General features: G+C 50.6%; 2 protein-coding genes and 1 long non-coding RNA gene across 4 annotated transcripts; 1 reads left to right on the top strand and 2 right to left on the bottom strand.

The window, feature by feature from the left end:
* The first annotated feature begins 76778 nt into the window (after window positions 1–76778).
* On the top strand, window positions 76779–104360 carry COL1A1 (collagen type I alpha 1 chain). The gene is made up of 51 exons (XM_006277058.4): window positions 76779–76982; window positions 79278–79472; window positions 80095–80129; window positions 80240–80275; window positions 80512–80604; window positions 80696–80770; window positions 81484–81528; window positions 81872–81925; window positions 82213–82266; window positions 82598–82651; window positions 83067–83120; window positions 83551–83604; window positions 83717–83761; window positions 84130–84183; window positions 84364–84408; window positions 84753–84806; window positions 85344–85442; window positions 85551–85595; window positions 85688–85786; window positions 86254–86307; window positions 86401–86508; window positions 86956–87009; window positions 87646–87744; window positions 88200–88253; window positions 88342–88440; window positions 89072–89125; window positions 89706–89759; window positions 89870–89923; window positions 90047–90100; window positions 90958–91002; window positions 91115–91213; window positions 91722–91829; window positions 92795–92902; window positions 93350–93403; window positions 93521–93574; window positions 94022–94129; window positions 94218–94271; window positions 95463–95516; window positions 96067–96228; window positions 96813–96920; window positions 97460–97567; window positions 98235–98288; window positions 98412–98519; window positions 99109–99162; window positions 99274–99381; window positions 99961–100014; window positions 100831–100938; window positions 101038–101320; window positions 101533–101723; window positions 101867–102109; window positions 102536–104360. The coding sequence occupies exons 1-51, from the start codon at window positions 76901–76903 to the stop codon at window positions 102680–102682; spliced, it is 4368 nt and encodes a 1455-aa protein (XP_006277120.1). The 5' UTR covers window positions 76779–76900; the 3' UTR covers window positions 102683–104360.
* Window positions 79298–91777, bottom strand: LOC132250352 (uncharacterized). Its single transcript, XR_009462026.1, has 2 exons — window positions 91699–91777; window positions 79298–87042 (listed from the first exon to the last, which is right to left on the bottom strand). It is a non-coding gene; the product is annotated as an uncharacterized LOC132250352 (long non-coding RNA).
* A 6894-nt stretch (window positions 104361–111254) lies between the features above and the next one.
* SGCA (sarcoglycan alpha) lies at window positions 111255–138534 on the bottom strand. Of its 2 annotated transcripts, XM_014603578.3 has the most exons (10): window positions 137699–138532; window positions 136652–136786; window positions 133983–134143; window positions 132949–133021; window positions 132358–132556; window positions 131792–131954; window positions 127766–127974; window positions 127141–127167; window positions 112234–112419; window positions 111255–111341 (listed from the first exon to the last, which is right to left on the bottom strand). In XM_014603578.3, exons 1-10 carry the CDS (start codon window positions 137736–137738, stop codon window positions 111338–111340), a joined length of 1197 nt encoding a protein of 398 aa, XP_014459064.1. In that variant the 5' UTR covers window positions 137739–138532; the 3' UTR covers window positions 111255–111337. The 2 variants fall into 2 exon arrangements, with proteins under 2 accessions (XP_014459064.1, XP_019338172.1); XM_019482627.2 differs by lacking the exon at window positions 127141–127167 and having other exon boundaries at window positions 137699–138534.
* Window positions 138535–141563: the final 3029 nt, after the last annotated feature.

The following is a 141563-nucleotide window of genomic DNA, read 5'->3' as shown; positions in this document are numbered from 1 at the left end:
ACTGCCTCAGAGCAACAAGGGCTGAGTCATTTAGTTCAGACAAGAGAAGCGTGGCTTTAGACCCCCACATCTGGAGCTCCATCTCCTACTGCCCGTGACTCAGTTGGAGGCATAACTCAGAAACAGAGCTGAGGAAAGTCCTTTCAGTGGAAGAAGAACCAGGATTCAGCAATGCTGAAACCTTCTGTAGCGTTGTCTTGATATCATTCAAAAAAATGAAAAAGTCAAAATGTGTCCATTTCCTTGAATCTCTCCCATGTATTTTAGTACACCACTTCCTGTCCTGGCAGTGGCAGGACACTGACAGTGCCTTTGTCCCCCTGCTTTACTTGTGGCAGGTTAGGGTGTTCTTAATGTTTCAGGACTGGTAACTGTGTGTCATGTTTTGTTCCCAAAGTTTTTAAGAGCAGGTTAGACAAACACTAGTCTAGGATGGTTTAGACAGGCATGACCCCATCTTAACCAGGGCTGGACTGATGACCTTCTGAGGTTCCTTACAACTCTACTTTTCTATGATTCTGACGTCATTTTAATATTTCCATTCAAAACAACTTTGTTTTAAGAAGAAAGGTGATTTTGAAATTCAATAAAACTTAATGCTTGAATATAAAACCAAGTGTTTTTGATCCCTAACACTGTTTGGTCCCGCAATGTTTTTTTAAACTGCAATTCCCTTAATTGCTCTGGTTTGGGTCACCATGCAATAGAAACTTTCTCAAGTGCTTGGGGTTGCTACCTGTTTGAGCTGGCTAAAAATGTGGGGCCTCAGTCAAGCCAGCCAGCCAATAAGCAGGCTACCCATTCAAATGGCACCTGTAGGTGGGCAGCTTTATCTCCATAATACCTGGGGAGCTTTATAGGTGCTGGTGCTCTGTGGGGCATAATGGCCAGGGGTGGATCCAGGGGGTATAGTGGTGCAGCTACACCTCCTCTTTGATTCCTGGTCCACCCAAAGTTTATAATTAACTGCCAGGTAGTGACAGCAGTATTTCTATTCAGCCATCAGTGAGGGAGTCACTTGACTGCATGGCTCATCATAATCTACCTGATTCCATCTAAACTCTTCATTCAGCAGGTGTTAATGACCCTCTCTCCTTTTTAATGCTCTCAAAGTCCTACTAATCAAGCTACCTCTTCTTCTACTATTCTGCTGTCTTAGCTGGTCCTGGTTGTGTAGCTCTTTATTTCACAGCCCTGAAGACTGTTTTTAACTCTAGCTAAAACCATTAACTTAGGTGTAGAAATAACTTTCAATGAAGCATTGAATGCATTGTCAAGATACTTAAGAAGGCTAGATTTTGTTTTATGAATCTTAAAAAAGAAATGTCCATTGAATTCTAATGACTACAGGACGAATGAAACAACGTCTTTTGATTATTTTTTGCCTAGTTTGTTGTGTTTTATACATAATAGATGATATAGCAAAATAATGCATAATCCAATAAAGTTATATTTGTTTTTACTTTGACCTTAAACTGAATAATATAGCCTTCAGCCCCTAGCTTATTCATTTCATTTAACTGGAGAAAAATGTGTTGCATGTGATGGGGCACCACACCATCTGAACCGCCATTTTCAAAATCCAGATCCACCCATGATCAGGGCAGTGCCTTGGCTGGAAGATAAGGGCAGGGATTTCTGCAGAGCATTTGTGCTTTCCTTAAACCCCCCTTCCCCCCCCCCCCCCCAAACAAAACAAAACAAAACAAAAAAAATGCCTCTCAATTTTTGCAAGCTTAAAAATGCTGCAACCCCCCTGCCCCTTGGCCAAGTTATATGTTAGGCAAGAAACATTTTGTTTTACAGAATTTCATTCACCTGACAAAAAAGGAGACATCTCAAGGTCAGGAGAAACTTCTCATAAGACCAGTTATGTCTTCAAAGCCAAATTTTGCCTCAGAAAAAGGTTTGGATGATAATATTTTGGCTAGAGCCTTACTTCAAGCTTGCAAAAGTCCTTTTTTTTTCCCCCTAGGAGAGGTGTATTGCATCCACAGCCTCCAGGACCTGCCAGGGAGGGTGGAATCCTGGGTGAGGAATTCTACCTTGCTGGCATCCAGTTTTAAGTCCCTCCACCTAGCTCTGTGGTGGAGCACTCCTGCTGGCTTTGACCCAAAAGCTGTAACCTTGTTAACTCTGCCATTGCCAAATCAGAGGGTTTGCCCTCCTTTATTGCCTTCTCTGTTCAAGGAGCTATAATTTTATTATCACTCAGTAATGGGTACTAGTAGGTTACCTACAAAGACTTGTCCTTTTCTAGACCCTCCTGTATGAATCCATCTGGGGCCCAGGGGAAACAAGTCCTACCAGGTTCTCAGCTCCATAGGCCATAATGCTATAACAATTTATTCCACCTAGATATCTGCCCATTGCCACCAATGGATCTATGCTGATTCACACCACCTGAAGACCTAGGCAATGGATTAGTGACACTATAGCATCAGGCATTCAGTTCAGAGAAAACCACCTTGTGTGTCCAAGAAGGCTAAAGTGAAGGCAATGACCAGCTGACTCTCCCCCCCCCACTTTTGGCCAATGAGGTTATGGCTGTGCGTTTTGCAATAGTGGGAATGAAGCATAGAGCTGATGCCTAAAGGGGAATCCCTCAGCCCCATGTTGAGCTCAGCTACTGACCAGTTGTGTGGGTTGCCAGGCCACTTCTACTTTCTGTGCCTCTGTTTCTATCATTACCTCTTCAGGGCTGGGCCTGTTTCTCAGGGGGCAGGGGTGGGGAGGAGGGAGGGAATCTGTGTAGTGCAGGGGATCTAGAGTAGAGGTTATCATATAAATAGTCATGAGGATACAAGTCCTCAGGTGCTAGGGCTGCTGCATAGGCTGGGCCTGAGTGCCCACAAGAAACCTGTGTTCAGGACCCACCCTCTGAAACAGCAGCACAAATGGCCCTCACCTTAGCATTTGTTGGTCTTTGCAGCAAAGGTCATCAAGGTGGTTTGACTTTCTGCTGCCTGCAGGGGATGTGTCTTTTCTGCAGTCACGAATAATTATGAATAATGAAACAGAGGCCAGTGCACCAACGCAATGCATGTAACAGCCAGGTTTAAAATTGTATAGGCACTAAAGAGCCCCATCCCCTTTTAACCAGAGGGAGGGGGCAGAGGTCTGTGTTGCTTCTGTGACTGTCCTGGGTCACATGAGCTGCTCAAGTTCCTCCTGAGCCAGGCAGGGTGGAATACCAGTGCACTGGGAAGCAGGAGAGGCCTCAGGTGTGCCAGGCCCTCTGGAGCCATGCCCCCAGGCAGATCACCTTGACCTGTCTCATGTCCTCTCACTGCACCTCTGCTGAAGCCATGGGGATAGTCTTAGGTGCATTGGTCTGAACTATTGATACTCAAATGAGGAAGGGCTGTAAAATAGAGCCAGGGGGCAGCACTGCCATCCTGGCAGCCAGCAGACCTGCCAGGGACTAGACGCCTGCTGTAATCCAGCTAATTCCCTGCCACGCAGCTGCCAGCAGCCAGTTATTTCCAGGTACAGCCTGAGGCTTCCTCCCACCCACTTTGTAGCTCTTCTAGCTTCTAGTTCAGGCAGGAACTTTTGAAGCCTGTGACAAGTGATGCTGGGAGAGGGCAAGAATAAGGAAGATGGAGCGAACGAGCCTCAACAGAGAAATGGCTAGGCCAGCAGATGACAGTGGTGGCCTGGGGCTGCAGCTTGAGGACCCACTGTGGGATGGGACTCACTCACACTGGATTCTTGGATACTCTCCAGGACAGAGGCTGTGGAGGCTGCCACGATATGGGCATGTTGTAGGGGAACTGGAAGTAGAAAGGGGCAACCCTGCCTCAGGGAGGGGCTATTTTGGGGTCTAAGCAGTAAATTCTGCTCCAAATTCTGCTTTGGGGGTTGCCCTGAAGCAGGCCAGAACCAAGAGACACAAAACTGCCTTCACCCACTTCCATTGGGCTGAGCCTCCCAAGGGGTACAGCACAGAAGCCAGTCCAGAAACACAGAAAGGAAGAGGCCCCAAGTGCCAGATTAATGGGATGAAGAGCCCATTTGGCTCCATCTGAATCTGACCCTGGTGGGTTGGTCTCCTCAGCAGTGGCCCCAGACACTGCAGCATTTCTAGGTCAGGATATACACTGCTGTCTTTGTATCCAAACATCTGGATCATGTGAAGGAGCCCCATCTCTACTGCTGTGCTTCCCCATCCCTCAGTACAGTAGGAATGTCTGCTATACAATGAACTGGGAAGCTAGGTTGCTTGCCCAAGATCACCCTGGAAGGCAGTGGAAAAGCAGGGACATGAACTCTTCTAGGTTCATGCCCCCACCACTGGAACAGCCTTCCTCTATAAGGCAAGTTATCTCTGAGGAAGAGAGCTTGCCCTGCTGCTGCTCCCACCGTATGGCTGTGTAGAAAATGCTGGTCTCCAGCTCTGTCCAACCAGGGTCATTTTTTAGACATGAATATGAGTGATTCGTTTTTACTGTTTGACTAACCATCTACAGCAACCTAATGTTGAAGTGCTTCATCAGCAATAGCTGTGTGATGGGTGCTGCCTTGGCTGACACAGGGACAGAGCCAGCAGCCTCCATAACTGGAAGCACAAGTCACCACAGCTGGAGTAAAAGACCCAGGAGCTGTCACAGACTCATGCTGTCTCTGGAGCAGGCACAAAAGGAGATGTGATGTGTGATACCAGCTCCTCTGTGGGCTATTTTCACTCAGCCTCCAGTGGCTGGAATGGATTCACACAGGGGAATCCCAAGGCAGAGTTTGGGCTCAAATTTTTGGCCTTAAATTTCCACCAGGGCCCAGTGATTCTTGGAAGTAGCCAACTTGAGATGCCATCAGGGGTCTGATTTCCAGGCAGAGGCACAGTGAACACTTTTGCCACCTGGGAAAGAAGTGGAGCAAGAATTATGTTGACCACTGGAGAGCCCGGGGGGATTAGCCTTACTTGGTGGGCCTCTCATCATTTGAATGGCAGGTGTTAGTGCTGTGGCTGTTGCTGCTGCTAAGGGGCAGGCAGTGGCATGGGCTCCCCAGGGCCCACTCCTGGTACCCTACTCCCTCCCCCAACCCTGGCATGCCGGTCTGTGCCTTTCATGGTAAAGCTTTGTTGGGGGGTATCATGCCGCCTTCTGCCCCCAGATATACTACTGGATGTGGAGCTGTGCCTGTCAGGCTCCTATGGCTGGACTGTGCCTGCTGTAGGCTCCTGGGGGAAGGGGGCCGTACTGGTGCCCCCTCTAAACTGGTTCCCAGAGCTGGTGATCCCACATCCCCCCCCAGCCCACCTCTGATGTTATCCTACTATTTCCAGAAGACCCTTAGCAACTGGACTCTGAACCTAGACAGCCCCAAGCTGGGCACTCCTACATCCAGGTGACTAGCTGTAAGCAATAATGTCCCCAGCAAAGACCACGATGGGCTTCTGAGCCAGTTCCTCCTGGTTTTGGACCAGGGGAACCATCTTGCCAATCCTTTTTGCTGATTAAAACTGAAGTAGTGAGATCCCCTGGAGCATAGCATGTGCAGCCTTGGGTTACAGGACAGGGAGGCAAAGAGCCCTGATTCACCCACAAGAAACACAGAAATGGGTATTAGCACTTGGCCAAGCAGCTCCCAGACATCATTCCCCCCATGCTTGGCAAAGTGGGGTCGGCCTCTAAGTCCCTCTGGGGAAACTGAGGTAGGGCCACAAAGAGAAAGGGGCTGGCCCCAGGATTACACTATGAGCTGAGAGGAGAATCCAGCCATCCTGGTTTTCTCCTCCCCATCTGCCAGCTCATATCTGCCTGAGGACAAATCCTTCCACCCTTTCCCCAAGTCCCTTATGCATGCAGAGCTGCTAAGATCCTTTCTGCATGAAGGCTCCTCTCCTTCACATGCACTGGTCAGGGCTGTTTAGCCTGGTTGGTGAGATGCCAAATATAACAAGGGAAAGAGCCAGGCAGAGAGAGGGGGCAGACAAATATAAATATTTCAATCTCTGTGTGCAGGGGGAGGGTGGGGATCAGCCTCTGCAGGAGGAGGGGGAGGAAGTCTGGGCTGGATTCCTTGGGCATGTAATTTGGACTGTATTTTCAGGCAGAAGCCTGCCCAGTGCCAGCCCCACTGCTTCTGGGCTGAGCTCTGAGTGAGGCACTTGGGGTACTATCCTTCCCCTGTCCCCTGCAGAAAGGGCTGCACTGATCAGACACTGGCGTGTCCTCTAAGTTGAGAGCCAAAGGGCTAAATTGAACCCTTGCTTCCCTCCTTCATCCCCCACTTCTTCTGGCATCCTGTGTACATTGGACAGGGTTTTGAGAGACCCAGATGGCTCCAAAGGTGGGCTCAGATGCTGCCTGGAGGTGCTATGCTTGCACACCACTGTGTGGAGTGTGGCCTCAAAATAGCTAAGCACAGGCTCTTTGCATTTCATTGTCAACCCAAAAACATACAGGGTTAACTGGAAGCTAAAATGGAAAGAAGAAACCCCTCTGAAATTGAAGTGAGTGGGTCCACACCCGGGTGAAACCAAATGAGTGCAAGTCTGGATATGGCTAAGGCAGTTGTTTTCAATCATTTTAAACTCCAGGCACCACTTGTTAGACTCAAGTCACCCTTGGAAAATGCCAGCTCTTATTTCTTGACTATGGAAAAATAATCAAGCAATTATACTGTTGCAAGGAACTTAGAAAAACCACAACAGGTCAGAATGGTTTTGATGCTATGGATTCCTGCATGAAATCTCCGGGTTCATCCTGTGGTGCTTACACAACTCACAGTGCTAATAACTGCACAGTACCTTTGAAAGGATCTCACAGCACCACGGAGTGCCACATCACTCTGGTTGAGATACACTGAACTAAAGTCTAGATGCAGCCCTGACATGTGCAGCAGGAGTCTACACTCCCTGGGTCAGTATGGAGAGACTAGGGCTGGGTCCTCTAGATACACCATGAATTAGTGATAGATACTGTCATCTGGGAACCTACTGGTATAGTATCTTCTAAACATTCCTACTGTCTGCAATATTTGGGAAATACCCATTCCAGACTCATGACTCATGATCTCTCTCTCTATCCCAGAGCAACCAAAAAAAGAAATAAAGCAGCTCCTCCCCAAAGAATCCATCCCAGGTTTTCACTGAGCCTCATGTATGAAGAAGAGATAGGAGTTTGGGGGCTTAGTCAATGCTGGGTGGATGCTGGAGGCAGGTCATACCAGCTCCATTGAGTTAAGTGCCTTGCTGGTGATTTGAGCCCCTGTTAATTTTAGTAGGGTGTGCAATCAAGTCACAGTGACTCTGAACCTCTCCTACCCTGTCTTCTTCTTATAGTAACATCTGGAGACCTCCAGCAAGAGCTAGGCCCCTTGTACAAGGCTGTGCACACACCATCTACCAGGAGAGAGTCTGGCTCCAGTCCAGAGAACTTACCTGTATCAGTGGACAAGAGACTTTCTCCAGGTTGGCCCCAGGGCAGTGGAAGAGCTGGGCATAAAACCCAGTGACTCCTGAACTCCTTTCAAACACTGTGAACCTGCCAGGGTGCAAAGCCAGGGGACATTTTGCTCCCAGACATGCCTATTGTGCTCCCACACCCAGCCAGGGCTACATTTTCCCTTCACTTAAAACCAAAGCTGCTCAGGCCCTTTGTTTCTGTGTATACCTGTGCAGTACAATGGAATAAGCAAAACTGGATGGTCCTGTGGCTCCCAACTCTGTGAGGCCCAGCCCTTCTCCCTCCCCACTGTAGTTCAGTTGCCTGGTGCCCGTGGTTCTGACAAACTGGGAGGGTTGTACTTAGTCTATTTTCCCTGGCATGGGCTCTTCCCCCTTGCTCTCAACCCCACAGCCATGTGTATTCATCCATCTAGGAAGATTACAAGCCTGCCTTGGAAGTTCTAAATGCCTTTTTGGGATGCTAATTACACGCCAGCCTTCCCCACGGCTAGAATTAAACTCCATTCTGGAGGCTTAAATAGCAGGCAAGGCAGGTGGGTCCTCATGGCTGGGGCACCTCTGCCAAGTGGGCTGTTTACCTGGCCACCTGCCAAGGGAAGTCAATCCAGTCCCATTCATCCACAGCTCCCTGCAACTGGCTTTGAAGCGCCTTCTCTCCTCTCAAGAGCCCTCTGTAATTACCCTGCAGGGAAGTATACCTTCTGGCCACAAGACTAAACAGCTTCAAGTGGAACTTCCCTGCTAACCACTGGGTCCAGGCCTGGCATCTCAGTGCCTTATAGCAGGACAGCTAAAAAAAGGGCTTGAGGATGAATGGCACACAGGCCGGAGTTTCCTTTTTTAGCTTTGTTGCAATGGAGAAGGTGATGCGCCCAGACCATCATCCATGCATGCTGCCTGCTTTGCCTGCAGGGCATGACAGTTCCCCTGGGAGACAAACAAGTGGTCAGTCCCCCTCATTCTGTTGCTCCTTTCCTTTCCAGCTTTTTCACCCTTCATTATTCCCCCACTTGCTTCCGTAATGTGAAAGGCCTTCACCAACAGACCTCAGCCTGAAGGGCTGTTCCCTCTCCTTGGAGAGGATCTGGACTGTGAGGACCCAGTAGTTGCCCAGATGTTGGATGGGCTCTTGAGGCACCATTGGTATGGAGCTCAGATCACCCACTATGGGGAAGACCATGATGCCCCAGGGACCAGTGCAGAGACACCTGGTTGGCTTGAAACTGCCCCTTCTGCCCCCTGGGGTGCTAGGACCAAAAGAGCTGAGCTAGGATGTGCCACCAGGACATTGGCACATCATGGGCTTTCTAGAGGACAGAGGGAACTGACAAAGCAACACCAGCCTTGCAAAACTTGCTGTAAACGCAAGGTAGTGAGGTCCCTAAGTGGTCCCTGCTAGGTGCACTTTCCAGCATGATGAATGCGCAGCACAGCCAGATCCCATAGGAGAATTGGAATGGCCCTGGCTGAACAAGCCAAGTGTCATCAGCAGTGGATAGTCTATAGGCTGTGGAAACCCCTGAAAGTATGCTCAGAGAACCCAGGCACATAGGTCCCTCAGGGATGGGTGGCAGACTGGCAAATAGAAGGATGGATGGATGGATGGATGGATGGATGGATGGATGGATGGATGGATGGATGGATGGATGGGTGGGTGGTGGGGTGGGTGGTAGGCAGGGAAGACTCTGTACTCTCAGCTTAATTTTATTTGAAGTCCCAGGTCATGGGTTGGCCTAGGGAACCCTTGTTTGGTTTCATTTTGGAGCCTCAGATCTGCTAGGCGCAAGGGTACATGCTGACACTCATGATGTGACCTGGTCTTAAACATTCCCAAGTATAGGGTCAAAGTTGTGTAGTTATACTCTTTGCTCCTTGCAGATAGGATGAAGAATGTTTTAAAATAAGTCAAATATGTAAAGGAAGGAAGGAAGGACTTTTGACTTTTTAACTACTTTATTCAGAGGTTCAGGGTACAAAAAAGTTGGCCCCTCCAGGGTCCAGGTCCAATATACAAAGCAAAGACAAACAAATTACCATCAAACCAAGAGCACCATGTCATTACATTCATAACATCACACCGTGACAGACACCTTTGCTGTATTACATGTCGTGCCTAACATGCTGTTATGCGGTCGGGACACTGGCCACACGGCCGTATAGACCAAAGCCCTCTATAAACAAACAATTCCTACCCTGCTCTATCCAGTCATACACATGACAACGCCTCCAACTTCTCACACAAAGAAAAAAGCAAAAAGCAGCCTGGTGAGGGTCCAGGGCGGCACAAGCTGGGAGTCGCAGTCTGACACTGAGCCTGCGTGGTCGCCCAGACCGGTCATGACATCAGAGCACGTGTTGAAGACAGCCGTCCTCCACATGGCACAGCGCTCCCTCAAGGGCCCAGCGTGCCTCAAAGGCGGGCAGTGCCTGCCAGAGCACAGTGTGCTCGAACTCCAGCGAGAGGCATGCCCGCACCAGGAGGCCGAAAAGCTGCAGAACATCATCTGAGCCAGTCCTGGCAAGCCAGTTGTGGTGGCTCTTGAGGGCAGCCATCTTGGCCTGGCCCAGTAGAAAGTTGGCCAGGCAGACGGCGTCCCCCTCGGCCACCCGGTATGGGTAGGAGCACACGTAGGTGGTCTCTGAGAGGCTCCTGCCCAGTGCTCGTAGAAGCAGCTCAAGGGCAGGAAGGAAGGAAGGAATTGGTTGGAGGGTTGGATCCAATAATTTGGTTTACACCTTAAAAGAAACACTGGTCCCTTGCTAAACTAACCTCTGCACCCCACAGTTTTTGGGTCTGGGGACATGGCACATTGGCTCAAGCCTGTCTCTGCTTTAGGAGCTGGACACCAGGTTGCTACAGGTTTTCCGGGAGATGAAGTTCCACCCACTTCCAGGCAGGATGGAAGCGGTGTTGCCTGCACCTGTGCTGCTCTGGGGGCAGTGGAGTGCAATGGCTAGGGCCCGGGGTCTGCCAGCTATTCCTAGATCTTCCATGTGCCTTTGAGCAAATCACTGCCCATCTGTGTCCCCTTGTTTTGCCACCTCATAATTGCTGGCAAGCAGGGACCCAACAAGCAGATAGAGAGGGGTCCTCACTGTGTGTACGTGGAGGCCATGCTGCATACTGAGATGCTCAGGTTTGTCTGATAGCAGCCTGCATTTCCAGCCCCTGGTGTCACTGAGCTGGGTCTCTCCAACACTGTTTCTTTATATGTATAGTATATATTGTAATGCCTAGGAGAGGAGCCTGGGGGCACAGTAGGGAAAGTGGCTTGCTGTGTCTTGTTGACCCTCCGATGGCTTCTGAGAACCAAGAAAGGTTTGAAGAGCCAGTCCAACCAAATTAAATACTCACAACATAAGACTATCTACATTTTTAATAGCAAATTAAATAAAAAAGGCAGAAAAGATAGAAATGACCCAACAGTATTGACAAGGCATATCAAGTGATTAAAATGTATAAAATGCACATTTATCTCAAAGGATAATGGTCTTATTAAGATGTGAAAGCATGTAATCTTAATATTTCTAAGTCTTCAATAGAGTTGCCAATTCTGTTTGAATCTGTTCCAAGAGATTTCATCACATGATGTAATGACATTAATGATTTTACATCAGGAAGGCAAATGCACATTATTATTACATTTTTAAAACCCACTGGATTATTGTATAAATTGGATTCAACATTTAATATTTATTTTAATGAATGCCCTATCATTTATCTCCTGGGTAACTCTCAGCAGTCTCCTGGAGATTTATATCTAATTCCTGGAGACTCCAGGGCAATCCTGGCAACCCTAGTCCTCAAGTCTTAAAAAACCTCTAACAGGTAGCCATCCCATCTTGCTTAGGTTTCAAAACTAAGGCTGCCTATACATGTGCTGGTTTGCATCCTAATTAGAAAACTCCAGTGTGGCCTCATGATCACACGTATAAGCCCTTGTGGGTTTAAAAATGGCCACTGGGGCACTTAATCTAAACCTCATCAAATGAGGCTTAGATAAAGCATCCTGTGACCATTTTTAAACCTGCTTAGTACACATGACAGTGAAGCATTTTAATTAGAGTTGTTCTTGCTCTGCCCACCTCAAGCATGTGTATAGGCAGCCTAAGTATCTAAATGACACTAACAAGGTAAACTTGCAAATGAGCAATTCAGCAAAAACCATAGTTTAAGACTGAAGAGCAAAACTTCCAAAGTGGACCTGATTTTTATACTTGATGACTTGGCTAAAATATAAAAACTTACCAAATAATAAAAAAAAAAAGATAAAAGTATTCCTAATAGGTGCTACTCTAGTTAATATTGACATGCCTATTCTTATTTCCTATATTAGCTTTAGTGTATCTAAAATTAGCCTTGTCTATCATCAACCCACCACATGTGCCCGAGATGACCTCACAACTTTTATCCTAGTTTTCATTCCACCCATTTTACTCAAGTTTTAAAGTAGTTCTTAAAATGGTTCACACCTATGGCCTTCTCCTGCCTGAGCATCTCCTTTGCCTGTCCTCCTCTTAGCCAAGCTATAGTTCAAGCAGATACAAGTAACTCTGTACTAACCTGTCATTAAAACTGTTTGAGGCCTACTATGGTCTATGGAGTCTAGCGTCTGAGTTTGAGCCCTGCTCTGGACTCATGTCAAAGGGCCACTTCAGTTGGCCCAGCTGTGAATGAGTCCCTAGTCATTCCTGCTGTGGAGTTGTAGGCAGCTGGATGTGTTGCTGGCCACGTTATTCCTTGTGTGCCATCAGTCAGAGACTGCCTCACCTTAGTCATGCTGCCCCTATGGGTTGATAGGCTTAGGTGGATTATAGTGTATTCATAGCAGAGCACCTTGGGGCACAGGCCCAGCCTGCCATTGTACAAATACAGAGCAAGGAGACAGCCCTGACCTGGCCTTCCTGTGTGGAGCTCTATGGCACGGGACCCATGAGAACCCACCTGGCACTGTCAGCAGTTCAGGGGTGGCCGGGATGCTGATCAAAATGAGACATAGAGGAGAGGCCAGAGAACACCTCAGAAGGGTCAGGTTGGGAGGCCTGACCATGGGATACAGTGTTGCTTGGACCTCAGTCTGGAGAGAAGGATACAATGGTTATGGCCTTTGCAGTTAACAGTTAACTGCTTCTTCCTGCACCTCTGTACTACAAGCCCAGGGGGCTGTTTGCTGCCAATGACATTGGCACCTCCCTTCTCTAGAAACCTCACTGTGTCTGTCAGAGGCCTCCCCTGCTTCTCCCTCTCCCCTTAATTTGTTAAATCTGTGTTTCTTCCCAGGCAGCCCTGTGCACTACAAAAGCAGCTCAGAGGGCCGCCTCTGTCAGGAAGGGCTATGATAAATAGCCAGGCTCGGTTTTACATTTCCTGTTATTACAAGGAGAAGCAGTGCAGACAGGGCGCTGCACTTCAGCTAATGCTGCAGGGCCACCCTGGAACAGCATAGGGTGGGACATGGTCTGGCAGAGAAGGAGAAGGAACAGGGACAGCACCTGGGGTGCAGGGTATTTTGCAGTGACAGACAGAGCTGAGCCTTGCTGCTAAGACGTCTGCTTTTTACTGAGGGGCCACTAGCAAGCATGAGCTAAAGACCCAGCAGAAGCCTGACACCTCCATTCTCTGTTGGGTGAACTCACTGAGGCCTCTCCCTTGAGGTGGTCTGCAGGACACACACTGGGTTTGCAAGCAGGGTATGGCTCTTCATTCCTGGATGAGGATGAACTCACAGCTATTAGTTACCCTCATATTAAAAAGCAGCCCTCAGGATGCAGGGACTAAAGCGGGCCCATCAGTTCATAACCAGTGCAAAAAAATGAGACTTGTACAGCAGCCACACCTGGCTAGTGGCATTCTTTGCCACTTCATGCTCTTGGCTGAAGACCTCGCCAGCCTGGGATTCAGGGGTCTGTTATGAGTTAAAGCCCTGGATACTAGAGATGAACTGAAAGCTTGAATGGTCATCACAGAGCTGGCTCTGAGGCAGGCCATCCAGTCTGGGCCCTGCTCAGAGACCAGGGTATGGACTTGGTGGGTTATGGATTGGATCCAGTCTGGCATCACTTACAGAGCCATAAAGATTAACAGTCATGCCTCTCAGGGGGAAAGGGATCCCCTGTATCTAGTTCATTGGTTCTCCCCATATAACCCATTAACTGCCCAGATGAAATTAATTTAGTGGGGTCTCAGTCTAGCCCCCACCCTGGGCAGTTCTTCCTATCCAGAGAAGTGCCACCAGCAGTATCCCGAGAACTGCTGATACTGATTGCTTCCTTCCTGGGTGTCTTCACCCTGGGGATGCCTAAGTGATGGAGACATTGGGGACACTTCCCAAGCTACAACTAGTGGTATCTACTGGGAAGTGATGGAAGAAGAGCATCCTGAACTCAATCCCCTCCCTGTATAAAGCTCAGGACACGAGTTTTATGCTGTATCTCTTGAAGGGGCAGGAACCTGCTCCTCAAATGGGGGTTCTACACTGGTTAGTTAAGGCACCACGATGTAGATTCAGATGCTTGATCTGAACCTTGCTTGAAATTTGTGCCAAAGACACTCCCCCCCCGCCATTTGGCTCAGTTGGGAGTATACACCTGGACACCAGGTTGCAGAGCCAAAGGCATCTGTACATAATGTTGGCCATACCCCTGTAGGCTGCTGACTATATAGGCCAGAGCCTGCTTTACCCATAGTGGCCTGAGGAGACAGCTATGCTCGATATGGGCCCTGGGCCTGACCTCTGCATTGTTCCCCTTGGATCCAAATGTGAGAATATTTTTCTTCAGCCTTTGCTCTCTCACAGCACCCTGGTTGTTTGGCTTTCCTCCAGACAACCTCTGCAACCCTCCATAGGAATTTGCTTCCTGAGCAATGTTGGAGACACCCATATTCTGGTGTGAGCTGTGCTCTTCACCACCTGCCTTGCCTGGATCAGATCAGGCTCCTGCTTCCTCCTCAATATTTGGCCCTCTCCTCATGGCTGGGATTGTCCCTTTCCATGGATATGCCAGGCCCTCATCTTAGACTTGCCAGGATGAGAAGGATGAGAAATGCAATGGCCAGATGTGAAAACCAAAGTGTACTAGGGGAGAGAACCGTCTTTTCTCAAAGAAAAGGCAGCTGCTCTGGGGGCTGCAGGATGAACCAAAGACTTGGGACTCAGGAGACATGGATTCATTTCTTAGCTAAGCCCATTTGATTTCCTGGTCATTTGCATTGTGCCTCAGTTTCCCTAGTGTGATGAGTGGCTGGTATTTCCTGGTCTCCTGGATGCATGTGGGAGGGTAAATGCATTGTTGGGGGCAGAGGACTGCCTATATACATACCTAAGGGGGCAGGCTTCCCTTCCCAACCCATGATGAAATGCCATGGGTTCAGAGGTGAGGCTGTTGGGTGGAAAGAATGAGTCAAGGCCCAGGAGGTGAAGGGACTGCTGCTGCTTGCATTTATTGTTGCTCTGCCAGATTCACATTTGCTTTTTATTTCAGGAGCTGCCAGCACAGCACTTTTGACTGAAAGGGGAGGGGAAAAAGAGACCTAAGGCACAGGCCCTATCTGCCCAGTGGCTTTCCTCCCCTTCCCTTACCCCCCGCCCGGCAATGCTGGCTGGTGGGAGCTGCACCCAGGGTGGGATCTGAGCCAGAGTTTGCCCCCCGATTACAGAGATGGGGAAGCTGTAGGAGGGGGCCAACATGCTTGTAGCTGAGGGGTTAGGACCTAGATTCCCTCAGGTTTTCAGGCTGCTCCAGCTCTGGAGGGGGCCATCAGAGGGGTGTCATTGGGGACCCATTGACTGCTGTGCTGCCTGGAAAAGCCAATGGAAAGTGTCCCATGGGCTTTGGGTAGGGCCCCCCAGCTTTCCCTAATATCTCTGGCCTGCTGAGCAAATTTCAGGCCAGCCTACATCCTCAGTGGATCCAGACAGCTACAGCCTGCTGTACCCCCTCCCCTGCTACAGCATGCCTCAACCATGCTCTACCTTCCCAGCCCCCAGCCCTTTCCCAGGGCCCAGTGCAATCAGGCTGCGGGGCCTGATCCCCTGGCACAGGTGTCTCAGGCATGGGCATGGGGAGGGCTTCTCAGCCCTAAGCCCTTATTTCATCCCATCAGACTTCCTGTCACAAACTGGCTGTGGCGGAGGCTGCCAATAATAAAGTTGCCCATGTGGGTGCAGGTGTCTCCTTCCATTCCATTCCAGAGAGGCCATCAGACCCTGCTACCAACACCTGGGTGCTGACCTGAACTATCTACCTACCCTTTCCCCCAACCCTCCCTAGGGGCACCCAAGACACCCACATCTCTGTGCGTGGTATCACACACCGACTCTCCTGAGGCCACATTTCTTGCTCCTGGTGAGAGGTACATTCCCTTCCAGCCAGAGAAGGGGCAAGAGAAGCAACTAAGCAAGAGAAAAAGCTATTTCCTCCCGCTTACTGGTTCTCCCACTGGAGCAATTGCATACAGCATCGCTGCTCCGTGTTATTGCAGCGTGCGAGTGTTTGGCATGGAACAGCCCCAGAGTGCTTTCCCCGTTAACCTCCCCCCTGCAGCTGGACCCTCCCCAGCACAGACACACACCTGGCACCAGGCACGAAGGGAAGGAAGGAAATGAGGTTGTGTTAAAAGGAGCTTGGAGGTGAATTACCCTGGAGAGTGGATCTCAAGCAGTGACTCTGTGTGTTTGTACAAGGGGAAGCCTGCCAAAGTAAATAGCCTCCGCCTGTCTGGTGCTACCACATCAGATTTATAACCCAGTGACAGCTGGAAAGGCCCATTCCGAAGTGCCTTTTCAGTTCCTCCACCTCTGCTCCCACCTGCTTTGTGCCCACAGGGAGGTGGCTGCAGAGTGACACCTGGCTGCAAGGGAAGGGATTGGATGCTCACACCAGAAGTCTGGCTGGGAGAGCAATGCCCCTGCACCCACTCTGGGAGAGGGGAGCATTGGGGCTGGGCACTCTGCACGCCTCACCTATGAACCTGCCAACATCCCTTTGCTTTTGTACTTCATTGCCAAGGCCCAGCCAGGGAGACGCGCAGTGAACAGCGCCCTCTTAGCCCAGCCTTGCAAGGAGCTCCTCCCAGGTCAACAGCAGCAGCAGCAGGAGTTTGATTTCCCCTTTCCTCTTTCCCAGCTTTCCTTTGCACCCTTGCAGCTCTGCTAGTACAGGGCCTTAGAGCAGATATCACTTAGGGGGAGTTTGCTGCCCCAGCAAGCACTGCAGTTTGCTTCTTGCTGTGGCAGTGGGGAGCTGGGCTGTACAATGCTGCCAGCCCCACATATGGTGCTGATCTAGTCCCCATCTTGGTTCTCTTTTGGAAGGTTTTTGTGCTTTCTCTCTCTCTCATGTGCATGCTTTATTCATTCCTTCCAGTGTCACATGAAGCCTCTCTATGTCGGTTGCCCTGTGCCAGCATGGAGGCTTGTGGAATTTGCCTGGCTCAAGTGCAATGAGATCAAGGTGGGGTCTGTGTCATGCATCTTTGCACAGCAGAGGCCTCAATGAAAAGGTTGCTGTCACCTTTTAGAACAGGTCGTGCAGCTGATTCACGGTGTGAGCAGCGCTTCTGGGCACTGGGCCACAGAAGAATCAGTGGGTTACCCTGCAAGCTGCAGTTAAGATGCACCTCCTCCCCCACCCACCGTGATGCATGTGCCAATCAGCTCTGCTGCAGCCTGGCAAGGGAAGAAAACTCAGACAGGTGATGGAGCAGATACAGGACAAGAACTAGCTTTGCAGATGGGGCCATGCTGGGCCTGGGTCTGTGTTGCCCTGCACCACAGGTTTGCATTTACTCCAAAGCTTAGTGGGTGTAAATTGCTTTGCCACCACTTTGCTTAGTACAAAGGTCACAAGGATTTCCAGCTGGCCCTTTGCACTAGCTAGGCATAGGGTAGATGTAACTAGCTCTTCCTAGCAGGTACTACCCCAGGGTGAGAGCCCTCATGCCAATGGCACAGCAAGCTCAATGATACCTCTGTGTGAGGTCCAAGCACTGACAGCATTCCAGGAGGCAGGAGCCAGACTATGGAAGGGGACTGGAAACGGCTCTCATGGCCACAAAGCCTATCACTTCTGCACCTCAGAGTGGTTGTGCCAGATGTCTGCAACTTAGAGCAATGTCAGGGCTCTACAGTCCCTGTAGTTTCTCCATGGAGGAGGTGTAAAATGGGAGACATGCCAGGGTAGGGTGTGTCTGGCCCCAGAGAATGAGGTCCTGGCACTGTTCTTCCACTGAGAGCTAGGGTGAGACAATTCACCTTGACCAACAGGGGTGCATGGGGGCAGCAGAGCCCAGCTGGGGAGCAACTCAGCCTCTCCCCAGTGTGGCAGTGTGTCCTGTCTACATCCGTTCTACAGCTGCTTCCTCTTCCAGATGTGCCCAAGCAGGTGGCCCAGGCAAATGTTGTCTTTTCTTTGACACTGCCCTGCAACTGGGAACAGATCTCAGCATGGGGGAGCTCCTCCCTGGGCATCAGGGCCAAGGTTAAGTACCACTTACTGCCCACTTAGGCCCTGAGAGTCCAATGGGACTCCTCTTAGTGCTTAAGTGGGACTTAAGTGGAGCCTCGGCCTGGTGTTCCAGCCCATTGCAAGGGGCGGGGTGCAGCTCAAGTGACCTTGGAACGTTGTCTAATAAGCAGCAAACACAAGTGATGGGCTCCCTTGGCTGCGATCACATGCGTGAATGCATGCCAGTATACACGCACGTGTATGGCCCCCTCAGTACAGCTCTGCCTGTGAGTGACAGCTCTGACACCATCAGTCTCAGCCCAGTCCACACAGCTCCACCATGCTCCCATCCCTAGTCCGACCTGGGACTCCTTCCCTTATGAAGATCTCCTTGTCTCTGGATAACATCTTGGCCGCCGACTGCCTTGCCCTGCATCTGGTCCCACCTTTTACCCTGTTGCAAGAGTGACTATAGAATGTCACTGGTTGGATTTTTGGTACTTTGGAACAGCAATGTTTCACACTCAGCTGCCTGGTTCAAGCTGTGGTGCACGGTGCAGGGCAATGGTGAATGAGGCCTCTGGCCTTGGACACCAGCTCAGAGTTTGTGAAATGGGCCCACTCTTGTTTGAAAAACAGCTTTGCCTTTCCCTCTTAGTGCAAGCTTTTCTAGTGAAGGACAATACCGGAAAACACCAATCTATACCTAGGCCCACTTCTTGCCCCTTACTCCTGCTCTATGATGCACAGACAGTGAATGGATCGTTCTAATCACAGCAGTTTCCAACCCACACTTCTTCTCATCCACAGGGCTGGTTAATTACCTGAGCATTTTGGTGAGTAAAAAGGGATGAGGTGCTCAGAGAGGGAGTGTGGTGGAGGAGTTAAAGCAGAGCACAGGAACTCCTGGGTTCTGTCCTGGGATCTGGAAAAGAGGATTCTGTTCTTGACTGTGGGAGGGAGCAGGTCTCAGTGCTCATCCACACAGAGATGCTCAGGAAAGTTGATCCAAATGAAAAAAGATGCGACTTCAAAGTGGATCAGCTGGACTGCATAAATCTCTGTGTGGATACATGTCTTCAAAGACTTAAAATGGCCTTGATGCCACTTGACCCAGTTCCCTCAGGAAGGGAATTTAGCTAAACGGAATCAAGACCAATTAATTTCAAATGAGAGCATGCACACAGGGGTTCAATACAGTTTAGCTGAAGTCATGCCTTGAGCTAATTCAGCTTTATTTTCTTGAGTGCTCCCACGTAGACAAGCCCATAACTCCCCTTGAGGATACAGGCCCGCTTTACTTCTGAATAAGAGAAGTTGCCTAGGGTTTAATGCACATGGATGTACACACATTATTAACTTTACATCTTCAGCCAACTGAGCTTAGTGTTCCTGCATGTCCCTGAAATGACAAGCCCAAAGACTGCCCCTGACCCAGAGAGCTCTTGATTTGGAGAAGTGATTTTTGACCATGGTGCCACAGCAGCAATGTTAGCACTCCTGGGCATGCAAACATGAAGGTTTTGAAGATACAGAGAGCACAGCATGCTGGATGCCTTAGCCTGGATGTGGCACCCCAGATGGGGGCTCTGCTCAGCCAGCTCACGGAAGCAAGCTTTGGAGCTTTGGAGAAAGACATAGCCCAGCCCATTGCCTATGCCAATGTGGTCCCAGGATGAGATCGCAAGGGTGTGTGTTGCCTGCAGCAGCTTGTCCCCATTCTATCCACTGTGCAGAGGAGGATTTGGAGAAAATTAAAAATGAGGCCTGGGAATCTGCACAGCTCGGGGGCCTTTGTACAGCTCAGCTGGCCTTGGAGAAGCCCTGTGGGGCAGTTGGCACCATCCCATAGCCATAGCAAAACTCAACTCATACTGTGAGCCCTCACCAACTTTAAACCATGAAGTGCTTTATGCAGAAAACCGAACACTGCTCTGCCACTGTTACAGATGGAGAAACTGAGGCACAAGTCTTGCCCAAGGTCACCCAGGAGATCAGTGGCAGAGCCAGTTCTGGACTTCAGGCACCCTTCATGCAAAGCAGGACCCGGTCAGTCTATTCCAGCAATGGAGAGCAAAGGGGATGCAAGACCAGGCAGGTGGTGATCTATCTATCTATCTATCTATCTATCTATCTATCTATCTATCTATCTATCTATCTATCTATCTATCTATCTATCTATCACCATGTGTACCCCAGGTGCTCTGCCTGTTGGCAGTGATTCTAAAGCCCCAGAGCCTGGTGCTTGGGCACCTTCACTGACAGCCTGACCACCCTTCCTCAGGACTTGAGCAATGTCTACTCAGGTCATTAAAGCAGGTGTGGGACTTTGCCCCATTGCGCCAGGATAATTCAGAACTGGCTGTAATGAAATCAGTGGAGTTATTAGTGCAAAGCTCCCAGCTCAGGCACAGGGCATGGGGCCACTTGCTGGCAATGAGTACACTGGAGTATGCAGAACCTGGTTCACAGGCTGGTAAGAGCCATGGGGAGTCTTGGTGGTGGGGAGGTGTGTGGGGCCTTGCATACCACCTGGGAGCTTGACAGGGGCAAGGGGCACCAGCCCTCACTTTGGTGCCCATAGGGGCCCAAGCCTGAGCAGGAATGAGTTGGGGGGAAACAGGCCTCAGAGGAGTACACCGGTATCAAGCTACAGTGGGAGAATGCCAGGCACAGACAGGCAAAGTGTCTTTACCTCTCCCTCCCCCTCTCTTCCTGGCTGTCTTTTCTGTCTGCTCCTCCCGCTGTCTTGTCTCCTCGTCTCTCTCGTGCTTCTCAGGGTCCCTGGGTCTTTTTGTCCCTCCCCAGCCCCTTCTCACCGTGCACCCCTCTGTTCCCCTCTTTGCCCACGCCCCTGGCTCAGGAAGGCTGTCCCTCAGCCACAAGTCTGCCCCCCGCCCCCCTGTCTCCCAATACTGTCTTTGCTTTTTTTCCCCCAAACTTTTTGGTGTTTTAAGCTATTTTTTCCACAGCTCCTGCCAAGAGCAGCTAATGAGAAACAAACCCGGCTCCTGCTCTGCAGCCAAGCTCAGCCCAGGGCACTGGGGCCTGGTCTCCCCAGCTGTAGCCTGAGCCAGACAAAGCCAGGGCAAGGCCTGGCCTCTGCTTCTTGAAAGAGTGGGGAGAGGCAGACGGTGCCCTCCATCTCCTTGGCACCCTTACAAGTGGCTCCTCCATGGCAGGCATTATTCATGGGTCCTTTTATGGAGCTAGAACCATGGCCAGGCCTGGGCTGTGTTAGGGGCTACTTGCAGCTGCTCCTTGCTCTACTCATTGCCTTTGGCTTTAGGGGGTGCTAAATGAGGCTCTGAAGCTTTCCCATTGGGGCCTGCTGTATGGGGTGTTTCCACTGATTTTGGGGCTGTAGATCGAGGACAGCAGCTGAGCCAGCTATGGGAGGGGCACCCCAGTAGATGGGGATCTTGGGGTGGAGATTCCACCCTGCTGGGGTGGGGGGCAATGGCAGGTCAAAAGGGGTCTAGCCTGGCTTGCCTGGGCTGCTGCAATGACCTCTTGAAGTTGCTGACATCCAGTGTAGTTTAATGCACTGCTCAGGCAGGGGCTGTGACCAGGGACTGGCTGTGCCAGGTTTGAGGGAAGGCTGGATTCTCCTCCCACCCAGGGGCGGCAGAGGCACAACCACATTAGACATAAAGCCCAGGGGTAATAGGGTGAGCTAGGAGCAAAGCAAAAGAATCCTATGGATATGGGGATGGGGAAGTAATGCTGTCTGCTGCATAGTGCTATAACTGAAGGGATTTGGGTTCTCCTCCCAGCTCTTCTACGGGCCTGCTGGGTGACCTTGGGGAAGTCACTGCCCCTCTTTGTGCCTCAGTTTCCCCATCTCTGGTGTGAGGATACTGAATCTGCCCTCCTTGGCAAGGCCCATGGAGATCTGTGGCTGAAATGTCCTAGCTATTGCCATGGCAGAAGACCACTGAGGCAGGGAACATGACCTACTGATCTGTCCCGACCCCCACTGCTGTAGACCTGTGAAAGTAGGGTTGTGGGCCCTGTGGTGGGGCAGGGAGTGAAAGGGGATGAAACTCAAGGAGGCGGTTCACATCCTTCTCCCTGACAGAGTGTGGGGCTGGAGCCTGGCTGGTCCATCAGGCAGCAAACTGGACTGGAGTCAGGAGAAGCCTGGGTTCTAACCCCACCTCATCTAATGCTCTAGGCTAAACCAGTTCCCCTTGGGGCAGGGGTGGTCTCTGTCTGCATGGGTATATACAGCTCCCAGGAAACTTGGACCGTCTGTGAGGCCTTTGGGAGCTGCCACCATGCAAACAGCACTTGCCTAGGGCTGAGAGAGAGAGGGCAACTGCCTTCGCCCCCCTCCTTGGGGAATCAAGATCTGCTTTCTTCCACTGAGATTCCCTTTGGAAATCAAGGAGTTAGGTCCTTTCTGCGGCACTTCTGCTGTTCCCAATGGCCCGGGGGGGATAGCAGCTCCCTTCAACATCCCCCATGAGCTCTCCACTCTGGAAATAGCAGCTCTAGCTGCCTTCCCTAATACAGGTGATAAATCAAGGGAAGCATCTTCCAGCCCACGCCGGAGAAAACAGCCTCTGTCTAACCCGCCCTTCAGCTAGAAACTGCCGGCCTCAGAGCTCTGTCTCCTACTACATTCCTCCAGAGTAATTATTCATCTGGAGTTGGCCATAAAAGGAGATGCCTCCTCGGAAGTGCTGAGGATGGGATCAGAAAGGTGCTCGGCTTCCCCATGCAGCTTCTAGGAAAGACAACAAGTCAGGAGCTGAGCAGCTGATCAAGATCCAGCAGTGGAGACGGGCCATGCATTGGGAACCTCAGCATTGTCAGGCCAAGAATACAAACACTGAGCCATCCTGGATGGTGGTTAGCACTTGGTATTTGCCAGTAGGGGTTGCAGGGGGGCATGCATGCACCCTGAGAGAGCTGGTGCACCCTGACAGGCTGTACTCCCTGCTTAGGTGACTGGCAGGGGGGCAGATGGGACCACCTCCCAGACCCCTCCCCGGTTGGCATGATTGGCCATGGGGGACCCCCCCAGTTGCTGACTGGTTGCTGGAGGGGCATGTGCCCCCCCAACTCAGGTGGCACCAGTCACCCATGGTAGTTGCTTACTGGAGTAGGTATGGCAATAGATACGCACAGCCAGAAGGGGACCCCTCACAATGGGCAAAGGAAAGAACATAACAAGTGCCATCCTGGGTCAGACCAATGTTCCCTCTAGCCCAGTTTTCTGTCTCTGACAATAGCAGGAGTGGATGCGATACAGGGAGCACACTGAACTGGATAAATCTAAAGTAATCAATCCCCTATTCCAGAGGTTCCCAAGCCCTGGGGCCGCAGCTCAGTACTGGCTGCAAAGGGTTGGCTGCCGGTCTACAGGAGGGTTGGCTGCTGGACCAGAAGTACCGAATTGATCGGCATACCGAGGACCAGCAGCCAAACTTTTTTTATACTGAGTATAACAAAGGGTTGGCTGCTGGCTTGTGGTATGCTGGTCACTTCTGGTCTGCAGTATGCTGGTCTATAGTTTGTCGATCCACAGTCCTTTCTGGTCTGCAGTTTGCTGGTTCATGGTCTAAAAAAGTTGGGAACCACTGCCCTATTCAATACCCTCCTGGCATCTACCATTATTGGGTTAGAAATACCAGAGGAACCATATCCAATCATTCTGTTCAATAGCCATTAATAGATCTATGATCCATGAATTTCTCCAGTCCCCTTTTGAAGCTGGCTGTGCTGTTGGTCTCCACCACCTCCTGTGGCAATGAATTTTAAATGTTAACTACGTGTTACATAAAAAAGAAAGAGGTGGTTCCTGACATGGATAGGAAAGGAAGACTCAGTAGGGAAATAAGCAAATAGAGGTACCAAGAGAGGGAGATAATGGAGGCATCAGCATGCCAGGAGGTGGCACGGAGATTGGTAGAAGTTACAGACAATGACTCTTTCCCAACAATAGTGCTCAGAGCAGCAACTGCTAACTTCAGAGTCCACAGGCAGAGCCTCATTTGCCTGGGGTCTCTCAAACCATCTGAATAGGACAAACAGGAACATCCCTGCCCTGTGCCAGCAGAAAGCGGGTGATGTGCATCCAGCAAGTAGCTCACCTAGTGTATGGTATGTCCCCTGAGCATCCTTACTACCTGACCACCCCGGCCTGGAAGGCATTGGCTGGGGACTTTCCAATGAGGCAGGTTGGGAAATGCCCCTATGTTAAAACCAAAATGTGTCACAGATATGTTTGACCACAAGCACGGAGCAGGCACAGCTGGAAGCCTGCCTGGTGTCCTACCAGCATGCCAGGTGGGTATTGGGGGCTCCCAGCAGGCACAGGTTTCCAGGGCCAGAAGCTTCAAAACAGCCTCTGAAACAACAAGAAGCCCAGGCCTCTCAGGTGGGGCAGAGTCTACAGAATTCAGCCATCACAGGGGAGGAGCAGAGGTGGCGATGCAGGTCAGAGGGTCAGAATGAAGGGTCCAGCAGTGGCCACCAAGCCCTAGAGAAAGAACCCAAGGAGCCAGCAGCCAGGGCTGGACCAGCACCCTGAGGAACAGGTGCAGGAGAAATACAGACTAAACCCCGGTGGACTAAAATGTCCCCAGCTCAGTCCCCACCCAAGCCTGCAAGGGTCCCTCATAGCACCTGCAGACCTGGCCCATTATATACTGCACTTCACCCTCGTCCATCCAAATCCTTCACTGGACCTTACTTCTGGCAGCTGATGTTCCTGATTGTTTGTATTGTGGTAGCACTTGGAGACCCCATCCCAGAGAAGCTTGCTAGGTGCTGTACAAAAAGACTTTCCCCTTCCCTCAAAGCATGCGAATTAGGGATATGACCTCTGAATCAGAACTTCCTAGACCTTAAATTCTGGAGGCTGCAAGTGAGAGAAGAACAGTGGAAAAAACCCTGGTCATATTCAGTTCATTCTCCCTTTTAGCATCCACTCCCAGCCACTGTGTGACACAGGACACTGGGCTAGATGGACCTACAGTCTGGCCCAGCAAAGGGCAGCTCTTAGGCTGTTATGTGTCACCTCCGATGTCTCCTTGCAAGGTTTTATCCTCAGCTTATGCATAGGGTGATAGCAGGGAAACATCCAGGGGTCAGGAGATGGGCCCACAATCAACATAGATCAAGTGAAGGAACACCTCGAGAGGCTCGACATCTCTAAGTCTGAGGGCCCAGATGGAATGCACCCAAGAGTCCTGAAGGAGCTGGTGGACATCATAGGTCAAGATATTTGAGAACTCATGGCGCTTGAGAGCAGTACCAGAAGACTGGAAAAGAGCCAACGTGGTCCCAATCTTCAAGAAAGGAAGGAAGGAAGATCCAGGGAATTACAGGTTAATCAATCTGATGTCCATCCCTGGAAAGATCCTGGAGAAAATCAGCAAAGATTCTATCACCAACAGGCTAATGGAAAGCAACTTTCTGAGCGCCACCCGACATGGCTTTTTTGCTGGAAGTTCTTGCCTGGCCAACCTCGTCTCTTTCTATGACCAGGTGATGCATTGCCTGGACAAGGGAGATGAAGTTGATGTCATTTATCTGCACTTTAAGAAGGCCTTTGACTTGGTCTGCCATGATGTCCTCACAACCAAGCTGGGGAACTGTGGCCTTGACCATCTTACGGTCCGATGGCTAGAGAACTGGCTTTGGGGTTGGACCCAAAGAGTATTAGTTGACAGGCGCAAATCAACATACTACAAGGTGACCAGTGGTGTTTCTCCAGGCTCAGTACTCTGGCCAGTCCATCTTCATTGATGATCTGGATTTGGGCGTCAGATGCAGACTGGTGAAGTTTGCGGATGACACTAAACTATGGGGGAAGGCGGTCACACTGGAGGACAGGCTTGGGATACAGGCCAACCTGGACAGACTTGCAAGGCAGGCGGAGCAAAACCTGATGGCATTCAACATAGAGAAATTCAGGGTGCTCCACCTTGGGAGGAAAACCCAGCATCATACTTATAGGCTCGGTGGTGCTATGCTTGCTAGCACCACAACTGAAAGAGACTTAGGGGTCTTGATTGACCACAAGATGAACATGAGCCATGAATGTGATGCTGTAGCCAGCAAGGCAAACCAAACTCTGGCATGCTTCCACCTATGCATCTCAAGCAAAACCAGGGACATCATCCTCCCACTTTACTTGGCCTTAGTGAGGCTGCACCTGGAATACTGCATCTAGTTTTGGGCCCCCCACTTCAGGAGGGATGTGGATAAACAAGCTTGAGAAAGTCCAAAGGAGAGCCACCCACATGATCAAAGGCCAAGAGAGCAAGCTTTACGAGGAGAGGCTGAGGGACATGGGACTCTTCAGCCTGGGGAAAAGAAGGCTCAGGGGGAACTTGGTGGCAGCCTACAAGTATATAAGGGATGTGCACCAGGATCTGGGAGAATGGTTGTTCACCAGGGTGCCCCCAAGGGATAACAAGGTCTAACAGCCACAAACTTCTGGAAGGCTGATTTAGACTGGACATAAAGAAAAATTTCTTTATAGTCCGAGTGCCCAGGGTCTGGTGTCCAGGGTCTGGTGGTGCAAGCACCTACTCTGGACTCATTCATAGATTTCATAGACATTAGGGCTGGAAGCGACCTCGGAAGATCATCGAGTCCAGCCCCCTGCCCAAAGGGCAGGAAGTCAGCTGGGGTCATAGGATCCCAGCAAGATAAGCATCCAGTTTGCTCTTGAAGGTGCTCAATGTAGGCGCTTGAACCACCTCCGGTGGCAGGCTGTTCCAGACCTGGGGGGCTCGGACAGTAAAGAAATTCTTCCTTATGTCCAGCCTGAAATGGTCTTGTAGTAGTTTATGACCATTCGACCTAGTCGTCATCCCTTGGGGCACTCTGGTGAACAAACATTCCCCCAGATACTGGTGGTCACCCCTGATAAACTTATAGGTGGCCATCAGATCACCCCTGAGCCTGCGCTTTTCCAGGCTAAAGAGCCCCAGGGCTCTCAGCCTGTCATCGTAGGGTCTGCTTCCCTGACCTCTGATCGTGCGCGTGGCTCTTCTCTGGACTCTCTCAAGCTTCTCCACATCCTTTTTGAATTGTGGAGCCCAAAACTGGACGCAGTACTCCAGCTGCAGCCTCACCAAGGCCGAGTACAAGGGGAGAATGATGTCCCAGGATTTGCTTGAGAAGCATCTATGGATGCAAGCCAGTGTTCTGGTCGCTTTACTAGTCGCAGCATCGCACTGCAGGCTCATGTTCATCTTGTGGTCAATGATGACCCCCAAGTCTCTTTCTTCCATACTGCTAGCCAACATAGCACTGCCGAGCCTATAAGGATGCTGCGGGTTTTTCTTCCCAAGGTGGAGAACCTATTCAAAAAATCTTTGGATGCTTATCTTGCTGGAATCATTTCAACCCAGCAGACTTCCTGCCTATGGCGTGGGTCTGGAGTCGATGATCTCACAAGGTCCGTTTCAGCCCCTAATGTCTATGAAATCTATGAAATCTATGAAACTTCATCATAGAGGTGGGTAGGCCTATCTGTTGCCTTCAAGGCAACAGATCACAAAAAGCTGCAACTTGGTGGAGAAAAAAGCAACAACTAAATGTGGGGGAACAAAAAATGACAAAAGAGATGTGCGAATGGACTAAAGGTTCAAAAGAAGTGCAGTATCGGGGGGGACACCGAGCATAGCACCCCGGATAGCACCCACTGACTCTCAAAGGTGGCTAGAGAGCCAGCAGACACTGCCTAGTGGTGCTCTACCTGGAGATGGGGGCGGATGAGACCCAGGAAAATAGCCCTGAAGTCTCTGGGGACCCTCCTGGCCAAAGCCTCCTTCCTGGTGAGATAGATGGCCAGCTTGGCCAGGGCCAGGAGGAGGTTGACCAGGAGGTCCTGGGGTTTGGTGAGGCCATGGTTGGGGTGCACAAAAACAAACAAGTGAGAGAAGAAGTGTAGCCAAAACCTCAACAGGAGGTTCTGGAGGAGGAGGTGCAGGGGCTAATAGAAGTGGGTAGGCTGCATGCTAAGAATGGGGCTACACAGAAATACCTTGCCAGGGATACTTTAGAAAGCAAGCAGGAGAAGCAGAGGAGATCCAGAGGAGGCCATTAGAGAGATGATGCAATGAAAAAAAGAAAAAAAGAAAAAAGAGCAGTGATTTCAAGGGGTGGAAACATCTGGTAGGCTCCATAGGCCACACAGTATGATGGATGCTTAGCAAGCAAGGGTCACTGAGAGTAACCAGCAACCAAGGCACTGTCAGGCCATGGGAGCTGTGCAGACTGAAAGTGAAAGGAAATCTGGCACCTAACTCCTTTAAGTCTCTTAAGGAAATCCCAGCCTCTGACCCTGTTCCAGTCCTGACCCCATCCTCTGCTTTTAGCTGGTTGGGGCCTGCTCTGGACAATGGCTCCTGGATGGTGCTGTGCCATTTGGACCCCTACACCTCAGAATCAGGTTCCAGGTTGCCCTGTCAAGTGTCTGGTCTGTCTAGTTTCCATTAATGTTTGGGGTTTGAGACAGACATTGCATAAACCAGTTTGAGCCAAATCAGTTAACTCTGATACTATATTCAACCAGGTTTATCTCAAACCAGTTTCAGCCATTTTCAAACTGGTTTGTGTCCATTGAACATCTGTTCTGTTACAGGTTTAAACCAGTTTCTGATCACTTAAACCAGTTTATGTGTAATGTCTGTCCCTAGCCCAGGGGAACTGCTGAATACTTCTCACCATCAAGGGGAAGCTAGCACTGTCTGTCTCTTGAGGGAGAGGGGTGCCCCTGTCCCTCCATGGAGATGAAGGACATGCCAGAAGAAAAGAAGGAGGGGGCTGGATCAGGGGCAGAGGAAGGGAGACAGACTGGTTCCCAGTGCATCTTTAGCGCAGGGCATCTCCTACAGGCTCCAGCATAGAGTCCGTGCAGAAGGGCCTGTGTGGGTCATGAGATTCCCCCCCCAGCTCCATCTCCTCCCTGCCATGGGAAGGCGAGGAGGGGGAATGCCTCTGCTCTGCAGCTTGCTATTTCATTCTCTCACACCTAGTTACTCTGGGGCTGTCTGGGCCTCTCTGACAGCAGCATGAGTCAGTGGCCACAGCACCCCACCCAGCTTTCTCAAGCTGCCTGTGCTCTGCTCACCCCTGTAAGCTGTGGGGGAGGGGAGAGACAAAGAAGCACAGACATGCATGCACATACTCATGCCCCTTGTTCACATATGCACATGCATGCATGCATATACATATCTGTGTGCTAGCTTGCACACTTGTTGCATTTGCTGATGTACACATGCCCTTGATCACACACGCATGCACAGACATGTGCGTATATTTTTTCATGCATGTACATGTATGTACATATCTTGTTATTTGCTCCCATATCCATGTACTTGCTCATGCATGTATATGCAGAAATATGCACCCAACTGTGTACTTGCTCACTCATATTCACACACATGCACTGTACTAGTGCAAGGCAGATATACACACAACCACCTGCCCATGGGCTTTCTGACCCATGCTCACATTCCCTTGCTCACCCATACCCAGACAGGGACATGCTTACTTGCTCTCATACAGACAGGCTTACATACACCAGTCCTTTCATTCTTGCACAAATTAGCCCAGCTGCCAAGCTTGGATGCTGGTTGCACAGACTGACTGTCAGGTTGATCTCTCTTAAAGTGAAGACCCACCTAAACTGTGGAGTCCCCAGGGGAAGGAGAAGAATTGATCCACAAAGCACTTGTGCCATTGCCAGTGGTCTAAAAGGTTTAACATCCTTGGCTGGGCTATAAGGAGGGCATGGATTCCTGCCCTGGTGGTGTAACATAGGTGGATAACCATAAATTATGCTGTAGCAACAACTTCATGAATGCACAGATATTGCCCCTGTTCTAGAGGGGAAACTGAGGCACAATGCTGAGAAGTAACTCATGCACACTGGCACCAGCACCTCTGGGATAGGACCCAGGAGTCCTGTGGGCATGGTGAAAGAAGGGCTTTTCAAGAGCCATGCATTTGAAGGCCATCCATTCAGTCCTGGCAGGCCTGAAGATACAGCACATGGGTTTGGAAATATTTGGCCTTGCAACACTGAAGAGTTTGGGGCATCCTGGGGGGACATACAGTGGATGCAGTCCATTTGGTAGTGCGCCCCATGACACTTTTGGATCTGCTGTAGATGCAAAGACTGATGTCACTTTTCAAACTCAAACCCACCAGAGGAAGTTCTAGGCTCTAGGACTCAGCAGTGAGGTATGTCACTCAGGCTGGAAGGTCCTTGGGGCAGGAACCACCATTTTGCCCAATACATGTATAGCACTGTGCACCTCGGTTTCTGATCCAGGACTGTGGCTTGTAGATGCTGTTACCATGTAAATAATCAATTACAACGTGCCAACCGGTGTTATTTGTGCTCATCTGTAGCTGAGATCAGAGTTACCCAGCACTGAGTGCTGCACACACACATTGCCAGGGCCAGTCCTTGTCCCAGAGAGCTTCCAGTCCAAACTGGTGGCTGGAAACAGAAGTGAAACAACTTGCTCAGGCCCCACTTAGCTACACAAGGCAAAGGAGCCAGGTCTGCTGTACTTCCAACTCATGCTCTGCCCACTAGACCATGCTGTCCCTTTTGGCATCCACCCTAGTGCCAGCTAGAACCCCACGGCCCTGTCTCTCTATGCACAGGTCTCAGTGAATAGCCTGGCATGGATCCTCTGGCACATGCTGCCCACTCTGAAGCTCTTGTGCCCTCTTGTCTCTAATACCTTTTGTTTCTAGCTGCCCCTGAGATCCCTAGCTCTGAATCCTGCCACCAGGCATTGAGAGTCCAGTCTTGTGGACTGGAGCATCAGATTCTTGGCAGGACTTCTCATCACCAGTAAACAAGGGAAGGACAGGGGGCTGCATGTTGTCTCAGGGCCATATGCCACGGAAGCGCAGTGAGAGAGGGTCAAACATGCTGTAAGTCATAGGTGCAATGAGCTTGGGGGGTCTTTGCTCAAGCCCTAGTACGAGGCATTGTACAGGTGACCCCAGCCCAGGGAGAACCCACAAATGCCAGGAAAAGCAGGGGCACAATGTGCTGGCAGAATTGGTCTGGGGTGCTGCAGAGGCCAGGGCTGAGTGGAGTCCAGGGTGGAGATAATCGGGGTGCTGTAGGCTGAGGGTAAATTGTGCACTGGCAGAAGGTAAAACTGGAATAACAGGAGTTGCAGAGGGGGTGCTATAGGGCAGCGTTCAGGTGCAATGGTGCACTGGAGAATGGGACTGGCATAACTGGCATGTATCAGGGCAGCACTGAGGAGCATCAGCAGAGCTCTGTCTGGGGCTGTAGGTCAGGGTCCAGTGAGATCAGGCACCAAGCTTTTGCTCAGAGCTTTTGGTGGGGCTGGACCCCAGACTCTGCCACAGTTTGGTGCAAGGAGTCACTGGGAGCTGACCCATCCTACCAGTGAACGGACGCGGAAGACGGCATGAGAACTGCATCCGAGAAACCAACTGGTGGCTTCAGCAGTGGTGTCTCGAGGCAGGCTTCAGCTTCCTGGACAACGACCCGCACATCACGACGAGGGACATGCTCAGCTGGGATGGGATTCACCTGTCCCCCAAAGGTAAGCGTGTGTTTTCTTCTAGGTTGGCAGATCTCCTCCGGCGGGCTTTAAACTAGGCTCGTCGGGGGGAGGGGAAGATGAGGGTGGGGGAAGCTGTGGACCACCAAACCATGTGGCACCAACAAGGACAGCCCAGCCTGAAGAAAGAGAGCACTGGGAACCTGAAAGCCATGGGGAAGCCAGCACTACGGCACAGGTAAGAAACGAGAAGGTAAGAAACAATGGGCCCCTTGGGACTCGGAGCGGGGGGGCAGCAAAGGCACCAGTCGCAGGGCTCAAGTGCCTATATACTAATGCTAGGAGCATGGGGAACAAGCAGGATGAACTAGCACTCCTGCTTGCACTAAACACCTATGACTTAGTGGGGCTAACGGAAACCTGGTGGGATTCATCCCACGACTGGGCAGTACATATTGAGGGCTATAGATTGTACAGAAAGGACAGGGTGGGGAAGAAAGGGGGAGGGGTTGCGCTCTATGTCAGTGAGCAATATACATCAACCCTCATCAAGACGGAATCCAAGGTTGAGGAAGTAGAAGGATTGTGGGTTAGGCTACATGGGGGGCAAGGAGAAAGGGATTTGGTCGTAGGGGTCTGCTACAGACCCCCACATCAAGGGGAAGAAAGAGATTCGGGGCTCCTGAGGCAACTCTTGGAGACCATAAAAGCTAAAGAGGCGGTAGTCATGGGGGACCTAAACTACCCGGACATCTGCTGGGAGTCACAGACAGCAAAATCCCACCACTCACGCAGGTTTCTAACCTGTGTACAGGACCTCCACCTGACACAGGAGGTACACAGTCCCACTAGAGGGAATGCTTTACTGGATCTGGTATTGGCAACGGGGGATGACATGGTAGGGGACCTCCAGATCGGTAGCCATTTGGGAGACAGTGATCACCTAATAATAGAATTCACCATAAGACGTCGAGTGGGTAAGGTAACTAGTAGGGTGAAAGTGCTAGACTTTAGGAAAGCTGATTTCAATGAACTCAGGCGATTAGTCAAGGACGCACTGCAGAGTAGATTTGAAGTGATGGGAGCCCAAGAAGGGTGGCTGTGCCTTAAGGAAACGATCCTTCGGGCACAAAGCAAGACAATCCCCGAGTGAGGCAAAAGAGGGAAAGGGGCCAGGAGGCTTCCCTGGCTGACCACAGAAATCCAGGGCAGCCTAAGGGCCAAAAGGGGAGCACATAAAAAGTGGAAACAGGGAGAGATCACCGAAGATGAATATACCTCCTCTGCTCGTGCTTGTAGGGAGGCAGTTAGACGGGCCAAAGCTACCATGGAGCTGAGGATGGCAACCCAAGTAAAAGACAACAAGAAATTGTTTTTTAGATATATAGGGAGTAAAAGGAAGGCCCAGGGAGGAATAGGACCCCTGCTAAATGGGCAGAAGCAATTGGTGACAGACAGGGGGGACAAGGCTGAACTCCTCAACGAGTTCTTTGCCTCAGTGTTCCTAAGTGAGGGGCACGACACGTCTCTCACTGGGGTTGGGGAGAGGCAGCAGCAAGGCGCCAGACTACCACGCGTAGACCCTGAGATGGTGCAGAGTCATTTGGAAGAACTGGATGCCTTTAAGTCGGCAGGCCCGGATGAGCTCCATCCAAGGGTGCTGAAGGCACTGGCCGACATCATTGCACAGCCACTGGCGGGAATATTTGAACGCTCGTGGTGCACGGGCCAAGTCCCGGAGGACTGGAAAAGGGCCAACGTGGTCCCCATTTTCAAAAAGGGGAGGAAGAAGGACCCGGGCAACTATAGACCAGTCAGTCTCACCTCCATCCTTGGCAAAGTCTTTGAAAAAATTATCAAGGCTCACATTTGTGAGAGCCCGGCAGGACAAATTATGCTGAGGGGAAACCAGCATGAGTTCGTGGCAGGCAGATCGTGCCTGACCAATCTAGTTTCTTTTTATGACCAGGTTACGAAACGCCTGGACACAGGAGGAGGGGTGGATGTCGTATACTTAGACTTCAGGAAGGCCTTCGATACGGTATCCCACCCCATACTGGTGAACAAGTTAAGAGGCTGTGACTTGGATGACTACACAGTCCGGTGGGTGGCAAATTGACTGGAGGGTCGCACCCAGAGAGTTGTGGTGGATGGGTCGGTTTCGACCTGGAAGGGTGTGGGCAGTGGGGTCCCGCAGGGCTCGGTCCTTGGACCGATACTCTTTAATGTTTTCATCAGTGACTTGGACGAGGGAGTGAAATGTACTCTGTCCAAGTTTGCAGATGACACAAAGCTATGGGGAGAAGTGGACATGCCGGAGGGCAGGGAACAGCTGCAGGCAGACCTGGACAGGTTGGACAAGTGGGCAGAAAACAACAGAATGCAGTTCAACAAGGAGAAATGCAAAGTGCTGCACCTAGGGAGGAAAAATGTCCAGCACACCTACAGCCTAGGGAATGACCTGCTGGGTGGCACGGAAGTGAAAAGGGATCTTGGAGTCCTAGTGGACTCCAAGATGAACATGAGTCGGCAGTGTGACGAAGCCATCAAAAAAGCCAATGGCACTTTATCGTGCATCAGCAGATGCATGACAAATAGGTCCAAGGAGGTGATACTTCCCCTCTATCGGGCGCTGGTCAGACCGCAGTTGGAGTACTGCATGCAATTCTGGGCGCCGCACTTCAAGAAGGATGAGGATAACCTGGAGAGGGTCCAGAGAAGGGCCACTAGTATGGTTAAGGGCCTGCAGACCAAGCCCTACGAGGAGAGACTAGAGAAACTGGACCTTTTCAGCCTCCGCAAGAGAAGGTTGAGAGGCGACCTTGTGGCTGCCTATAAGTTCATCACGGGGGCACAGAAGGGAATTGGTGAGGATTTATTCACCAAGGCACCCCCGGGGGTTACAAGAAACAATGGCCACAAGCTAGCAGAGAGCAGATTTAGACTGGACATTAGGAAGAACTTCTTCACAGCTAGAATGGCCAGGGTCTGGAACAGGCTCCCAAGGGAGGTGGTGCTCTCCCCTACCCTGGGGGTCTTCAAGAGGAGGTTAGACGAGTATCTAGCTGGGGTCATCTAGACCCAGCACTCTTTCCTGTCTATGCAGGGGGTCGGACTCGATGATCTATTGAGGTCCCTTCCGACCCTAACATCTATGAATCTATGAATCCCCAGGGTGCATGTGAATCCAAGTGGACAGTAATGGGAGAGCCCTTATGAGCTGGAGTGTTTGGGGTTTGGCCAGCTTGTGAGGACACGGCTGGGGGGGGTGAGGGAGATAGGCTGAGTACGTTTTAAGAGGGCCTGGCTCATGTGTTCATCAGAGCAGATAAGGACTGGAGGTGCTAGTCCTTGGAGCAACAGCCCCACCAGCCTCTGTACGGGGAGGTTCCAGCAGCCTGTTTGCATTTCTCCTTGCTCCCCTCCCCCCGCCAGCTCCTGCCACTGAGAAATGATGTATCCAGCCAAGCATTTGCCGTTCCAGTTGGCTTCCATCACTGCCGCGTATTATCTTCAGCTTTTGAAGGGCTGGAGTCAGATTTTCCACTGCTCGCCGGTGTTTTTTTTTAAGTGCAGTCTGGGTTCAGTATCCCGCACAGCCCCGGGAGGGCGAGAGAGCCCCAGCTGACTCACTCCAGCCTGAAGGACCCCTGGGAATAACGGGTCACACACGGATTTACATTTAGGATTTCATGTAAGCACAGAGAAAGGGAGAGCAGTGTTTTTGATGTGTGTTGGCCATTTGCTCCCCTCCTGCCCATTTCTGGATCCTGCTGCTCTTTATGGAGATGGGGATGTGGGGCCATGACCCCATCCAGTTTGAGGATGCTCAGGACCAGAGGTGGATCCATGCTGGAGCGCTGTGGCAAAGGGGCTCCCAGGTACCCCTAGGAATGAGGAAAGGAAATAATCCTGGGCCAGGAACCAGGCCCCCCCCTGATGTTTTCTGTGGTTCCCACATCCCCAGTGGTGCAGGATCACCCAAGTGTTGTCCTTGGGGCACTGCTTTATGGGGTTGCACTGCTAGGATGGGGCTCACACAGCACTCCCAGCCCAGGAAGGGCAGAATCCTTTGCACTTTCTGCATCCCAGTGGTACTTACCCAGCCATGTCACAGATGGTTGGAGCACTCACATAGTTTGTGATCCTCTTCCATGTGCAGGGCAGACATACAAGCATCCTCACAACTACTGAGAACACAGTGGGAAGGTTGGGGGTGGGGGGGGGGTGCTCTCCAGTCCTTAATCCAGAAATTAGGACACTCACCCAGGAAGCAAGACAGCTAGGTGCTAGGTCCCCCTCAATCAGAAGTTTGAACATGCATCTCTGGTGTCTTTGCTTTAACCTATAGCCCCCAGCCTGGGTCCAGCCTGCTGAGGGGTTTAATCTGGCCTGCAGAGCCTGGACAGCAGCAGCAATTCAGCAGCAGGTGGCAAGTGTGGCAGTGGGAGGGAAAGCGGTGGCAGCAATGGGGTAACAAGAGGCAGCCTGCCTCAGACAGCGCTGTGTGACATCAGCCCCCTGCTCCTGAAAAGCTGCCAACCCCAGCTTTAAACAACCAGACCCCCCCATCCATTTTTTTCCAATGACTAGTAAATGCAAGGTGCACAGCACTTGCTATGTTTATTTTCACTCTGTCCCCAGCATTGCCACGGGTGCCTGCTTTCAACCACACTGGGTTTGCTGACTTTTGGCAGTGCAGTGGTGAAGCCACTCCAGGGATGTCCCCTGCAGCCACTCTGAAGCATGCTGAAGACAGAGCTCTTGAGAATGGTTGGGATGGGGGTGGCATTTCCAGCTTTGGCATGTGAAAACGGGTAGGCTGGGAGCAAGAGACACAGTGTAGATAGGCCCTTTGACAGCTTGTTCTGGTGCCACAAAGTGGTAGCATGGGAACATGAGAGCCAGGCATAGGAGTGCAGAGCCCTTGAGGATCAGGCCCAGTGATCTAGCCCACAGCTAATGCTAATAAGATGCCATCAGCCTCAGGAACTGCCATGATGTCCTAGCCCATTTTCTTCCACAGCCCTCTAGTTCAGTGCTGTTGAACTAGCCCAGGGTATAATTGCAGGGAGCTTTATGACTACACAGGTCACACTTGACTTAAAATCAAGATCTCATGTGGGTGGAAAAATGCATCTCCTTCCCCATCCCTTTGTTCTGGTGGCCTCAAGAGGCAATGCAGTGTCCTGGACTGAGGAAGGTTCTGCTGAACAGCCTCTCCTGGAGCTCCATTGCTTCCCTCACCCCCACACTGGAAGCAGAGAGAGAGCATGAAGCAAAACATCATGAAAGGCAGAGAGGTTCCTGGGCTTCGCTGAAGGGTCCAGCTGTGGAACAGCAAGGCTGTGATCTGGTCCATCTTGTCCTGACCCACATTTGTGGTCTCATCCAGCAAATCACTCTGTCCACTTGCTGCATCAGAGCAGGCGGCTGGCAGCATGGAGGTCTGAGCACACAGCCTGCTTCCTGTATTGAGGCAGAGGGACCTGGCATGGGGCCCTCCTTTCTGGTGCTGTTGTAACTCCTGGGCTGCTGCCTGGAGAGGAATCAACTGCTACCTGGAAGCAGCACTGTTCACCTGTAGATGCGGGCCACTGCGTTCCTGGGTTTAGGTGTTAGGCCACCAGTTGGGGGATAAGGGCTTTTACCACCTCCAGGCTTGGGACCCAGCACTTGTATAGCCCTCTGTCACACATGACAGCCTGTGTGGTATCTAGCTTCCCCCAAATTCCCACTGCCCCGACCCCAGCAGGGATGATAGTAATGTCCCCATTTTGAATCTGAGGGGCAATGCAGGCTCAGCTGTAGGCTGAGATTTTCCAAGCTGCCTAGGGCAGGGATGCTCAACCTTCTGGCCCCACGAACCAGATAAGTTGCATGGGGCCAGATTCTGTATGCTGGGTCAGTACATGGGACTCATCTGACATGCCACCCGGAGTCCATGCACCAGATCCAGCCACAGAGTGACCCTATGCACTGGCCCCACCACACACCAGTGTAATTTAGCACACGGGGCTGTGTCGTGCGGACACGGAGCTTCCCATAGGGCTGGAAATATGGCAGCAGTGGAGTTACACTTAATGCTGCCACTGTTCCTCTGCCACCAGGCTTTGGAGAGACCCAGATGCCATGGTTCCATTGGCTGGATCTGGACTGTGGGCTCGAACTTAAGCACCACTGGCCTAAGGGTTTGAGAAATGCAGATGCCGTTCATTCCAATGAGAGCAAGGAACCCAAGTCCTTTTGGCTTTGAGAAATAATCACAGGTTGAGTCATTTGCTCAAGGATCATGAGTAACCAAGACCAGATTCAAACCCGGCTTTAAGCACTCAGAGCTTTAAGCATGAACGCATCCACATTTCCATCCATGCATACCCACATCTCGCCTTAAACTCTTTTCCCTCTGGCTGCAAACAGACATCTCCTTTGTGCCACCATAAAAAAGTTAATGGTGGCACAAAACAAAATCAAACAGACATCCATGCCCTTTGCTGAGTCTCAAATGCCCAAATTCATAGATGTGACAAAGAGTCGTATAAATTTGTGCAGTTATATAGATTTGTGAGTCGTATAAATTTGCGGTGGACATCTTTGTGTTAAAGCAGCTTGCTGCTGTTCACACTCTTGAGCCACCCCGGGGGATGTTGCCAGAGCTTCAGGGGTCTGATCCTGCATGCCCTGGAAATTCCCAGATATGTAAGATGGGGCCTCTGAAGCCCTAGTGGCTCCTGCCTCGGTTTCCCCCGTTGCACAGGCATGCCCTAAGCACTGTTCCACTTGAAGCGCCAGGATTTGCAGGGGCCCAACCCTGCAAGACAATGGGCGACATCTGTTTCTCCTAATGAAGTGTATCGGCTGTGCTAGGACATATTCCAGAACTGCTGATCTGCTTCAGTTGCTGATGTCTAGTTACAGGTCTCTCTGATGAAGCTCCTATACCTCTGTCTGCGATTCCAAGCATTACCATGTTGTCCTGCACGTTCACTTGGGGCTGAAGCTGCCTCTGAACCTGCTTTGCACCAGCCATTCATGGCTACACCCTGGTTTTGCTCCGTGCAAGGGGCCCAGCACAGCTACACAGTAGATCCAGCCCATGATGCTACCAGCCACTCATTGAGAAACAACCTGCCCCAGTTCTGATGTGGCCTTCAGATCCACTGGCCCTGGGGCACTTGAGGGAAGTGAAACTTTCTGCCCCCTGTCTGTTCCCCCAAGTGGGAGGGAAGAATCACAGACCTGCAGAAATGGCTTGAGCCAAGTGGAAAAGAGACACTTGGCCTGCCCCTTGCTTCCCTGCTCCAGGCTGCTATGGAGACGTGGGCCATGGATCATTGAAATGACTAAGATCCAACAAAGGGAAGAGCCTGCAGAGCTTGGTCAAGGGGAGAGGTGGGTTGGAGGAAAGGGGTATGGGAGTAGAACTGGGAGGAGGCACAGGTTATTCTCTGCCTGACCACTAATGAGAATGGATCCTGATTCCTATTTATTCACAGGGATGTGCTATTACGTTGCCATGTGAACTGGAGGGAGCTCCCAGCCTGGGGTCATCCTTAAGGAAGGAGCTCTCAACCGCTTGCACTCCACTAATAGGGAAACATGGTCAGTTTGTCAGGAGCTCAAAGGGAATTGGGAATGCTACTCAGTGGACTTGGGTACAGGGGTCTTCAGCTCTGGACTTTGAGGATGGTGAACAGGAATTCACCAGATTTTAGTGGTAGTGCCTGGGGGAAGGGGTTAGATGGGCCTCTTCCTTGAAACAGCACCTCTGCCCTATGTGCCCCTTAGTAGGCTGGAGAACACCCCACACCATTGCTGAGATCAGTCCTGAGAATGGAAGGGACACAGCGGGGCTCCCAGCTGGGTGGAGGCTGCTCTGGCCTAGCTGCACTGATGCCCTCCCATGATCAAGGCAAAGGCAGCAGAGATGGATCCAGGGTGGAAGGTGTGACTGGGGACAGTCGGCCCTCAGCGTTATTTCTGCATCAGGAGGAAGCAGTGCAGTGCTAAGAGGGCCACACAGGACTCTGTGGTTATCCCACAACCACTCAGAGTCTCTGGTCTTGAGTGGGTCAATCAGCAGAAAAGGTCTTCCCCTGCAAAACACTCCCATGGCGCTGGGTGCATCATCCAGCCCCTGCAGCAGCCTACACAAAGATCATGCAGGGTCTCCAACTGCCTGAATCATGCCCTTAGTGACACAGTGCCTGGAATGGCTCCTGCCCTGTGTTCATTGATATGATAAGGCAGAACCTAGACACAGTCTTGCAGCAAAGAATGGAGATGGGGGGGGGGGGGTTGGAGGCAGAGGATATATGTATATCTGTGTGCATGAGAGAGAGACAGGATTGTGTGTAAATGGGTATGTCTGTGAGACAGAAGCGTGTGTGTATGTATGAAGGGACGGTGTTTGATAGTGGGACACAGAACTGTGTGTGACTGTGTATGTAGGTGTGTGTGAGATGGCAGAAAGTGTGTGTATGACAAGGAGGAGTGTGCATGTGTGTAACAAGGAGAAATGAGTGTGTATTTTATAGGAGGAGGGGTGTGTGTCAATTTGAATGTAGATTTGTGTGTGACAGGAGTGGGTGTTTGCATGTATGCCTGATGAGGAGAGGAAGTATATGTAACAGAGAAATGAGTGTGCGTGTGTCTACAAAACAGTGATGTGTATGTGTTTGTACATGAGTGTGTGTGTGTGTGTGTGTGTGTGTGTGTGTGTGTGTGTGTGAGAGAGCGAGAGAGACAAGAGTGCATGTTGGGGGGGGGGGTGACAAGGAGGCTGCGTGGGAGGGCATGCCTGTGCAGTGATCAGTTTGCAGGCACCTGAATGACAGCTGCACGCTGACTCCCCCACCCACAGGATAAGCCTCTCTTGCCTCCCTAGGCTGCTGCTTTCAAACCCCTTTCCAAGCCCACTTGTGTCGCCTGGTTGAGTGCTCAGGCAGGTTTTCGGTTTGTCTCCCCAGGAGGAGTGAAGCTGCACTCTGATGCCAAAAAGGCACTTTCTGAGGAGGGGCAGTTCCAGGTGGTCCAGAGAGATAAATATCCCATCCCAGACAGTCCCCACCTGCTGGCTTCCTTCCCTGCCTCAATTGCTAGCCTCAGGTAATCCTGCTCAGCCTGTCTCAGCAGGAGGGGCTGCTGTGAGGGGGTCCTGGCTATTCCAGTCCTGGCCTTTCCCAGGAGGAGGTGCTGGAGAGGCTGGGGCAGAAGGTGCTGGCCAGGAGGGAGCTCCCAGTTCCTCCTGGCACCCCCCACACAGCACGTATTTGTGGCTAGCTCTTTTCTCTCATGAAATCAGCCTCTCTGGATTCTTTTTCACACTGAATGGAGGGGTTTTGTCTGGCAGATCCATGCTCTAATTGCAAACTTTAAAGGTATACTCAGGTGGCTTGTGGGTTCTTTTCTTCCCTTTGATTCCTCTTTCCTTCCGCCCTTCCTCCAGTAGCTGCAGAGGAGCCTGTTCAAATGCTCCTCACCTCACCTGGCCACTCGCCAGGTCTGGAGAACCAGTTCTGACTCGGCTCTGAAGTCTGCCTTCCTTTCTGCAGGGAAAGCGGTGGAGGGCACTGGCTCCGCCACTCCAGGTGGGCTGGCGGTGCGGGGGCAGAGATAGCAGAGCCCATCCAATGCACTGCAGGCCCATTTGCTGCATGTGGGTGGGGAGGGATGGGGTGGAACCTGGGCATACCAGCCATGCACAGGCAACCCAGCCAGGTAGGGACAAGGCAGCTGCAGAGATATGCTGCTACCACCGGGATGTCTAGGAAGGCATGGGGTAGAAGTAGAGATGGCAGACCCTTTGGGTGCATCCTTGGCTCTGGGGGGAAATATTTGGGAGAAAATCTCTGGAAAGAAAACTTTCCAGGAAGAAATTTCTGCCAGGGGTCCTTGTGGGTGGAGCTGGAATTGCAACATTCACTGCTCACACTGCATGAACCTACATTCGTCTGCATACTGCAAAAAGTATCCACTGGATACTCACTGGCCAGAGCAAGGAGCTTGTGTGCTGGATGACAGATACTTGGTGCAGGTTGTTAGCACATTGACTGCCAGTTGCACCATAACAACTGGATGCCAGGTGTTCTGTGCAGTGTTTGCACACTAGATGCCAGCTGCACTGTGTGAAGTGTTTGCGCATTGGTGCCAGCTACATGGTACAAAATATTTGTCGTACACTGGATGCCAGCTGTGCTGTGCGGTGTTTGCACACTGGATGCCAGCTGCACCGCGTGAAGTGTTTGCCTACTGGATGCCAGCTGTTTTATACAGTGTTTGCACACTGAATGCCAGCTGTTCAGGGCAGTGTTTGCACACTGGATGCCAACTGCACTATGTGAAGTGTTTGCACATTGGTGCCAGCTACACAGTAGAAAGTATTTGTTGTACACTAGATGCCAGCTGTGCTGTGTGGTGATTGCACACTGGATGCCAGCTGTTCTATACGATATTTGTACATTGGATGCCAGCTGCACCGTGTGAAGTGTTTGCACACTGGATTCCAGCTGTTCTGTGCAGTGTTTGCACGTTGGATGCCAACTGCACTGTGTGAAGTGTTTGCACATTGGTGCCAACTACACGGTATAACATATTTGTTGTAGACCGGATGCCAACTGTGCAGTGTAGTGGTAGCACACTGTATGCTAGCTGCGCTGTGTGGATTATTTGTGCACTGGATGCTAGCGATACTGTGAAAAACTGTTTGGTGCCTGATGCAGAGAACTGGAAGCTGCATACTTATAAGGTTAGAAAGATTAACCACAGCTTCCTGAACAAACTCTGACTCTGTCTGCCTGCCTGAAATCCCCTAGGCCCTCGGGATTGGGACGGGATATTCTGTTTCACTCCCTCTCATAAACTACCAGACTGCCTTTTTGCACACTGTTAATACAGCTGGCAGGACCTGCCGCAGAGGTGGCTGCATTGCAGTAATGGGTAGAGCAAACCCCATGGGTGATTCCAGCTTATGGGACTCCTTCTAAAGAAGAGCTTTCTGCAGGGAAAGGGGTGGAGGGCACTGGCACTAGTACTTGATAGGTTTTGATTTTGTTTGGAGGCCTTCCATGCTTCTGCAGCAAATCAGACATTCCCCCTCCTCACTAATTTTATTAGCCTGTGAAGCAAGCAAAGAATGTGCAGGGAGAAGGACGTCTGCGCTTGCTGGTGTGTATGCAGTGAGTTCACTGCCGGGGTGAAAGCCAAGCGCAAGAGACGTCTTAGCAGTCTGAATGGAACCAAGTGAGCTGTGCAAGGAAAATATGCAGGAGCCGCCACAATATTGCAGCTGGAAGCTCCCTCGAGGTGCAACCCACAGGGTGCTGGCTCCGTCACAGCATGGAGAGGGGGAGGGGCACATCCAGGAAGCAGTAGCCATTCATAGGTAGATAGATAAGGCGGTATTATCACTGCTATAGTACTAGCAGTGGTAGCAGTACTAGCAGAGGTAGGGAAATGTTCAGTACTGCCTAGAAATCCTGATTGGAATCCTGCACTTGCTGAGCACCGAGACAATCAGCTCCCCTCTGCATAGGACTCCCTGATAAAAGGATGGTACAGAGACAGTGGAGGCTGGTGACAGCTGACCCTGGTTGGTGAAAATGGCACATGAAGGTCCCACTTGAACCAAGGTGCATGACAGGATGCATAGTTCAGAGCAGGGTGGGCACAGTCCACACTTCCCACTAGGGAGGTCTCAGGAGTGCCTGTGCTCAGGGTCCTTTGCGATGGAATGGAGAAGGATCTGCCTAGTGTTGGGGAACAGCGTCCTAAGAAAAACATCTCTCCCAGTGCCCTTTTCCAATGCTGCTGACCACAAGCATTCAAAGCCTGTGACTCAGGTTCCCAAATCATGATTTTTTTTAAAGGGTCGGTCATTTTTTTGAGCTTCTGAATCCTGATCCATGAAGGTACAGTTTCTTCATGTTTTCAAGCTTTCTTCTGTGACCAGGAGATACTGATGTATTCCCCAGCACACCCCTCTGGAGGTGTCTTCCAGCCCTACTTCTCTATGATTCTATCCGTCTATCTAATTTTTTGCTCTCACTGAGCCAGAACCACCAACGTTGGTATCAGGGTTGCAGTCAGGCCCCTGGAAGCAGCTGGCGAGTTGTGGTGCTTAGCTTCCTACCTCAGGACTCTGTTTCTTGGGCTGTCCTGCCATGCTGGACGCTGCCCCCCCACACTCATGCCAGAGTCCAAAGCCACTGCCTCTGTCCCAACCACTGAAACGTGGAGCCTTTTTTTTCCTTTGAACACTGAATTCCTTCCTCCTCCCCTCCCCCTCCTGCCTGCCAGGCCAGCTGTGGCCGGGATCCTGTTGCTGCCGCTGGGGAGGTCCTTGCTAACCGCCTCACTGCAGATGTGAGGAATGATTAGGAAATCGAGATCCTCTTCATCTGCAGAAGAGAAGCCTGGTGCAGGGCTCACAGCACCAGTCAGAGGCAGGGGTATGGAGAGTTCAAGCCCTGTGTGACTCTAGGCTTATCACTTAGCTTTCTATCCCCCATGCTGTACCATGGGACTAGGACCTCTGCCTCACAGGGGTGTTGATAGGACAAGGAGTGCCCAGACATGTGGGGGGATGAAGACTAGATAAGAATTTAGGGTTCTCAAGACAGAGGGAGATGGAGGAGAAATGCACAAGTGGAAGGAGCACCACTGTGTAAACTGCCCTATCCCTTGGATCTGGCTTTTGGAGCTTTACACTTCTGTCTGCAGCCAAGTGGCCTGGGGAGGGCCATGGAGGCTCATGGCCTGGATCTGTGTGTGCCCTGTTCATCAGCAAAGATGAGGGAGATACATACTCAAAATAGCTCTTAGGAGAGGAGCCTAGAGAAAAAAATGTGAAGGGAAAGGCAGAAAGATAAAGGAGGGGTGGAAGAAGACAGGAGACTTCTTAGGCAGGGAAAGCAATGAAGGCAAAGAGATTGAGGGTAGACTGGGTGAAATGGGGCCTCCTCTCTGGTGCGCAGTGTACAAAACTCTCTTGCTGGCATGGGGAGAGGCATAAATGCCTGGGCAGGCTGGCAGGCAGAAGAGCTGGGGTGCCCTGTGCATGGGGAGGGGATGCCATGCCCCAAGATGCCAGGGGCATCAGAAAGAGCTGCTTGGGATTTTTAACCTGGCCCCTGGATTTTAAGAGGAAAGCCCCATGCAGCAAACCTGACTAGAACTCTTCCCCCGCAAGACACAGACCAGGATTGAGAGGAACCATGGGCCAATGGCCTGGGCATTAAGAGACTGGAGTTCTGGGCCTTAGCTCTGCTGCACAGCTGTGGCTGAGCTCTCCTCTGCCTTTTCTAACTTAAAAAAAATAAGATTTCATTTCCAGGGCCAAATTAGTTCCAAATTAAGTTCCAAATTTTGACTGAGCAGAGCTCAATTGTTCAAGTCTGTGTGGTGCTACCACTGACAAGTATTCTCCCTCCCAGAGTTATCAGTCTGGGGCTTCATATACAGGCAGTCCTTGACTTACAATGTTTCAGGTTACAGCACTTGATTTGCACTTACAATGTTTATAAATTGACACCCCATTTCAACTTTCTGACATCAGTTTTGACTTTACAACACTTGATCCGATGTGACGCGACACCAGTGAACAAGTTCGCTGCATCACCCATCTCCCTGGAGAACATCTGTCCAAACTTCCTCGGACACTTTCTTTAAGAAAGCAGACAAGACTCCAGAAAAACCTGCAGCCAGGACTCCTGAGAAGACTCAGCCAAGAACCCTTCAAAAAGTCCAGCAAAGTCACCTCAAAGAAGTCCTTCCAAATCAATATGATTGCTATTTACAATATAAATACATTAATGTAGCTATATTACTCATCTACAATTGATTGAGTACAAAATTCTGGGTTATTTTTGGTGAAAATAGGGTATCAGGCCTCAGTTCAGGAACCAATCCCCCATTTATAACATAGTTTCCTATGGGAAAATTGGTTCCAAGTTACAACGTTTTGACTTAAGATGTAGTTATCAGGAACCATACATCGGAGGATTGCTTGTACTACCAAATCCATGTCAGGCATCGTACATGCAAGCCCCACATCTGGAGGCCTTGGAGTAAAGGTGTCCCCTAGTCTCGCTTGCCCCTCACCAAAAGGCTAAAGGAGCAAGCTAGGGGGAAAGCTTGAAACAGTAAATTCTTTCAGGCAAGGTCTGAGCAGACAAACTGTTTGCCCTGGGGCAGGAGAGGGTGAAGAATTGCCGCCCTCTTTCACTGAGGGTGAAATCATCATGGATTGGCTTTCATGTGCCCTGGGGTAAAAGCGTGCACATGGATGGCTGCCATGTAGCATCTGATGCATGGTGAATCCCTGCATCCTTTTATGCCATGGTGAGTAATTTGTCTGCCTGTGCCCTTATCCTGTGTCTGTGCAGCACCTGGCACAGTGGGGCTCTGATCTCACTCAACCAGGTGCTGATGCACTGCTGCCAGCAACCTCAGTGAGACATGAGCTAATATTTTGGGGGGACCCAAGGACCCACAGATAGAGGCACCTCCCCTGCCACACTGCAGGACTGAGTGATGCCCAGAGACCAGTGGGCATTAATTGTGCCCCACTGAGGGAGGGGAAAGCCCTGTGTTCCCAGACCTGTCCAGGTGGCAGGGGTGGGTGGACTCCATGGGGTGGTCTTTAGAATCATACAATCATAGAAAGTTAGGGTTGGAAGGGACCTCATAAGGTCATCTAGTCCAACCCCCTGCTCAAAGCAGGATCATCCCCAACTAGATCATGCCAGCCGATGCTTTGTCTACCTGGGTCTTAAAAAGCTCTAAGGATGGAGATTCCATAATGTCTCTAGATAATTTGTTCCAGTGCTTCACTGCCCTCCTGGTGAAATTTTTTTTCCTAATGTCTAACCTAAATTTCCCTTGTTGCAACTTGAGACCATTGCTCCTTGTTCTGGCATCTGCCACCACTGACAACAGTCCAGCTCCATCCTCTTTCAAACCCCCTTTCAGGCAGTTGAAGACTGCTATTAAATCCCTTCTCAGTGTTCTCTTCTCCAGCCTAAATAAGCCTAGTTCCCTCAGCCTATCCTCAAAAATCATGTTCCCCAGCCTCCTAACCATTTTCATTGCCCTCCGCTGGACTCTCTCCAATTTATCCATATCCTTTCTGTTGTGGGGGGGAGCCCAAAACTGGACACAGTTCTCCAAATGTGGCCTCACCAGTGCTGAATAGAGGGGAAGAATCACTTCCCTTAATCACTGGCAACACTCTTACTAATGCAGCCCAGTATGCCATTAGCCTTCTTTGCAACACGGGTACACTATTGGTTCATATTCAGTTTATTGTCCACCCTGGGGCCAGTCATGTTTCATCCTTCTTGTCCCTGGAAGGGCCACTGTAAGCTATTTATAGTCATCTTTGCCCAAGGCAGAGGTAGGGAAATGTTCCTAATCTTTCCCTGACCTACTTAAAAGAGGCTCCTTCCGCAGATCGGGGTAGAGACTGGGGCAGGAGGACATGTCCACAGCACAGCACCTGCTGCCAGACCCGGGGTATTTCTGCTTGTCCTGGGAGCCACGTTTTCCCCCTCTACCCCCTAGCACCTCTGCCACTTCCTCAGGGGACTGACTACACACAGCCCACCTCTCACAGGTTGCCTTCTTGCCTCCATGGTGGACTTTGTGCCTGGGCTCCCTCCCTAGTTCCCTTTAGAGCTTAGAGGTAAGGCTGGTCAATTCCCTCAGCCTATCTCCAGCAAGAAGGGGAGCAGAGATGCTGATAAGTGCTGGGGCATGAGGGTCAGTCAATGGGGTCTGTTGACATGGCCTTGCCTGGCACCTGGAGGAAGGTCCTAGCCTGTGGCCTTACTGTTTTCAGAGCATGAAATCAGTAGAACTGCCCCAACAAGGTTTAACCCTGAGGAGGGAAATGCTTGGGTGGTGCAAAGCTGCTGTTGAGTGTACTGGCTGCTAGTGCATCCCATCACTTGGGCAACCCTTGAGGTCATGGGCCACTACCCTGAAGGTGGCTTCATCTTGCAACTAGGACTGAACATAGTTGTGGAAGGAGAGAGCTGCTCAGGCTAGACTCATGTTCAGCCAGACCAGAGGCTCCAGACCTTCACCATCACCTGCTCACTGTTAGGGGAACACAGTCCCTCCCCTACCCCCCCAACCCCACTCACAGTCTGAAGGGTGAAGACCAAGCCTTGTTTAGGTTTATTCTTGCTGAACACACAGGCCAGAGTTTGTCTCTCTAGTGCAAATACAGACTGGCCCTGGCCCATTCATGAAGGTGGGTGAGGTCCAGCACCCTGAAGTTCAGGACACCCAAGTTCTGTTCCAATTACTGCCAGTGGCCTAATGTGCGATCTTGGGCAAGTCCCCCATCTCCACTTGAGCCTGCAACTGTGAGAACCTCTTGTGACAGAAAGCTCCAAAGTCCAGTTTCACAGGGCTGTGGGGAACAGCGGGGAACCTTCTCATTGTCCGCTCCCCACAGAACATTGCTTTCTCTGGCGTTTCACTGCAGAATGGGTGTCACCAGTAAAGGTTCTCCATCTTCTGTGCACCCAAATGAGGCGACAAGTGAGCTCACAACACCCTCTGCTTCCATCCCAGGAAGAGGCAGCAGGAGCACCCAGACACAGCAAGATCAGAGGCCAAGGGCTCAGGTTGAGGGGGCAACTGGGGTAAACATGATGGGCCTCTGCTCTGCCTATAGGCACATGGATCAGGCTGGAGGCAGTGCAGCATATATGGCACCTGGTGTGCCTTCAGGCACCAGGGAGGATTTTGAACCCTGGAATTCATACCCCATGGGTCAGGAAGTCAGCAGAGATTAGTTGAGTGTGGGGCTTCAACTGCTAAGTTGCTAGAGGGCATGGGAAGTGGGGAGCCAGACAGGAGAGGGGGGAGATGGTGCTTAAGGAGAGTGGGGCCATGGAGCTTTAGCAGAGAGGTAGGTGAGAGGCCTGGTAGCCTGCAGTATGAGGCATCTTCCCCCACCTCCCTACAGGGCTCCCCATCAAGGCTCTGAGTGCCTCCCAGTGCTGCCTGTCCCATTTGCATACGTGGAGGCTGCAGCCACAGAGAGGTGCTGAGCTGGAGCTCAGGGTACGTGTCAGATCCCTGCTGGCAGCTTTACAAGCCTCTTGTGTTCTCATTCTCGGGGGTGGGAGTCAGCAGCATCAGCTGGGCTGGGCCGGCAGGAGGGGAAGGGAAGAGAAGAGAAGGGAATGAGCCAGCCCAGAGCGATCTGGAAGGAGGGAGGGAGGAGGAGGCAAAAGGAATGAAAAAGTCCAGAAAAATGTGCTGGGCACAGAAGCTGACAGCAAATTCCTGCCCGCCCGCTCTCCCCTTGCTGCTCACTTCATCTAGGGAAGCAAATCTGCTTTCAATTACTGTGCTGTGTACCATGGCAGCCTCCCACCAGTCCACACCGGGGGCTGGGGGAGACAACCCTCACCCCCATGGCCTATCCTCTATAGCCTCAGCTCTTCCTCAATGTAAATCCTGTTAAATAATTAACAAGCACACACCAAAATGTTGGCTTCACCCCACCCTGGGCAGCCCTCCATAACACACCAACCATCTCCTGCCACACACGGCTTTTGGGCTCTCAGCTGCTCCAGTAGGGTCTGCATGGGCCTGGCTCTGCAGAGGGACTCAGGGCTGGGACAGCAGAGGTCCAGGGGGCCTTGGTAGGAGGGAGTCCAGAACAAGGGTTGCAGCAGAGGTGCGGAGAGCAGAGCCCAGGACTGGAGAAGCTGGAGGAAACCCAAGCCCTTGTCAGAACTGGGTGGACACCCATAGCTGTGAATGGAAGGGGGGGCTTCATGGTGTGCAGCGCAGCAGGCTACACACTCCCATCACCCTAGCCAGCTGCCATCTCCTTGTTTGGGGTGCTGCATTAGGACAAAGAGGCCCTCATCTGGGATGGGGCCCTCCTGAACTCAGTATGGCACATCCCCAGCCCTCTAGAGCTGAGACTGAACAGCCAAGGGTTTTGCCCAGCTGGGTGGTGACAGAGCTAGGTGCTGCTCCTATGATGCTGCCCCACCCCCATCTGAAGCTCTTTCCACAGGACCTTGATGCTTTTGGGTGCAGCCCCACATTATCTCACTGGAGTCCATGTCAGGGGATTAGGCAGGGCCAAGTTTCTCTGGTTTGGTTTCATCCTACTGGGAGTACAAAGCTCCCGAGTTGCAGCTCAAGCTCTGCCACTGTGTCCCTGTGGCTCCATGGGCAAGACACTCTGCTTCACTGTGCTTCATTTTCCCCAGTGCTCTGGTGGAGATGCTTCTCGCTCTCTGCTTACCCAGGTGCTGAGATTTACTGTCTGTCGGTTCTGCTTCATACCCAGCACTTCACACACACTGGGGTTGTTCTGCATTGTCTTAGGCTACTACTGGCAGAAACATTAGCACTGCTGAGCCACAATGCTAATTAGCTGTTCCCAGTGCTGTGTGCACACAGCTGCACTGCTTCCAGGGCAGGAGTCAGCCTACATGGGGCAGCATGGCATGTCTGAGGCAGGCACAGCCGGACACTGTGAGTCTGCAGTGTAAACTGTCTGTCTATATGGCAACATGAAGGGGTGTTTGTAGAGTGGGTTAGCCCTGGTAGCAGTAATAGAAAACACATTGACATCCAGGCCTTACCATGCCCTAGGAACCAAAGGATACACCCATGTCCCTAAAGTGCTTGCACCTTGGTTGGTGCTGTTTACCTCCTAGTTAGGCTACTGGTCACATGGGGTCATGCCTGCCTTTGCTTGCATGGCCATGCCCTTAGTCAGCTAGCAGTCAGCAGCACAGAGGCTGAAAAGTCATTAAATTAATGACTGCTGGGCATGTTGCTCCCATGACTGGAGAAGGAGCAGGGAGGGCTGATGAGTGACCCACAGGGTGCAAAAGACAGGAAGAGCCCATGCCTCCACTGAGCTCCTTGTAGTGCTGTCCACGGTCCTTCCCCCAGGCAGCAAGATAGGGCTGCCACAGTCCACACCTGGCTTTGTTGTCACCTACTGCAGGTGAGGCCTGCCCCACTCTCGAATGAGGGTGTGTCCCAAGCCTGCCTGGACTAATTCAAGGTAAAAGCCCAGTATGAGCAAGGCAATCAGCAGCCTCCACCCGTGCAAGTAGGCCATGCCCCACCTGGACTCCCATATGGCCTTGAGGCATGTGACCTCTGCCCCTCAGGCATTAAACCACCTGTTAGTGGAAGGAAGAGAGCTTCCTGAAGGTGAAGGGTCAGGTTCTGCACTGATTTCCCCTAGGGGTGTAAATCAAGAGGAAGGGGAGAGCCACCTAGAGCACAGTTTCCCCCCCATGCAGATAATAACAGAGGTATCTCCCTTCCTCTTGACACTTCTCAGTCCCTCCCAAAGGCCCCCTCCATTTGCCGTTCTACTCAGATTTACATGGAAGCCTACAGGCAAACCAGACCCACTTTGGTGGGAGGCAGGAGCTGGGGTCAGTACTGAGATGTGACACCCTGTGCCCTATCAAGTCCATCTCAAAGCACATGGTTCCCCGCTGCTGCTCCCTGAATTAGTGCTAGGACACTCTGGGACAAGAAGGCAGTTGGCTAATCCATTCTCACATTACGTGGGGCCATCCTGTGCCAGCCAGTCATGGCACCCATGCAGTCAGGCCTTGAGGGCTGCAATTACACCCCAAGTACCACAACCCTCAAGGTACTCACATACGTCACAGGGGCATACTGTTGACAGCGGGGGTGGTTAGGTGTGAAATTAAGCCAGTAGCGCTCCCAGGCTGGGCCTGTCTGCTTGCCTGTCTAACTGGGTCAGATCCACAGTTGTATAGCTCGATTAATCCTTCCGTTGACTGACACTAATGCCTGCCCTTGGGGATCGGTCCCCGCTGACTGATAATTCCCCACCTTGCCTATTCAGTTGTCCCTCTACATTCCTCACAAGGTGAACATCAACTGCCTGGCTAAAGTGAGGGTCTGTTCCATTTCTGGTGCATGGGCATTGGTAGGACAGTGCATGGTTGGAGTCCTGAGCACAGCCCCACAACAACAGTCTTAAATGGGACTGAAAAACAGGTCACCAAAACCTTGCTGTTGACTGAAGCCTATTTAATGGATTCCTCTTGTCAGGCCCAAATGAACCTGGCAATCTTTTTTCAAACAAACTACCCCTGCAGCATAGCCAAGGACACTGTAGAGTGATTCTCCTCCAGCTTAATCAGAATTAATTCTAATGAACTGCACCTATGTGAAGCTAGGATCTGATACAATGCCCACTGAAGTCAATGGGGAGCAGTTCTCAAGGACCCAGGGGCTTTGAATCAGGCCCAACAGGAGGCAAATCAGGCCCTATTCACATGATTCCCTTCCTTATGGACCCTGGTTCTCAGGGAGTAATAGGCCTGCCACTCCATGAGTCCTGCAGTTCATTGTAGACATTTGCTCTGCACTCGTGGAATGTTAGGCTCATTTACTGCTGTTTGGTGGCAAGTGCTCAAATCCCTCCGTGGTTTCATGCACGCCCCTGACTTTGCTTGAGTTACATGAGAGATGCTTTTGGGGGCCTCCTGGTCAGGAATCCAAACTGAATCTATTAGGAAAAAAAAAGAAACTCTTGGAAGTCTGCACTGAAAGAAATGTGGGTTCAATACGGTCCTTGCAGGCTGCAGGGCTTTCCTTAATTTAGAGCAGGTTTGGAGTGGGGTGCTTAATAGAAACCTTTAAAAAGAATTAACGTGGCCTCAAGAAAATAGATGGGCTTTTATATTCTTGGTGTGAGCTCAATGCTGGATCGATGGCCCCAACAGGGCATCTTTCTCCCTGTCTCCCCAGACTGGGGTGGTAGAAGGAGGCCAGTGGCAGGAGTGCCTGAGTGGCTCCCTCAATGGCAGGAGGACAAGGGTGGCTTGCTCCATTCTCAGATGCTCCACTAAGAATCTTGGGACCAGGTTTTCCAAAGAGCTCTGGCCAGGATTGCCAAGGACGCAGCCTCCAATGTGCTGGGCTCTTGGGAAAAGCCAACCACTTAGTGCCTGAAGAGGAGCTGAGCTCTTTGAAGAATGCAAGTCTTTTATTGCCATTTTTTGGCATGTGGGAGCCCCGTCAGCTAGGCTTGGACTGAGATCTACCCAGCTCATTCCACTCAAAGCTATCGCTTACAAACTGCTATGTTCCTGCTGGCCTGGGAGCCTAAGGCTCCATATTGCCGAGTCAAGCTACCCCTTAGCAACTTCTAGCTGTTTTCTTCTTGCGGGTATGCAGATTGGCTTTAACTATGTGATGCTTCTGCTGGGTGACTGGGTTTTTCTTGGCCCCTTTGGTGAAGCCTGCCTGCTAGGGATTAGGTTGACAAACCAAAATAAGAGTTTCAAAGCTGCATAGGGAATTTAGAAAGACACAGATGTCCAGGAGACTTAGACACATACACAGCTGCCTAGAGGGTTTAGACACCACTCCCAGTAGAGCTGGCTAGTCGTGCAGGTGCTGGTGCAATACTCAGGAGACTGGTTGCATGATGCTGGCAAGGCTCTTTCTTTCCCCCTCCTATGGCTCACCAATGCCAGCAGGGACCGCCCTTCCCAAGTACTTGCACAGATCCAAGCACAATATAACTCTGATCTTGACTCAGGCCCTTAATTGCTATCTGAACCCCAATGTTATGAAAACCTCTAAGATCTCCTGCTTTCTCTGTAACATATAAGATTAATTTATTTTTAAATCTAGGATATAAGTCTCTCCTTCCCTCCTTGACTTTGATCTCTATCTATGCCCTGGGCTGGAATGGCTTGAGTCTGATGCTCCCAGCACACAGAGAAGCAAGAGGTGCAGGGGCTAAAAGTGACACGCTGCTCTCACCCTGGCCAACATCACTGCACTGGAGAAGAGAGGGGGCTGCCGGAGGAGGAGGAGGCTGTGATTAAGGAGCTTGAGTAACTCCCAGCCAGACCACAGCTCCCAACACCCTACACACGTGGCACTTGAGCTTTGCTTCTACCATCAGGAAAGAAAAGGAAGGGAAAAAAAGAAGGAGCCATTTGAAATGAGGTCACTTGGAAGACCCAGGTCTGCTGAATAAATCATTCCTCCTCTTCTCCCCCGCATCCCCCTCCCAGCCGCTGCCCTGCCCCTCCGCCACCCCTTCCAAGCCAGGCAGTCCTCTGCACTTTCCATATGCCGGCCGGGTGGCTGGGTCCTTCTACTTCCCAGTCCTCTCCCAGCTGCAACTAATCAAGCCTCCCCCTTGGTGCCAAGTCTTTTTTTTCTGATGTGGCTCTCTCCCCTCCCCCTAGCCCTTCCCTCCGTCTGCCCTTCCCCCCCCCCCCATCGGCCCCATTCCTCCTGCTTCCCCTCTGCATGTGTTGCCAATGTGGTAATGATTAAAACAATGGGATGATCTTACAGGCTCCTGGGCGCTGTCAGTCATCCTTGGAGAGGGAAATGGATCACGGTGGCCTCAGCTGCCCTGAGCTGCTGCAAAGGAGGTTCCAGATCCCGTTAGCAGAGAGCTGGAGGAGACCCATCTCAGCCAGGGTGCCCGCCCTCCTTGCAGGGAAATAAGGCCAAGGTGGACGCGCAGCTCAGCCTCTGTGGCCTGTGCTCTGGTGCCAGTTGCAATAAACACCCCTCCCTGCACAGGCCTACACAAGGACTCGCTCCTCTGACAGAGCCCATCCAAGGCCAAGCTCGATCCCAAATTCTCTAAGCCAGCCCAGGCAGGATCCCCCTACAGAGCACCCCATGTCTCCCAGTTCACCCAGGGCCCACCCCACCATGCACCCACACACAGCCCTGCAGATTTCTCATTCCTGTGCCTCTCAGCTGAGTTTGCGTCAGGTCTTATCAGATCTGCCCATCCTCCCAGCACTTTCTCATGAAAGATGTCAGTGTAGAGATGACCTCAGCCCTCTTCTCCCTCTAGGAAGCAGGGGAGGGTGTTTAAATGTTGAGCCTGATTCTGGTACCCCGCTGCAGCATCTCTGGTAGGGTGCCAGAGGCAGGGTTTTGGCCCTCAAAGGCAGCTGGTTATGTAGGTCACCAGCAGAAGAAGAGCAACACGTCACTGGATGCAAGAGTCTGTGGGCCAAGTTCTCTGGCTGGCACTATGCACAAGGGCAGACTGGATGCCCGGAATGATCCCTCTCCCCTCCCCAACCCCAGCCCCAGCCCCAGATTTAAAGATCTCTGTCTTGCTCTTCAGCATCCAGAGATTTCTTCTGAGCTCAGACAATAACAGAAACCCTCTGGCTTCCTCCTGCTTTGAAGTGCTCAATGCCCGTTATGTTGTTGGCAGCTGAGGGTCCTTTGGAGAAAGAAAGGAAAAAAACAAGAAAAAAAAACAAGCGAAAAGCAAATCTGAAATGGAAAATGCTCTCTGCATATGTGTCTGCCCTTCATATTTTCCACGTCAAGTACTGGAGCTGACAGCAGCCAATGCACAGGGTGCAGCCAGTGGCTATCCACCCCTTTGCAGAGTGAGAGCATAGGGGTCCTCCTGTAGCCACTGGCCGTGTCTACACAAGACACTGACTGTGCAGTCATTACTGTGCAGTCATTTAGTACTTGTGTGTCTAGTACTACGCTCTCACTCTGTGTATACAAGTACTAAATGGCTGTGCAGTAATGGAGTTCTATGCAACATTACTGCACAGTCAGCATCTCATGTAGACACGATCACTGAGAACATTGTCCTTAGTCTCAGGTCCCTTCTTTCCCTCACTCCCCAGTGATGGTGCCCTAAAGTGCTTGATAAATGTTGATGAATGTTGCATCTGGGCCTCTTTTCTATCCTGGGCCGGTCCAGAGCCCTACTAGATTGTGACTACATGGCCTACGCAGTGAACAAAGGGTGTCCATTCTCCCCAACCCCAATAGAGGCTTTGGGTAGTAGGGAGGTTTCCCCAGCCAAGGGGCCCTGGGGTTTTTGCTTGGTGGCAGGTGTGCTCCATGGAGCCCTCCATAACCCCAGCAGCTGCCCCATCAAGCCTGGGAAAGGAAGGAATGGAGTTCAAACCACTGCTCAAGAAGCCTGAGACACACGCCAGAGAGGACACTGACTGCCCCACAGGCCCTTCCCCTTACTATGAGAGCTGCCCTGGTCACTACCAGGTCCTCACAGGATGAACATCTCTTCATGTGAGCCCCCTGCAGCCTTTTCTCTCCCTCCTTCCTTCATTGGCCCTTCCATGTAGTAGTTCTTGGATGAGGAGTAGTGGGGGAAGTTCCCACCACATTGGAAGCAAGCATCCAGGCTGGAACCCAGGGCCCACTCTTTCTAGGAAAGCATCTGTCTCATGGAGCCATGCCCCACCTGACTCACTTGCTCCTGGCCTCACATAGCTTCTTCCCTTAGCTGCCAAGGAGGGCAGCTTGAGAAGAAACACCAGAGAAGGGACTGCTGCATGCTTGACCTGTGGTGTGATGCTTAGAGCCTTTTGCTGAAAAGCTAGAGAGATACGAATCCCAATCCATTCTGGTTGAGGGGGCTTCATACATGGGTCTTCTTCTCCCTGGGCAAGTATCCTAATCATTAAGCTACTGGGATTAAAACACAGGAGGGCTGTTGCCTGTTCAACACTCAGGACTCAGGACTTCTGCCAAGTAGAATGTTATGACTTACACTTGCCCAACATACGTGTGTAGGCAACCTAGTACTTGCCCAGCAACAGCACAGCTTCTTGCACATGGTCAGCAAGCATGTTGATGCTTACATGTCCACCCTGTGTGTGGAATAGGTTTGCAAACTGTGCATAAGTGGCCAAAACATACCCAAGCAGCTGGAAAACCAACCATGAGGTGGATACGGTGCCATTGGATTCTGGCCTACGTTCAAGCAATACTATAGATCCAACACTCCTTCAGAGTGATGAACTTGTCATTTGCAAAGCAGCAGGTTGCAAAATCTTTCTGGCCTATGCTTAGGAAGAAGCAGGCTGATGTATGCAGGACTTTCATTAGTCACCTGCTTTTGCATGGCAGGTGATCAGCAAACAGCTGTCCAGGTGGGGTGAATCAATGGGCAGTTTTTGTAGTAGCTTAATGGTTGTCAGAAATAGCCTGGTGAACAATAGCAGCCAGCAGTGGCCTATAACAGGGTCCACACTCCACAAGTCATGACCATAGTCACACCAGTGGATGAAGGAATTGGTCCTGTCTTCCTTGTGATGTTCTGGACCAAATTTTGCAACGTGGACTGAAGCCAGGAGGTTCTTCTGAAGTGCTGGCAATAAGGTGCCTCTTGGGGCCATCACTTTTGTCCCAAGAGGCCCTCCACTGTGCCACAGGATCAAGCAGAGGCTCTCCAGGAGCTCACACACAACCACAGAATGGCTTTTGGGGCTTCGGCTGAGATTGTGCTGGGTTCTGGAGATCCTCTCGTAATATGGGACTAAGTGAGTTCTGATGGACTTTGAAGCAGACCTACGAGGAACAGAGCTGGCAGCCAATCAACACGCATTGCTTTAAGAGCCCTGGTTATGATACATACTTGCAACATAGGGTTGAACATCCAATCATTTGGCATGGATGCAGCTAGACCAAACAGGAATGTGATATATCACAACTAAGCATATCAGAGCAGGTGTGATGCAGACTGGCACTGGCACCTCATGGTGCCTCTACTAGCTTTCATATGGGACTGGACCTGATGTTGACTTCCCTACATGCCTTTGCACAGTGATTTCTGGAGGTCAGGCTCCTGCGGGTGTTTAACCAATGGGCACTGATGCTCTCACTGTTATATTGGGCCAGGCTCATTTTTCTCTTTTTAGGTACAAGACTAGGAGTCAGTTAGCTTTGTGATGGCCTTGTTGTTCAGGGTGGGAGAGGCTGTTATGCAGTTGGCGGAGCTGGGGGATGGTTTACAGTAGAGAAAGAAGTCCCCCAAGACCTCAAGGTCAGCCATGAGATTGATGCTGATACTGGTGAATCTGGTGCTTTGGGCTGCAAGGACAATGTCATCAGCAAACATGCTTTCTCAATATTGTGTCCAGCACTTGTGTAGATGTTCAGGAGCAATGGAGCCAGTCCAGATGCCCTCACTGATGGCTTCTGTTGTGTTAGCCTTCCTGTAAAGGTGCACATAGGCTCAGGAGTCACAAAGAAGAGAAGAAACCAGCCATTATCAAGGGGAGCTACACACCATACTATGCACCATGTTGTTAAGTGGAAGTTGGGGGAGGGGGTGACAAGTGCTGTGACAGTTCTTTGGCAGTGTGGGTTGTAAAAGCCAGGACTTGATCATAGCACCCACACTCAGGTCTAAAGCCTCCCTGAGCTCTGGAAAAGGTACTTTCAAGGAAGGGAGTGAGCCAAGCCCTCTCCATAAGCCTCCTTCCTGCACACAGGAGTGACATTGGTCAGTAGCTGATGTCTTCTTCATATGGTTTTCCACCTTTAGGATGTTACCTGTCCAGTGTTTAGGAATAACCATAGGAGAATAGGGCTGGCAGGACCCTCAGTAGGTCACAACTAGTCCAGTCCCCCGCTCCAGGTAAGAGCAGCCTTGTCTAAACCAACCAAGTGTTGGTGAAACCTATACTTAAACATTGCCTGTGATGGAGACTCCACAGCCTCTCCAGGGAATCTGTCCCAGTGCTGAACCACCCTCAGAATGAAAAAGTTCTTTCACATATCCAACCCACGTCTCCCTAGTTACAATTTCAGTCTATGATTTTTTGTCCTGTCCCCTGTGGACACAGAGAACAATGGCTCACCTCTCTTTTTATAACCACTCTTTTATAGTTGAGGACTGTTATCAAATCCCTGCTCACAGAATACTATACACTATTTAATATGCAATTGTCTAACTGCATCAGTAAGTAGAAAGTAGCACCAAACTATTAATTGTTTTTCTAAGCTGCAGAACAGGATAAATTATACCAAAGAGTATGAAAAGAACTAACTGAGGAGCTCTTGGAATCAGCAGTGTTGATTTTTAATACAACTTTGTAGCACTGGAGACATTTCCAGTGAGGTCCCCCAAGGGACCTGGTTTTGGAAAATTTGTCTTCTGTCAAGAGGTACATCATCATTGTTGGTAAGATTTCCAGAGGATGCAAAAATGTGATGGCCTGGTAAATATTGTTAGGAAAGGGTGGTTTCCAGGAAAGTTGGTTTGTTCAGTAAGGTGAGCCTGCTTCAATTTGATATGATCGAATGTAAATAAATGCAAGGTTACATATCAAGAAAATAAAGGAATGAAAGCAACTTGAAGTCTGGAAAACCTGTTTTACCAGGAGGGGCTGCAGGGGATCAACCAGTAGAAATTTACCCAAAAGGTGATTCCATCATGAACCACAGAGTGCCTCCATGGGGAAGAGACTGTGGAGAGCAGGCAGCGCTGTCATCTGGCAAACAAGACAAAACAAGATCCAGCAGTTGGAAGCTAAAGTCAGGCACATTTAGACTAGAAATAAGAGTCTGATGTTTAACAGAGAGTAATTAACCAGGGGAATCACTAACCTAGGGTCCAGGGGAGTTCACCATCACTGGAAACCTCAAAGTCAAGGCTGTCAAACATACAGCCTACAGGTCGGATATGACCCATAGAGCTGTTGCATTAGGCCTACCAAGCTACTGGTGGGCTGTGTTGTCTGGGTGTGTGGCCAAATCCAGGGCTCAGGGGCCCCAGTGGACAAGGCCAACAGTGGCAAATGGGCAAACAAGGGCTGAAACAGCCCTTGATCACCCTGCAGGTGCCTGGCCTACTGCTGGTTGTGTGCCTGTCCCATGACAAGCTAAACCAGCCCAGCCAAGTGTTGATCTAACCTCCTCTTAAACACTTTCAGTAATGGAGATTTCATCACCTTTCTAGGTATCTACTTCACTGCTGACCCACCCTCCAAGTTAAAGTGTTCTTCCTCATTTCCAACCTGAATCTCCTGTTATAATTTAGGCCCTCAGCGGTCAAAGAAAATAGTCTATCACTATCACCCTCCTCTCTATCCCCCTTTGTGAATGTGCAGACTTATCTCATACCCCTTCAGTTTTCTCTACTTCTGTCTCCACACCTTTCCCTGTAAATCTTGTTCTCTAAACCTTCGATCAGTTTTGTTGCACTATGCTGACAACTTTCCAGTCTGTCCACAACTTTCCTGAAGTTTGGTGCCCAAAACTGAACTCAGTCCTCCAAGTGAGGTCTCTCCAGCACTATACAGAGTAGAAGAATCATTTTCCTCCCTTGACTTGCAGGCAGCACTCCTGTTAATGCATCCCAGGTTTCTATTGAGTTGTAGATACCATTTCTATCCGGAGACTTTCTGACCATGTTCACCACATGTCTCCTGCATGCCCCAGGAGTAACGCACCTAAGCAGGCCTCACCCACCTATCCACTCCCCTTGCACAAGTTAAACCCAGAAATGCAGCCCCGGTTCCAGGGGTACCCACATAGCCAGTGTAAAGCACCCACAGGCAGAGGGCTTGAGAACAGCTGGTCGGGGAGGAATCTATCCACAGAGTGGCTACACCACCACATTTCCAGGTCAGACACCTCTGAGTGAGAGTGGACAGGCAAGGTGTGCATAGGCGGAACCTCCCTGGATATCCTGCAGGTGTATGGTAGGCCTACCCTCAGGCCTCGCTTTCTGCTGCTACTCAGCAGGAGCTCCAGGTGTACTCTGGGCTCATGGCTGGAGACGGGTGTCCCTGCAGGAAATTCAGGGGCCTGCATCATGCAGGATGCTGGGAGAGAATGGTCTCCCCAGTCCTCTTTGGCCTTGAGATCCCTGCCACTGCAGAAGATGAGGTTAGATGGAACTGGTGTTGCTCTCTGCTTCCTTCTGGAGTGGGGTCAGATTCACAGTGAGTGTAAATGGGAGTGAGACTAATTTACACCAACTGACAATTGAGCCCATGGTTCTCACAGTGATTTGCAAACATGAGCACTTTATTACTCGCAGCACTGTGGCCACATTAGCTCCAAGATGAACCAGCCTGACCCCTGGTTAGCAGAGTGGGAAACTGAAGCAGAGAGAGCAGCTGGGGTATTTTCACCTCTGTTTCCACCAAGGTACACATCCTACACAGACCCTCAGCCACTGGCTCCCAGGGTGTCCCCCAGGGTTCTTGCCTCAGCTACAGGATCAGGCTGATTCTCAGTGCAGGAGCTAAGCAGCTGGGGGAAGGGAGGTCACAGAGCAGGGAGGATGAGTCACTGCCGTCAGAGCAGTATGATCTTTCCCTGTCTCCATACAGGGCATTAGACAGGGGAGTGGGGAAGGACTTGGGCTTGGAGAACAAGCTTCTGCAGCCTGCAGGTAGCTGCACAGAGGTCAGTACATAGGGAAGTGGGGACTGCAGGGCTGGTGGTCCTGTCTCCCTCCTTTTCCAGGGCATTTCCTGCCTTGTGTGCCCTGTGTGAATGGCAAATCAGAGATAGATGGGCTCACCGACACATCCTCCCCTCCATGGGTGCAAAGCAGCTTGCAGTCCAGATTAGCCCCCACTACCTGAGGATGTCCCTGGTTCAGCAGCCAGCTCATGGCCATGACCAGTGCCCTGGGCTCTCGGGGACTGAACCATGCAGGGAGGTTCTTGGGGACTGAACTATGCAGGGAGAAGAATCTTCCAGACATGGCACAAGAGTAAGCAAAACTGCTTCTGGGCCACATTATAGCCTCTGGTACAGATGCCCAGCTGGGGGTAGGGAGCATGGTCAGGGGATCCCAGAAACCAGGGCAAGATACTAGAGAAGCTGGAGGTGGCTCTAACCTGCAGGAGGGGAGTATCATTGCTGGAAAGACCTCAGCCTCAGATGGAGGGGCAGCTTCAAGTGGCTGAAAGCTGACTTTGCTCAATCACCATTTCTGGTCTTGGGCTGCATGAAGCATGGCTGAGGCAAAAGCGTGCCCCAAACTGCCCAGCACAATTGTTCCAATTAGGTATGAGACAGAGGCCCAAGAAAGCTCATGAGAGACTTTGAGACCAGTCCTGTTGGGGTGATCATTGCCAACAGAAACGAATGGGCCTGAACTCACCCACTTACAGGGACTCCATTGAAAGCAGTATATCTCCACTGGGGTGCCTGAGGTCAGAATCCAGCCCAGTGACCTTGGGGCTACCATGCCTACATACAAAGCTCTGCAGCATCTAGCTGGTTCCTTGCAGACTTCTTCTCCCTGCTCGAGAGGGGCCTGGCTCAGAGATCCCTTCCCCTGTTTCTCTTTCTTCTGGAGACATTGGAATTTACAGTACAGGAATCAAGGCCAGACATTTGGCTGGAGCTCAGAAACTCTCCTCTCTGTCCCAGAAGCAGCAAGACATCTTTCCCGGCCCCAGCACTGCCACCAGTGCATCAGGATGGCACAGGTCTGGCTCTGTGGGGCCTAAGGAAATGGAGCAGGGAAGGGAAAAGTGGGGGAGAAAATGAGGGAAGAAGAAAGCAAAGACAGAGCCCCTCTAATGGGAGTCCCATACTATGATAGGGCACAGGGGGAGGTGAGCCCAGGCCTGGGAACACTCCTTCCTCATCACGGTGGGGAACATGCAGTCACTCCAGTCCTCTTGCCCTGGCTGCATTTGCCTGACTCCCTGCTGCACATTCCTCTGCAGATAAGCTGTGAGGGATTCCCACCCACCCAGGATGAGGGGTCTGCTCTGAGCCCACGAGCAGGGAGGTACTGTACCAGCTTGAACTTGCCTCCAGCCCAGCAAGAAATCCAGTCTCTGTTTTGACTTGCTGGCCCTTCCTCTCTATCCTTCCGCTCACCTGGATGTCCTCACTCCCTCCCGCACTATATTGCACAGAGTGCCAGGCTCCCCCTCCCTGCATAGTGCAGCCCCGGAGAGACACGACACTGGTGTCAGTGCAGCCATGAGCTGGCTGCTGTAGCAGGAAGGGGCTTAGAGCAGCTGACTGGCAGGTGTGTGTGTGGGGGGATGGGGGAGGTATGATTTACTTGGACTCAACAGACAGATGCTCAGGTACTTCTCTTGCTTTTGGGGCTGGGAATGAGGTGAGGTCTGACTGCTGAGGGGAGATTTCCAGTGTCTCTAATGGAAGGACCCAGAGAAGGGCATTTATTGCAGGGCATCCAAGAACCAGCTTTGCTACCCAGCTGAGAATCTAGGGATGGCCTGGGCCCAGCAAAGCATACTTTGCCCCCCTCCATATCAGCTAGTGCCATGGACAAATCTTCAACCTGGCACTTGTGACTGCACCCAGTGGGCCCAGGTGCTTTTGGAAGCAAAGGCAGGGTCACTTCTGCAGCTTGACCCTCCCTACACTGCTCCCTCACCCAGCCAGGCACACTCCCCCACTTTGCAGACTCTCCCCCACTTCTCCCCTCTCCCATCCTCTGTCTCCACTGGGACTTATGTGATCTCTGGACCCAGCCAGAAGCCTCAGAAAGCTCTAACAAGGGGCTGTCCATGCTGGGAAGTGCTTCCATGGCCACGCCAATGCAGATCTGTAACACTGAGCACACTCTGTCCAGTGGGAGCTTTCCCCAGATCTAGACAGGCCCCCAGGTTAGCACTTTCTGAGAGAAATCTGTCCCCCATATGGTGCTTAACCACAGTGCAGGGAGGCCCTTGTGTCTTGCTTACAAGTCACTGGCCATTTCCTCTTGGGTGTTCCTTACTGCCCTGTGCATCTTCTTGTGGAGAACATTGGCTGGGATCTGCCACACATGGGTCTTGAAACACGCCAGGAGCTATACACAGTGACAAGCCATCATTCCTTTGTTCACCCTTTGTTCTTTGTCACTCAAGGGCCTTAAAGCACTGCATACAGGTGAGGCAGCCTCATTCCCATGCTACAGAGGGGAAACTGAGGCACGAAGATCCTAAAGGGAAGTCACTTGACCAAGGTTGCACCATGTATGGACATGCCGCACAGATCTCCAGTCCTGGGCTTGAGCTTTAAGGCCAATCTCTGCCTACCATAGACATGGAATAGAACCCAGGTACCCTGACTCCTACCCCAATGCCAGAGCCTCTGGTTTCCTTTACAAAGGGATCATATTTCAACAGCCCAGGGACTAGAACCCATGATAAGACTGCTTGCTGAGCAGCCAAGTGTATCACTCAAAGTGCTCTGCCCACAAGTGCTGGTGCTAAGAAGATCCTACATCAGTTTGTGTGCATCAGTTTGTGTGTGCATGTGCACACACACATATATACATGAACATATACATGCATGTGCAAAAGGCTCATGAATGGGAACAATGGGAACTAATCTTGAAACTTTTGTGGATTCACCTGCATAGTTGCCTTGACTTAAAGCCCAATGCTGAAGGAGCACCAGGCCCCGTGTACCCACCCTGCTCTCAGCTGGGTGTCTCTCATGCAGGGGGTGAATGAGGTGGGGCAAAGGCTACAGCCATCTCTGCTAGAAGCAGGAAGTCTTTGTGAGTTCCCCTACACACACTCCTTGGGGGGGGGGGGTTTCTATTGGATCTCAAGGAATCTGCTGTCACTGTGGCTCTGGAGGGCTGGGTGGATAAGCACCTTTATGGCCATTTTAGACGTTCTGGAGTGCTGTCAGACACACGTGGGGTTCACATATTCTAGGGTGGCTGAGGATGGCTGGAGATTCCCAGAGCTCATTCTGGGGTGTGACGGGACCTTCTTTCTACTCCTCAAGGCCATCTTGTACCAGCTCCAAGTCCCAGTGGATGTTAACAGTCCAGGATACGATATGAGTCGATTTATGATGGTCATGCAACTACAAAGTCCTCCCCTCTTCTCAAGACCATCTCTCCCCAGGACACCTACCCACTGTGGGGCTACTGCAGGGCATGCCCTGCCTATGGGAACCCTCATGCCTCTGAGGGGCATAAATAGCCTGCACAAGCAGGGCAGCACAGAAACTCCCTCTTTTCTGAGGGACAAATATCACCTTTCCTGGGGACTGAATGCAAGCTCCTTGAGCCCTAGGAAGCAAGCACTGATTTTAAATCATGAGAGGGGTAACTCTCTTGGCTGCCAGTACTAGTAGGCTGTTATCTTCTCCTGAGCCCAGCAGGAGCCAGGAATGCATGCACTAAACCAGCATGGAGCAGATCTCTGGGGCTGTGCCCACCTAGCTTGGAGACACCTAGGAAGCACTTGGGGGTCCCAACTGGACTTTGCTATCTCTTCCCTCTGCCACCATGAGAGCCCCTCCCCAAACCTTCCCATGTGACATGAGAAGAGCTCCTATTTTGGGACTCCCTTAAATAACATTCCCTCCTCTCTTGGCTCACCAAAGCCCTCTTTAAGGGACCATCTAATGAGCCTCGCATCGTCTTGGCAAGCAGGAGTTCAATTAAGAAATTACCCTGGGCTCTTTGAACGGAAGCTGGAAATAGCCTCCAAACTCCCTGCGAGTGATTGCGGGGTTTCGCCCAGAGAACCACAATTGAGGGTGAAGGGCGAACAGCTTCCCCAGTACCCAGGCAGCCTGGCCTGGAATAGACTGGGCGTCGACTGGCCTGTGGCCTGTGGCCTGTGGCTGAGCTGCCTGCTGCATGGTTTAGGAAACTCAACGTCTGCAGCAGGGAGCTATCTCCTTGCAGCTGGCCCTGGAGTAGGAACCTGAGGAGGGGGGTGAGGCCAAGGAATCCCGCTCCCTCCTACCATGCAGAGGTGCAAACTGAGGTGCTGAGCAAGGCAAACCCTTAGGGTTCATGCCATAGTTCTTAGGGGTGTGCATTGCTCGGATAATGAATTAGCTCAGGCAGACTACATTATTCTAAGGCACAAATCAGGGAATAGCACCATGCTCCCCTTGCTCCCTAGGACATGTATAACACTCAGCTAGAAGCTCTGCTTGTTTCCTGTTCCAAGGAGACCATGGATGAAGAGAAACTGAGGCACAGAGAGCAGAAGCTTCTTGCTTGTCATAGTCCATACTGCAGACCTCAGCTGAGCCAGGCCCCACTTGTAGCCAGCAGCTTGGTGTGAGACAGTCTCAAACCACACAGAAAGCATCTTGACTGAGGGAAGGGGCAGAGATAGTGGTAAAGCCTAGTGTCTTGATGACAGTGCAGTGCCCTACCCCCTAGGTCGGGGTCTTAAAGATATGGCCTGTGGGCCAGATCCAGCCTGCAGAGCCATATCATCTGGGCCTCGGTGTTGTCCGTGGGTCCCAGAGTGACCCACAAGTAGCATGTGGGATGCACTAGATGGCCCCATGTGATGCCCATGAAGTGGTGGAGCAGCCACCATGTGCAGCACAGTTCCAGAGTGACCATGTACAGCTCCAGGGCTCTGTTGCACACAGCAGCTGCTCCAGGACTGAGTGGCACAGCCCCATGACAGGGACTCTGGGGCCATGTGAAGCAGCACAGCCCTACAATAGAGGCTCCAGGACTTGCCACAGCCCCATGGCTCCAGGGAAATGCAGCATAGCCCCACAGCAGCTGAAGCAGGACCAGAGTGCAGGGCCAGTCTGTGGGTCTGGTCTTGTTCACCCTGCAAGCTGGCCCCCACCACTCAGCCAGCCTGCAGGGCTCCCCTGCACTAGGTCATAGTGTCGTTATGCTAAAGCAGCAGCAAAACTCTGAGGTCAGCCATTTGATTCTCAGCCAGCCAAGGCTGTTGTCATAGGTCCCTTCCTTTGGCTAGCTGGAAAACGACTCCTGGAACCTGCCTTGTTCTTGCTCTGCCCAGAACCTGTCTGGCTGCTGTTCCAGGCCCTGTTACCGTGTCCCATTCAAGTTAATGCAAATGCAAAGATGTCCTGTTCAGGTTAATGAACAGGAACTTGGGTCCCTATTAGCTCCTGCTCCCTCTGCATGGTTTGCAAGCCACCTGCAAAACAAGACAGGGAGGATACTCCTAAAGGCAAGGTACATTAACTACCAAATAAAGCAAAAAAGCAGTGTCTGTGCAGCCACTCTGATGTGCCTGGAAGTCAGGACACCTGGGGGCTCTCCTTGAGCCTGTGTAACTTTGGCTGGATGATTTCCCCTCTCTGTGCCACACCAGTGAAGGAAGGTCAATGGCACACACCTACCTCACAGGTAGCTTGTGGGGCCAAAGGCATGTTTGGCATTGTGTCCAATGGAGGGCTGAGAGCCCAGAAGGCGGAATCCTGTTGCACTTTACATACCCAAAGTGCACTGACCTGGCCATGTAACTGCCACTCTAGGCACAACTTGTGATCCTGCTCCATGTATAATGTAGGCATGAAAGCATCCACATGGCTTCTGAGTATGCATAGTAGCCTGAGGTATGGTTGGGCAGGTTTGCATATACCTGAGCAAAGTTATAGCTGGGCAAAGGAGAACCTTGCCATGTTCTAGTCCAAGAGCCTCATGGCTAGGACAGTCAGCTGGGAAGCAGGCAGCCCTAGGTTCATGACCCTGCACCAAACCCTGAGATGATTCAAACCCCAAACTCTTTAACTCCCCAGCTCAGTGTGCTAACAATCAAGCCAGAGCTCAAACACCATCTAGCCCAGGGGTAGGCAACGATTTTGGCCAGAGTGCCCAAAAAACCACAATGTCTACCTTGGAAGGTGCCGCAGCCCGGAGCAGCTGTTTACAGCCTCCCAGCTGCAGCCGGCCCATGGAGCCGGGTCTGCTTGCAGCAGGGCTTGCAGCCTCCCAGCTGCCTGCTGGGAGCAGCCTGGACTCCATGGCTGGCAGCAGCTGCTTAGAGCAGGGGCTGGCAGTGGTGTGCTGAGCAAAATGGCCTTGCATGCCATGTTCAGCACGTGTGTTGAGGGTTGCTGATCCCCTGATCTAGCCCCTTGAGGCTGAGCCACTGAACCTTTCGTTTACTAGATACAACATATGGAAACCAGTTTCTGACCTGTTGGGAGCACAGATGCAGGTTAGAACCCAGGGTCTGCTCCCTTCCAAGGCAACACCCATTTCATGGGGCCACACATCCTCCAGCTCATGCTCTTCTTCGTGGCCTCACAGATCCCTCTTTTGGCTGCCCAGGAGGCCAACTTCAAGAGGAGGGATAGAGAAGCATCTAAATGACCCTAATCTGTGACCTGGTGGTTAGGGCACTGTATTAGGAAGTCAGAGAGCTACAGCTCCAAACCCTCCTGGGTGAGGACCTATGCTTTCCCCTTCTGGGGTAAGTGTCCTGGGCACTAGGCTCCTGACCTAAAGCAAGGATGGAGTCGCCTCTTCCTTCAGTGTCTAGCACCCACTGATCATGGGGTTTTGCCCAGCAACAATTTACATGCTGAGGGAGCCACCTACCTACACAGCCAGCCTCCAGATCCTATTGAGTATGCTCAAGACAGATGGTAACTTACAAGTCAACACTGCATGTGGAATAGTATCCTCAGCTCTGTATAAAAGCCCAAAGCAGCAGGCACACAACAGGATGAGCACCCTTCAGGTACACAAATACAATATGATTCTACCTTAAATGTCTTTGACTCCCTCACAATGCCCAGGGCAGATCTGGGGATAGAATACAGGGCTCTGGATTCCCAGCTCTTACTCCAGCCATCAGAGACCCCCGTCTCCCCAAGGGCCAGAGAAAAGACCTCAGAATGGATTAACCCAGGAGTATCAGTGCTCCCCAGCTGTGAGGAGGGACTGTCTGCAGTATCTTGCACTCTTCTAGCAGGCTATAGGAGCTGGGAGATCTGTTCATTTACCTGAAAATAGTATCTCCCGCTCTAATATATACCCTAGGGTCTGTCTATCTGTCCGTCTCTATCCTCATACAACTCCCATCTAATATTTATTGTTATCCCATCTCTCTCTCTCCATCTGTTTGTTCCATGATTGTTCTTCTGGCTGTGAAGATCTCCAGGGATAGTCCGGGGTGGGTTCCCATTGATCTCTGGGGTGCTGGGCTGCGCTGGTGCTCTGCTCACACCGCCTACCTGTTCGTTCCCAGTACAAGGAGAATGCTGAGGCACTGCTGCTTCCAGGCTGCCCCCAGGTAATCTACGCTAGCAGAAAGAGGAAGTCAGGCCTCAAGGAGCATCTGCTCATTTGACTATTGTAGTCCAGGGCAAGCTTTCCCCTGTGTCCATAGGGGTGGGTCCATGGGGCCTGGACTAAAGTTCCTTGGAGTCAGTGAAAAGACTCCCACTATGTGTGGTAGGAGTAGAACCCAGCCCAAGCTATAAGGCCATGTGGTTTTCTAGTTTGCTGTTCCCAGTGGCTGGAAGAGGAACTCCATCAGCAGCCAGCAGCTAGGGCATTCTCTACACTGACTCCAATGAAGCAATCATCTCAGAGCAACTTCACAGCAATAAACAGGGGTGTTAGGGTGAGAGGCAGGATGGTGGGTACTAGTCTGCTTGGTTCCCTGCTTTGCCACGAGCTCCCTCAGTGACCTCAGGCAAGTCCCTTTGAGCACTGATACACCGTGATGGGAAGACCACTGCACCAATGCCAGCATCCTCTCTGCAGCTAACATAACCAGCATTGAGGCAAAAATCATAAAACATCAACTCTACTGGGCTGACCACTGTATGCAGAAGGCTGACACTCATCTCCTGAAGCAAGTCCTCATTTTTCAACTCAGTCATGTTAAGAGGATCCACAAAGGAAGTGCTACAAGGACACCCTGAAAGCATACCTTAAGAAAGCTGGCATCAACCTTACAAACTGGGAAGTGCTGGCTGGTAAAAAGTCCCAATGATGCTGCACCATACATCAAGCTACTGTGTACTTCAGAGAGAACTGTCTTGCTCAGGAAGCTGATAAACGGCAGAAGAGGAAGGAAAGCATACAACATCCTGGCCAACAGCTGTGCCCCCTGCCCAAGGCACCACCTGTCATATGTGTGGAAAAAACTTGCAGAGCCCGGATTGTACTCCTCAGCCATCTTAAAACTCACCAATAGCCACCCCCTGGCACGCATCATCCTCGTATTGAGGGATAGCCAATATATGTGTGGGAGCATGCTGGGCAGAGAGACTATACCCAGCCAGCTGCCTCCTACGCCCCATGTGTGGATACTAACAGAAGCCATGTGCCCATTGTGTACCTAGCACCACTTTCAGGCATGCTCATGAGAGTGGCTACATGACTCAGAGTGAGCAGGCAGGGCAAGTTTTCCCATGAATGTTGTGCAGGCCTATCCACACAGTATGAACATGCCCTTGGTCCCTTTCCCTTGCTGCAAAGGGAAATAATCCCCTGCCTTCTCGCCTGGGGCTATTGTCATGGTGAATATAATAAAGGGTTGAATTAACCTAGTGATGAAGGTCATTACAGCCCTACAAAGCCCAGCCTAACTGCAGCAACCCTTTGCCCAAGGATCTCAAATCACAAGTCCTAGTGATTCTCAGTCCTGCCCAGCTTAGGATCATAGGAACATAGGAAAGTAAGGCCAGAATGGACCTCACAAGGTCATCTAGTCCAGCCCCCTACACAAGGCAGGATGATCCCTGACTAAACCATCCCAGCCAAGTGTCTGTCTAATCTGTTCTTGAAAACTTCCAGGAATGGAAATTCACAACCTGTCTAGGTAGCCTGTTCCAATGCTTGGCCAGCCTCATAGTCAGAAAATTCCTCTGAACCTCCAACCTAAATTTCCTCTGCTGCAGCTTGAGGCCATCACTCCTAGTCCTGTCCCCTACGGCCACAGAGAAAAGCCCATTTCCATGCTCTCTATAATCACCCTTCAGGTATTTGTAGAATATCCTCAAATCCCTTTTCAGTTGTCTCTTCTCCAGACTAAATAACTGTAGTTCTTCCAGCCTTTCCTCACAAGTCATGCTTCCCAGGCCTCTGTCATTTCTGTCACTCTCCACCAGACTCTTTCTAATTTGTCCACATTTTTCTGGAGGTGAGGAGCCTAAAACTGAATGCAGTACTCCAGGCAAGGCCTCAGCAGTGCTGAATAGAGTGGAAGAATCATATCTCTTGACTTGCAAGTGACACTCCTGATAATACAACCCAGTATGCCATTGGCATTTTTTTGCGACAAGAACACACTGTTGGCTCATATACAGCTTATGATCTACTGTAACCTCCAGGTCCTTCTCTGCAATACTGCAGCCTAGCCAGTCATTCCCCAGTTTGTATTTGTGTGCAATTATTCTGTCCAAAGTGCAAGACTTTGCACTTGCCCTTGCTGAATCTCATCTGGCTGATAGCAGATCATTTTTCTAGTCAAGCCAGGACAAATGGATGCTAAACCTACCCTTCTGAGTACATGTAGCTCCAACCAATTTTGTGCCATCCACCAGTGACCAGCTACAAGAAGCAATACCACCACTACAGCCCCCTCCTCCCCCAAGATGAATTGTGGCCAGCATGTTCCAATTGAAGAGAAGCTCTAGGGCATTTATCATTTGCACAATCCATCAGTGGCATCGTTGCATTAGTCAGCATTGCAAGAATGTCAGGTCCAACCCCTGGATTGTATATTTGCAAAGATCTGCAGTCAACACACTGAATAGCTACATGTGCCTTGGGAGCCATGCTTTGAACATCACTGAATCCTCAAGTTTTCTCGCAGTACCCTAGGGGGGGATCACGAGCCATGCTGGGAAGCCTGCACTCAGATCCTGGACCCAATGCCTGAGTAACGACTGCAAGAAAGGCCAGACCATCAAAAGCACTGTTCATTTATTTCTTCATGCAGTGCGGGATTTCCCAAGTAGCCTAGGGCCCACAGTCCCTGCAGTGCCTAGAGGTAGGGCTTGAGGGGACATTTCATGACGCGCAGAGTAACTGGCTCCTTCCACCCCGTTGATGGTCTTCAAGAATTTAAGGCCATGGGGTGGGGGTAGATCTTGCTAACACTCTAGCATTTCTCTGCAGGGTGGTCCTAGGTGGAACTGCTATGGACCTCAGCACTGGCAACTCTGCCCATGGAAGGACCGCAGGTCACTTGTGAGCTGCAGTGATGGGTGTGGGGCCGCTTGGCCAGGGAAATGTAGGGCTGGCCCCAAGCCCAAACAATTCCAGATGCTTCCACCGAGACTTTCATCCAGAGAGCTTCACAGATCCTAACTAGTGAAGCCTCACAACTTTCCTTTGAGGCAGGTGGGTCCAGTGACAAGGCTGGGAAAAGGCCTTGATCTAGTCGTTACCCTTCTCTGAGCCAGGCTTTTCATCCTCCCCCAACTCTGCATGCTCCTCAGAAAGCCCCCCAGCCATGCTGAGTGGATGTTTCCTCTTAGCATTTGTAGATCAGCTGTGTTTGGAGGAGGGGTAGTGTTGGGTGCTCTTGACAGCGCAGCTCAGGAGCCTGGAGTGAGTCTTACCGAGCATGCAGAGACACACATGCCAAGACAGGCATTAGGATTCAACCTGCAAACATCCCTGCACTGCACCTGGTTTCTGGTTGGGGTGTCAGATGAAAGGAAACATGGGAGAGATGTGGAACTTGTAGGAGGGGAAGCATTTGTGTGTGTATGCATGTATGTGCATGTGTGTGTGCATGTGTATTGCAAGTACATATAAGAAAGGAGGGAAAGAAGGAAAATTCACAGTGCAGTCTTTGGAAACTCAGCAAGCGTGATGCTAAGGCTTGCTGCTGCTGGGATTGCTTAAAGCAAAGCAGGAGAAAGTTTTGCAAATATATGGAGTCTTGAGAGTGCCAGCAGAACAGAGCACTGGAGAGATTTTACTGTGCAGATTAACCAAAAAACAAAGAAGAAAAAGAAGAATTTAATGCAACCCATGTGCCTGTTCTGTTGAAGCAAGTTAACTTATCCCAGATGCCTTGTGTCTGCTCCAGTTATTCTAGCACAGAGCAAACAAAATCCAGCTTTTCTTTGACTGAGATCAGTGTTCAGTCAGCTTTGTTTTTCAGTAGGACCTACTCTGAGTTGGCCTGTTGAGAGTAAATGTTGGGGTATAATGCAAAGTGTTAGGGCAGGTGGTAGGTGCTGTGTGCAGGGATCTAGGTAGGTGGAAGACCAGGTTTTTAGCTGGATCCTCAGGGAACCCAGAGCTGCCCAGCTGCTTTGATCAGCCTTTAGGAAAGATAGAAGCAGATATACAGCAGGGATCCCTGCTCCCCACTTTCCCTACCTGCCGCCAGCAAGCATCTCAGTGGGGTTGCCCTGAATCGTGCAGGCTCGTCAAGCTGAGATTCACTCTTGGAATTTGAGATAACTGATGAATCCCACTCCAATTCCATGTGTGTGCGCGTGTGTGTGTGTGTTTTCCCACCTTGCCCTAGCAACAACCAGACACTCTTTCTGTGAATTACAGAACTTTGAATAAGCTCAGACATCCCCATCTGAACAGGGGGGCCTGATCCTAGTCACACGAGCAAAAGACCGGAGGTAATTCTACTGGTACCACTTGTCAGGCTAGTGTGAAGACAAGATCAGGACCTCAGATTTACTCTACAGTGTCCAGGGTAATTGTCTAGGTGCAATCCCTCTTGAGTCCTGTCAGGTCCCCATGGGACCACATTCCCAGCTGGTGTAAGTTGGTGCTGACTTCAGTGGAGCAACTCCACTTGAGACACACTGAGGGAATTGGTCCAATTGCCTGTTATGTCATTCCAGGGTCACTGGGAACTGGAGGCTTGTCATGGCAGCCCATGCACTACTTTAGGTTTTCTGTCCTCCCAGCACTAGAAGACTCCATGAAACAGGCTGACCAGCAAATGGCATCTCTTATGCCCAGACCTAACCCCCTGTCCCTCTTCTCTGCATTGCTGAATGTCTTGGTTTTAGCAGTGACAGCAGATTCATCCCTTCCAAGCACGGGGTGAGGGAGTTTGCTGACCACATTTCAAAGGGTGCCACTAATGAGATGCCCCAATTGGAGCTGTCTCCTGGTGCCATATAGTCCTCTAGGGCACAAACAGGGCAAATTCACACCTGAAATAACTCTGTAGCTGCAGAGCACCAAAGAAAGCCATGGCACCAAGGAATGTGTTTTCCCAAGAGCTGAGGCCAAATTCCCAGGTGCCTAGTCTCATAGCCAGGGTCTGGATTCTCTAAAGAACACTGCTCCCAGCAAGGTGCCTACATCAGTTAATTGGTTTCTCACCAGCCCTTGATTCCAGCAGCCACCAGGGCAGCAGATTTCCAAAGCAGCCCAGCCCAAAGCACAGAGCCCATTAGAAAGCCTGGGCCCCATATCACCCTGTGAAATGATTCTAGTGGGCTTGTGGAAGGGTCAGGCCTGAAGGTGCTGCTGAGATGACAGGACTAAAATGTCCTTGTTCCAAGTTGGAGCCCCCCTTTGCATCAGACTGAAACCAGCTTGATGTTGCTCTTTCCCTTCTATTTATTCTGTCTCTCTGCTTTTTTTCTTCTAAGATCCTAATGGCTTTAGCAGTTTTGGGGGGAGAGCGGATTTCTTTTCCTTCTTTCCCTCATTCTGTTCCTACCCACCCCCTTCCCGCCCTCCCCTGCTCTCACTCTCAGCAAAACCATGGCATTCCTGAAATGGCCTCAACTGCTAACTCCAATGATGAGGTGGCGTCTTCTCCTCTCCTTTCTACTCCTTCCCCCAACCATTTCTCTCTTTACATATATATAAAAAAAGATGACATTCTTTTCTTTTCTGTCATGCTGCAAAAATTAAAGACACATCTTCAACCTGGAAGGCAGCCAGCTTTTTCAAGTTTCAGAAGATGTGATTGGAGGAGATTTCTCTTGCAACGTGTCTTGGGCGCATAGATACAGGGTTGAAAGCTGGCCAGATATTTTGGTGTGTGCGCCTGTGTGTGTGTTGAAAAACCCAGTACAGATAGATAGCTACTTTTGGTGGAGCTTTCTTTGCATTTAATTGCAGCCCTAAAAAAAAATAGTAGAGGTCGCCATATGATTCTTCCTTGTCCCAATTTCGACGTGTCCCATTTTTTTGGAGGGGAGGAAGAGAACACACACATCTTAAAAAAATACAAAGCTTCTGGAGCTGCCACTCATGAGTTCCAGCCATCATCCAGCCTGAAGGTGTGAGGAGGTTCAGGGCATTTTAGACGTTGTAGAGTTAGCGATCTTATTTACAGAGCCGTAGAGGGGCCTTATTATCGGCAGGCCTACACTAGGGCTCATTATTTGCACCTATACAAAGTGATTGGGCTCATTATTTGCACTGATAGAAAGTGATTGTCATGTCAGAGCCTCTCCCCTTCATTCTAATCAGGTCGCATCTGAAACCCCTATGCACCCATATAGAATCACTGTCACACACTGCCGCTCCTTGATCGCCTGACTCCAAGATCTGAGTCAAACTGAAACCACCCCATTGAAGAGGAATCTGATGGGCTAGGGTAGACTATCTATTGTGGGCTAGATCCACAACTGATGCTCATTGCTGTAGATTTACACCAACTGGCCACATGGCCCACTGACTCCAGTGGAGCCCTGTTGGGTTATGCCAACTTGAGGTTTGCCCATTGACTCAGATGGAGCTCTCTTGGGGTACACCAGCTGAGCTCACTTCCTCTGCTCCTATTATCTCTGAAAGCAATAGTAAGACATGTAAAGAAATGTGGGCTGCCAGGCATTAGACTCTGCCACCCTTTATTAACATAAACCTTGATCTTGGATGTCCAACACCAATGGAAGTGTTTTTACTGACACTACTGGAAGCAGGCACCAAGGTTTGTGTGTGAGTGTTTCCAACAAAGTAGTAGGACCAAAGACAGTTAGGTCAGAAGAATATGACCCCTCCAGCACTGATAATGTAGACAGAGGTAGATCGTGGTATAAAGAGGCTTAGCTCCATCAACTACCATGATTTATGCAGATAGAGGACCTGTAGTACAGTCTTCTTCCATGACTAAAGGCACATTTGACTTCACACTCTCACTAAAAGAAAACAAAAACCAAATAAAAAACACCCTAATGCCACATTGTCTAGATAACCTACAAAGAATCCTGTGCAATAAATATTTTCTTTTCCTTCTTTGTACTAAAGATACTGCCGTCTGCCATTGCCTGGTAAATATATATATTTTTGTGTGTAATTATAACCTCCAAAAATTGTATGGTATATTGTGTGTTATTGTCAGGGTGCTTTTTCTTTTTCCAACCAACGTGGCTCTTCAAACGTAGAAACAGCTGTGGATCTCTGCCAAGGAGGCAAGAAAGCAGGAAAGAATGAAGGAGAAAGAAAGAGAGAAATGGAAAAAAAAGAAAGAAAATGCTCTTTGCAGCATTTTGTACAGCGAATTCAAAAATCCTCCTGCAGTATTTCAGGAAATGAAGCTAAAGTTTGAAGATTTTATTATTAAGCAGCATTGCCTCGGAATGGAGATGGCATGGTATCTCCTTTTGCTTGGTAACTTCCAGATTCACACCTCTGAAAAGCCATGTGGAAGTTTAGTGGGTTTTTAATTGACTTTGATTTGCAAAGCAGGGTGAGAACATGAAGGCAGAAATCAGAGACTTTTACAGCCCATGGAAACCTCCATTCTGTCGAAAGAAGCGCAATTGTTGAGGCTTTGAGTGACTCACTACTTCTGCTTTTTCATAACAATACATGGAGCTGTATATTGCATTACTGTGTGGCGGATGCATGCAAACATGCTTATTTGCAATAGATATATTTGTGTGTGTGTATGCATATTTGTGTGTGTGTAGGCATATAGCTACAGGACCATTTAATTGTTATTTTTCTATATTAATGAACACATACTCATGCACATAGTGTGGAGTGATGAAAAATCCTATTGCTGCTGTCTAGAGTCCCCTGTGCATTTCCCTTCTGCATGTTAAAGACATTACCCTGCCACGCTTGCTTCTGTGACATTACAGAACTTTTCCAGTGATTCTATTTCTCCTCCTCTCTTCATTTCCCTTCCTCCTAGACCCTTTCAAAACCTATTCTCTTCTGCCATCAGCACATTTTAACAAGAAGAACATTGCCATTGGACAAAAAAAAATTAAAGCCTTTTTTGTGTGCCTTTACTTAAAATTAACAAAGCGCAGTTATTATTTCTAAAAACAAAACAAGGAAGGTTTCCAAGATAAAGCCACAGCAACAGGCAGCAATGCTGGGATCTGGATTTCCCCCCACCCACCTGATCTTGGAAATATTTGCAAACTCCCCCAAAAGTTTTTTTCTATACATTTTGAGAAATGCAAGCTGAAAAGTGAGCTTCTTCAATGCCTCGCTTCCCTGGTGAATCTTTGGATCACCTAAGAAGAAGTGCATTCCACCTGGTGAAGCAGCACACAATTGTTTTCCATGCAGGAAAGCTTCCCTCCTAACAAACAACTGCTCAGCCCAGCCTCTTAACTATGCAACAGCAAAGCACACTTCTCCCCCTTGCTCAAAGAATTTTCCTCCCTGATTCTTCTCTTTCAATATCATTAAGAACCTACCACATCCCTACTGTACATGCAACCTGCACTGCCAACACAGAGGATCCAAAGCCACATAGACTGGTCCATACCCTTGTGACTGAATACAAAGGGGGTTGGCTATAGCCTCCCAACTATTTTTTTTTTTTGCCTGGGACTGTTAGCTGGGCTCCTCTGATTGGCTGAGGGGCTGGTCCAAGATCCCCTCTGCACTGAGAAACAAGCTGGGATGGGATCCACCTCTCTGGGATGCTGGATCATATAAAAAGCGAACCTAAGCCTTGGAAAGTCAGTAGGAAGTTTCTGCTGGGGTCCGGATTGGAACTACATAGTCAGATCCTCCCTGTATGACCGGACTCTAAAAGAACAAAGGGGCCCAAAGAGTCTACATGTCTAATATTTAGACATGTTCAGCTTTGTGGATTCTCGGTTACTGCTGTTGATAGCAGCGACTGTACTACTCACCAAAGGTCAAGGAGAAGAAGACAGTAAGTACAAGCTTCCTTTACTAGACATAAATCTTGGTATTATTGCTTAGAGGCATTTTCTGTTTAAAAGTTGCTGTTGATGTATACAGGCAAGTGCTGCTTTGGGTGGGTTTGGAGCTAGAATGTGAAATGCGCTTCAGAGCAAGCCGGATGCAAAGTTTGCAGAAAAACAAAAACTCTTGTCAATGTTCTTGAGTGTGGTTGCGAACTTCAGCCCTTTGTAAGAATAGGATGGGAATTGCTGGATATATATATATATATATATATATATATACATACACGAATGTATGTATATTGCATGCAGTTATGGCTAGGAAACTGTGTTTGGAATGTCTACCAAGGCAGAGGGAGAGGAAAAAAATGTGTTCGGCGCCTTAAAATGAGGAGGTAGCAAGAATTTTTCTACTCTTGCAAAGCAGCTGGGGTCTGGGGGGGAGCAAGGGGGGGCAGAATGCATTGCGGAAAAGGTGAAGTGGAAAAATGAAGTCTTTGCTGAACTGAATGCTTCCCCCAGTGAAGCTGTCCGCTGTAGGACTCAGCCCTTTCAGAAGTTAACCAGCTGCAGAAGGGGATGGGTGTGTTCAGTTGCTCTGTCTCTTCTAAACATGCCCCTTGAGGGCAGGCAGCCTTGGATCAATTAGGAGTTCTGAGATTCCTTGCCAAGTTCAGAAAGAGGGTGGGGAAGAGAGAGAGGAGCACAGTCTGCCTGTAGGAGGGGCTGTCACCAGAGGGAGGATCAAGGGAAAGAAAAAAGAGAAAGCAAGTTATGGAAAAGCCATGGTGGGTCTTGAAAAGCGAAAGGGAGGGTGGAGGGAGAAAGGGGGAATCAGAGCTGGAGTCCTCGGATCTGCAAAAGCCATCAGGAAAGAATTAGAAAAGTCTCAGATGATTCATAAGGAAAATGTTTTAGTAGCCCATAAAGCACAAAAGTCTAGACATCACTTCATAGACAAAACCTTTTGGATGCTAAGGAACTGGATGCATGAAGTTGCTTGGAGGATCCACAGGCGACCTCTGGTGGCCATCGCCTGATTTACTCCCACAGCCCCCCCACACCTTCCACCCCATTGCCCTGTAACCCTGGAGCCCCATGGGGGGGCCACAACCTGAATCACTACTTGCCAAAGGGGCTCCAGTTTCAGGGTCAGCAGCTTGATAGGCTTACACCCCCACTCAAATGCAGACAGCAATAGCACTAATTCACGCCTGCTGCAGTGATTTACTTGGGCTTGGCCTGCCACCTAGGGACCAAGAGCCTGACTGCCCCTCCACCAGGATCCCCAGCCTATCAACAGATAAGGTTATGCTTGCAAACCCTGTTCTAGCTTTTAGGGGCTTGGTCGGTCACAGAAATCTATGGGCTTTTAAAAAATGAACTGAACACAAAAAGTGCTGGCACTGCTGAGTAACAGGATAGGATCAACTGGCCTTTCAGATGTAGTTTTGCTGTGTGGATTTTCATAGATTTGTCCCTATTTAGCAGCCAGTGCTAGGGAAAGAGCATGGAGGTTTTTAAAATATGAAATGTGTTTAAAATATTTCCATGTTATGAAAAATAACCTGCCTACTTGAAATCCTCCTCCACATACTTCTCATTATGAAATCTATCTGTTTTTTTCAGATACACTCCCCTTTCCCTCATCCCACCCATCAGCCTAGCCAAGCCTACCTGATCGGGTCACATCCTGGATCTTATTTCAGCCTAGCCAGCCCACCTGGCCTTCCATTCGACCCTAGTCTAGTTCACACTTGCTGTTTTTCCTTCCCACTCCAGTCATTTTCACTTGATCCAATTTCCCAAAGCAACTGACTATTACAGAATAAATTCCACTCCCCTCTGCAGAACCCCTCGTAGCTGGGCCTCCGCCTTCCCTCATCCCTCTGCTCCATCCCTCTTCCCTTTAGAAGAATCCACATTTTTATTTAGCTTGGCTCAGGCTCCAAAAGGTTGCAGTTACAGTTGGATTTAACAATTGGCTGTAGGTTTTGTTTAAATTCCAAAGTAAGTGGAAAGAGTTATTGTGGGGTTGGCATGTTTCCTGTGTCATTGAGCACAGCTGATGAGAAGCAGATGAGTGTGCAAGGGTTCCAGGATGAGGGGGAAAAGAAAAGAGAGATGTGTTATTGGAACTGTGGAGAAAAGAAAAACACTCTTGGATTAAGGAAAAAAATAGTCCCCAACTCTGATCAGCCTTGAGAACTACCCTTGTAGCCTCCTGCTTACTCTTATCCTGCAACTTATGGATTGAGCTCTTGCTCATGATGTGTTCCCCTTCTTTCTCATTGTCTACCTAGTTCAAACTGGAAGCTGCATACAGGATGGACTAGCGTACAACAACACAGACGTATGGAAACCCGAGCCCTGCCAGATCTGCGTATGCGACAATGGCAACATCCTGTGTGACGATGTCATCTGTGATGATACCTCGGACTGTACCAATGCTGAGATCCCCTTTGGAGAATGCTGTCCCATCTGTCCTGACACCGCTGGTATGGACCAGCCTCTATCTGTCTGCCTGGGTAGCCTTGGAGAAGGGCCCAGTCACTACAGTATACAGGGATTAAATGCAATCATCCCTTGCTAACCAGGCAGGAAGGGCATGACATGGGTGACTGGAAGACCACCAAAACCTAGACTGGAAACCAGATAGTCTCATCAGCCCTCATCAGGCTATCATAGAGTGCCCAGCTATAATATGAGACCAGAACATGCACCCCAGCTGGGAAATGGGAAGCCTCTCCTTTGAGCTCTCATGGGCATCTTCTTTTTTAGAGGCATTTCTTACGGTCCTGATTATTCCTGGTAGTGTCCAATGGACGAGCATAAAGCACGGTGGACACAAATATGACCCTTCAGTAGAGCATACACCTATTACAGGGTGGGGCAGGGAATGAAGTGCAGGTCTCTCCCAGGTGGTTAACTTTAGAATTGGTCTGGCAACTACAACATTAGCGTAGAACCAGCAAGAGGTGTGTGGATAGCACAGGTTCTGCTTCCCTACATCAGTGCAGCTCCAGTGGTATCAGTGGGGTGGTTACCAAGAACACAGGAATGCCTGGGGATGGTTATACAGGTTGCCTGAATGACCCTGTGTCCTCTCTTTCCTCACAGGCTCTTCTACCTACCCCAAATCCACTGGAGTAGAGGTAACTATACTTCATAATTTTTCTATGGAAGCATAGTCCCTGTTGCTTTCTTTAATGTCTTCTTTCTCCCTCTGATCATTCTCTAAACACCTTTCTTTTCTCTCCACCAGGGTCCTAAGGGAGACACTGGCCCCAGAGGACAGAGGGTAGGTATCTGCAGCCCATGTTAACTAAAACTGGTCTGAAAATGGGGCACAGAAGGGGGAATTCCATGGAAATATAAAATTCCAGCATTTCCAGCAAAATTTTCATCCCAAATCTAAAATCCATTGATGGAACATTCAGACCTGTTCCAGGCACCCTGCTGCCCAACTGTTGTGGATCAGCCTGGGACAGCCTGACTGTGACACTAACCTCTGAATTCTGTCATCTTCTCTTCCAGGGACTCCCAGGCCCACCTGGCAGAGATGGCATTCCTGGACAGCCTGGTCTCCCTGGACTCCCAGGACCTCCAGGCCCTCCTGGCCTTGGTGGAGTGAGTTGTCTTTAGAATGTCAGCCCAGTTCTTCCCCAGGTCACAATGAGCTCAGCGCAGTCTCTTCACACCTTCTCTCTCTTCCCTGCAGAACTTCGCTCCTCAAATGGCTTACGGTTACGGAGATGAAACCAAATCTGCTGGCATTTCTGTCCCTGGACCCATGGTGAGCATCCAGCATTGCCCTCTAGGGTCTGGGCAAGATGTTAACCTGATGCCAAGGACAGAAGCAGGAGAAGAAATCATGGGGGACACCTGGGAAGTGGTTGGAGAGTGTGAGGGTAGGGAACAGAGGTCCCATTTTGGCTTCTCTCAGCCTTGCAACATGCAAGGTCAGCAGCGTCGTGCAGGCAGAACATCTGGGCAGTAAATGTATGTCTGGGGTCAGGGTACAGGCTGGCAGGGGCTGAGGTTTTCTAGGACAGCAGAATGCTGAGGAACAACCCTAGCTGCCCAGGACTAGAGAGAGAGAGTCCACTTTCACCCTATGCGAGTCTGAGACCCGGGGCTGGCTGTCTCAATAATATTTGTCCCTGAAATGAGAATATTTGGGTCAGAGACTACCTGGGACCAGAATAATTGGGAGTTACAGGGACCTCCACAGACTCTGTCCTTGAGGAGAAGAGGTAAGGAAGCAAGGTTGTCACAAAAAAGGGAGGAAAGCTTCTCAAGTGACAGGCCCACTCCTACCATATCGTGAGAGAACGGACACCATTACCAATCAGTGGCAGGTGTGAAAAGGAACTGGGGTGGGCAGAGGAAGGGGTGGGAAAGGAGAGGGAATCACTGAAAGTCGAGCTGGAGGCACAGGTAACAAAGAGGCTTCTCCATCTCATCTCTTCACCTGGGTGATCTGTATTTTCTCTTCTTCATTTCTAGGGTCCAGCTGGCCCCCGTGGTCTCCCCGGCCCCCCTGGTTCTCCTGTAAGTACCCCTTTCAAGAAAACTTTGATGGATGCATTGTGCCCAGCTCCTCTGGGAATGAGAGTGGCCCTACTGGCACCTCAGCTTCATGAGACCTTCCCAGAGGAGGAGGGACAACGGGAGCTGGGAGGATGAACTGGGGGAGGGCTTGGCCTTTCCAACCTTCTTTCTCTCATTATGGGTGTAGGTAAGCAACCAACACCTTGCCTGGGGAATATAATGGAGGTTCATGTCTCCTCCCCAGGCTGGAGGCTCTGCTTATAGCACTGAGGGCTTTTCCTGAGTTATGTGGGTTCAATTCTGCTCGTTCCCTAGCTGATTTTCTTCTTTTTTAATCCTCCAGGGTCCTCAAGGTTTCCAAGGTCCTCCTGGAGAGCCTGGAGAGCCTGGTGCTTCAGTAAGTCATGGATTGTCATCTCCTTGCTCCTCACATGTTACTGTGCTGGGCTGAATACTGATTTTCCAAGCCCTAGCCTGGTATTCATCCTTGCCATTCCCACTTCCACCACTGGGGGTACACTTGGATAAAGCAAGCTGCTGCATCAGAGAGACTGGATTTTTATATCCAACTGGATAGCCAGTCTTGCAATAGCCTTGCAGGAGGGATAGTTACGGGAGGTTTGGCCATGAGGGAGTCTCTTCTGCTTTCAGAACATTAACACATGTGTCTTCTCCCTCTCCTAGGGTCCAATGGGTCCCCGTGGTCCAGCCGGCCCCCCTGGCAAGAACGGAGATGATGTAAGCAACCTTTAAGATCAGAAGTCCTTATACAGAAGGTGCTGGGATGTGGTGAATTGTCCTGTTTGTTGGCCAGATATTAGTATCTGGCTGCACCCTGGTGATACCAAGGCTTTACGTGCACAAGTGAGGCAGCTGAGGCTTTAGCTTCCATGGTTGCCTTGAAACATAGAGGGAAAAGAAAATGGGGTCTCTGTCCAGAGAGGTTTTTGTAAGGAACTGAGTACCCTTCTCTGGAGTGTTTACTGGTTAGACAGTTTTAATTGTAAATGAGTCATGGGCTTATGGATGTGGCTTCAGCTGATAGTTCTTCTTTTCTTCCTTCTCCCAGGGTGAAGCTGGAAAGCCCGGCCGTCCCGGTGAGCGCGGCCCTCCTGGCCCCCAGGTGAGACACCTCTTCTGTCTTCTGGTTCTTTGCTACATTAGTGACATGATGGAATTGCCCCTTCAATAGCAACGTTGTGAGGTGCTTGGGAATGGGCTGGTTGGGCGCAAGTGGTCAGGGGGTTCTAGAAACCTCTTGGTTAACTGTACGTGGTGCTAGCTTGCTTCACATGGTAGCCGCTGACCGGGAGGGAGTTGAGTCTAGCCCATGCTGGCACTGGTTAGGCCAGGCTGACCACTGCCAACAACTAGGAGTTAAAATCACAGTAGGGTTATGGTTTTGCCTCTTGGCACCCCAACAATCCACTGGGCTGAGTTCCCAGCTGCCACATCTTAACTGGGATATGTCATGGAGGAATTAGTGTCCTTCTTTCTGAATATGCCTCTCACTTGGGTTTTTTTTTTCTCTTCCCCAGGGTGCACGTGGTCTGCCCGGAACTGCTGGCCTGCCAGGCATGAAGGGTCACAGAGTAAGTTGATCCCTAGTTACTCCTCTTTAAAACAAGGAGAACTTCCAAAGGCTGCCAATGTTGTTATCTGATCATGCATGCTTTGCATGGACCTCTGGGCACAAAGGAAACAAGGAGGATCTGAATTGGCATCATAATGCCTTCCGCTGACACCCTCCAAGGGCAGTCAATGAGAGATTTGCCACAGAGAACCCTGGGCAACCACAAGAGCTGCATCACCAGCTACATGCTCTCACAGTCTCTTGGAGGAAAACCCCTTCCTCATGCCACAGATTGGCTGACAAAGGAAGCTTTCACACCCCTGAAGAATGACCTCAAAACGCTGTGACAAAGCCTGACTGTTTTCAGCTATACTTCAACAGGGAAGGAGGCTGCTTCCTCCTGGCCTTGTTTCCTAGGTACTTACATATTTCTCTTTCCTTCACTCCAGGGTTTCAGTGGTCTGGATGGTGCTAAGGGTGATGCTGGTCCATCCGGCCCCAAGGTAAGATTACATCTCTAGGGGGCATGTTGACCCTATGTGTTTCCTCAGAGCGGTCCTTTTCTCCTTTCCCTATGGAAATCAGACACTGACTCCAGCTTTGTCCTTCCTATAGGGTGAGCCTGGTAGCCCTGGTGAGAACGGAGCTCCTGGACAAATGGTGAGTAGACCCTTATGCCTTCCCACTGTCCCTTGGCAGAAATATCTGGGCTCAGCTGAAGTGAGACTGAAGCACCAGGGAGGTTAAAAAGCGGGTAGCATGAAGCCTGTAAGAATAAGGGAAGAGTGCAGGGAAAGAGATGCATTTGAGAGAGCAGAGTTTGCTTTCAGAGGGCTTGGTTTTACAATAGTGCCTTGGCACTAAAAAGCAGTGAAGACTGTCTTATCAGCCTGAAGCCTGGCAGGAGGTGGGTGAGTTGTGGAGTGTGGCAGGTGCTGAGCTGTACAGATACAAAGCTAGAGGCATATTGCAGAGAGGGTGAGGATGACATCTCCTTTTGAGTAACTTGTGTCTCTGCACCTTTCTAGGGCCCTCGTGGTCTTCCCGGTGAGAGAGGCCGCCCTGGTCCATCTGGCCCTGCTGTAAGTATATATTCTATGCCACTGAGGTGTGCTCACATGGAAACATCCCCTTGGCAGTGTCACTATTGGTTTTGCCCCATGGAATAGCTCCATGGCTCATGTGACAGGGTCCACTTCTGGGGCCACTACTGAGCACAGATGTGATTGTAACCCCTGCCTCTCTCTTCTTCTTGCCTGCAGGGTGCTCGTGGTAACGATGGTAGTCCTGGTGCTGCTGGCCCTCCAGTAAGTATACTCCCAATACCAAGGAATAACCTCTGCATGCAGAGGTAGGACCATGCACATGCTGACTACGGTAATTGCCACATCTCTCTCCTTGTGGAACTTGGCTGGCTTAGCCATAATCGTGGCACCAGCACAACCCCTCTCAGGAACTAGCTGCCCACAGGATAGGAGGGTTTTCTCCCTCTGCTCTCCCTTTTCCTGCTGCTGTCAAATCACAGACCAAACCTCTGACCGCAGCTTGGAAATCCTGGCTGAGGCCAAGATGGCTGCTGCTGAGAGAACCTGCCAGGTCCTGATCGATCTTCATTATAATTGTGCACTAATATACCCTTTTGTTCATTTAGGGTCCAACTGGCCCAGCTGGCCCCCCTGGCTTCCCTGGTGCTGCTGGTGCTAAGGTAAGGACACATGCCTCTCTTTTCACCTTGGTGGACCTCTGCATTTCTGCAGATGAGCTTCTGTGGCAGTTGCCTTGCGTGGAAGCTAATCTTAGACTTTAATTTGAGATTTTTTAATGTATTGTCCACATGAGCTTTAAAATTAGAGCTGGATGAGGGGCCCAAACCTGCCCCTGTGCCCCTCAACATGCAATATAGTCTTGTGTGTTCACCTCTGCTCTGCATGGAGTGAAACCTAGCCTCGCCTGTGATGACACTAAGGGAATTCCTTTAATCAGCCTGGGGTTTAACAGCAGTAGCATTTTTTTATTCCAATCTAAGGGCCTTGGAGATTACTAAGGGGCCCTAGTAATTGTCCACCCACCATCCCATAACCCTTTTGCCTCACCACAGAGATGGAGGTAGCAGGTCTCAGCAGAGCAAGCCAGCTCCAGTCTAGTCATCAGACCTGAGGGAAAATGGTTTTCCCTTGAGTGGAGGGGTTGGTGGAGTTTCTGCAGCAACCATGGTGCTCAGTGGTCTTTCTTCCTTCTGTAGGGTGAAACTGGTCCTCAAGGTTCTCGTGGTAGTGAAGGCCCACAGGGTGCTCGTGGTGAGCCTGGTCCTCCTGGCCCTGCTGGTGCTGCTGGTCCTGCTGTAAGTGGAACCAACAAGTGACTCTTGCAGTTTCCCTTTGCCTAATTGCTTCCCACCTGTCTGGTTGTCCCCAGTGATAACATTGCTGTCCTGCCTCCTCTCTTCTAGGGCAACCCTGGTTCTGATGGTCAAGCTGGTGCCAAAGGTGCAACTGTAAGTATCATCCTCCCTCTTTCTCCAGAGCTGAGCAGCTCTCAGCAGAGAGGTTTTATCAGCTGCCTTACTCTCTCTTCTGCCTCCTCTAGGGTGCTCCTGGTATTGCTGGTGCTCCTGGCTTCCCTGGCGCTCGTGGCCCATCTGGACCCCAGGGTCCCAGCGGTGCTCCTGGCCCCAAGGGTAACAGTGTAAGTGTCATTCATTGCTCTTCATTGTAGATGAATTGGACTGGCCCCACGCACCTTCCAGGGGGTGGCAAAGATCCATTGGGCTTGGAGAGGGCAGCAAGGTCCCTTTGTAAAAAAATCCTTGGCCCATTCAACCCTCCAGTACGTGTCCTCCTTGACTAGTCCAACAACTGTCCAGGTAACACTGTCCTTTGTCCTCAGCCACTGGAGATGTTCCTCCTCCACCCTTCTGCCCCTAACATCCACATTTCCCCTTCCCATCTGAAGTACAGTATCGAAGGCCTCTATCCCTTGCCAGGGGGTGCTGAGAACTTTCAAAGAGATGCTATGAATCCTGCTCTCCTGCTGAAGATGCTTGGTGCCTGACAGGATCGGGCCCTCGTTTTTCAGCGTGGGTAACAGCCTCCAGTAATGCTCTAGTCACACATATGTGATAATTAAATGGCTTCTCTTTCTTCTACCTCCAGGGTGAACCCGGTGCTCAAGGCAACAAGGGAGACACTGGTGCAAAAGGAGAGCCTGTAAGTACCATCCTACTAGCTCCTCTCACAGTTTTGTTCCCAGTCCGGTTCAGTGGACACAGGCAGCACTCACCCCTCTGTCTTGCTCTCTAGGGTCCTGCTGGTGTCCAAGGCCCACCTGGTCCAGCTGGTGAAGAAGGCAAGAGAGGAGCCCGTGGTGAGCCCGGCCCTGGAGGTCTTCCTGGCCCTGCTGGCGAACGTGTAAGTAGCACCTCACTCTCTCTGCCTCAGTTTCCCAGCAGCTCACTGGCATCATCCCAGTCAGATCTGGAGCTCTGTCTCCACCTCACTCACACAGAGATGGGTCCTAATGCCTCCTGTACATTTGGAGTGAGGAACTCTGATCTGGAACTAGACCCAGATCCCACTCTGCATGTCACAACTGGCCCCTATCTCCATAACCTCAACAACTTTGCAGGAGGCCAGGTCCAGTTCATAAGAGACTTCAGCCCCATTTTTATAAAGCACCTAACCAAAACCCATGGCCCTCTGCACTGTACATCTGTGGCCTGTTCCTACTCACAGGGATGTGATGTGCATGACTGCAGGAGGAGGATGCATGTGTGCTGGGAAGCCCCCTTTTCTTTCCCAGTGCCCCTTGCTGAAAACACAGGCCTTTAACTCACCTGTCTCTTTGTCCCATCCTAGGGTGCTCCTGGAAGCCGTGGTTTCCCTGGCGCTGATGGCATTTCTGGTCCCAAGGTAGGCATGGGTCTTTCTCCATCTTTACCCCTGCTAATAGAGGAAAGGCAGAATCCAACACTGACCCCAGGGGACACTGATCTCTATCCCCCTCTCCCCTCTGAAGTACACCTAGGACTCTGGGAGGAAAACCCACACCTGGACATCTGGGGGCGTCCAAATCCCGCAAAGGGAGCTGTGAGCGGGAGGCTCTCTAGTCTTGGGGACAGAGGCAGTCTGCCCTGCAGGGTCTGATCAGCTACTCAGATGCTCTCTGGCAGCTATCTTTTCTCTACTAGTTTATACATCATTCCATGTTCTGGATTTGGGGAGCAGAGTGTTTTTGCTTTGGACCAACCTGGCACATGCCCTAGGAGGTTGTTTGTGTAGGCCACCTCAGCCTTTTCCATAGCAGAGTAATTGCTTTGCTGTTAAATCACAGTACTCATCCCCCATGCTTCCCCTCACTTGTGCCAGCCAATCAATGCACATCCATTCTCCATCTCCTTTACCCAACTTTTTTATGCCACAGGGAAGCTGGTAATTGAGTTCAGCCTCCTCTCTGCAGAAACACAGAGGGTCCCACTTCCCCCTGCATCTGATGTCACTACCTGCCACAGTGGGTGACCTCTCTCTTCTCTTTCCCCCACCCTACAGGGTCCCCCTGGTGAACGTGGTTCCCCTGGCCCTGCTGGTCCCAAAGGATCTACTGGTGAATCTGGACGCCCTGGTGAGCCTGGTCTCCCTGGTGCCAAGGTGAGTACTTAGAGGAGGAAGTGAGTTGTGCATGGATGAGGGCAAAACACTTCCAGTGCTCCAAGGCCGGTGGCCTAGAGATCCCAAAGGGGAACTGAGCTGTTGCTGTAAGATGTCCTCCCATGACAATGCCCTGCCACCCCCGCACACACCTTCTCTTGGTGCCTCTGCTCTCAGGCACCTTAGTATACATGGCTTAGGAGCGGATGGTAAGTGGGCCCAGCAAACCAATTGTACCTTCCTCTTTCATGAAGAAAAACAGCTTAGGCCACCCTAAATCTTACCCGCTAGCAAATAACTTATTCTCAGGGCTCCCAAGAGGACCAGCTTGTGGTCTCTCATTACAGCCTGTCCCATTGCAGCCCTGCTGCCTTGTCTCACCACCACAAGCCACTCATGCACAGCAAAGGAAGCTGAAGGTCTTATGTCCTAACCTGTCTCTTGTTCCTTTCTAGGGTCTTACTGGAAGCCCAGGTAGCCCAGGTCCTGATGGCAAGACTGGTCCACCTGTAAGTAACATTTGACTCATCCCTTCATCACCTTTGTGTTTTTCTCACAACAGTATCCTCTACAATATCTTTACTTCTTCCACAACAGGGCCCCGCTGGTCAAGATGGTCGCCCAGGACCCCCAGGCCCACCTGGTGCCAGAGGTCAGGCTGGTGTGATGGGTTTCCCTGGACCTAAAGGTGCTGCTGTAAGTATAAACGACCCACTTCTTTACTGAAATGAGTGCCCAGGGCTTTGAAGAGAGAAGGTGCTTCCTCTGGAAGAGGCCAAAGTAGGAGATGCTTGCATCCACCCAGAACAGGATGAGACAGTCACAAAATGTCTGTGCTCAGGCCTTCTAGCTTCCAGTAATAGCTGCCTTCAGGGCTCTAGGCTGCCAAGGGGTGATAGTTTGTAAAAGACAATGACTCAGAGGCCTCCTCCAACACCATCTTATATGCGAGAGCCTGATGGGGAGACGCTGAGAACCTCTCTCTCAGGTGATACATGTAAGAGGAGAGAGGCCACCCAGAAGGGAGGAAAAAAATGGGAAGACCCTTGGAGAAAGAAAGAGATGAGGTGAACAGGAGAGGAAACCTGAGATAAAGGGATTTAGGGGGAACTTATTTAGCTAGGGAGTTCCACCTGGAGCTTCCACAGAAGGACCATTGGGCTAGTAATGCCTGCTTTCCATCATGGCTGTTTTCACGATGTCCTGTTGCAGTCATGCCCATTGTCTAGGGGAATACAGAAGCCCTAACATCTTTAATAGTTGCTAGTTACTGGTTTGTGGCAATGTTCTTCACCCCATTAGTAAACTATTTTGTTCTTCTACTTAGGGTGAGCCTGGCAAACCTGGTGAGAGAGGAGCTCCTGGACCCCCTGGTGCTGTTGTAAGTATTCTTCTTGGTATGGATGGTGACTAAAAATCCACTCTCCCAGGGCCAAACCTTGCATTCTGAGGCCTCTTTCCTTCAAGATGAGAAAGTGAGAGAGAGCTGAGGCCAAGCTCTGCAAAAAAACTGCAACAATGAGAACTCAGGCCTGGTCTTCTGAGCTGTAGAAGTGTTTTAAGGCCCATGATGATAAAACAGACCTACATATTATAGAGCTTTCCACGGTGGGTTGGACCTGTGGTCCATCTAGGGCAATGTCCAGTCTCTGACAGTGGCCAGGTGTAAAATCCTTTGCAGTGAGCTTACATGCCCAGGGAGGCTGGCTCTTCCTAAACCCATATAACTGCTTGTTCTCTGGATTTTGGTCTACAAAGAATGAAAGTTTATGTTTGTTCATTTTCATCCTCATTCATCATACCTAACGGCAGATAGTTCCACAGGTTAGCAAAAGAGCCTGTGAGGCCTGCCTTGTAGGCACTCAGATGACTTTTACTTCAGACTCTTCCCATGAGCTGTAATCATGTCTGAGACCCTTTCTGCTCTAGTCTCTCTTTAACCTCTCTCTCCTCATCCTCAGGGCGCAGCTGGTAAGGATGGTGAAGCTGGTGCCCAAGGTTCTCCTGGCGCTGCTGTGAGTATAACCCTTGCTTTGATCTCACGATCTATGTGTGGCCATTGGAGAACATGCTCCGAGCCCTGTCGGCCACTGACCCTTTCTGACTCTCTGCCCTCCTCTTTCAGGGTCCTGCTGGAGAGAGAGGTGAACAAGGTCCTGCTGGTGCTCCTGGATTCCAGGTGAGGAACATCGCCAATGAGGTGGCGGAAGGAGGAGGAAAAGTCCCTTCTGATAAATATTGCATTGTTCCATCTAATTTTTCACCCATCCAAATCTTAACTCTTTCCCGTTTCCCTTTCCAGGGTCTGCCCGGTCCTGCTGGCCCATCTGGTGAATCTGGCAAGCCTGGTGAACAGGTAAACACCCACCCACAAGCCATGAACAAGCAGAGTAGCCCAGCTTTGGGTCATCAGCAAAGGCTAGACCCCTATGCCAGGCACACAGCTTGCTTCATCACCCTTCCTTAGCTCCACTCTTGGGCCTGGCTCCTCCTATGATTTAGAACTGGTGCCCATTGATTGAGAGAGCTTCCCTCAGGGCCTCTTGTGGCATTAGATCTATTCCTGATCTGTTCCTACCCCAAGTGGAGATGTTCCTCCAGACCTGGCTCTGTTTCCAGAGCATCCCTCTTTACAAATTAACTGGGAGAGTGGCTTCTATATTCCCCCAACAGCTTCTCTCAGGGGGCAAGACCAGGATAGCACATTCCAGGTGTCCAGGGCACTCCACCCATTTTCTCTGACATACCTTTTGGCTGGAGCTGGGCCTAGACCATAGATGTATATGCCTATACACTGTGGAGATGAGGGCTTATCATTAGGATCCAGGCCTGAATTGGGCCACTCAGGACCCCTTTTTGTTCAATCCAAGGAGATGAGTACCTTCCCTGCTTGGAGGATGACCCTTCAGCTATGAGCAAAAGTCCTTTGTTTAACAGCTGGAGTGGCTTCTGTTGGGGAGGCCATATCCTGGCTTTGCTTGTGCATAGCTGGGTGCTCCAACACCGCTGGTCACTCCCATTTGTGAACCATAAAGAATTTTAGTGGCAGGGTCAGGTCTTCATGTGTGGCAGTTACCTGGAGCAACTGGCCTCAAGCCCAGTCCCTCTTCCACCCCAGGCCAGTCAGAGTCTTGTCTTGGTTTTCCTTCTGGGTTGTATACCTTCCTGCCAGTTCAGGATGCTGATTATGCCTTGCTTTCTCTCCCATGACAGGGTGTTCCTGGAGATGCTGGTGCTCCTGGTCCAGCTGGTGCAAGAGTAAGTTGATATCCTTCCTGTGTTCCATGCAATCTTGTTCATTTTTCTCCCATTTCTCTGGATGGAGCTGTAACTGGCTTTGTTCCTCTCTCCTCCTCCTCACCTTTTCTAGGGCGAGAGAGGTTTCCCTGGTGAGCGTGGTGTCCAAGGTCAACCAGGTCCACAGGGTCCACGTGGTGCTAACGGTGCTCCCGGTAACGATGGTGCTAAGGTATGGCATTATCTCCTTCTCATCCTGAATAAAGGTGCTGCTTTGACTCATGGGTAAAGGACACCAAATAAGAATCAGAATGGCTGCATCCTGGAGAGCCAGGAGAAGAATCAGTGCCTCTAAACTGATTCTGAGACTCCTGGGATGGGATACAACCCATCTTGCTTTGGAATGGAACTGAGAGTCAGTGTCTTAACCAGCCAGTAGCAACCTTGAACAGGTGCAGGGCAGGAAGGGGCTGCCATCTTGTCCATGTGAGGTAGCACCCACCCTGCAGGTGCTCATGGCTTGGCTGTACCAGGCTCCTATCCTTTCTGACCAGGCCACAGTCACTCACTGTGCATGACTACACAGAAGGCCTAATGAACCTTGCCTAAGACAGGAAGCCCAGCCCCAGAGAGCCAAGCTGTGAATGGCACAGAGTCACAGCTGGGGGAGGGATGTTTGGCAGCTCTACCTCTAGTAAGGAAACAACTCAGTTTTACCTTTCTCTTCTAATCTGCTCTAGGGTGATGCTGGTGCTCCTGGTGCTCCTGGTGGCCAAGGTCCTCCCGGTCTGCAGGGTATGCCTGGTGAGCGTGGTGCTGCTGGTCTGCCTGGTTCCAAGGGTGACAGAGTGAGTATCAGCCCCTCTTGTATCTCTCGGTCTTTGCCCTTAGCCTATGGACCCTGCATGAGACCCTCCTGCTTTGACCTTCTCTGACTTCTCCTCACCCTTCCTCTGTATTCTTTTCTCCACTTCCTTGTGTCTCCTCTTATTTTCCATTTCTCTCTCTGTCCCTTTCTTTCAGTCTCTCTCCTTGTGCCTCTCTTTCTGTTCTCTTGTTTTTGCCATCTCTCTCCCCTTCTTCCACTCGTTTCTTGTGTCTATAACCCCTTCTCCATCTCCCCATCCCTGCTCTTACCTCCTAAGAGAGCAGCAGGTAAGCCTGGCTTTCATGCTGTTCCAAGGGTCAGGTGCATTTGTCCAGTAGTGGTTTTAGACCAAAACAAAATAAGCCAACCATGGCCTTTCCAGGTGTTTTTGTCACTTCTGGTGGTAGAGCCAAATGTCCATGTTGAAACAAGTTCAAGTTCAAGCCCTAGCCCAGAGAGGGGTGTCTCTTGCCCGGCATCTGACTGAGGTCCCCTCTTCTTGCCTTCTGATCATGAGCTGGATATTGGCAGAAAGTCTTCCCCACATTTTGACATTTTGAGGCCTGCACTTCCTCTTTCCAGTAGGCGGAGACTAATTAATGCATCACCCTGAAGCCAAAGGGGTTTGGGGATGCTCTGCATCTCTTGGGCATGACTGCCCCACCACAGGGCAGACATGCAACCTGAGGACTAGGGTGGAGAAACAGGAAGATCAGGTGTTTCCTAAGAAGGTAATAAACAGATATGCAAAGGACCAAAGAAACAAACACAGAGAGACGTGTTTACACACGAGTGTGCAAGTGTGCACAGAGGTGCATGGATCTGCCTGTGTACAAACACACACACAGAAACACTCACAGACACACACCCAGCCTGGCTGAAGGCCCCACCCCATTCAGTGCTCTGGAGTGGGAAGTAACATTGCTTTGTCTTCTCTCTCTCCAGGGCGATCCTGGTCCCAAAGGCACTGATGGTGCTCCTGGCAAAGATGGCGTCAGAGGTCTAACTGGCCCTATTGGTCCTCCTGGCCCAGCTGGTGCCCCTGGTGACAAGGTAAGAATTGAACCTTTCCTTTCTCTGCCCCCACAGAAGGAGCTGGGCAGTCTCTCTGCTCACCTCCCAGACACCTGATCTGGCACCTCCTCCTCCTGGTACTTGTACAAAAGCCAGCCCCATTGGTTCCCAGCTTCCCTTCAATCAGCTTTTGTTTCACAAGGGACAGAAAAGAAGGCCCCTGCGGTCCCTTCTACACACTACACCCTACAGGGACAGAATGTGGGGTCTTCCTCACTGTCCCCATGAAATGCCATAAGCCCCCAGCTTGCCATATAGAGCTGTGCCTAGGCAGCTTTTCTGCCCATCCTGTCCAGAAAGGAGATGACATGCGTCTCTCTGTGCAGGTCTTGAAAGTGAGCCCCACCCTACACAGCCTTGCCCCATGCAAATCTTCAAAGACTTTTTCTTATACCTTAACCTCATCCTTTTTCTTGTCTTGCTCAGGGTGAAGCTGGTCCTTCTGGCCCTGCTGGTCCCACTGGTTCTCGTGGTGCCCCTGTAAGTACCTTTCCTCTGGGATTCTCTTCAGACCCATCCTTGTCTCCATTCCCCACCTAGTTGGGGAGATGTCCATCCTTCCATTGCTGACCATGTCTCTCTCGGCATCTCTTCTAGGGAGATCGTGGTGAGCCTGGTCCACCTGGCCCTGCTGGATTCGCTGGTCCCCCTGTAAGTATGTCCAGGAAAAGGCAGGTCTTATTACTAGTCACTGGGAACAGTAGTTTCTTTCCTTACCCTGAGCTTCTGCTGGAGGAGGGTACTCAATAAGTGGTGGGCAAAACCCTTTGTTTCCCAAAAGTGTGGGGTGGGAACAAAGCTGCCCAGCATGTGTTGTCCAGACACTGCAGTACTGGGTGTGTTACACATGGCTATGGAGATGGGGCCCATCCCACGCCTGTGAAGTTACCAGGTAGTGTCCTACCACTGCATGAGAAAGACTCCCATCTGGACTTGACTAGGCTTTCCCCAGGGAGGGAGCATCGTGCTGCTTCTAGTCCTGACACCTGACTGCTCTATGAAGGGCCATTCCCTCTACCTCCCTCACCACAGTGTACTGTTTCTGAAACAGTACACTCAGACACTGCTGCTCACCCTCTGTTTTGCTCTCCCCCACAGGGTGCTGATGGACAACCTGGTGCTAAAGGTGAATCTGGTGATGCTGGTGCTAAAGGTGATGCTGGTCCTCCAGGCCCTGCTGGACCCACTGGTGCTCCTGGACCTTCTGTAAGTAATGCTCCAGTTCCCAGGTGTCTCCCAGTTCAGCCAAAAGTCCATTGTAGCCTCTGACTTCATGCTTATTCCTGTTTTTCAGGGCGCTGTTGGTGCTCCTGGACCCAAAGGTGCTCGTGGTAGTGCTGGACCCCCTGTGAGTATTTCCTCCATCGTTAAGCACAGTTTTGTGTGCCACAGATACAGAAAGGGGTTGATATTCACAGTGTGGCTCCATCCTCTTCCCAGTCATGGCCATGCACCTTATTGCTATAGGGACAAGTCTTTGGGGGAAGCCCACAAGTCTGTTGCAAGTCATCCATTGCCTTGCACTAGGAAATAGCCAAGAGCTCCTGTCTGGGCTCTTTGCATTCTGCAGTAGACAATTTTTGTTTCCTTTTGGATTTTGCTTCCCTCACAAAAAATTGACTATGGGGTGACATTGGTTTATGGGGTGGGAACCTGCCTTTTGAAGCTGCCCTTTGAAGGGACCTGCTTTCCAACCTAAGTCTCTACAAAAGAGACAATTTTTAAGGCTCAGAGTACTTGTTGATGTATTTTTTTTGGCCTTCGGACAAAAGAGAGTCTGCTTTTGCAAAATGCAAAAAAAAACCAAACCAAAAAAACAACCCTCCCCCCCCCAAAAAACCCCATTTAAAAACCCTCCCTCTGGGATTCTAAGTATCTTTTCCTTTTTGTTGAAGGAACAAGTCCCCCTTTGATTAGAGCTTCAAACCCCAGCATCTGTGTGTGAGAAAACAAAAGTATCTTATAAGTTGGAGTCACTCCTTTTAGAATAGGGATGTCTTTGTGCAGCTCAGACAGTCAATCCTGGCCACGCACTTGCCTAATAAAGGGCTTGGAGCAACCTGTGAGTTATGGGTACTCAAAAATCCTCTGCATGGAGGTGAACTGTTTTGAGATTGAGTGATGACACCCCAGTTTGATCCATAAGTTAAGCAGTTTTCTGGCTCTGGTACCAGTACTGGTGTTAAGACTTGTCTCTTTAGCTGTGAGATATGTAGCTCTGCAACCTGGCTATTCCTCCTGATTTTCCAGGAGCATCTCCTTAACAGGAGCACAGTGTACCTTGATGGGCTTCTGGGCATGAAACCCCTGGCATATCAGGCAGCATCTTAAGGATACCAAGGCAGACCCCTTCTCAACCATCAGAGACTTCCCATTTGCCAGGAGGGACTAAGCTTGCCCTTTTCATTGCTGTACACAGCTCCTGGCCCTCCCAGCCCCAGACTACTGGTAGCATTGAGGGCAAGGCTTGTCTTGCCAAGCATGGGCCCTGATCTATGGATACCAGAGCCATGTGACTTATCCCTTCTCTCTTGTTCAGGGTGCTACTGGTTTCCCTGGTGCTGCTGGAAGAGTTGGTCCACCTGGCCCTGCTGTAAGTATCTCCTTTCCCTTCACTTTTCTGGTGGTACTGGGCAATACGGGTGCTAGGGTGGGAGGCTCTTGGACAAGTTATTGGGTCCTACTGGCAGGGGCAGAGATGGCTGGCAGGTCTACCAACCTCCTGTAACCATAACTGGGGAGGATGGGCAGTGACTACAGTGAAGAGCTGAAGGCCTGGAAGCCAAAGGAGGAAGCATATAGGCCTTCAGTGAACATAAGGGACCATGGCTATGGGCCAGAGTGGCACGGTTGCTGTGCTGTAGAGATACCTTGATGGCTTAGAGGGTTTTAGAGGACTTCAGGTTTCCAGTGGGAAATGGGACCAGGGCTGTGCCTGGAGTTAATATGGGCAGCTTAGCAGCAGGAGAACCTGCCTGCCCCATGGTGATGCTAGGAAGTGGAATGAAGCTTTCCCTCAAACAGGAGGTGCTATGCTGCTTGGGGAGGAGGGTTGAAGGGGGAGCTGCAGCAAGAAGGTGATATGGCGGCTCTTCCAAATTGCATGACTCATGGCCTGACCTCTCCTCTCTTCTCTCTCACAGGGTAACGTCGGTCTTCCTGGCCCATCAGGCCCCAGTGGAAAAGAAGGCTCTAAAGGACCCCGTGGTGAGACTGGCCCTGCTGGACGCCCCGGTGAACCTGGACCTGCTGGCCCACCAGGACCTTCTGGCGAGAAGGGCTCTCCTGGTGGTGATGGTCCCGCTGTAAGTATCTACTCAGTTCAGCTTTGGGCTCCTAAGGCTAGTTGGGCCCAAGGCAGGTGTCTGTTCAGGGCAAATGGCTTTCAGAGCAGATGCTCCAAAGCACAAGGAGAGGTTTTGTCCCCCCATCCCTCAGTGCAAAAGCTGCTAACCTGACAGCCAAATCTCAGTGCTTTGCATAAGCCACTGTCATGTATCGCCTCTGTGAATTATTACCCCTTCACATATCTACAGGGAGTGAGCAAGCCCCAGGCTCAGCACTTCTTTCACCTAGAGGTGCCCTGTGATCTTGGGGCATCTCAGTAATTCTGCTAGGTGTGTGCTCTCAGCATGCAATTGCACCACACTTAACCCAAACCCAGCACTTGCCCTGTGAGCTGAAGTCCAGAATCTCTTGCTTTCAGGCTGGGTGTCCACCCCTGCCCCAAGGTGTGTGCCAGCCTGTGGAAGGATACCCCTTCCTGATCCCAGCTTCCCTGGGTGTCCACTTGTAGCTGCATAGTGGCTGTTCGGACAGTGGTCAAGCACCTGTGCACAAGGTATTGTCTGTGTCTGCTCCTATCTGACCTGGTCTTTCTCTCCTTCAGGGTGCTCCTGGTACTCCAGGCCCACAGGGTATTGCTGGACAGCGTGGTGTAGTTGGTCTTCCTGGACAGAGAGGCGAGAGAGGTTTCCCTGGTCTCCCCGGCCCATCTGTGAGTATGTCTTAAAATCTGTACACTGAGTATAAGAGAACCAGCATGGCTCCATTCCCTTCCCTCTGTCTCCAAAAGCCTCCAGGCATAGGTTGACTTAATGGACCAGCTGAGCCTCTCCTTCCAGGCTGATCTCCTCTGCAGGAGAAGCTGTGGGGGTGAGAGAGAGCAGCTCTGAGGGAGCTAAGGCTGTTTCATTTTTTCCCCATTGCAAGGTGCAATTGGGAGCTGTTGGGGGCAGGAATGGAAGCTGTCTCTCCAGTAGTCTGTGGGAGATGTTCTATCCCAGAGAGAAGAGAGGAAGCATATTGGGGAGCATGTGATCTTTGCTCTGGGATGCTGGAGCTGAGCTCTTGGGAGTAGCTAGACCTTTGCTCGTGGCTCTGCATGGACACCCATCTCAGGTTCAGTTTAAAATGAGATCCAGTGCTGGAAGCAGCTCTCTGCACGTGGGATTCACCACCTCTGCCTTCATGAGCCTGCACTTGAATCTGGACTGAACTGCTCTAACATGGACTGTCTCTCCCTCTCCTCCACAGGGCGAACCTGGCAAACAAGGTCCATCTGGCTCCTCTGGTGAACGCGGTCCTCCTGGTCCAATGGGACCACCTGGCTTGGCTGGACCTCCTGGTGAAGCTGGACGTGAGGTGAGTGGCTCCTGTATTTGTATTGTCAGGACTTTGCCATGGCTCTCTTCCCAGGCCTGGGCAAGACTGGGAAACATGAAGGCCCAGGCCCCATTGGTCTTCTTGCCTCCCCTATGTAAACTCCAGAGCCCTCATAATGGTAACTAGAAGCAACTGATTGATCAAGTGCTACCTCCCCAGCTCCATCACCCACCAGGACCACCAGAGGCAGAAACACAGACAGGCAGAGGTGGATCCTTTCCCCTGGCCTGATGCTCATGTGACGCCCTATAATTTGTTCCATCTCAGGGCAGGAAGTACTGGTAAACTCACCTTGCCCCATGACTGTTCTGGGCAGCCTAAGGCCAAATAGCCATCGGGCCTGGCTAAGCATGCACTCAATGCAGTGTCCAGGAGAGGGGGAGCACCCAGGTTTCTTGGAGAACAGGATTAGCACTCCAAGAGCAGGGTGATGAGCCCTATGGGGCACAGAGGTCAGGGGATAGTCCAGTTCCCAAGGGGAACAGAAGCCCTTCCTCTTCTATCCCTCTTTTTGTCTCTAGTTGTCACCCGTAGCTGCTGACTGAAGGACCTAGACCCTCTTTCCAAAGCTCAGGCCTGAATGTCTTCTTACTCACATCCTCATTACTTTATCCAGGCCTAACACCATTCCTTTGCTTTTCCTCAGGGTGCTCCTGGTTCTGAAGGTGCTCCTGGTCGCGATGGCGCTGCTGGTCCCAAGGTGAGCTATACCCTGAGTTGCTATGGCAGGGAGATTTTGCACTGGAGGGAGGGTGCTGATCCCAGAAGATTAACATTAATTCCGTTCTGTGCTTCCCTCACCCCTCCTTCTCTCTCAAAATAGGGTGACCGTGGTGAGACTGGCCCCTCTGGTCCTCCTGGTGCTCCCGGTGCCCCTGGAGCTCCTGGCCCTATTGGCCCTGCTGGCAAGAATGGAGATCGTGGTGAGACTGTAAGTGATACCTCCTTTCCTTCCTTCTTTCCTCAGCCCTGTAAGGTGCAGAACTAATGTCCTGGCTAGAGCTGGGAAGAGAACCCAGGGGTCTTGTCTCCTAGTCCCCTGCTCTAACCACATGGTAAGGGGCAGTCCCAAAGTTGAGAACATAACACAGGAATCCTGGATCCCAGTCCTCTGCTCTGACCACTAGATAATGCTTATTCACAGAGCTGGGAATAGACCCCAGAATAGAACTTATGGCAATATGAAATGATTAACCCAGTCATTAAAAAAAGCATCGAATAAAATTTCTCTTGGTATCATAGAGCCCCTTTGCTCTAACTTACTAAACCAGACTCCTTCTCAGAGTCAGACATAGAAATCAGTCCTGACTCTCAGCTCCCCAGCTCTCACTGCTGGACTACACCACTCCCCTCAGAGCTAGAGATGGAAACCAGGTGTCTTAACATCTGGTCTGCCCTCCCCCAGCCACGAGACTGCAATCCCCACTCTGATGCAATGCTCAGGGAATGGACTCAGTACTGCTTTCACCAGCCAATGGATGCTCTAACTTTTGCCCTTCTCTCTCTCTTCCCTTTCCTAGGGTCCTTCTGGTCCTGCTGGCCCTGCCGGTCCTGCTGGTGCTCGTGGTCCTGCTGTAAGTTATGGTTCAGATCCTCCCCCTCTTCCACCATTGATGTTCTAAAAGAAGTGGGTTATAAATCACCCTCTCAGGCACTCAGCAACATGATTTCTCTTCCTCCTGCAGGGTCCACAAGGTGCCCGTGGTGACAAAGGTGAAACTGGAGAACATGGTGACAGAGGCATGAAGGGTCACAGAGGATTCCCTGGTCCCCAGGGTCCCTCTGGTCCTGCTGTAAGTATGGCTGACTCCTGCTTTCATGATAAAACCAGGTCAGGCAACCAAGCAGTCTGAGTTGCTTCCCCTGCTAGGCCTGGGATATGGGAGAAGAGAGGAGAATGGAGCAAAGACTCCCTTCTTGGTTTGTTGCCCCAAGTTCGAACCAGCTAACGGCTTTTGATAATGAGGAGATGCTTCATCATCAGAGGCAAGCCTTGGACCTTGTGTAGCTCAGCAGGACAGTTTCTGGAGCTGAGGAGAACAGGTGTTAGGCCTACCTCAGGTCAAGGGTGTCCTTAGACTTGTGGATGCTGAAAAGGGCAAGCTTTGTGGCTGCCCTTGAACATACTGAGGCTTTAGACCTCAAAGTCATGTTTGGGCAACCCTGAGACCTTAGAACATAAGTCAACAGCTGCACCCTAGAACCTCCAAAACTTCTCTAGTGTTTGCCCTCTCTCTCATACCACAAATGTTGGAGAAGGTTAAATATTGTGAGCCCCCATAGAATATTCCCTTTTTGTTAACACCCCTGTGCTACCTATGGGAGCATCTAGGTTGATGGCTGAACTCACATTTGCTTTCTGTTGTGCCTAGGGCTCTCCTGGTGAACAAGGTCCTTCTGGAGCTTCCGGCCCTGCTGGTCCAAGAGTAAGTATGACTCATTCTTTGTTGTAGCCAACAGTTCCCAAGTCTGTTCTATATATGCAACGTAGACTCCCAAGGCATTTGGAAATTCAGTATCTTAAAGGAAATTGAACTTAGCCTCATAACAGGCAGTGCAGGATCTTGTATCGCTGACTGTGTGGAACATGGATGTACTGCTGTTGGTCAGGTATGAAGCTAGGGACAGGACTGTAGTGAGTTGTATTGACTCTGTGGATGTGCCTTTAAAACAGAAGCCAAGCACTGTTTGGGTGGGGAAATCCTCTCTCAGATGGTGGCAATGATGACAAGACAACAGAAGGATTCCAGGAGACAAGGAAAGTTCAGAGCAACTGCAAGTTGCTTCTGAGGGTATCACACACCATTTAACAAGATGCATGTAGAAGGTCTGGGTGGAAAGGCAGTCTCACAGAGGTGGCAAGTCCATTGGCCCAGTTCTGCTCCCTGTTGTTCTCTGTTCCCTGTTGTACCTGGATAAATCTGCAGTGACTTCACTTGCTTCAGGGGAGTGATATGTTGAATTCATCCTTATGTAGCAGAAAAACAGAGCTTGATCTGTGGAGCTTCAGCCATTGATGGCATATGAATTCCTAAGGCAGATAAGAGAAATGAGATTGAGAGAGCTGGAAGGGGATGAAGACAGGTAAAACATAGATCAAAGGGATAGATAGCCTTGATGGAAAGGACAGGGTAGCTGGAGTGTTTTCCTTCTGTTTGTCTGTCAAGCTGAACATGCTACCACCCACTAGTCCCTCTCTCCTGACAAAGCCTCACAAATCTATTCTTGTTTCTCCCCTACAGGGTCCTCCTGGCTCTGCTGGCACCCCTGGCAAAGATGGTCTGAATGGTCTCCCTGGCCCTATTGGTCCACCTGGTCCCCGGGGTCGCACTGGTGATGTTGGTCCTGCTGTACGTATTCCCCTCTGGGGGTCTGGCTCTTGGGATACTTTGGATGCCAGGTAAAATGACACCCTCTCTTCAACTTTCGTTGCTCTTCTCCTCCAATAGGGTCCCCCTGGACCTCCTGGGCCCCCAGGTCCTCCTGGTGCACCCAGCGGCGGCTTTGACTTCAGCTTCATGCCCCAGCCTCCTCAGGAGAAAGCCCATGATCCTGGCCGCTACTACAGAGCTGATGACGCCAACGTGATGCGTGACCGTGACCTGGAGGTGGACACCACCCTCAAGAGCCTGAGCCAGCAGATCGAGAACATCCGCAGCCCCGAGGGCACCAGGAAGAACCCTGCCCGCACCTGCCGTGACCTGAAGATGTGCCACAATGACTGGAAGAGCGGTAAGCGTCTCACCTGCCCATTCAGCTTCCCTGACTCCTCAGCACAGTCGCCACCTCTCAAGGCTGTATCCCATGCTGCTTTCATTCTTTACTCTCCCCTTCACCTGCTCTCTCTCCCCCTCTCTAAGCCATTCTCTCAAACTCTTCATCTTTCATCCAGTATTACTGCTTCCTTCCTTTCTCATTCACTCCTCCTTCTCCTATCTCCCCAGGCGAGTACTGGATTGACCCCAACCAGGGCTGCAATCTGGATGCCATCAAGGTCTACTGTAACATGGAGACTGGCGAGACTTGCGTCCACCCAACCCAGGCCACCATCGCTCAGAAGAACTGGTACATGAGCAAGAACCCCAAGGAGAAGAAACACATCTGGTTTGGCGAGACAATGAGCGATGGCTTCCAGGTAAGCCCAGAAACTGGTGAAGGGGAAGCAGGGCCATGAAAAGCAGAGGCAGCTTGGGAGACTCAGCGGGGAACAGGACCTGGTAAATAATGTTGTCTCACCCTCTCTCTTTCCTTCTTCCTCTCTCCCTCCGCCCTCTGCAGTTCGAATATGGTGGGGAGGGCTCCAACCCAGCTGACGTTGCCATCCAACTGACCTTCCTGCGCCTGATGTCCACTGAGGCCTCCCAGAACATCACCTACCACTGCAAGAACAGCGTGGCTTACATGGACCAGGAGACTGGCAACCTGAAGAAGGCTCTGCTCCTTCAGGGCTCCAACGAGATCGAGATCAGAGCAGAAGGCAACAGCCGCTTCACCTATGGAGTCACTGAGGATGGCTGCACAGTAAGTCATAAACTCTCTGTCCCCTGGGGCTTGGGGTCAACAGCAGCTGATGAGCACAAGCTTCCCCTAGCTAAAAAGGAGCTTTTAAGATAGGCTATAATGTCCGGCTGGTTGGGGTGTGGGGGAGGTTCCTGTTGAAAGAGACAGTGGAGCTCTAATTTGGTTTTCCTGACAATGTACGTTTGTGGCTGAGGTTTCTATAGCTTGTTCAATCCTTCAGTAAGGATTTGAAAGTTCAGGAAAGGATCTCACTGTGTCACTGATTCTCATCCCCAGTTTTCCCAGTTCTGTTTTCCCCTACCACTGCACCTCGCTCCCTTGAACAGCTGTGAAGGGACTGCAGGCTGCACTAGACTGTCTGACAGACATGTTCCTTGTGGCAAGTGAGTCTATAGAGGCCCTAATGTTTGTCCTTTCTCCCCGCAGACTCACACCGGTGCCTGGGGCAAGACAGTCATTGAATACAAAACAACAAAAACCTCTCGCCTGCCCGTCATTGACGTGGCTCCCATGGACGTTGGAGCACAAGATCAGGAATTCGGAATTGTCATCGGACCTGTCTGCTTCTTGTAAACCGGAAATAAAACCCAACCATAAAGAAAATAAAAAACAGCCAAAAAAGGAGAAAATTTCACATGGACTTGAATTCGTGTTTTTTTCTATCCATCATCTCTAAAACTATTTTCGTTTCCGTAAAAAAAAAAAAAAGCATTAAACCAAAAAAATAAAAATAAATGACTTTTCAAAAAAAATAAGGAAGTGGGTCCACTTGCTTGACATTTCTTTTTTTTTAATCCCTGAAGACAGCTTGGGTTTGGTCTGGTTATTTTATTTTTTAATAATGCTATCTCGGGACCACTATTTGCACAAAAGAAAAACCCCTACAAAATGCAATTGACCCTACTAAAACACCAAAGTCACAACAACCTGTTTTGAAAAGTCTGTGGCAACAAGAGCAAGGCTAAACTTTTTTAACGTGGTTTAGAACCTGCATTCCCCACTCCACTCCCTTCCCTTCCAAAGCAAAGATCTCTCCGTATAACCTGGAGTTGGAGAAAATTACCAAAATTAACTTACAGCCGACCTTTCTCTGCTCTAGTATATATATATATATTTATACCACTGAAAGGAAGACTCTTACAATCATGTGTAATGTACCTTTTTTTTCCTTCTTTCATTTGTTCAGGCAGCAAAAGAAATAAATGTGAGAACAGCTTCAAATGCAGTTGGTTGTAATTGTTTCCCTGAGCAAAACCGTTAGGATGGAAAACAGCCAGGATTTTTCATTCATGTGTTGACCTTTTAAAAACTAAAAACTTTTGAGCAGAATAGCTGGGAGATCATATCGGCTTAGAAAACGGCAATGTTTTGTTGGTGAACAGCGAAGGAAAAAAAATAACAACGCCCGAAGCAGAGAAAACGTTATGTTAAATGTATATTATTGTTGTATGGAAGGCTACCTCACCACTGTGTTTTTCAAGTAGTTTTAGGTTCATCTGGTTTTTTACTGACACCAGGTTGTGGAGTGGGGGGCATTTGAATGCCAGGTTTAGTTCAAAGGTGCTAACTTTGTCTCTTTATTTTTTTTAGCTTGCTTTGTTAATATTTTTCAATTCTAGGTCCCTTTTTTGTTGGAGGTTAAAACTCTGCAAAAGCCAATGCAGGAAAAGGTGACAGTAGGGACCGTTTGGTGCTATAGCAATAGGACTGTTGTTGTAGAGAAAGAAAATCCATTCTTTTGCTGCCCAGGCTCAACTTGTGAATTTCTTTAAAGGTGCTATTTTTGAAAAGTCCTACAAACGAGGACGCATAGTCACGCAAACTAGATCCAAAGAGCCTCAACAGGGAACCAAAGTGTGTGCAATCCTGTCTTTCCAGAGTTAAGCAGGTGGATTCCATTTCTGCTTTCCATCTCGCAGTCATTCATCCCTCTCACTCATCTGTGTGTCCCCTCTGCTGCTCTCTCTTCTCTTCCGTCCCTCCTGCGCACACTGCTCCAAAGCCCTCTCACTCTTCTGCCGGCCTCTGCAGCTTCTCTGTCCTTCCTCATTCTCTTCTCTTCCCATTCTTCCAACTCTCTCTGTGGGTTTCAAAGCAACCCCCGTGCAAAACCATTCCTAGCAAGAGGCAGATGTTCCAGGGAGTGCGAACGACCAAGGATTCTGTACCTATTTTGTATATGTATAATAATTTGAGATGTTTTTAATTATTTTGACTGCTGAAATAAAGCATGTGAAATGATCCAAACAAACCTGTGGTGCTCCAGACTCTTCTCTCGTGCATGGCATATCCGCTGACAGGCTCCTGGGAGGGTCCAGCTGCTGGCTTGGGGGGGCAGCACTCCATAGGCAGGGCCAGCAGGGATGGGGGACAGGAGCTTTCTTCCTCTAATCCACTTTCCACTCTTCCTTTTCTCTGCCAGCCTCTCTCAGCTTCCTCTCTTTCCCAGGCCTGCTCTCTGCTACTCCGGGATCCCCAAGCAGCACCAGACTTGAGGCTGGTCGAGTCCAGGGGTAGGTTTCTGACCAAGGCCAGAATCAGCTGTTTCTGAGGCAGGTTTAAGAACCAGGGGTCCCAGACATGGGACAGCCTCCCCCTAAGGCCCCTCCTACTGCTTTCCTCTCCTCTTTTTCACCTCATCTTCCCTCTCTCATACCTTCCTCCTAAGCTGTCTCTCCTTCACTCTGCTGCTGTTCACCCTGTTTCTCTGGGTCTATCTGGGATGTGGCTGAGGCTGTGTCTGCTTCCTTCCCAGACCCCAGGAAGGACATTGGGTGCCTAAGGGCTTCTCCAACATCTCTCTCAGGCATACCAATGGTCCTATAAAAACTATCACCAAACAGATCCTGCTTCTCGTATACCCACCAGACCAGCACTGCCATAACACTGCAATGCTACAACCTTTTCTGAGCCACATTTCTCCCTCTCCTCTCAGATCCAAGCTCTCCCTCTGTCTCTCCTCTGCTCCCTTCCTCTGTTACATTCCTGCTCTCACACTTCTACACCATCCCTCCACACTTTCCTTCCCTTTTCAGAGCCTGCTCCCCTACCCCTTCCCTGCTGCTGCACCTCGACACCGATCTCTTCTCCGTCACAACCCAGGTCTCCCTCTTCACTCCCCATTTTGTTCTGGAAGCCACCTCCCTCTCCTCTCCTCTCCTTCCCGCCCAACTCAGTGTTGGGATCACACAGATCCCTTTCATCCCTTCAGATCCCTTTCATGCAGGGCCAGGGAGGGAGGGGAAAGAAAGCATTTCCCATTACATCTTGCTTTCTTTGCTCAGCACACAGAAGGAAAGAGTCACACAAGGCTCCTCCATCTCCAGTGAGACAGGTTTACTCTGACGGACAGGGCCCAGCCCTCCACCTTTCTCAATGGTTGGCTTTCAGGAGCCATCACCTCCATCGCCTTCCCAGGACAAGCTAGAATTTGGCCGGCGAAGCACAAACAACGTTGTGTGAAGCCTGGGAGCTGGGCTGCTCTGGGGCAGGCTGCATCCTCACTCAGGAGAAGCTCAGCGCTCTAAGGTGGGGTACACAGATGCCACCCATAGCTTCTCCCAGCCACCAACACACCTCCTAAGACAGTGGTTCTCAACCTTTTTTGTACCGTGATCAGTTTGTAAACAATGAGGGCCAGTCCTGACCCAGTGCCCCTCACTCCCAACCTGCTGCCCCCTACCCTCAGCCTGCCAGTGTGTGGGTCAGGAGGTGGGGGTGTGGGGTGGGGGGGCCCCCAGCAGCCCCTTGCAGACTGGAACACTGCCAGCCTGCAAGGGAAAAGCCCATTTCCCATGTTTTTCTCTTAAAGGAGTATCTATTTTTAAAGTTTGTTCACAATCCTTTCATATATTCTGGCGACCCACTTTTAGGTCGTGATCCACAAGTTGAACAACGCTGTCCTAGGAGATGATAATGCCCAGCCCTCCATTCAGACCTTCTTTTGTGTTTAAATCTCTGCCTCCCCAGTGGCACAGTGGGGCATGCAAAAAGACCTCATAGTGGGGCTGGGGAAGTGCCACAGGTGGAGGACTCCAGGGAAGCCAGGAGCAGAGCATGAGGGGGCATGGGGATAACAGGACTGTGCTTTGCTGGGCAGGGCGAAGCTCTTCCCTTAGTGCTCTCCTGTTAAGTGTGTGTGTTAAGTTTTGGTAACTGGTGAGGGAACGTGTCAACTGTTGTATAGAAGGAGGGTGCTTGTGTGTGTGTGGTGTGTAGGCATGTATATAGGTGGAGAGATTGCTTATGTGTGGATGTATGTGGATTGTCATGTATATATGCAGAAAGCCAGAGTGTGTGTATGATGTAATCAGTATGTATGTATAGCCAGTGTGTGTATGTATGTATGTATGATGTAACCAGTATGTGTGTATGTGTGTGTAGCCAGTATATGCATGTGTTTGTATATAAATTGGATTGGAGTGTGGAGAGGGTGCATGCGTATGTATCTGTATGGTGTAGTTTGTGTGTATATGTGTGTGTGTCTGGCATGACCAATATGTGTGTTTGCTTGTTTGTTTTTGTGTGTGCAGAAAGTGTGTGTAGGTGTATGGATTTGTGCATGGGTAGAAATGTGTGTAAAGAGGGGGGCGTGCATCTAGAAGGTATATGTGGAGTATAGATCCAGTATCTATATCCAGTATAGATCCAGTGATGTGTGTGCATGTGTCTGGGTGAAGACAATGCTTGTGCACGTAGAGAGCATGTGTAACATGTGTGTCTCTGTGCGCGTAAAGGGCATGTGTGTGTGCTCATGTGGAGGGTGTATGCACATGTGTGGAAAGGTGTAGTGTGTGTACATGGTGAGGGGATGTGCCTGTAGGTGGTGTGTGAGGAGTGTGGAAAATGCATGTGAGGGTGTGGGTGGAGAGTGTGTGTGTTTGTGTGTGGACATATAGAGGACAGCTGTACAGTGTGTTTATATATGATATGTATGTATGTATACAAGTGGAGAGGGTATGTGTAGGTGTGTATGGGTAGAGCAGGAGGGTGCATGTGTGCATTTCCCTCTCCTCCCTACCCCTCTCACTGATGCCCATGCCTCCCCCCCACCCCGTTACCCAGAGGGTGCTCTCATCCTGTAGAGGAAACCCCACCTGGGCCCATACAGAAATGACGCAGGGGCCCCTAGAAGCACCACTGAAGATACTCCATGACTTGGCCCTGCTCTTTCCTTGGATAGGTGCTGAGACCCCTGACCCTGGCAAAAGACAGTATGGCCTTTCTAGGGTATGTCACAGGGACTGGACTCCATCCCAATTAGGGCTCTATCCACCCATTATCAGAGAAAGGGTTAGAGAGAGCTCAAACGGTGTGCCAGAGCTGGGCAGACGGTACTGTGTGCCTGCTCATGAACCCCAGCACCCTGCTGGAGAAATCCTAGCAAAAGGCAGGCGGACTTTGCCAAGAGTTCCCCTCCTCCCTCCCTGCGCACTGAGGGAGCAGCCTGCGACAGGCAGCTTTCAATGGTCTCATTGTTCCTGCATTGGTGCCTCCTGTTTCCTTAACCTCGCGCCCATTCCTGGTGCTCTGGCTCTGGGCATTAGATCTGGGAAAGGGAAGGAGTGAAGAATGCTCCCCTTTGCCCACAGCTGCAGCCATCCCTGACAGACTGACTGAGCCCAGGGCCATGGGGCTAGCTGGTCCCCTCTGGATACAGACATCTTGCAGTGATTTGGCAGGCACCCAATGGCATTTTATTCAGAAGCAAAGCAGGGACAGTGTACTCTGCTGAGGGGAAAGCTGTACCCGATGGGCAGAGGAAGGACCGGGGAGGCTGGCTGTACATCTCTCGGGACACGTTCCATGGAGCAGCAGGGTGAGAAGATGATGGTTTCTGAACACACAGGAAGAAGTTGTTGGCATGCTCCATTGAGCTGGGGTGTGAGGAGGCTTTGCCCCCCAGCTGGCACAGCAGAGCTAGTAGAAGAGGCAGTAATACTGGCAAATCTACATCTTTGCCAGTATGGCATGGTTTGCTTATGGAGATTGAGATCTTACTCTGTTGGTACAGAGCACAGCCCTGCTGGTCAGGCTGGGTCCACACTAGCTGTGCTTCTTCAGTATAATGTCCTGGTATTGCTTTATCAGTAACGTGCTTTTAGTGGAGATGCCAGCAAGCTGCATTATTGCCGGGGGGTGTTTCCAAGTCAGCTTTGTTTGTGAGCAGGATTGTGAATCTTGGGTCCTTGTTTGTGTGTGTGTAGGTGATAGATGTGCAAAGATGGCTGTGTCTGTTTTTGTGTTTATGTAAGCAGTGAGAGTCTGTCGCTTCTCTGGATTGATGGATATGGGTTGGCAGGTTTGTGTGCTTGTGAAGATCGGGCGTCTTTAGGTTTATAACTGGGTGTAACACAGAGTTCTTACATACAGGAGGGAGTTGTGAATCTGTGTTTATTGGGAGTGTATATGTGTGTGTGATTTTGAGATTGATTTAATCTATGGATGTGTACCTGGCTATGAGGCTATTGGACATACAGACATAGCAGTGATGGGGAGCTGTACAAGAGCCTGGTTAGATTGACACTTACAGGGCTATCTGGTTCCTTCTAAGCCTGTCTTCTTATATGTGTGGTCATGAGATTTGGGAACATCCTTGTGAGCCTGTGCTTGTAGCCAGTTATGAGTGTACATCTGTGGGTAGAAGTGAGACTGTATGCATGGCTAGTTGTGAGTCTGTGTGTTTGCACTTGGGTCCTCTTTTCCCCTAGGTGCGCACATGTGGTTAGTTGTACATCCAGACAGGGGTGATTATCTATGGTGAATGCAAATGCGTGGTTATCTGTGAGCTCTGTCCTTGCCAGTGGGAGACAGGAGATGAGGGCTGTGTCTAGCCTTGGGGCACTTTGCTAGGGCAGGAATATCAGTTCACCGTGGGGGCAGAGCATTCCTACTGTGGACCCAGCTACCACAAAACTGTGCTGATATAGTGAAAACATCAGTGAGCAAAGCAAGCCATACCGGGGCACTGAAGCATTATCATTGTATAACTGCTTCTAGGCAGGGCTTTGCTGGCACAGCTGTGCCAATAAGGGGTCACACCCCTGTCTCCCAGCAGTTTGGAGTGCGCACGTAGCCTGAATCTATGAGTCTGTGCTTCTGGGGCTGATCTGGCTTTGGTACCTTGCAGGTACAATACAATATACATTTAAGAACAAGAGACCAGTACTTGGTGACATGGAAAGTGAATCTTCCTCAAGGCACAGAGATGGGAGTAACTCCAACTTTGAAGATCCTGTCTATTCCAGTGGTTCTCAGTCTTTTTAGGTTCAAGGAATTCCTCACTAGGCTCAAGGTATTTCTCAGAAAATCCCAGACTGTAGCTTTCACTCATTTCTTTCCTGGAAAAAAAATAGAGCCACTCTTCTGTTGCAGGCAACTCAGAAAGTGCCCGGCAGCTCAGAGTGTTTATGACACTGAAGGTTCCTATTTGAAATCTGGTCTGGGTTTATCTTGTGAATCGTGTGTAGGTGTTTGGACACCCAGTATTGTAGAGCACCCTTAAAAGGATCTCATGGCACCCCAGGGTGCTGTGGCATCCCAGTTGAAAATCACTGGTCTCTTCCATTGAAAGCACAGAGAGAGGATACCTGGGGGCAGGAATAGATTACAGTTGCAATGAGCAGGTAGCTGAGGGCCTGTATATATATTAGGAACCTCCTGCCATTGGGCGGCAGGAGGCAATCACTTTGGGCCCTTTGGTACCAGTTTTTCACCTGTGTTCACTCAGCACTTGCATTAGCTGGGAGATGTCCCAGCGTGAACCTGGTCAGCATCTAAGCTGTGCAGGCTTCTGTTTCAGCAATAAGTCATCATGGATTGCCTGCTGAGATGAAGTGGGGCTGAGTGGGGAGAGGGGGAATACACGAGGTGGAAGAGGAAGGTGAGATCTCCGCAAAAAACATATGCAACGTGGAGCTTCCAGGGAGATCTCCCATGTTAGCCCCATGCAGCTTATCAGGCTCAGTGGGTTATTGGTAAGAGCTAGTTGTAGATTTCATGGTAGAACATTTTTTTCTATGGGAAAAGGCCCATTTGTTAAAATCAAAAGGGTTTTTTGCCCAAAGGTACTGATTTTCATGGAGTTTTGTTTTGAGAAAATAAAACAGAAATGCCACAGAGTTGAAACAAAACAGGAGTGCCCCGGTTTTGTCAGAGGGAATTGACCTAAAAGGAAAGAGATTTAGCAAAAAAAGTTGTTCTTTGGGGAAGTCAGGAAAATGGAATGGGCTTATTTTCATTGGGAATGGGAATATACTTTGAAAGGGCATATTATCCTGAGAAATGAATCCTGTGTCTTGGTCAGCTCAACTCTCACTTTGAATACAATTCCCGACATCCCAGCCACAGAGAGAGAGAGTTTATTCTGAGACCGGACACATGGTAGCCTTAAGCCCACCAGGAAACTAGAGCCGCCCCCCCGCCCCAGTCCCAGTGATAGAGGGAGACCACTAACTGCATAACAATTCAATGCTTTGGGGGAAAAGCAGGACTGGGAGTATAGTAATTTGTAAACCAGGAATCCCAGTGTTTTCAGACTGAGCTGAAACACCAGTCAGCTTCCACTGCCCCTCAAATGTGGGACTACTAAGCAGTCTGTGGTCACCCCCCAGTGAAACTGCCTAGAGACATGCACAGATGAGTGTCCACCCTTTTGTAGTTGGGATTCCAGCACCCTTGGTTCACACCAGTGGAGCTTGTCTGGCCTCTGTAACCTGCACAGCTCCATGCCATAAAGCAGAGCAGATGGCTTTCCCATGGCAGCCTGGCCTGGCACAGTGCCCTCCAACAACAAGAGCATTTCTGGGGCTGTGTCTTTATGGGTGTGAGATGCACTTGGATCTGAACAGCAGCAGGCAGTGTTAACCCCTTGACTGCTATTCTAACCAATCTAGCGCTCACAGAGATTGCTGGCTTGGGTCAGTGACTAGGGAGCATCAAAGGAAGGCTGGAGAGACAGAGTTTCAACATTAAACACAACTCTTCTTTAATTATTTGCTGTCCCGATGGTTGGAGCCTGTGCCCCCCGTTTGTTACATACACATACATTGATCTCTCTGTTTCAAACCTGTTACTCTAGTTCTCATACTACAAAAATCAAGATCCTGTCCCCTCCCCCCCCCCCCCCCCCAACTTTCTTCCCAGGTCCCCCTGTTCTTCCCAACCATAAGAGGGCTTCACCGTTGCACACAGAGTCACTCAGAGGCAAACAAACACCTGGTCTGGCCTTTACCTGGGAGAAAAAGGAAGGAGGCATTTAATTGTTATGCATGTTAATAATACTTCAGTTAGACAACATTCACCTCCGGGGACCGCTGAGCTGGGAGGGAGCCTCCACCCTGCCCTATGGGTAACAGAGTGCCTGTCTCCACGGCAACACCCAGAGAAGCTGGTGTGAATGCATGGGAGACTGCATTGGTTAACTTGTGCCGAATCCCCATGGAGATGCTCTTACTCAGAATTAAGCCAGGCCCAATGCCCTGTGAATTAGTTTAGAATAAAAGTGCCTGCACAGGCATTGAACAAAGTTTAATTCAACCACTCACTTGAACTGCTAATTCAGGACAGCTTCTGAGGGCCCCAGTGTAGACAAGCTATAAGGCCCCTGAGTCCAAGGCATGTGCTCTAATCACTAGGCAACCACGGCTTGGTTAAGGGGAAAGCTCTTGCATATCCTCTGTGCTCAGACGTCTCACCTGTTCTAGTCAGAAGCCTTCAGGAGCACTGACGTCTGTCCCCTCCACTGTACTCAGCAGAGAGGTCAGGGACTCGGTCCCAGAGGCTGCCACAGTGCCCTCTGCCCCTGTAGAAGACCAGAGGTGGTCCTCTCTGGGGTATTAGTCTGCTCTGGGCAGGCTCCCTCCCCATTCTGCTAGAGGTGGCTGTGTTGGGTCCCATGCCCCCAGTCAGCTTTTCCCTGGCAGCCCTTCCACCTTGCTCCATGGGTATAAAGGGCTCCTGGTGCAATGATGCCCTCAGACTCATTCTCCTTGCTTTACAACCTGCTCAATAAATTTGACTCTGGCAGGGGAAAAACTGAGACCTACCCCAGGCTAAGACTCTGCTGTTCACCACCCATATTGGTCCAGCCAGACCCAGGCTAGTCCCACCCAAGGGGCACTCACTTCTGGTCCAGGATAAGCGGGACGTGGGCACTGTCGTAGCGCCCCTGCATGGGGTTGATACTCTCGCCTGTGCGCACGTTGAACATGGGCAGGGTGGAGAGGGGCTGCGGCACCTCCCTGCTGCTAGCCATGTGCCTCAACTCCTCCGTGTTGCCATGGATTGTGTTGTGGTGCACCATCTGGATGCTGACAGACAGGAGGGTGGTCAAGCCTGGTCAACACCTGACTGGTGTTCAGTCACCCTGGGGTAGAGAGACACCTGGGGAAGGGGCTGAATGGATCCTGACTCTTCCTCCCTGCCCTAATATACCCCCACTAGGAATAACTACTGCCATGACTTGTGTTAAGGCTATGTCACTAAATGGCTTAGGAAGGTTAATAAAGGATTGAAAAACAGTATGTGTAGGTTTATTTGTGGTGGCTTACAAAGGGGTAATGGAACTGGTGTTGGCTGTTACAGGCAGGAGCAATCAGCAAAGAAATGCAGGGCTGTTTCCCTGCCACCTCTGCCTGGGGAGGAGCAGACTAGGAGGAGCTTCCCTCCTTCCCTACCCAGTGCCTCTTCCCAGGGTCTGGCCCTGCTCAAAGAAAATAATGAAAAAGGAACAGCCCAGGCAGCAGGCGAGGGCACTGCCTGCACTGCGGGGATTCAGGGCACGGGCACAGCCTAAGCATGAGGCCCTAGGAGCTTGCACCATCCTGTGGGATCAGCCAGTGCCACAAGGAAGGGATGGAGGGGCTGGGCCTGCCTGACAGAGGCCTCTGGGGTCCATGTCACACTCCTGCTGCCTGACTGCTCCTTACGATGACACTGGTTCTTTCCAAAATAAAGCCCTGGAGCCAGGTCTGTGCATGGGAGCAGTTCCAAGGGGAACTCCAGTCTCCCAGGGGGTACCAAGTTTGTAAGTGGCTAGCACCTTTGAGGAGCCTCAGTACCCTGGTGCTGGGAAAGGGGGCAGCACAGCAAGAGAAAGTGTAGGGATGCAGCTGCTGGACCCCACCACAATTGGCAGCACTGAAGCATCAGGCTAAAACATCCATGGATCCCTGGTTACCTCCTGAGAGATGGAAGGGGAACAAGGTGTGTCCAGTCCATCTGGGGTTTTCATCGGTGCCTAAGGGAGTGACCATCACTAATCTCCAGTTCCTGTCTCGGGGGTGAATGGAGTAGCAGCTCATCAGAGCACAGGAACTCCAGCCCATGGGGGAGGAGAGAGCTGGGAGCCAGGACAGCAATGGATCACCCTCAGGTAGCAAACTGATGTGTGTACACACTTGCATGCACTATTTGCACACACATTTACATGCACACAAAATCTTCCACAGACTGGCAAACATACAGGCACTTGTTTGCTTGCAGCACAAAACTCATTTACATGTGCACTGGGTAGGGCCTAGAAACACCAGTCCAGGGCAGCACCACAAAGTAGTAGGTGCTGCACAATCCTGGGATGAAGGGTTGGCTCTTCCTTCCCACTAGCTTTGCATTCTGCTCCCCATCACACCCCATGTATAGTGAAATCCTTGATCCTCTGAAATCAATGCAAAACTTATACTAACATAAAGGGGCTGGTGTGAGCTTAAAAACTATGTACTTTGTTATAACAGTAGTTCATGCCCTTTGTATGCAGCATGGGAAAGGAGGCTGCAGACCCACATACACACACATCATGAGGGCTCCTCTGACATCACAGTGTACCAAGCTCTGTTGCCATGGCACTAGACTGTGACAGCATTTGGGTTGGGTCTTGCCATGTGGCTTACCACTACTTGCCCAGCATCCTCCACACAAGGACCTGGACAACACGAATAGGGGGAGTTGCCTAGAATTCAGCTGAGGAACTGGACAAGGCTTTCCCAAGAGTTGGTGGGTGGGGAAGGACATCCACTGAGTTGAGCTGTGAGGTACAAGCGCTGTGATGTGTGACGGGCATTAACTGGCACGCTTGTGGAGAGGAATCTTAACCAACACCTCCCCTCTGGGCTGCTTTTATCGTCCTGGTCTGGGGGCACCAGCAAGAGGTGGGACTTGGCCTGTACTTTCAGACAGGCTGTGGGGGCTGAGCCGAGTGGGGAAAGAAAGCCAAGAACAGAGCTGTGGCCCAGCTATTGGAGCCACTCACTGAGCCAGAAAAAAAGACAGGAGAAGGTGGCCAGGAGTGTAGTGAGAGAGTGGCTCGGATCTGAAGGAAAAGCCCCTTAGACCAGGAATCAATAGGTATAAACAGAGTTCTCAGGCACCAGCATGACCAGTCTCTGTGAGCCATGTGAAGGCTCTTCTTCAGAGGCGGGCGTTTCTGATTCAAATGCAGACCTGCAGCCCACTGCCTCCAAGAATGCCAGCCCCAGCGTCTCCGAACTCATCCTCTGGGCTGTGGCAACCTCTCCAAACTGCCAGGGGCTCTCACTGGAAACCCTGAAGAAGATTGTCACCAAGGCTGGCTATGATGTGATGAGAAACAAGACCCACTTCCTGAGGGTCCTCAAGGGTCTGGTCTCCAAGGGGCTTCTGAAGCAGATGACAGGGCCTGATGACTCTGGCTCCTTCCACTCTGGCAAGAGGAGCAAAGAGAGAAAGAATAAAGTTACTGCCAAGAAGAAGAAGAAATCTGGAAGCAGAAAAACATCCATGCAAGCACCTTCCAGGTCCAGCAAACCAGCCCAGCGGGGCAGGAAACGGAAAGCCACGGCTTGAGGGATGCCCCTGCAGGGGCCCAGCTATGGGCAGGTGCTCAATAAAATAATCCCAATATTTAAACCACTCCAGTGTCTAATCAAATTTTTGCAGAGTCAAATGTAACAGCAAAGGAAAGTCCTGAAAGTTAAGAGAGGGGGATGGGAGCAGCTTTGAGTGCTGCACTGTGTTGTGCTGCTTTGGGAACCTTAGAAGCAAAGCAGCATTAGGCTGACTCATATTGATAGGAGACAGGCCAAGAACCACATTATTTGTGCTTGGTGGATGTCCCCCAGCTTGCTTCTGAACTGAAGCCCTCAATATGCTTTTTCATAGATTTCATAGACATTAGGGCTGGAAGGGACCTCGGAAGATCATCGAGTCCAGCCCCCTGCCCAAAGGGCAGGAAGTCAGCTGGGGTCATAGGATCCCAGCAAGATAAGCATCCAGTTTGCTCTTGAAGGTGCTCAATGTAGGCGCTTGAACAACCTCCGGTGGCAGGCTGTTCCAGACCTGGGGGGCTCGGACAGTAAAGAAATTCTTCCTTATGTCCAGCCTGAAACAATCTTGTAGTAGTTTGTGACCATTCGACCTCGTCATCCCTTGGGGCGCTCTGGTGAACAAACGTTCCCCCAGATACTGGTGGTCACCCCTGATAAACTTGTAGGTGGCCATCAGATCACCCCTGAGCCTGCGCTTTTCCAGGCTAAAGAGCCCCAGGGCTCTCAGCCTGTCATTGTAGGGTCTGCTTCCCTGACCTCTGATCATGCGCGTGGCTCTTCTCTGGACTCTCTCAAGCTTCTCCACATCCTTTTTGAATTGTGGAGCCCAAAACTGGACGCAGTACTCCAGCTGCGGCCTCACTAAGGCCGAGTACAGGGGGAGAATGACGTCCCGGGATTTGCTTGAGAAGCATCTATGGATGCAAGCCAGCGTTTTGGTCGCTTTACTAGCCGCAGCATCGCATTGCAGGCTCATGTTCATCTTGTGGTCAATGATGACCCCCAAGTCTCTTTCTTCCATAGTGCTACCCAACATAGCACTGCCGAGCCTATAAGGATGCTGCGGGTTTTTTTTCCCAAGGTGGAGAACCTTGCATTTATCGGCGTTGAACACCATCAGATTCTCGTCCGCCCACTTGCGGAGCCTGTCCAGGTCAGCCTGGATCATCTGCCTGTCTTCTGGTGTGGATGCTTTGCCCCAAAGTTTGGTGTCATCTGCGAACTTGGCCAGTCCGCTTCTGACTCCAGTGTCCACATCATTAATGAAGATGTTGAACAGTATGGGTCCAAGGACAGAGCCCTGGGGGACCCCACTGGTCACAGGACACCACGATGAGTGACTTCCATCAATTACTACCCTCTGGGTCCGACCCCGGAGCCAATTTTCCAGCCAGTGGATCGTGGAGGACCCAAGGCGACAATTGGCCAGTTTCTCCAAGAGACGATCATGGGACACTAGATCGAAGGCTTTTTTGAAGTCAAGATATATGACATTAATCTCATCTCCCTTGTCCAACTCTTCAACTCTTCTGGAGGCCTTTCATGAACTGCTTGTAGGCAGGAGTCAGTCCACCCATCACTGAGATGCTACCTCCAGGGTGGCAGCGGCCAGCAGTTTAACAACAGTGAAGCAGTGTGATGAATTAAAAAGTGAGGGAAGGAAAACACTTTATGCAACTGAAAAGAAAGAGCCATTTGGACAATTACATACATTCAATGTCTGAACTTGGAAGTCAGCAAGGATCAGCACTGTTCCCTTTGCAAAGTGTGCCACAAGATCACCAGTGACCAAACCTCAGGCTTCACTCTTTGGAAAGAAGAGCAGGACTCTCATAGCACCAAACTACAAGGCTCTATAGTGCATGCAGTTCTGCCTCTTGGGAGAGGGAGAAAGCAACCCCCATGCAGTAGCTGTTATCCACAGCACCTGATGCATGGCTGGGAGGTGTCAAATCCCAGGAAAGTAAATGGAGCTTAAAAGGGGGGAATGTGGGTGAAGGGGTATTCAAGTAGCAAAAACCAAAAAGCCTGAAATGTTCCTACATAGAAGAAGTGTCAGTTATGGACCTTCACACACTCAGGCAAATCCCAGAGTGCAGGGTCTTAATAAAAACATTGCTGGTGGGAGCAGGGGAGTCATTTAAACCTTGGGTAGTATCTCCAGAGTCTAAAGCCCTGCATGGGAAAGAGTCCAGACAGCCTGCGATCTATAGGTATTGGCAGTTTAACAACACTGCCCACCCACTGGGCTGCTATGCCTGCCACACTACATCAGCCCAGGATAAACACTAGGCCAGGTACCACCTTGTAGCTCACCTCTGATGCATTCTCCATGATCCTGGTCATATCATCACCTGACTGCCAAGAGCAGCCCAGTGTGAGGAAGGGAAACGGGGGGGCAAAGTCCCTAAAGAAGGTGTAGGCTTCACCCAGCCACATGGCAAGGGGCCACAGCTAACATGGAAGAAACCAGGCCTTTGAAATGGACCAATGCTTTCTTGATCAGAACCAATGACCTCCAACACTAGGTCTGGAGTGACCAGATGGGGACCCTTGCTAGGAGTACAGGGCAGCCTTCCTTATGCCAGTGCTGGGGGTGGCTGTCACTCGAAAGCAGGACCAAGAAGCCACAAGGATATTGTGGAGGTTGGAAGCTATAACATGGAGTAACAAGTCCCATGTCAAGAAGAGTGGTGGCCAAGCTACTCCTGTGTATAGGAAAGAGTGAAGATTACTCAGGCTCTGCTGAACTGAGTGAGAGAAGGGGGAAGGGGAAAGGTGGCTAGAAAGAAACATCCAGCATCCAAGAGACAGGAGAAAGTCACCAAGGAAAAAGCGACTGAGGTCTGCTGTTGTACAAAGGCTGATGTCTGGTTGTCTCCTGAAAGGGACCAAGATGGGCAGAAGCAAGTGAATACAGGAAGCTTAAAGCCTCTGGATCCAGAGCCATGAATCAGGGCTCAGTAAAATGACGGGTTGGCATTACCTCTCTTTAGGTCCAGGATGGCCGTGTGAGCATGGACTGTGAGTGAGACAGCGAATTCATTCCAGTGACACTCTGATCCTACATGAAAAGATTGAAGGGCTACTGCAGAAAAGATGACGGATCATGCTGGTGGAGGCTCCCTGTCAATCTCCAGTGACAGCTAGACCAGGAGTAGAGATTCAAGACCCTGTCCCTGACAAAGGGCTAGCAAACAGAAGCAGTTCAGGCTGCAAAGCCCAAAGTATTATGATCCAGAGTCCCAGGGGCTGACCAGCCCCAAGGCATAAGCCTAGGTGTCCACTGACCAGCTGACAGCCATGACATGGGCATAGGTAGGCTGATGCATGCCTACCTAGCACAGGGACGAACAAATGAGGGTCGTAGGGATCATTAACACCTATAGCATGACTCCTCCTCTCTAAGTTCTTCTGGGTGTTGGTGCCTTTTCCCCTGCCCTATTTTGGGATAAGACGACCAGGCCAGGTGTCATGGAACTTGAGATCCCAGAGGCAGACTGGGAACACTTCTCAGCTGCAGATAAAGAAGAGCCAGTGATGACCTGGTTCCTCAAGAGATGTAGTTACCTGTGTTAGTCTGAAGTCAGTCAGAGGCAAGGTACATATGCACTTTTATAGACTAACTAAATAAGATATGCAGAGAGAGCACACGCTTTCGTGAACCCAAGTTCACTTCATCAATTGCTGTGAAAGGACATACAGAAAGCAGAATATAAGGAGGACAGAGAAATTAGAATATAAAAGACAAGGGAGTAGGGAGAGAGAGAGACAGGAGGGAGAGAGAGGAAGGGGGCAATGCTAGGAGAGAAAAGGAAATGAGCAGAAAAACCATTAGAACAAAGGGGGTCACAGAAGCTAAATCCAGGTAATGAGATAAGAATCCATAGTCCCCATTTAAACCATGCTTAACACAGTCCAGTCTGTAGATGATTTCTTCTTCTGTAGTTTCCTGTTCAAATTGGTTTTTCAATTTTTTCAATTTTTTTTGTTGTTGCTGAGAACAGCAATCCCGAGGTCAACGATGGAGTGTCCAGGGAAACGGACATGTTCTGCCATAGGCTCTTGTGTTCTTTGTGTTCATTGTTCCTACCAGAAGGACATCCTGCCTGGGTCCAACCAGGGAAGTCAGATGTGCAGATAAAGCCTGACCTGCCCTTTTCACAGGATTCCACTGCCCTTGGCAACACACACCTGGCAGGGCAAAAAAATCACTGAGCCTTGTAACTAGCAACCAGGTGCCAAGGGACTGGGTGCAGTAGCGTCAGACCCACAGAAGGTGCCAGCAGCTTGCATTGCTCAGCAGCCTCCAGCTGGGGAAGGCATGACCCAGAAAAAGGTAATACAGTTGAGGGGAGGGGGGAGAGAAGGAGGTGGATGCAGGAGTCCTTGGGCTAGCCAGGGCCCTTTGATCAGCATAAAGCAATGAGGAATGTACCTCAAGCAGATGTGTGCAAAAGGACAAAGGCATGCATGCATCAGTATAATCCTCAAGCTGAACTCCATCCCACCACAGACTGCACACAAGTCACCCCCAATGAAACTACATCTGGGTTGAGCAGGGAGGTAACTGGTATCCAGTGGGAAGTGGACCGGGTCCTCCACAGGACAGTTTGCCAAGAGCTCAGCGCCTGCAAAATCAGTGGGGCTTTCAAAAGGGTTCAGCTCCTCAGTGTAAGCCAATGTTTCAAAGCAGGCCTGTGGATGTCCCATTTGTGACACTCCTCCCAGCTTGGGCCCTGTGTCTACCCAACACACTGAGCTCTCGCAGAATCTAACCCCTGCTGCAGGTCTGTGGATGCTGTGTACTTCCAAGCAGCCTGGCCTTTAGCTGCTGTGAATAGGTGGGAGAGCTCAGAACAAGAGGGGCCTTTTGATCAAGGTGGAAGCAGTCAGGGGAGGTTTTGTTAAAATCTTTCAGTGTCTCTGAAATGCAACATGATGTCTGTTGCTCTTTACACAACACAGCTCAAGGAAGCTGTACAGGTACATCTGTTGGTACACACATCAACTGCATGCACACATGCCACATACACCACACTGCTGCTCTGACTGGCAGCTTGGAAAAAAAAGAGCACAGTGTGAATCACTAGAGGCCTCACAAACTATTTAAAGGGCTATTACTCTTCCTACACATCACTTGTACAAAGCCCAATATGGCAGATGTGTGATATGAGAGATCTGCCCAGACACACCCACATGCACACATCACAGGGTATGTCTGATGTCACAATACCCAAAGCTCTGTACTCACAGCAACCAATTTATTTGAGCATCCCAGCATGAGGTGCCAAGTGGCATTTGCCTCATAGCTCACTAGGCCCTCACCCTATAACTGACCCACAACTTCATTGCTGGCAACAGCCTAGAATCCAGGTGGAAGTGTTGGAAAAGGTTCCACTGGTACCCAGGGTGGTGAGAGAAGGCCATCCAAAAGACCAGCACCTGATCAGGTTGCCCAGCCGGCCACAACAAGCCAAGGTTGCAAGGCAGGAGTAAGGGATCAGTGTCTCCCCTTCAGGGAAGCTCTTCTTGGCTCTTTTCCATGCACCAGACCTTTTGAACAAGAGCTGGCTAGACGTGGATGTATCTATCCAGCCAAAGACTGAGCTGTCTGAGCAACTCAGGGGCAACGTGCAGACAGCTGGAACAACAAGACAGCCACTCGGCTTCTGGGGAGAATTTATTGGGTGTGACGTCTCAGAGTAGACACCAAAGGTAAACTGGACATACAGCTGCTGGCAGAACAGCCAAGAGGCAGCTCTCATCCATAGGAAGAGACAGGCAAGCACATACACAGTGGGGAAGGTCTTCCTGACAAGGAGAAGGAAGTCCCTGGGAAAGCAAAATGACTGACTTGAATGAGCCTCCCCAGATTCCTTCTACAGAGTCACACAACCTGGATCTGGAGAGACCTGGTCCAGGAAACACTGGTTCTGATAGCCCAGCTGCAGAGGCAAGTGAGACTCCAGAGCAGCCCCAGCCATCTGGTCCCAGCCTCTTCAACGAGCCTCAGCCTTCTGGCTCCAGCCTCTTCCCTGAGGCCCAGCCATCTGGCTCTGGCCTCTCTGGTAAGGTGCTACGCTATGGTTCCAGGAACTCCAAAAGGACCAAGTCCTCAGAATCTGGCCTCTCTCAGAAGGCCAACCCATCACTTAGCAAGACATCCAGTCCAGCAAGTGATGGCTCCTCCAAGCCACACAAGCCACTGCATCGGGGCCTCTCCAAGCTCATCCTGCATGCTGTGGCCACCTCCAATAGGCACTCTGGCCTCTCCTTGCAGGCACTTAAGAAGACCATTGAAGCCACAGGATACAACATGGTGAAGAGGAAGAACTACTTCAAGAGGGTGCTGTTGAACCTGGTAACCAAGGGGCTTCTGCAAAAGCTGAAAGGCATGGGGGCTTCAGGCTCCTTCGAGATCAGCAAGAAATTGGCCAAGAAGATGGGTAGAGGCCAAGGAAAAAAGAAGCTACCTCAGAAAAAGGAGAAAGTCCTCAAGATTGGGATAGCAGCAACTACCTTGGCTGAAAGAGGAAGTATGGGGCTGATGGATGTGTCCAAGAAGCCACAACCCAAGGCCAAGTAGTCACAAGCTAGCACCTGAGGGGCTGTGACCCCAAGGTACAGATGTTTCACGGTGCTAAATAAAAGGATTGTTGTGTTTAAACCATCCTGCACCCATGCTTATCTTCAAAGAAGGGCCTAGAGAGGGGGGAGGAAAGACTCTGCAGGGTTCTGACCCCCTTCCATCTCCCAAAAAATGGTGCCAGACAGGGTGTGGTGACCAGGAAAGCACAACCTGGGTATTGCAGAAAGAGGATGATCATTGCTGGGGGAACTCTCCAGGATGGTTCCTCCAACATGGCATGAGTGGGGTGCTCCAGGGGCTGCCTATGTGCCCAAGGGCTGCCTGCATTTCCAGGAGACAGAGACCTAAGGCCCTAATTGCCCAGGGTCATTGGAGATGGCCTGGTGGTTCTTGACAAAGCAGGGCACATAGCCTTCATGGGAAGAAGGGTATGCTACAGAAGGACTAGAGAGTCTGGAGCAGGAAGGGATTCTGCCCAAGGGGAAAGAAGGCACTGAGAGCGCTTATGATCTAAGTAGACAAAGATGGAAGAAGCATGGCTTATGGAAGGTCACATGGGAAACTAGTGACAGAACCCACTCTACTGGCCTCCAACACACTGCCTGGTACACTGGGTCACACCGTGTAGTCCAGGGCCCACTTGCCTAGCTGTTGAGATGTTTACAGAATGCCAATCACCCAGGCACTGAGGCAGCACTGGAAAGCTCAAGGGCAGGCAGTGAGAGTCAAATGCAATCTAATTCACCTGCCACCGCATCAAAATGCCTGGCTTGGGTCAGCTCCAGGTTGCCAGGGGATTGGGCTGGCTCCTTCAGTCAGTGACCTGCCAGGAAACAGGTTCCCTCTCCCTGATGGAAGCTGGGACAGGGTGCAGAGGCAGCAAAATTAGGTCCTGTTGGGGGATGCAGCTGAAAAGGCCCTGCAGGGCATTGCCTCAGGAGGTAGGAGAGGGGAGCCACAAGGAAAAGAAGCCAGGCCTCTCAGGTCTCCAGTGCTTTGTCCTACCAGGGTGGAAGAGGGACACACACCAACACTCTCCCAGCCTCTCATCTCTGTTTGCCTCCCCCTACCAACTTCCCTTCTCTATTGGACCCTTCACCCTCCACCTATCTTCTTGGTCAATTCTTGGAGTCCCCTCAGCCCTTATCCACTCTGCTCTCTTGGGACAGTCACCCCTTCATGTGCCTGCCACAACTTAATGCATTTAGTTTAGGTAAGGGAGGCTGTCCCGGTGCTTCCCAAGCTTGATCTCCTACCCAGGACCACAAGTGTCCATGGGCATAGCCTTAAGGGCTAATTGCATGGTTGTCTGCCCCTAGACCACACCCAAGCCTTGCAGGTGTCATCACTTCACTGATGTTCACTCCATACACTCAGCCCCTCTCTGGGCTCTTTGGTCCCACTTACGGCCCCTCTCTGGGCTTGTGGACCCTCTGGTCCCCTAGGAACCTTCTCCACCTCTTTCCTTCTTAAACATCTAGACTGCTGCAGGCTGTACTCTTCGCATTGACTTTCAGGAACTGCAACCATCCAGCACAGCTGGATGCTTACTGCCTGCTCAGCTCTGGGCCTGGGCTTATATAGCCCAAGCCCTGCCCACTCCCAATCAGGTGACTCTCTCATTAGCCCTCTTCATCACCTGCAGGCTACTCCTCAAGCCACCTCACTTCTTCAAGGGACAAGCACACTAAACATCCCGCCACATAGTGTATTCCTATTATTTGCACAGCCTTTTTCCCAACAAAATTATGTAACTAAGTAGACTGGGTTAATGAACAAAATATTTAAAAAAAAACCAAGACTGAAAACAGGTGGCATAATCTCTGACTGAAATACTTCAAGCTTCTCCATGCATTTTTATTCCAGCTCTTCAAGGCTCACTGGCAAATCATGACAGCAGCTGAGGTTCAATCATATCTCATGCCCCACTGTGCCTTTACACTTGACCATGTGTGTGTGAATAATGAAAAGAAAATCCCACACATAACAATTCCCTACTCTTTCTCTCAGGCCACTAAATGAATGGCCTGATATAGCAGTGAGTGACAGGGAATGTGTTAAGTATTCCTCAAACCAGTGCAATATGCTTAATCATTTACAATTATTTAAAATAACTGAAAGCCACCTGCAGGCATTTGCCAGATGACAACATTGTTTCGGAATTTGAAACAGGGTGCCAAATTGCCTGTTACAGGTGGATATCTCTTTTCACATGATGCTTAATTGTTACATTATTCAGCAAACCAAGCACTGGCTTTCCTTTTCCTAGTTTAGCTTATGCAAAAAACCAATATGCAAATAACATGGTGAAATGTAACTGAAGAGCAAATGTTTTAGTCCCACTGGAAGTATGCAAATAAACAAAATAGGTGAATAACTGGTATGTAACAATGTGGAATCAACTGGAAAATTAACGATAACAAATACCTATGCAGACCCAGATACCTGTGCACCATCACACACACGCAGACACACCTTCACCCTCATATTGTCACTTCATACATACACACGCTTACACGCGTACTTTCTCAAGACACAACTTCCATGCTATATTCTGCTGCCCCTGGATAAGGTGAAGTCAAAAATTTCCAACAAAACAAGTCACTTTATTAAAATCAAAACTTCCTACAAGAACATGTGGAAATTTTGAGCAATTTAGGGGGAAAAATTGACCCAAAGCTTTTTAATAAGGTCAAAAGGGCTCAATTTGATTGGAATGGAACACATGAATTTTTCAAGTTATAACGCATTTTCATTTCAAAATTGACATTGGGTCGTAAGATAAATTGAAAAGATGGAATTAGAATGAAATGAAAAGACATTGTCAGAAGGGCAGACAAGGTTCCTTGGGTGAATTTGATATCTTTTATTAGACCAACCCAAATAGTTGGAGAATAGTTATTAAGCAAGGGAAGGGAACATTTCAACTGACCTAGAGAGAATTTTTTCTTTTGAAAATTTTGCTTTGCAAAGAATTCTGGGAATGTTTGTTCTTATGTTCATCCAGAAGAAAAATGAATTTCAACCTGTCAGAATTGTCTCTGGAAATTAATTTTGAGTTTCACCCAGCTCAGAGTAGAAACAAATTCCTCTACAAAAGGGTATGATGCCTACCCTGTGACCCCCCTACCCTTCCTTCCTATGGTCATTCAGACTGTTTAGTGCCTCTGGGCCTGTTGTACTGGAAGAGAATAAAATTGAAGGGTGTTTTTAACTGAAGTTTTGTGATAGCCTTAACACTATAAAACACCACTCAGACCCCTGTGAGATGGAGCGACACATTCATTGACATCACAGCATCTTTATGACATCACACTCTGCCACATTTTGTTGTCATGGTTACCACTAGTTTGTCCTGGTGCCCCATGACAACTGTGGCAGGTCAGTGTCACGGGCAACTTGGATTGCTGGGAGCCACGTGGAGCAGGAGGACTCTGACTGCAGTGGCCCACATACCCAAAGAGGGAGAAGTTTCTTGAAGAAAGAAGCCAAGTCCAGATATGAGATCTCTTGGCCTGGACCCAGGATCTCCAAGCCGAGCTCCAGGGCCCCAAATCAGGCCTCATACCATAAAGGTCAGCCTGTGAGGGAAAAGCTGGAAGGCAGCAGGGAAGACTCAGTGCTTTCTCCAAGGAAGCTGGGAATCTGAGGCTGCCCCAGGCCCTTTCCCAGTCTGAATCTCCGGCATCCAGCTGTGGAAATCACTTGAACACAAAGCCCAACCCAGCATCAGAGCTCACCGAGTGGAGGAAGAGATGCAAAGTCAGATCTGAAGCCACAAGGCAGCCTCTTTCACTGCAGTGTTTTGCACTGGGCAGTGAGCAGTAAGTCAGGCAGGAAGGACATTTTCTTCAGCGAGCAGAATGTCCAAGGGAAGTGCATCCCCCCAGGCACCCTCTTGTCCTGCAACCAACCTGGACGCAGCCAACCCAGCCTCCACTAAGCCAGACTTGGAAACAGTGGAGCAAGCTGACCCCTCCAGTCCACCCAAAGCACTGGCGGCCAGCTCCCTGAGGCAGCACAAGGCACTAGACATCCGCCCTCCCAAGCTGCCAACCCAGGCCCTCTCCAAGCTCATTGTGGAAGCTGTGGCCTCCTCCACAAAGCGGTTGGGCATTTCCCTACAAGCCCTCATGAAATCACTCATAACCACTGGCTATGACATGGCAAAGAAGAAAAGCCACTTCCGGAGAGTGCTCCAGGGCCTGGTTGCCAAGGGGGTCCTGCGGCATCTGAGAGGCACCAGTGCCTCTGGCTCCTTCCACCTTGGCAAAGGGGTGGCAGCCTTGAACAAGAATGCGGCACCCAGGAAGTGGGGCCGGTCCCCCAGGGCTGGGCACAGGAGCAGGAAGCTGGGCAGGAAGGAGCAGAAGGGCTCTGAGGGTGCTGCAGAGGGAGCCAAGGCAGAAGTCTGCCTACCTGGGCAGTAGTAAGTCAGAGAATGAAAGACAGGTCCTGCATAGGCACAGTGTCATTACCGTGAGAAATACACTGGGGTTGTATTTATGCTTCTGAGTCCAGGCTCATCCTTTGGGGCTGGAGGGGGGACAAAGATGAGACCTGTTCGATAACAGCTAAGAGAAGGGGGTAGAGATGGAACAAAGCATGAGCCCTTGCTGGCAAAACCAAAAGGACATCTCATGGGCTCAGAGGACACCTCCGGTGAATGCCATCTCCAGCACTGGTGACTCTAAAGGCAATATTCTCCCTTCAGTGTTGGCCCTCAGTCCCAGCACAGGGAAAGAACACTTTGTTACAGACAGGCCCATCAGTCAGATGTGTCCCCTGGCTCCTAGTAAGGGCTTACATTTCACAGACACCATTCAAAGTTCATGCGCCCCTACTCTTTACTAGCCAGCCACATTGAAGCTTAACTGCAGTTCAGCAGGGGTTGCTGACCAGCTACACTTTCCCAGAAGACTCACATTGTGTGGGGTGGTCTTGCTCTGGGCTGTTAAACAGCTGCCTCATTTCACTCCTGAGTTGGCTGCATTACAGTGGTCAGTGATGTGACCCACATATACATGTTCCATTGCCTAGCAGATGAATTAGGCTGCAGAAATGTTAGCTGTTAGTTACTCGTGTTCATGGCCATTTGTTGTTGAAATAGAAGAGCAGGCCCTAAGAGGATGTGAATGGGAGATGTGTGCTTCCCTGAGTGACCTGTCACTTATCAGGGACCTATCCCAACCACTGCAGGGGCACGTGTCCAGAGGTACTGGCACAGAAGGAAGTCACTGTATTATGGTGGCATTGGAATATGAGTGGAAGCAAGGGATGGGAAGAGTCATGGGCTGTCTGGGAGGAGAAATAAACCCCAGGTACAGCAATAATGTAGTGTACACACACACACCTCAGAAGTGCACACATACACAGCATTCCACAAACAGAGCAGACAAAAAGCACAGGCTCAGTACACAAAGTGTCATCACCTGAAGCCCATCCCCAAGCAAGTGTGCAGCACATACACATAATCACACCAATGGGTAACAGTATAAACTGTACAACACAAAACTCACACACACATCCCAGAGAAAGTACTCACAGTTCCTACACATCATCCTTTCTCACATACACCGTACACATACATGAGAGCAAATCACTCACACACATGAAAACGCAGACCCTAAAAAACTTACTCAGAAGTTGCCATGTCCCTTTTGTCCCTATGAAAAAAGAGAAAAGGCAGGAGGAAACAATCAGTGGAAGGCGACACTGCCAACCCCTGATCTTCCACCTGGAAGCAGCTAAAGCAGTCATGCTGCTAGAATCCAGCTAACATCAAGCACAGCTTCCAAAAGCTCCTTCAGCATGTGGTTGCACACACCTTGGCCAAGCCCAACCACAGCAAGGAAATCTGTGCTTCTGACCTTGATTGGATGGATTCAAACCTGCTTTGCTGTGCATCATAGGCCCCACACTGCTCCTAGTTAGGGGTGATTCTCCTACCACATGAATGCCCAGAAGGCTCTGGTTTGGAAGCCAAAGGAGCTGCACTCTCTCCCTGTCCCAGTGACAGATCCCATGGAAAAATGTGATCAATTTCCCAGGGTCAGCAGTGCAGAGGGACCTGAATAAAGTCCAGGCACAAGAAAAGCCTTTACCCCATTGCATATTTCTGGCTCGGTTCATAAAGACCCACCTGCCTGGAAAAGCAAGCCAGATGAGGTCTCATCAGAGACCTCCACACCTTCCTCCCCCTCCCAGCTCCTACTTCCCTTCCCCTTGCCTGGTTCCAGCAGCCTGAGATAGTGCCTGACTTACAGGCCCTCCCTTCGGCAGCACATGATGTAGGTCAGGAAAAGGCAGAGCAGAAGGGCCACCAGCAAGGGCAGGAGGATGGTCAGCAGGTAGTCATACAGAAAAGTCTTCTCAGGGGCATCTGTGGGGGGTTCAAATTCACTGCCGTCCTCCAGAACCCCATCTCCCGAAATAAGCACTGGCCCTGCGGTGCTGGGGCTGGAGAGATCCATCTGGAAAATGAGAGGCTGTCAGGAAACCTGGAGGGCTTTTAGGGAGAGGCTCTCTCTATAGCCACCCTCTAAGGGGAGATCAGACAGAGCATCATTTGCCATCATGGCAGGAGCCAATTCAAAGATGCCAGGACACTGTGCCAGTCACTGCACAGACCTCTGTCCCAAACCCCACCACAAGCCTGGTTAGATCTTAGTGGTGCTTGGAGGATGAGGGTGCGGGAGGGGACAACCCCAAAAGAACAATTCTTCTGTACTGCTTTTCTTCTACAAATCTCAAAGCACTTCCCAAGGAAGGTCAGTGCCCATTTTACAAGTGGGGAAACTGAGGCAGGGGTCACCTAAAAGGCTAGTAGCAGAGCTGGGAAAAGAACCCAGGTGTCCCAAGCCTTAGTCCAACACATGAATAGCTTGGAGGCATCAAAGCTTCTTGCAGGTATAGAAGGAGCCCAGCTTAATCTGAACAGCAGGCAGCATCTGGAGTGACTGCAGCCTAAGCCCATCTCTCGTGCTGAGAAGGGGCTTGGAGGAGGGTGAAATGCAGAGCCTTGCAGGAGCAGACAGGGCTGAAGGCAGCAGGAGAAGAAAGTGGAGCAAAGTGCTATGGCAGGAACTCTTGATGGTAGAAAAAAAAGGGCAGGCTTGGGGTTAGGGCACTAGGCTGGAACTCAGGAGATCAGGAGGTTAGCCCCAACTCTGCCACACACCCCTTGTGTAACCTCACCTTCCTGTGCCTGGAGTTCCCAGCTGCAGGCCCAGGAGAAGGACAAGTCCTTGCGGCAGGGACTGTCTCACTCTATGAGTGTAGCACCTGGCATAACAGGGCCCTGATCTGATCTGGTACTGTCATAATACAAAGAATGAACAGCAGTAGGATCCACTGGAGTCCCATAGTGGATATGAGCCTGCCCGGAGGGTGTGAAGCATCCTAGTGAATTCCATAGGAGTGAGAACATTTACCATCAGCTGGATCCTGAGCTTCCAGCCAGGAGAAACTTTCCCAGTGAGTACTACAGGATTCTCCCCTAGGGATCCCCAATCATTCCCACTGCCCAGGCACTGGAAAACTACTGGTATGCCCCATGCAAGGGTCCACAGACTGGACAAAACTGGCTGTTTGAGCAACATGCCTCAGGGATGCCCCAGGGGATGGGTGTTACTTGACAAGCCTGCACAGACCTTCTCCACAGGAGCCTGACTCCCTCTGCTGGTGAGAAAAAGCACTGCAAGGGTTCCGAGGGTTGGGTTTCCAGGCAAGATACATGAAAAAGGTCATTATGCCTGAAATTGTTCCTCTGTTTCCAGGACAAATTGCTGTTGCTTAAAGCGCCACTCTGCCTAGCATCTCACTACAGTTTACTGAGACCTGGCACTCTTGTTGTTTTTATTACTACTACCATTACAACAGCACGCAATGGTCCCAGCTGACATCAGAGCCCTGCTATGTTGGATGGACTGCAGATATATTTAGATCCAAGTCCACTGTGCACAGAAATCAGGTTGGTTTAACTACAAGGATAATGTACACCAGCTGCATTAAACCAGGTGTGGTGCTATACACATACAGGTGTGGACACATGACAGATTTACTCTGGAGTATTCTCAGTTTAACCTGAAGGAAAAGTGGAGTCGGTGTAAACTGCACAGTGTTTACTGCTGAGGCAATGCTGTTCTCCAGTGCAAAATTAATTCTGAGGAAATCAGAAGTATGTGTGCACTAGAGAAAACTACATCAGACTTCATACTGGGTGGGCACATCTACATGAGATATTTTCTGTAGTTATCTAATTAGCTCTGCAGTGAACATTAGGGCTGTGTGAAATTTCTCCAAGTGTTTCGTTTCAAAGCTGTTTTGATGCATTTCGAGCTCGAAACCGCGAAATCAAAACAAAACAAAAAGCTTTGAAACAGCTTTGAAATGAAATAATGGCCCTCAAAACATTTCAAAAGTTTCGAAGCAGCCTGGTGGCAGGAGGCAGGAGAGAGCCAGGGCTTCACTCTGAGCAGCTCTATAGCCCCATGGAGCTCAGCCTGGTGGTGAGAGGTGGAGAGCAGCTGCTTTAACTAAAGCTCATTCAACTAAAACTCGTCTCTACCACCATTTTGAAATGCAGAGACACTGAATACATGTGATGCAGAGGCTTCTGGAGCACACTAATTAGCACGCTCCAGCAGACTCACAGCAGACTTGATTAATCGTCTTCTCCATCATGTGTATAGGTGCCCTCAGTGTCTACATATGCAACCCTATTAGTCCACAGGAAGCTAATAAACTCTACAGCAGGGTGGCACTTGCAAATACAAGTACCACCCTGCTGTGGAGTTTTTTTGTGAGCAGCAACATACATGTAGATGCTGATGGGGCTGGCTGGGGCACAAGGGTACTTCAGTGAGGGCTGCCTGCCAGCTAGGCCTGCATCCTTGTGCCCCAGCCGTCCCCTCCACAGTACATTGAGCCAGGTTGGAGCAGCCCAACCCAGCCCCTGCTCCCCTTTGGCCCCCTGCCAGCCCGGGCTGCTCCAACCCAGCTCAATGTGCTGTGGTCCCAGGCACATGTTCAAACGGCATGCTCAGGAACAATAAACTCTAGCGTGATATGCACCAGAGTTTATATCTTCATATTGATTGTATGTGTAAACCTGTCTGCTGCTCTTGTCCCACTTACTCAAGAGTAGCCCTCTATATATTGCAAACTAGTTCCCTCACCACCTATTGGCCTAGCCCAGTAATGGCACCTACTTCAGGCAGACAGCTTAGAAAAGCTAGCTACACACCTGCTGCTTGTCACAGAGTAAATTCACCACAGAGTAAAACCCATGGGGCATGTCTACACGAGACACTTTACTGCACTGCAAACTAATTTGCTGTGTAGTAAAGCATCACCATCTACACATACACAGCAATTAGGGTGCAGTAGACTAATTTACTGAGCTGCCAGATAGTCCCATCAGATACAAGTGGTATCCAGCAGTACAGCAAATTACTGTGCTTAAATGCATGTGTAGACAGTAGTGTTGGGATGTTTAGTCTGGCTCAAATTGAACCGGAGTATATTCAGTTGCATTAATTGCACATGTAGACATGCCCACAGTATATTACTTTATGGCAGGGGTTTTCAACTTTTTTGGATCAGTGTACCCTCAGTGGCTGGACGCAGAGGCGGAAGAGGTGGTGTGCAGCCAAACACGGAGTGGTGGTAGCCACTGCATGTGAGCTTCCCCTGCCCCCTGCATCCGGCCAAAAGGGCAGTGCCTAGTGCCTGCATGGCAGCTTCTAGTGCCTGCATGGCAGCATGGGATGGTGCATGGCAGCGCTCCATCCCCACCTGCCCACGTGTACCCCCTAGGGCCTTCTCAAGTGCCCCCTGCTTTATAGCAACCCCTGCTTTATATCAATCATGCTGTGTGTCTGCACTCGGAGTCATACTAGAAGCCAGCTTGTACCCCACAGCCCTTGCAGTCTAAACAGACTGAGGTGGAAGGGGAAAGAGATTTCTGGTTTACAAGTGGGACTTGCCTGAGGCTGAGATCACTCAATAAGTTGGTTTCAGAGCTAGGAAAAGACCCCACCTTTCCTGTTCTCACTCCAGTCCCTTGTTCTCTATTAGCCATGCTACATGCTAAGGTTCCCTTCTCTGTGACACAAATACTGAATAGGTGGTATCTCCCTTGGTATGAAGGTGAGACCAAAGCTACAGGGAAGCATCTAGCTCTACAGGGCTCCAGCTGACTTCACAGAAGCCGGGTTTCCAGGCAGAGTAGGGAGAGCTGCATGGGAGACTCCACAGTGTAACCCAGACATGGCCCAAGCTACTCACCAAGGTGATATTGCACCAGTCGATTATTAATACAGGATAGAATCTGTCATGACATGCAAGAACTGGCTGCTGCTCCATGTTGCACCGGGCCTCATTATCAAGAGACTTGGTGGCCACCAGGCAGTCGGAGAAAGGGTATATGGATCCTACCTTTATGTACACCCTAGGAAAAAGAGCACAGGGGGAGGGGGAAGGTGGCATGAGTGAGAAGCAGGTGATAACAGCTCAGGAAAATGGCAGTCCTAGCAGCCCTAGTCCTTCCCCGTGAGGGAAGCTGACGGGATGCCTAGGAACCCTCTGGTTATGAGAATGATCCAGGACCCTTCTGGTCATGAGGGAAGAGAGTATCCAGGAGGTCCCTGGTCATGGTCTGGCAATGCACTGGCACTGGATATGCCTAGAATCTCTCTGACTAGGGGAAACAGCCCAGGAATCCTCTGCCCATTGATGCTGATCCTCTGGATTAGGAGCACTCATGGGCACAGGGGACCTCTGAGGAGGAAAGCCATTTGGAAACTAATGCCCTGTGGTGGCTGATATTCTAGGGGACAAGTCCCACTCCATACCCTTCCTTTCTGCCCTCGATAGGCAGGGGCACACGACCTCCCCGGTCCAAGGCTGACGTGATGTTGATGATGTGCAAGTCGTCCTGATCCCAGATGCTGTCCACACCCTGCTGGAACAGCTGCTGTGCCTCCAGCGGTAACACTTCCTCCACATCTCGGTTCTTCACAAAGAACTCTGCCTGGTACGGGAGCTGCTCGTCTACAGTGGGGGAAGAAAGAAGTTCCACTGTGATGAGGTTTGGGGCTAGGCTCAAAGACAGCAGGTTGGATCAGGGATCCAACAGACATCAGGCATCTAGGGCATTGTGGGGATGGGCTCAGAACTTATAAAAGTCTAGGCACCTTATAGTCCACCACCTTCAGAGTTGTGAGGATGACTGGGTGTCTATAGGAAAGCTCAAACTCCAGGGGCCCCTGGGCTCTCCAAAATGGAAGGAGGAAGGTCTGTGTCACCCTATTGGCATTTCGGTGCATGATGGGTAGGCTCCCTTAGGCCAGGGGAGCTGATAAGTTGGTCAGCCCTGGGAAAATGGAGGGCATTGCTAGGAAAACTATTTGGGTGGTAAAACTAGGAGAGTTGGTAGGGTTTACCTGGGGAGGAGCCAATGTTGAAGATGATCCTTTGTTTCACAGTCTCATATGTATGTCTGTTATACGCTTTCACCTGCCGCAGAGAGAAAAAGAAAGCAAAGTTCCTCACTCAGAATAAAATAGCCACTTCCCAAACTAGGTTCTCCTAGGTCTTCTCTTTCTCCCTGTGCCAGGGGGGCTGCCTCAGATGGCAGAGGCCAGAGCTGTAGGCCAGGAGGCAGAGGAATACAAGCCTCTTCTTCTTGAGGAGGGAGATGGCCTTCTACCTCCTCAAATCCCCTGGCAGCAGCTCCAAAAGGTCTGCTTCAGGGGGGGATGCCCTTGGGCTAGAAGCAAAGGGAGTCCCCAGCTGAGGTCTGCTCCATTCAGCATAGAAATCATGTTTACTATTCTGAATTCAGTCAAGATTACCAGTGTTTCAGGGGTGTACTTGGTAGCCGTGTTCGCCTGAGACAAAAAGACATGATTCCTGAAAGCTTGCAGAAAAGGACAATTTTCTTGCCATTTTCCAGTTGGTCTAATAAAAGGTATCATTTTGGAACCAAGAGTTCTAGTTTTTTGTGGTGTCAAGATTACCAAGAGTTTATAGCTCCCTCTGGCTATGCTGACACAAGCAGGCACATTTCTACCTCCCCATCTGCACCCTTCATGAACCGCACAATCCCATCAAAACAGCTGTATGGACACTCCCACAAAGCAACACAATCACATGAAGACACCTATAAACACCTCCTTCAAATAACATACCCCCCCTAAAGCAGCACCCCATCACACAAAAGCAGGCACGGACACTTCCTCAAAGCAAAATACAGTCACACACAGACACATGATAACCAAGCACTCCTTCAAAACAACACACAATCACAGAAATATATTTATATACACCTCCTATAAACAACAGACACTCTGAAAAAAACTCCCACAGTTATTCAAAGGCACATAGAGCCACCTCCTATAAACACACATATACATACATCTGCCCCCAACAGCACACAAGAGCTCCCTGACTGTAAGGAATAGCATCCACTCGGTACCTCAATGGTCTGCCTGCCAGCTTTCTTTTCCTTTGCTGTGGGTGACCCATAGAGGAAGGCGGTTTCATACGGCCCACGCTGGATGTAACGCAGCCACCTGGGCAGGTCTGGGTATCCCAACAGACGGGCATGGAAGGTGATGGGGACATCAGGTGGGATTTCTGAAAAAATACACATACATGTGTCACATGTGTACACACACACACACACACCACACACACACACACACACACACAATTTTAGGGTTTTTAGAACTCTTCCCCTGCAGAATCCCATATAATTTACCTAATTTAGGATTTTACCTTTCTGCCCATCCCCACAGTATCAGGACATCTTCCAAGCAAATCAGTCCCCATAGCAAAGACTTTATCAATTTTTGCAGAAAGAGAGGAGCAGGGCCTTTGGCAAAGCTCAAAAAAAAATTTTAAATCATTTCAGTTTGGACAAAATGCTGCTTCTTCAGGGTTGTTTTAATAAAATTCAGGGGCAAGATTGACAAGAGTACTTCACTGCCATTCACAGACCAGCAGAGGGGAGAAAGAGGTGAGGGTACATGGTGTGTATGGACCCAAAATAGCATTTGGGGAAAGTCAGCCAGAACCACAGGCAACAGAAGGGAGGGGGGAGGCTAACAGGCCTTAGCCCCCCAAAACGTGGGGCAGTAGGGTTGCAAGGCAGCCTGGCCAAAGGCTTCTGGCAGTTGCAACAGGGGTGTGGAGGGAGTGGGGCTGGGGCTAAGGGAGGGGCAGGCGCTGTACAGCCAGCGAGGTGTGGGATTGAGCCATGAGTGGCACATCCAGGGGGTATAGCTCCTGCTGCTACGCACACCCTGGATCTGTGGGGTGCAGGGCAGGCTGCCACTGCCACCTAGGGTGGGTGGTGGTGGCGCTGGGAGGGGGCTATAAGGGGGGGCTTCAGCCACCCGAAAATTCACCATAGCCCGCTCGACCCCCTTCCCAGCGCCGTCACTGCCCACCCTGAGTGCAGCCCAGCCCCCTCCACTTGGAACAGCCCAGTGCCGGCCCCAGTCCACAGCAGCATCCTGCCCTGCCCCGTGCAGATCTGCGGGTACACACTCCCCCCATGCACTCCCAGGATGTGTGGAGCAGCAGGAGCTGGGCATAGAGGTCCCAGGGGCATGGGACCTCCAGCACCGGGCCCCCCTGGATGGTACAAGGCCGGGGCCATTGCAAGGAGGCAGACAGGGCCGGTGTGGGACTCAGGGGTGGTGGATTAGTTGGTGTGGGGGGCGTCAACGTCAGCCAATGACCCTGGGTGCAGGGGAAGGGGCAGCCACCTGGGCACAGCGGGCCATGGCCCTGCCCCAATCCTGGGTCTGACTCAGCTCCCTCCCAATCCCCGCCTGGTCCCAGCCCCAGCCCTACTCCCTCCCCCGATGGCCCATTCCTCTCCCCTGCTCCTTTCCCTGCAGAATTTTCCGCTGGGGGGGGGGGGGGCACACGTGCTTGTGCGCTCAGCCCCTCTGAAAAAAATTTTCTCCCTCTGCTAGAACCATAACCAATGTGTTTTCCGTCATTTTGTATTTGTCTAAAACTCATCTGCAGAATTGGCCGTTTTGAGGTCAAGTTAGTCAGTGGTTTCCAGCAAAGCAACTGCTCACTATGGAGAGAGGAGGCTGGCTGAGCACGTGCAGTCTCAACACCCCTGTTCTGTGCCAGTCCAACAGCAGCAGCACTTTTTCCCAGAAAGCATTGGTGTCAGAGACCAGGGGTAGGTCCTTACATGGAGCTGGTATGATAGAGCTCCCAGAGGGATCTGACTGATCTCCTTCTTTCCCTTTGCTAGTCCTGTGAGCTCTTCAGGGCAGAGATTGTCTATTCGTGAATGCCTAGATATGGTCTCATACACACCAAAAGCAACCATCAATTTACTGTCATTATTTTTTATATAACATCATGACATACGATAAATTACTACAGATTACAGTAATGGGTTGGATAAGTGGTGCTAGGTTGGCATGCAGGGTTGGCTCAGTTGGGGCCTGATACAGCCACATGTGAATGACCTGGCCAGAGCCCAGTCCAGCTAAGCATAGCAGATACAGCCAAGGCCTGATTCCTCTGCGTGCTATTGGACCAGCCAGGACTCAGTCCAGGCACATGGGGAAGGTTTGACCGGGGCTCAATCCCTCTGCATGGGGCCAGCACAGGCCGGGCCCAGTCCTTCTGTGTGCAGCTTAGAAATTTTGGCAGCAGGGGAGAGGTGGCATCTTTCATTGCCAACACTCCCCCATCAACAAGTTTCCAGACCTGTGGGGAACCTCACAGGCCAAAAAACGCAACTATATGGGATGGATCTGGCCCATGGCTGGGGATTGAGCACCCTGAATTATATAATATAAAATATAAGGCAAGCAAACCAACACATAGACAACAGAGAAGGTGTATGGAGATAGACAGACAGGCAGTGTATGGGGATTGATAGATTAATATACAGATAGATTGTAAATGGGGATCGATGGGTGGATGGTGATTAGTACATTGGCCAGTGGGCCAAGAGTGGTGGCTGACACACTGTAGACAACATTTCTGGTGGAGGCTCCTACTCCAGAACCACTTATTGAGATGGCCTCCAAGCAGCATCGACCCTGCCATCTGCATGGGGCTGAGCTGGGCTCTATGGCACGACCCTCCTTTGTCATCACTCACCCTCGACGTTATTGTGGACAGAGGGAAACGCATCCTGGAAGAGCTCCCGCTCCAGCTCGTGCACAAAGATCTCTCCAGTCACCGGATAGACATTGCGATCAGGGAGAGCAGCCAGGAGCCCACCAAGAAAAACCACTGTGGGGAGGGACTGGGGTTAGAGCCACAGGCCTGGGGAAGGGGAACAAAAGCACCCTGAGTCGAACAGCCAGGTCCAGGAAGAGAAGGGGTGGAAAATAGGAAAATCCAGGAAGGTTTGTGAAGAGGCAGTATAGGGAGATGGGACTGGGGCTGGGGGCTCTTGCTCCTGCCTCCAGTATGGGGGCATGGCATCTGTCTAGGCCTCCATTTCCCCACATTCTTTGCTTTTCTCTTATAAGCACTAAGAAACATAGGGGTGAAAAGCCCACTGTTGGGGCTAAGCCAGAGGACATGCTCTTCCTCTGGCACCAAGCTAATTATTGCATCCAGAATAGGCTCGTGCACAACACACATCCTCTGTGCATGCTGTGGGCCCTCGGCCAGAGTCCTGCCAGCTTGAGGAGAGATGCCTGCCACCTCGTCCTGAATTCTGCTAGCCGGGGCCCTCCTTGTATAGGACCCCCTCCCACCACCTCGCAACCCCAGAGCTTGGGTCCCAGATGAGAGTCCCTAGCCCCACTCCAGGACGCCTGGCTCGAGGAAGCCAGGCAGTTGCACTCAGTCTGTAAGCAAAAGGCACCGGTTATATTTAGAAGGTGTCTGGAATTGTCTGACCATGGGGGTTGCTCCCTGCTTTGGTCCCTGGCAGGAGAGCAGGGGACAAGGCTGGAAAGAGTGTCTGTCCTCAGGCCTCTCGCCTGGGGCGTGGTTGCTGCATTTAGCACATTGGACTGTTCTCTGTGCAGAGGCTTCGTTCTGCCTGCTCTATCCCCCGCCTTGCACCCTGGGTATTAAACTCCCCCATATCTTGCCCCCTCCCCAAACACTGCCCCTGCCTTACATCTGGGCTGCCCCCCGCCTTGTCTGACCTGTACAGAAACCCCTGGGAGGAGGCGGGATGGAACTTGCCTGCTAAGAAGAGAGTCCAGACGAGCCGTGGTGCTGCCATCTTTTCACTACTTGCCAGGAATGTGTCCAGTGTGATTGACAGGGACAGGCAGCCAGGGCAGAGCCAGCAAGGTCGTAAGGCAGCTGGAACCAAGATCCTGAGCCTGCTGTGCTGCTAACTGCCTCAAAGGGGCGCCAAAACCATGGGGTGTGTGTCCAGGGTGTCCTAACCTGGGACAATTAACTCATGCTTATGGCACCTGGTTCTCCAAGGGCTTCTACTACCTGAACCGGCACTACGCGAAGGCCTTGCTGCTCTCATGAGGCAGGCCCTGGCACAGGGGCAGTCTAGGGTTGCCTAGGGATTGCCTTGCACAGAGATGCTGTCTGCATCTGGGGTGGGAGAGAGCAGGCAGCAGAATGGAGCAGTGAGAGGAGAAAATGGTTTAGAGCTGGAAGTGGAGGGGTATGCTCCTTCCAGCCAGCACTGGGATTTGCCTGGGATACCCATGTGAACATCCTTACTGCAGGAGCCTCCTGCAACAGAGATATGTAAATATATATATAACCCCAAGCCTGCCCTTTCTTTTCTTCCATCAAGGTTTCCTGCCATAGCACTTTGCTCCACTCTCTTCTCCTGCTGCCTTCAGCCCTGTCTGCTCCTGCAAGGCTCTGCATTTCACCCTCCTCCAAGCCCCTTCACAGCACTAGAGATGGGCTCAGGCTGGAGTCACTCCAGATGTTGCCTGCTGTTCAGATTCAGCTGGGCTCCTTCAATACCTGCAAGCTCTGATGCCTCCAAGCCACTCATGTTGGACTGAGGCTTGGGACACCTGGGTTCTTTTCCCAGCTCTGCTACTAGCCTTTTGGGTGACCTTCAACGTCCCCTGCCTCAGTTTCCCCTATATATATATTTTTCTGGTAGCCAATTGAATTCCAAATCCAATTAAGCAAAACTCAATAACTGTGTCTGCAGAAACCCATGGGTCACATAGCTTCAAACAGGCCAGCATCTTAAGTCCCAGGCCTGAGGGTCTGGGCATTCAGATGCTTCCCCTATCCAGGCTGGAATCCTACGTACAAGTCCCAGACCCAGAGGCCTGGCAGTCTGGCTGCTCCCTGTCATGCTTGATCTTAGCCAAAAGACTGAGAAGTGGAAGATGATGCTGACAGCAGAGAAGCAACCCCAGCCAGCCTGGCTCTGCAGCCACTCCCCACTGGAATTTCCCCAGAGATCTGCCCCACAAACCTTGAACTCAGCCTGGGCCTGCTGAGCTTGGAAGAGCTAATGAGAGGGCAGCCTGCAGCAGACGGACCCCAGGGCAGAGGGCTACGTGCCTCCCAGGTGCTAGAAAAAAGCCTCCACAACAGGGTTGCCAGTCTTCTGCCACCTGTGTCCTCAGGGCAGCAACAAGGGGCAATTATTGGGCATGGTTTGGGCCCCTGTCTGCAAGTCCCATTGATGAGAGAACCTTCCCCTCTCTGTATCTTCCTCCCACTGGAGCCTTGCTTTCCCTACCAGGTAAAGCCTCACACCCAACAGCTCTCACCATCCAGGAGTGCTGGCTGGACATGAGAGACAGGCGCTGGTGGGGAGAAGGGCTTCCCAGCAGCCTACTAACAGTGCCAGGTGCCCCAGCTGCTGTGATATGAGGTTGTCTCCTGCCGGCGGCCAGCTTGTTCCACTAACCTCCCCATGAACTTACACAGAGCTTGGAAAGTCCTTGGGGGATTCAGCTGCTGCTCTGTCTCTTCCTTCCATCATGCTCCGGCTGGCTGGCTCAGCTGAGATGGGCGGCATCATCTATGTATGCAGGGAGGACACTGCCTCTGCTCTGGAGGAGCTCCAGTCCCCCACTTCCTATGGCCAAGGGGACTACCAGCCACTGCTGCCCCCATACCCTTGGCCCTTGCCCAGGGTTGAGAGGTGAGATAATTCACACCTTGGCCTCTGTGGTGGGTGTCAGCCAAGAGGGCAGTGGTGGTTTGCAGTCTTACAAGTCTGAGCCCCACCAGAAACCACCACATGCAGACCACATGGAGGATGCCTTGACAGGCTGGGTTTCTAGCTGCCTGTAGGTGCTCAGCTCTTCTGAAAGGGAGAATCTAGGTCCCCATCACCCTGGAACAAGGTATCTAGACTGACTGTTACTGTCCCAAATGGGCAGGCAGAACAGGTTAGGTGGCAGAACCGTGGCTGCAGAAGGTCCTAGAGATGGGGCTGAGATGTCAGACCACGCTCCTGCTGACATTTCTGAGCTGGGGTGGCCACTTGCCATCTGCGAAATCTGCTGACTGTCTTCTTTGGTGTAGTGGGGAAGGGATGGAGGGAGGCTGCTGGGAGGTGCTGTGGCTGGATGCAGAGAAATTAGGTCCTTGTGCCTCTAGGATCCTGGTAGATACACAGGCCAGGAATACCCCCAAAAGGTTCTGTGTGACTGCTATCTGCCACTGGCTGGGGGTCTGGGACACTGGTACAGACCAGTAAAGGTGCTCCAGGCTGGGCTGCAACAGAGGGGCCCACTCCAGAAATAGATGGACCCTCATTAGAGGCTTGTGCATTCAGATGCAGAAGTGTCTTACATACCCCTGGCCAGCCTAGGCTGCTGCTGTCTGACAGATGAAGAACAGAGAATAGTTTGGAGGAGTCCCAGTCTTGCTCTGGAGGACATGTACCCCAAATCTTCTTCTGGCTCATCTTAGCCAGGCCCTGAGTCACTCACCAATGTGGGTCCCTGAAGCAAATGACACATGCAACCAAAAAGAAGTGTTACTGCTATGCTGCTTCTTCCAGGGTGAGAGAAGTCAAGGCCTTTGAGCATGGAGAATGGATTCCCTTCTGCCTCATGCCTCCAGAGGACAGGGCCGGGGTGCCATGCAGAGGGAGAGACTTGCACTGATCCTGCTGAGGTGATGGCGTAAGCTGAAGCACAATAAGATGGGGACAGTGAAGGGATAAAGGCTTCACACTGGGGACTGTGTAACAGCACATGGCCTCTGGCACCCTGTAGGAATGCAATTCAGCTCCTCTCGATCTTAAAGCACTGCCTGTACCTGAGCATTATGAGAATTGCCCTGTCTGAGCAGTATAGAGCCTAGGACACACAGCACAGTGCTGCTTCCAGCCACTAGAGGGGAGTCACAGATCATTTCACTCTTTGGGGGTTACCATTGGGTCTGCAAAGAGATGGGAACTGAAAAAGGCAGGGCAGGGCAAAATTGGCAGTTGTTTTTGGTGTGCAATAAATGGGCTACATTCATCAGAATTTTCATCAGAATACAATCAGTATTTTCCCATTCTTGCTCTATGTCCTCAGTCTCTCTCTCTCTCCCTCTCTTCCTCCCTTTCTTTTTCCCTCCACCCCAGTTCTTTATCTGTAAAATGGAGAGAAAAAGAGACCTTTTACTGATAGACTGCCGAGGCCTCTAGATAGGTACAGCAATCTGCACAGTACAGCTCCGAACTTTGCCTGGGGCACTTCTGGGATATAAAGAATCTCATATCTCATTTACAGCCCCACTTGTGCTGACCGTAAACCCAAACCACTGTAGAGTGGAAAAAAGCAGGTGAGAGAGAATTGTTAACAATGCCCTTTCCCTTTTCTCCTTTTGTCTGTAGCATTTTGACTGGACCAAAAATTGCAGAGAAGGAATTTGCAATACACACAAGCACATGTGTATGTGTGTGTAAACATGTATATATAATGTATGTGTGTGTGTGTGTATATATATATGTACGTGTGCGTGTGTATTTTTTTCCCCTTTCATGTCAAGAAGTCATGGAAATTGCAAAGTTTCCAGCATTATGAACTGCAAGTAAGTGACCCTGCCAGACTCCATCCCTACCCTTCCCGCAACCCAGTGGCAAGAAGGAAGGGCTGGGCCC

This window comes from Alligator mississippiensis, chromosome 4 (genome assembly GCF_030867095.1).
Source record: "Alligator mississippiensis isolate rAllMis1 chromosome 4, rAllMis1, whole genome shotgun sequence".
NCBI lineage: Eukaryota > Metazoa > Chordata > Crocodylia > Alligatoridae > Alligator > Alligator mississippiensis.
Note: the sequence above shows the minus strand (reverse complement) of the source record. Positions and strands in the feature narration are given on the sequence as shown.

Excerpts from the sequence above, each read along its gene's own strand:
- SGCA (XM_014603578.3), bottom strand. The coding sequence starts at position 137,738 with ATGGCAGCACCACGGCTCGTCTGGACTCTCTTCTTAGCAG. Across the intron at positions 134,144-136,651 it reads TGTCCACAATAACGTCGAGG|AAATCCCACCTGATGTCCCC; the intron begins GTGAGTGATGAC and ends GTATTTTTTCAG. Across the intron at positions 132,557-132,948 it reads CAACATTGGCTCCTCCCCAG|ACGAGCAGCTCCCGTACCAG; the intron begins GTAAACCCTACC and ends CCCCCACTGTAG.
- COL1A1 (XM_006277058.4), top strand. The coding sequence starts at position 76,901 with ATGTTCAGCTTTGTGGATTCTCGGTTACTGCTGTTGATAGCAGCGACT. Across the intron at positions 82,267-82,597 it reads CTGGCAAGAACGGAGATGAT|GGTGAAGCTGGAAAGCCCGG; the intron begins GTAAGCAACCTT and ends TCCTTCTCCCAG. Across the intron at positions 91,830-92,794 it reads CTGGTTCCAAGGGTGACAGA|GGCGATCCTGGTCCCAAAGG; the intron begins GTGAGTATCAGC and ends CTCTCTCTCCAG.